This window comes from Chiroxiphia lanceolata, chromosome 6, assembly GCF_009829145.1.
Source record: "Chiroxiphia lanceolata isolate bChiLan1 chromosome 6, bChiLan1.pri, whole genome shotgun sequence".
Lineage (NCBI taxonomy): Eukaryota > Metazoa > Chordata > Aves > Passeriformes > Pipridae > Chiroxiphia > Chiroxiphia lanceolata.
In genome coordinates, this window is record NC_045642.1 from 56,658,875 (window position 1) to 56,773,182 (window position 114,308).

Sequence of the window (114,308 nt, forward strand, 5' to 3'; positions counted from 1 at the left end):
GGCTTTAAAACAAAAACCAAACAACAAAACCAAACCCAACTACCCCTCACAACCCCCTGTTAATATTCTTGGGCCTTTGTACATCAGCCTCATATGTGCCCTACCCTACCTAGAGGAGTTTGGTACAGATGGGGATGAAGGCTGGTGCTACCACCAGCCAAAGCAGCCTGGGCCAGGCAGTGCTGCCAGTGTTTTCCAGTGGCAGAGAGTGGGCTCTGGTGTCCCAAGGGGTTTTGAAGGCTTTTCCCAAGGGGTCTTTAAGCAATATATATTGTAGATGTCAGGATAGAATTGCTAGGAAAGGGATGGTATCCGTCTTAATAACATAGGAATTTGAGAAAACAAAGTTCAAATGACGACCTTATCCACAGGTTACTTATCCCTAGGGATAACTCAGCCCACACACTAGGTACTCTCTGTTCCCCAACCTTCTTTCTCTCTCTCTCTTTTCTGTGCTATCCAGGTGGTGTTACGAACCATCTGCTGCAGTGATTCAGCAGAATCCATTTAGCGCTTTCCCAGAGAGGCCAGCATCTGCCAGGCAAGGGGGAGGCCGTGGGGAAGCCCGGCACATCTGCCACCGTGTCTGCCAGCAAGGTCTGGGGTCAGCCCCCAACCTCCTCCGGGCCGCCCCGCGGGGCACAGGTTGTGTGGGGGAGCACAGCGATCTTCACCCTCATCCTCGTGGCTTGTCTGGCTCGATCCGGGTGGTTAATTATCAAATGGCTGATTTGGCTTTGGAAGGGAAGAACTTCCTTCGCACTTTGTGGTGTTCTGCGGTGTCTGGCCAGTGTTTGGCAGGCGCTGGGCTTCCTGGCTGGCACAAGATGGGAAAAACACGGTGCCATCTTCGTTCCCAAGGTCGTGCTGAGAACAATTGGACTCAAAAGCACCTGTGTATAAATACATGATCTCCAAGGTGGGGGTAATAAGGGGCTGGATTCCCCTGTGGGGCAATAAGGCAGCTCCAATCCAGCAGGATTTTGCAGAAGAAATGCTGTTTGGGGGCAGAAAGGGTGAAGCCAGTTCTGCCTTGGGTATCTCGAATTCCTTGGGGTAGGAATTTGCCTTGGGGCAGTTCTTCGAGTGTGAGAATTGCTTGAATATTGTTCTGGGATGGGGGGAAGATGATCTTTCAGATAACATGGAGAATTTTGTTAGCAGTGCTGACTTCCCAACCTATTGGTAAGAGTCAAGCTAGTGCTTGGCAGCAACTGCCAGCAAATACTGAGTCGGTATAAAGAGTAACTACCTGGCAGTGTTTTCAATGCCTGTACATATCTGAGCCTCTGGCAGGAAACAATAGATTTTGTGTTCAAAAATCCATCGCATCTGTGCAATCAGTAATGGCAATGAACACAGAAAGAGGACCAGGAACATCACATTTCTCATGTACTGGAAGATATCTTTATTTCATAGAGGACCACTGACGTTTGGAGGAGCAGAAGCTGCTCTCTCCCTCATTTTGTAAATTAGATAAAAATATCTTAGTTTTGTTGTACTAGGAGTAGTCACAGTGACTGGGGTTTCAACCCTTCTGATGTCTAATCAGCTGTCAGAAGAAGCTGTTTTCCTTGTAATCATTTCCTCAGAGACACTTTTACACATCTAACAATTTTGTTTCTGAAAATATTTTGTAAGCAAACCCTTTCACCATGTTGCTGTCAGAGGATATACACTAAATCCTTGGAAGAGGAGGGAAAGAGACCTTGTCTGGGCATCTGGTCTGCCCTGCTCCGGGGCAGTTTTACCTGACAAATATGTGTCTAACCTGCTTGTGGGAACCTCATCGGGCAGTCTCTTGGTGTCCACTTCTCCCTTAGCCTAGAAAACCCTTTTTTTTTCCCCCTAATATCTAGCCCAGGTCTTATGCTCTGATGTTTTACCTTTTCAGGTGGATAAGGATAAGGAGGGAGGCTCTACTGGCGCTGTGATGACTGAGATGCAAAATGGGCTTATGTGGGGGACCGACCCAATTTATAAACTAGACCTGGATGCAGTCTTGGGCAAAGCAGCAGCAGAGCTTATTCTGAAGCCCCCTGGATGTTTTATTTCACAGCCAGTAAGATAGAGGAAGGTCCAGGGCGTAAGCTGCTGTCTCTAGGTGGGCAGCATGAGAAATGGTCTGTTGTGTCAGTGCCTGCACAAGAGCCTTCTGTAAAATACACAAGGTTAAGGCTGTTTGTTCTTCAGGACACTCTTAGGGACTGACCTCTGCTTGGCCAGCAGTAGGCTGTGTTCTTCTGGGGCTTCTCTTAGGCTTTTGCTTAAGGTAGAATTTTGATCTCTTTTTAATGAACACAATTTAATTTTTTTTTTTGGGGGGGGGGAAACCCTGGGTGTGATTGCCTTCCCTTTTTTTGTAGCCTTCAAACTGAACCTCTGGTTCTGACTTCAGAAATGACCTCATTAGCCTCTTATTAATGAAAGTAATTTCTCTTGCATTAATTTGAAAGTAGGGTGTTCAGATAGACTGTGCTTGGAAAAGGGGGGCAGGGGCCAGGCTACACTGGGGTTATTAACCGTGTGAGTCTCATTAGACTGGAGCTGGACTGGGGGGACAGTGTAGCCTGTGGTGGTGTTGGTAAGTGAACGAGGTAGCGAACGTGAGGGTCCTTCCTGCCTTCAGCCTGGTAAGGTCTGAGCGCCTCAGCTGACAGGGGTATGGTGGACAAACTCACTGCTGGAGGGTAAGGGGTCCAGGGCTGCTGGGGGAATGCCGAGAAACACCTGGGCTGTGAGACCTGGTGCTGCAGGTGCCTGTATCTCTGCTCTGCTTCAGGCTGATGGAAGGGTGAAGCAGGATTAATGCCTTCTCACTGTCTTTCCCTGGTCTGGGCAGCACTTTGTCTCTTGCTTCTCCTACACCTGGCAGACAAACTTTCAGCTCCATGCTTCTCAAGGAGTGTGGCAAGTTTGCTTAAGCTCAAGTTTACCCAGGAGGCTGAGTTTTGCTTTAGGTGTGGAGCAGGTCTGAGGGAGCTCTGCAGAGCTGCAATCCAGTCTTAGTTTCAGTGCCATGAAAGTGGAGCACTGGATTCCACTCAGCTCCATGTATCCGGAGGTGTTAGAATCTCAAGCACTCAGTATGGTCTTGTCTGGACCTTCTTGAAGCTGGGGAAGGAAAGGAGCTGGAGTCAATGATGCCATTCAGTGCAATAAGCCTGGGATAGCAGCACTTGCCTGGGAGGGATGCAGACAGAGCTTCAGCCTTTCACAGTGTTTTGGAACTTGAATGTGCTGTTTTCAACCTCACTGAGTGTCCCACTGCCTGGGGTGCAGCCAGCAGTGTCTGGAGGTTCTTCATCCCCTGCTGCAAGGGCAAGACTTACCCAAAGAGACAGTGAAGGAGAGAGCCAGGCTTTGCACCCAATGGATGAGGACAATTTTGGGGAGGTCAGAATGTGTGTTGCAGACTCAAACAGAGAAGGTATGCTCAGTTTTTGAGGCAAAGCACAGGGCTTTGGGCCATGGTCTCACCCTAAAATGGTGGTGGTAGTGCTTCTGCTTCTTGTTGCTGGTGTAACGGGGCTGAGATGCTCTGGCTCGTGGTGGGGCAGATGAGCTGCAATACTTCTGAGTGCTGCATTTAACTCCTCACCATCAGCAGAATCAGGAAGTCCTGTTACCTCTGAAATTAGGCTAAAAAGTCACCCAAGACTTTCAACAACGAAAGCCACCTGCTTTACTGGGCTCAGGTTTTTTAAGCCTTGCTGCTTGTAGAACTAGAATTTAAAAGATCAGACAACACTTTGTTCTACAGTATTTGCAAACATCAAAAGATGCCAAAACTTACTGAGCACTGCTCTGAAGTATGGTGTGAGCCCAATGACTTCCTCGCAGTGTTCACATTGCCTCCAGTAGCATACTGGCAAGTTCTTGCAATGCTTTATATTCACCTTCAAATAAGAAGTTCTGGCGTTTTGTTTCATTTATTTCAAACCCAACAAAAAAATGTCAACCGCTTTTGGAATATGGAAACTTAGGGAGATTTATCTTGGAAATGATTTTTCAAAACATGCCTTTTTGTGTGTGTTTTTCTCTGTTCACTGGGTCTTCAGGGTGTGCGATGCGGCTGCGCGCAGTTGATGGAGCACAGGGGAGTGCAGGGAGGTATCAGGAATGTAACTACAAAAGCTGAATTTGTCCCCCAGGATGATCTCATGCGCAGTCATGATATCTGGATCTCTCAATTCTCCTCTCAAGCTGACATACCTAAAAGCCTTGCTGCTAAAATGTCAGTGCTGGGAGTTTCCCTGGGAGAGCCTGTCTCCACATCATGACCTGGCACAAACTCCCTTAGCTTTTACAACTGTGTGGTGTTAAAGGGTTCTGTGGAAGGAAAATAGATGTAGTGAGAGCTCTTACTGCATTGCTGGCTTCTGGCACTGCAGCCAAAGCTGGCTGATTCAGTGGGTTTTAAAAAATGAGTTGAAGTCTGATTTTTTTTTTTTTTTTAAGAGTTGTGTTTTTTTTAACTCTGCTAAGGAAAGTATTAGATTGGCAGCCTTTCAGGTAAAAGTCTTCAGGTTTGCCACCCCTGCAGATTTTCACATGTGGAGGTACCAAATCGGAGAAAATATAACACACTTTCTATAGAATTGGAAATTCTATAGAAATTGGAATTTCTATGGAATTGGATAGCTGGCTGTGTCCTGGGAAGCTCAGCCCCAGGGGGGGCAAACTCCAGCACAGCAGGGCAGAATTTTGCCCACGAAAGGCTGTAGAGCGGGCTCTGATGTTGCACAACAGTGTCGGCTCTACCTGCGAGCCTCTCCCTCTTCCTTGTGTACTTTGAAACCCCCAGGGAGGGAGAGCGGGGAATGAGTAAGTCACTGGGAACAGATGTTGCACAGTAGCAGCGAAACAAATATTTTGTGTTTATGCTACTTCCGTTCAAGGGTAATGTTGACACCGATGCGTCTGTGTTAACTTGCCCTTTTCTCAGCAGAATCCTGCTGCAGACCCACTGGAGATGGTTACCCATAAAAGTCTACTTGGAGCGGGGTGAGCGCTGGGCTCCTGCATGTGTGTGTTTGGTTCCTAATTCTGCAAAGCCTGCTCGTTATTCCCTTGCTATGTGTCATTTCTTCCCCTGCCTGACCTGTTTGCTCTCCCCCTGCTGCCAGTGGCACTTTGCTTTGCGTAAGGAGCAAAGGCACTATGCAGAAGGACTCCAATTTTTATTTTTTTTTCAGCTTTTATTTATTTTTTTCCCCAAGGGGGTTTCTGAGTAAGAAGCAGATACCCTGGTGGGTTTCATTTTTCTTCTTTTTTTTTTCTGAAGAGACCTGACTGTTCCTCTCTCAGGGCTTTTTCATGTAGATATGATGGGCTTGGGGTGCACAGCTGCCCCTCCATCCCCTTGTTCTCAGCTTGGTAGGCTGGGAAGTGCCTGGTTCCCCAGCCCTGGAGGATATTATCCCTGTGGCAGCATCTGGCTCTTGGCAGGCTCTGTGGGCAGCCGCGCTGGCAGGGTTTGGAGTTCCCTTTTAGCTTTGTCGTGTGGTAATCTGTCAGTTGGCTCTTTGGGCTCCCTTGTTCTCCTGTGTGCCTTTTCTTCTTGACAAACCTCTGAATTCAGAGTTGGTCAAGGACAGTTTTGAGAATGCTCCTTGGAATTGCACAAGGCATTTCTTTTACTTTGTTCCAAAGAGGTTCTTTTGGCAAATCTTAATTTTATTATGGCAGTAGCAAGAGGGGAAAAGAAGCTGGTCAAGTTCCTAGTAGCTTGGTGGAATCTGTTAGTGTCAGTGGACAGAATAATTCGCTCAGCTGATTGCTCTGGTTCTGATTATTTACAGTAACCCTAAAAGCATTGCCTCCCTCCCCAGGAAGGAAGCACTGGTGACTTTAAACAGCAAGAAAAGACTTTAAACAAACCAATAGTAAAAGATAAAATGTCAGCTTTGCTACTCCTCTTGAAAACAAGTGTTTGGGGACAGATCCTCAGCTGAAGTAAATCCCGCCTGTCCCTTGGATTGTGTCACCATGCACCATTTCAAAACCGTCCCCCAAGGATATTACTATTCTTTTCTCCATGTATGAATAAGCCACTTACAGTGCATAGCTGCTATATTACAATTTCCTAAGAGGTGCTGGCATCTGGAGAGATTACATTCCACTGGCCCCTGGGATGGAAAGAATGAGTTCAAGAACAAAGAATGAAATCCTCACTTCTGCACTCAGAAATCCAATATTCACCAAAGGGTAGGGGCGAGCCGGTAACCAGACAGCGACATCGCCGGGGCTCGGTGCAACCTTCCCCTTTTCTGCCAAAAAATCGGGCTGGGCTGAACCATCCATAAACTTAAGCTTAATACCACTCAGGCTGAACTCGGTGGGTGGGGGGGGGGGGAAAAAATAAAAAAAAAAAAAAATCATCTCAGTGTTGAACTTTGCGACACCGAAATGTGTAGGATTAACAGCTCTGCGATCCGGTGTCTATTTGCAGGACTGGCACGGTTCACACCGCGGTCTTGGCAGCCGCCGCGCAGCCCCGGCACCTTGCTCTGCAGAGACACCTTTCTGGGTGGGAGGAGGGTGCTGAGCGCCTGGCTGCCCGCCAGCCCGCGTTGAACCGCCACGCAAATTGCAGTGTAGCTGCAAAAAAAATTGAGATCGCCCACTCCGAGCAGTCTGTGCCATCGGCTGTCTGGCAGGATTGATGGTTGTCACTACCGAACGCTGCTGAGCTGGAGCCAAAATCAAATGAGTGGATGTCCTCGTGAGCCTGCTTTGGGGAGGGGGGGGGGAGAAAGCAACTTAAGCTAAGAACTTCTTTTCACTTTAGAATCTGAGCTAAAGAGGCTTGTTCCACTTTATAATTGCTTAGCTGAGGAGAAGGGCTGGGAAACATTCCTGCTGCATGCATGAAGGCCACGGGTTTTCAGTTATCTTTCCTTGGTACTGATTTGGAGTGGAGGAGACTCTGGCAGGAAGGAGGGAGCATCTTATCTCATGTTAGACTTCCATAGGACACACAGGAATGTTTAACCATGGCCACCCCTGATCTTGACAGCTGTGGTGTAATGCTGGCTGTGGCAACAGGGGCTGGCCTAACGTCCTTTAATGGTTTTCCCTCTTCCCACATGGACAACAAGCCCTGGGCATGCTCCCAGTGGCTGATGCATGATGATAGTGAAGCAATTGGTTATAACCTCCTTGGTCAATCATAGAACAATTGTGTTGGAAGGTACCTTTAAAGGTCATTCAGTCCAACCCTCCAGCAATGAGCAGAGACATCTTCATAGAATCACAGAATGGTTTGGGTTGGAAGGGACCTTAAAGATTGTCTGGTTCCCACCCCCCTGCCACAGGCAGGGACACCTTCCACTAGACCAGGTTGCTCAAAGCCCCATCCAACCTGGCCTTGAACACTTCCAGGGATGGGGCAGCCACAGCTTCTCCAGGCAACCTATGCCAGTGCCTCACCACTCTCGCAGTAAGGAATTTCTTCCTAATATCTAAACTGAAACTGCCCTCTTTTGGTTTAAAACCACCCTTCCTGTTTTTTCTATCGCTATGTGCCCTTGTACCTATCTTCAACTAGGTCAGGTTGCTCGGAGCCCCATCCAAACTGACCTTCAATGTTTCCAGGACAAAAAGAGGGGACTTGGCCTCCTAAATCTGAGTGAGAGGTGTAACCAAAGGAATTTTACAAAATGCCAGTAGAAATTTAGTGTTAGAATCTGGTTTGGCTGTAACAGCTGAACTGGAGCTACACCAGCAAAGCAGAGAGGAGGCCCTGCCCCCTAGCATGGTGTCCACTCACCTTTCAGTGTCCAAATTGTTTACAAAATAGATGAGAAATATTTGGACCGACACATCCTGAAAGACAACAACAACTTGGAGAATGGTCTACATTAATCTCCACTCCTTCACTTCTTGAGAGAGGGACAAAAGGAAGGAAAGCAAGCCAGAAAGGAAGGAGACGTGCTTCCTTTTCTCTTCTGTGTTGAAAAATAAAAAAAGCTTATTCTGTCTGCATCCTCTTACCTTCCCTCATGTCCTTAATGTGGTAAGACACAGAAAATGAGAAGTGTTTTCCTTGACCATGTGTGTCAAGTCCCGCTCTCAGGATAGGAGTGCTGTGGTGCTGCTGCTCCCTGGGCTGGGAAGCGCTGGGTCTGGTCCTGCCTCTCCCATTATTCCTGCTGGTACTGGTAATTTATTTTTTGTGAGCAGATCTGAACTATCCAAACTAAATCCATATGCCCTGCTAGAGAAAAATGGCGCAACATATTCTTGAGTTATGTCAACAGATGCGATGCCGAAGGCATCTTGAGCTGAGGAAAAGCCTCCTGCCTGGTGATGTGCCTTCTCCAGGATGTGTCCTTATGTTTTCGTCTGGTGTGACTTGAGGGAACTGATTCTGGCAGTGAGGTACTGCTGTGGGGACATCCTTGTGCCTGCAGTGGGGAGCAGTGAGGGGACCGGGCATGCTTCGTTCTGTGGCATTAGCAGCACCTATGTTGCTCATTCCTAGAGGGGTCCCAAATTGTAGAGCTGAAGTGCGTGGTAAATACTGGCTTGGCACACAGCAAGGCTGTAGCTATGCACGCTGTAGAAATTCATGTGTTTGTGAACTCCGAGCACCAGCTGAGTAGTCCTGCCTGGTACAAAATGAGCAGAGAAATCAGACAGAAGGACATAGTGGCAGCAGCAAGGGAGGGAGCATGTCCCATGCCCTGCAGCCCAGCACTTCGTTGGGGTCGTATTTTCCAAGAGACAAATCCCTCCCTGCTGCCCCAGGCAGGGAGGTGAAGCTCTCCTTTTCCATGGAGTGTCTTCCCCTCTTGGCCAGAAAAAGTCCACTCTTCAGATGGGCTATAAATATTTATAGGAGGAAGCATAAGAGCCTTTCCATGCCAGGCCAGCACTACTGTGACTTACAAACCTAAATGACGTAACTTGAGTTCTCGGTTTGGAGGGTACCCAAACAGTGTGTTGGAAATAAATGCTTCCTACCTCCCTGAGCAGGTGCTTCCTTTCTCTGTTGGCTTCAGGAAAGATGCTCACCCCATATTGACTCCTTCCTGGCTGTGGTCCCAAGTTCAGCCTGGCTTTGCAACCCCATGGACACCTTCAGCCTGAGGGATCCTTCCATTGCTTCTCTGCTTTAGAGAGAACCATGTCTGAGTGTTGTGCCCATCCCTGGGCAGGAACACGGAGGATTAACTGGCCACTTGTTTGTGTCAAAAATGATACTTGGTCTGGTTCCTTCTCCCTCCCTTTTCTCTGTTAGTCCGACAGTATCTTTATATTAAGCGGCGCAAGAGAAGAATAAAGATTTAAGCTCATTTAACCTTGAACATAGCCATTAGTTAAGCAATTAAAATTAAAGGGTGAGTTAATGGGCAGTGTCAAACATTCGGAGAAACATCTGTTGTAATAGAAGTCTGCCTTTTAGCTGATGAATAATTGATCCAGTGTTTGTCAGCACCTAAGCCCAGCCGAGGCGGCAGCACTGGCACTGCTGGAGCATCTCCAGTGCCCCCTCCCCAGCTGCAGGCTCTGGGAGAACAGGAGGACCCAGCCACCACCGCTTGAAGGTACATTAGGGAAACCACCTGCATTGCACTCCCTCGGCTGACGTTGTCCCTGTTGGGACTTTTGCTTTCCTGGGATCAGCTGTGTTATTTCAGGTCCAGAGGAATCGATGGTCTATTTTTAAGCCTTTATTAATGCATGTGTGGTTGGATGTGGTGTCTGAACACCCATAGCCAGGGATGTAGATGTATCAAACCACTTTGAATTGTATCACTGAGTTAAATTAACTTGCTTATTGGCAAGCAGCAGATGTGAGAGAATCCCTTCACTAGTGCACTGAGGGCAGCACGGTAAATAGTGGCCAGAGTTTGAGGGGCAAATAGCAGGAAGTGTTTGTCTCTTGGCTGTGGTAGGGCCAGTATTGCTGGAGTCACTTCTGCAGTACAGCCATCTCCCACAGAAATCCCCCTCTCTCTAGAATGGCAAACAGCCAAAGATATTTGGGTGAAATCTTGGGTTCTGTGAAATGAAGAACTCTGCTGTTCCCAGCAGCAGGATGCCCTGGGTGCCTGGCCCTGCACACCCACATGGGAAGTACTTCTCAGCCAAACTGGGCTTCCCAATTCCTCCCCCCAGCCTGAACAGGGTGGGGTGATGGAGCAGGGTCTAGTCCCCGAGCTGAGCTCCTCCATGTACCCTGTGTCTGGGACTGAGGGAAGTGCCAGAGCAACCCAGAAACCAAATCGAGGACATGAAACATTTGTCGCGTGGGATGTGGGAGAGGAAACCTGGGTCACAGAGGATTCTTGATGTGCTGTTTTTCATATTACCTCTCAATCCCTTTAAAAGAATCAAACTGAGCCTGTTGTGCCATTTCCCACCATTTTTGTGGATGCAAAACTGTGCAACAAACTGAGCTAAACCAAAGCCACTGTCTCACTCCAATAGAGAAGGGACAGCAGATTGTCAGCAAGCCAGGTGAGCCCCTTCACCCCCATATGAGGGTGCGATGGGCACAGGCCCCTTTATGTAAGGCAGTTGGGAAAAAGCAGTGGGAAGGCAACAGAAAAAGCAGAAGGAAATAAATCTGAAGGTATCTCAGAGATTAATGTTATCAGAATGTGGGTTCTCCCCCAGCCTCAGGATGAATCAGGCTGAGTTTTTACCCTTTCAGGTACAAAACAATAATATCCATTTGGCTATTTGTTAGAGAGAAACACAGTAAAATCACCTCTACCCTCCTAAAGAAACCAGAGGTGTTAATATTTGGATTTCATATATTTGTCTTTTTTTACCCCTCAAAATCATCTGTACAACTTGAATTTATTCAACAGTTCGGGATTTGTTTTAAAATCGTTTTAATCGGTACGTGCATCATAAGCATAAAGAAAGGGAAATAAACTGGGATGGGAAAATTATCTGTGTGTCTTCTGCTGGTTTTAACTGACAACAAGCAGAACCTGTAGCTCAGTTTCTTCCCTCATCTCCCCCTCTGCATGTAGAGGCTGCCTTAGCATCTGCCTGCACTTTTGCTGCTGCTTCCACTTCTTTCTCTGCTTCTTTAGACTAGAGCAGCTCTTTCTCAATTTTATATTGAGATTTATATTTCAATATAAAATTGTCCCTGGTTTATCATCAAGTGTTTGATACCTTTCTCCAATTTTGCCTTGCATCAACTCATTGATATTGCCTTTAATGACATGTGAATGCAAACAGACCTTGCTCTGACGCCTGCGTACAGCAGGCAACAGATTTGGCTGTTCTGGAGCTCTTTGAGACGAGTCGTGTTTAAGCAAAATTTTATCTGCTGAAGTTATGAACGTGCATAACCCATCCGACTGTGTGTGGGATGTGCACAGAAAAGATGCTCGTGTTGAACTTACTGTGGAAGCTGTTTTAAAGCTAAGACAACTGTGAGGAGGAACGAAGCAGAGATTTTTTTTTTAATCCTAGATAAATTTTGTTTGAGGAAACGAGACCAGTTATTAAGGAGATTGTGTTTGAAACTGTAATTCAGCCATTTTCAAACATGAATTGTAAAAAAACCCCTCAGGAACAAAAAAAAAATCTCAGAACTCTGACTTTTGGAATTCACTTATTTCTATGTTTGGATATACTGTAGAGCCAAATGTGTATTTTTTACTTTTCCCCAAAAATGCATATCCATAGCTCTGCCTCAAGCACAACTTTCACATTGTCCCCATGGTGATACAAGTGACACCATTTCCACTATAATAACCTGGTTATATTTTCTTGGCCACAAACCTACAAAAATCATAATTGCACTTTCTTTCACCCAAATATTTTGAATAAGGGATCTGTGAAGAAACCTCTGCTAAGTATTTTAGCTGAAGTTCATGTTTATTGACTTAAATGGATGCAGAATTGTGCCTTGGGAAGGCTGCTGCCATTCAGATAACTTCCCCAAACATCACTTTTTCATGTGTAGTAGCCAGATATTTTCTGAGCTGACCTCTTCCCAGCCTACAGATAATAAAAGGGGACTTATCCCAGAGCTTTCTTGCTTCTGATGAGCATTTGACCCCCACATGCCACATCTTCTCAGGGACAGTTTATCTGAGGATGCAGGTTATAGGAACAGCTGTTTTTGAAAACTGGAGTTATGCATGTGAATATGGGATAGCTGGGAGCTGTCAAGTAATCTGCTGTAAGCTTACCCTGTACATTGTTACAGCAAAGGATTTGGGTGGTAATGCCTAATTTTTAATTGCATTTTCATTGGGATTATCAGCGGGTTATGTCATCCCTGTTGGTAGTGGCTGGGCTGGGAGGAAGGTACAAGGGCATCCTCTGCTTCGCCTGGTCCAACCAAACCCTGTGTCACTCTCCCGGTGGGGACAAACTCAGTGTCTCTGCCTGAGCTCTGCAGAGCCCAGAGACAAAAGCCCTTGTCCAGAGGCAGGAAACTTTCCAGGAGCCCTGTGGGATGGGCTCTGCTGCTTCCCAATCTGCCTGCTGCCCCTTCTGCCCAACACATGTGGGTCTGTGCCCAGGAGAGGGCTTGGCACAAGCGTGGCCAGAGGCACACAGCTGTCTGCTGCTGGCACACAGCAAAAAGAAGCAGGTGGAGCTGGGAATGATGGCTTTGTTGGCCAGTGTCAGCCATGTGAATGAGCTGGGGAGGCCACACTGGTTTGACTTATTGGCCTATAGGTGAGTTTGACTTTTTTTTTTTAAGTTATTCTGCTTCAAAAATGGGAGCAAAGCTGTGTTTGAAGGCCTGATACAGGGATGCTTGGCATAGGTATTGCTCTCCTGGTTCTTGGAAAGGCTGGACTGGGGAGCATGACCTCTTCCACAGAGCTACTTTTAGGGTTTCTTCAGGAAAAGAGGGGTGTACTCCACCCTGCCCCATCCCTGGAGACCACTTCTGCCATAGACTGAGTGCTGAGCATCTATAAGGAGGTGACAACAGGAAAGAGAGCCTGAGCCTGGACTCCCCTTCTTATGGCATAGCCACATCCAGGACCCTCCACTCCCTGCCTACAGGTTGCTGAGGGCTATGTGGTTTGAAGCTGCCCATTCTGTTGCTGTCCCAGCTTTATTCCCATGAGAGACAGGCTTCCAGCAGTTCAGGCCAGACTGGGCTGGTGGGCTTGAAACAAATTCTGTCCAGAGCTGCTGCTGTTCCCTAGCAAGAGCAAATCAGGGACACTACCAGGTTCTCCCTTTGTCCATTGGTCTGGCTTTTCCTAATATGCTCTCAGAGCCACCAGCCCCTGCGGATGCTTGGGAGGACAAAGTGAAGCTGGGGAGGGAGGAGGAAACCTCTCCACATTGCAAAGACATCCTAGATCACAGAACCACCAAGGCTGGAAAACACCTCCAAGATCACTGAGTCCAGACTTTGACCAAACATCACTATGTCAACCAGACCATGGCACTAAGTGCCAAGTCCAGTCATTTCCTGAACACCTCCAGAGATGGTGACTCCACCACTTCCCTGGGCAGCTCATTCCAATGCTTAACCACCCTTTCAGTGAAAAACTCTTTCCTGATGTCCAACCTGAACCTGCACTGGTTCAGCTTGAGGCCAATTCCTCTTATCCTGTCCTGGGAGACAAGGACGACCATCACCTGGCTACAACCTCCTTTCAGATAGTTGTAGAGAGTGATAAGATCTCCCCTGAGCCTCCTTTTCTCCAGGCTAAACACCCCCAGCTCCCTCAGCTGCTCCTCACATGACTTACTCTCTACGCCCTCAAGATCTCTTCCTAGAGATGCTGCTGAGGCAAGTCAGAATAACTCCTGCTTCGTTTCCAAGTAATAGAGGATTGATTTGGCATTTTCTGCTGAAAAGCTGCTTGCAGTGTTAGCAAGTACCCAGGCAAAACAAAGGAGAAAGGTACAACTTCCCAAGTCTTGGGTGTTCTCCTCCTACCAGCGACTGACAGCTCCACTCTCCATGTCATCTGCAAACGAGCTGAATTCCTCACCATAACAGCAGTTGGAAGAATCTATTTTTCTAGCCTAGAAATAGGGGTTTGGCCTTGGTCTTTTTCGGTAATCTGTTTGGAATTTGGTGGTGGTGGTGATGATCAACAGTTGTTTAAATCCGCTGGCAGCCTGCTGGTCTTCACGCAACAACTCGGTGGTCTTGGGCCCTTTCCAGCTCTGTGCATTAAATATTGCTTTCCCATGATGCAAGGAAAAGGGTGCAGTCGGTGCTAAAAGGCAGAAAATTTAAATCTAATGAAAGCAAATGCTTTTCCACGCAATTAGCCTTTGGGATTTGCTACCACATGGAGCTGCTTAGGCCAAACTTTTCTCACATCTTTGGGGAAAGAAAGGGTATCTGGGGATTTATATGAAAAGCAGATTTTCCAAGGGAAAAGGTTTAAATCTAAATGAGGGATCTGAAGTTCGGAGCAGGAGTTTCAGCTTCAGTCTGAGTGATTAAGATGCTCTCTGGACTGCAGCATGGACCTGCAGTCCCAAGTGAGCATCATGACTAACAGTTGCACTCTTAACCTGTTTTCATAATTGGTTTTCCTACCACCAGTTCACCCAGCAGCATAAACTTCCCCACCAGAGGAGTTTCAGAGTTTAGGTTACCTGATTCCTTGGGGCCATACCAACACTACAGTGGACTGGGCTTAACAATTTTATGTAGGCAGCGAAGGAGTTAGTGGCTTGCCTCATCACTCCAGCTGATGGGTGGCTTCGTGGTGTGGGAGAGGTCAAAATGTACTTTCCCTTCAGACAGGAGGAAAGTACAGGAAGTTTTGTGTATGAAAAAAGCTCTGCTAGATGAACCATCAAGGCTGAAGGCCTTGTTCCTGGGAAAGGTTTCTCCTGGCTGCAGCTTTGCAGGTGCTGGGCCCCTGAAGAGCCACCTGAACTGAAGTTTTAGTATAGTTATGATGGACACAGCATCCTCTAGTCACCTCATGTTGAAATTAATGTGCCCTTTTATGGTAGGTTTTTCTTTCACTTTTGTTTTGAGAATGCTGGGACGATTTAAAAAAAGAAAAAACCAAAAAATTCCCCCCTGGGTTTTCTACCTCCCCCTGAAATTGCAAGCCCTTCATTCAAAATCTGTTTCTATTATTAGTTTGAATCTCACCGGACAGTTTCAATTTGCATCCAGGTGTTTCGTTACACTGGATTTGTTCCCGTGTGCCACAGTGGGTGGCAAAATGAAGCAGTTTGTGGAATAGGGGCATATTTAGAGAAAGTCTGTCAAACCAGCAAAATAAAACCATGGCAGAGCAAGAGACTATTGCCATTACAAACAAGTGTTTGGTGTAAACACAAACCTCTGCAGATGTTCCCTTGTTACCAGTGGGAGGGAAGGTACTGCTGCGTGTCTGGGTTATACAGGTAGATGTAATCTTGGGTCGGTGGGAGCACTTGGGTGCTTAAGTGTGTGCCTAAACTTCCTTCTGGTCTCCATCCTCCAGGCTATTGAGTGAGAGCACCTTGGACCCAGAAATATCCCTCAATACCCCAAGAGCTGACAGGAGGACAGGGGCTCCCATTTGTGCTCGGTGGCCTGAACGCAGAGAGCCCCTGAGGGTGAAATTCAGAATATTCACTGAATCTCAGGAGCTCCTGCCTTTTGGGAGATGAGTGGGAGCTTCTGCACAGTGCTGCAGAGATGCACAACAGCCCCAAATTTCCTCATTTCCTTCCTGGTTGTCTATGATCACAAATACATCACACGAGTATTTAGAAGTGTCCTTTAGCTGGTATTTGCCTCATATTCTCTGTCAAAATCATAGAATCGTAAAATGGTTTGGGTTGGAAGGGACCTTAAAGATCATCCAGTTCTACCACCCCTGCCTTCTGTTAGACCAGGCTGCTCTAAGCCCCATCCAGCCTGGCTTTGAACACTGCCAGGGATGGGGCATCCCCAGCTTCTCTGGGCAACCTGTGCCAGTGCTTCATCACCCTCACAGTGAAGAATTACTTCCTAATATCTGATCTAAACCTTTCAGTCTAAAGGCATTCTGCCTTGTCCTGTCACTACTTGCCCTTGTAAAAAGTCCCTTTCCAACTCCCTTGTAGGCTCCTTTAGGCACTGGAAGGTCTCCCTGGAGCCTTCTCTTATGTCCTACATAATGTATAATGAATAGGTGATTAAAAAAAAAAACCCAAACAAAAAACACCTATAAAAAACTACTGGGCTTATCTAAGTCCCTGCCTGCCTCCATGCAGATTTTAAATGTATACTGAGTGGTAATAGCATTGCAAGAGCAGGGTGAGTAGTTTCTGTCACTACTTTGTCATTTACATTACACTTTTTTTCCTGTGTGAACATTTTCTTCTTATCTTTTCTAAGCCTTGAAACACAGCCTAAGCCTTGGCTAAGCCTTGAAACACTTTCTGAGCCTTGAAACGTCTTGAACCGCTGCAGATTGAGAGCGGAAAGAAGCGGTTTGTCTTTCACTGATGACCCAAGAGCATCCTCTAGTGTGTATGTAAGGTAATACTTACACCTCGCCTTACGAAAAATAGCATTATCAGAGCACAGGAGCGAAGAAACCGGCTCGAAGCTCGTGGTGAAAGGCAGCACAAGGTTCTCGCCAAGGGAGGGAACGCAAACACAGGCAGTAAGAGCTTGCTCCCACTCAAGGCTGGCTTCAGGGGGAGTTAACAGCACCAAAAACCCCACGGGCTGAGCCTTTCTGTCAAGCAATTGGGTACTTCCCATCCACGAATTCTGAGTGAAACTGAGCACCAACCATTTCTTAATGTCAAATGTATTGACGTGGAGAAGTACATCAAAAATGGAAGACTTCCTGCAGACAAATACCCTAAAATGACTTTGAATGCATATTATGCACTTACAGATTACAGTAGAGTCAGTAAGGGCTGTGTGTTGAGTACAAATGTATTTTGCTAAAAAAGGTAAGCGAAACCACCTTTGAGGCTGTGGGGTTTTTTCCCTTTGCTGGGAAAACCTACTTCATATTTTCAGTAACAGTAAGCAATTCTCCTGCACTGAGCAACCAAAATCACATTTTTATTTTCACTGCACTGTGAAACATGGTGAATAATGCAGAGTGCATCTGAAGATTTTAAAACAGTCATTACATGACTATTGTGTGTATTTATGCTATTGTGGTACTATATGACAAAAATCTAGTGCCCTTGTACCTTATTTTTTGTTCCGTAAAATGGGGGGGAAAAAAAGCTAATTTCACTGTCTCAGAAGGAAATAAACCTATTATCCTGAGAGCACAGCTAAAAGACAGTGGGAATCTGTATAATTATTGCAGGTAGGTGGTGACATGGCCAATGACAACATATTACCTTCCAATGTCTGGGCAGGAGAAATGATGCTGTACTTTCCCTTCCTTGACTCACTGCACCTTAGAATCATATATTGGTTTGGGTTAAAAGGGACCTTAAAGACCACCTAGTTCCAACAACCCCTGCCATGGGCAGGGACACTCTGGATCCCTTTCCCCCCGTTGCGTGGGGTGACCCAGTTCTAGTTCCATTTCCATCTGAGGAACCATTCCGACGTCTTGAAGGATGGGGAAAGGGAACTCCAGCATCAGGGGTTTCTTCAGGTCCTGAGCCTGGAGGGGAGAGGTGCCCTCCCCTCCTCCCACCCACGTGGCCCCATGGCAGGCACAGAGACAGCACACCAGGTGTGGAGAGGAGGCAAAAGAGAGTTTATTGTTGGGGGGATTACATTTATAGGCTTAGCAGGATTCACAGAGTAACCAATTACAGGTTGCAGGAAGGGGTTAACAACCAACAGGAAGGGGTTAAAAGGGGCCAATGAGAACACCTCAGGACATCTTCTCAGGACATTCTTGCATGGGATAACACTTGTCGTGGGGGGTGTTGGGAAGAAGAAGGCATGAGTTAGCAAAGAGACTATAAAAAGCCATTTTGAAACATGTTTAAACCACAGTTTTCTCATATACTGCAGATTTCCTGCCACAGGACACTTTCTGCTAGACCAGGTTGCTCCAAGCCCTGTTGAACCTGGCCTTGAACACTTTCAGGGATGGGGCAGCCACAACTTCTCTGGGCAACCTGTTCCAGTGCCTCATTACCCTCACAGAAAGGATTTTCTTTCTAATATCTAATCTAAATCTACCTTCTTTCAGTTTAGAACTGTTACACCTTGTCCTGTCCCTACAATCCCTGATAAAGAGTCCCTCCATATTTTTCCTGTAGTACCCCTTTAAGTACTGGAACCATCCTATTTTCGGGGTGGTTGGTTTTTTTGGTTGCTGCTGTTGTCTGCTAAAAGCCTTCAGTGAAATGCTGCTGAAAACTTCTGCTGAAAGGAAGTGCTCTGATCTGGAGGAGCACAGATATTAGGACAAATAACACACTCCATTTGTGCACAAATTTGAAATGAGAGGAAGGGTGGGGCCACGACAGCCACAGGTGAGATTAATCTCACCTCTGTGGGATGAAAGGCTTTGAAGAAGCTTTGAAGGGATAAATACTCACCCAACATGGAAGGAAATAGAAAATAAGATAACATCCAACAGATCTTACCTGAAGTCCACCATGCCAGCCTAACCTCTTACCTTCCTTTGATAAGAGAACTGATCTTCCAGGTAAGACCTACTGCATCCATACATTACCTGCCTTGTCTCTCAGAGCAGTTGATAAAGTGCCATTTGGGAAACTAGGCATTAAGATGGGAAGTAGTAGAAGTGTTGTGGTGGGGAAAGGAACTGGTCAGAGCAACATGAGTAGCCGGGAAGGCCTTGGAGGAAGCTGCTGGAGTAGTTCCTCAGAAGGAGACTGAGACAGCACTGCCAGTACAGGAGAGATGGTGTGTCTCAGTAGGGCACAGATGGAAAGAGTAGGAGAAGGGGAGGAAATTCAGTTGCTGTGAGCATGAGCTCATGAAGTAACAGCAGAGTTTCTGCCACTGAACAGGTACTCAATACTTGGGAGTGACTGGGAAGAATACCCCAGTGCCTCCACTGAGAGCAGGAGGACTGAGATCCACCACCTGACATGGCCTTGATGGTGCTGTGTTCACTCCCAGGATGTGTTTCCAGCACATAGAATGTGGGATAAAGGCCACAGAACAGAGGTTAGTGAGACTTCATCTGGGATATTCTGCTCAGTCTGGTCCTTTGTTTGAAAGGAAGATGAGTAGGAGGCAATGAGAGAACAGAACTTGAAGGTGGTGTGGCCACTGAAGGGAGCAGTTCTGCCATTGAAGACCTGTCCCAGGATAAAACAGTCTTTTCTTATCATTGCTGTTTGGTTGGTTGGTTTGGTCTTTTGTTTGTTTTTTTCTTCTCTTTATGTATTCAATGTGAATTTTGCACTAGCACAAGCAAGGAGTATCTGGGGTGGGAAGCAGCAGCCCTGGTGAGGAAGAGGAGGAATGATTATTTCCCAGATGGTGTCACAATGCATGGAACATGCTCTTCCACCATCATCTCTCATGCAAAAGATATTGGAGATGGCCAGCTGGGCCCAGTAGAGCAGACTGGAGGTGAAGGGGCCGTGGCCACATCTCTGGCCACACTGCTGCAGTGTGGTGTGGTGAGGTGAACACGTGCTGGGGAGGGTGAAGGATCTGGCTTCTGGTTTATATGCTGGCACCAGGATCAGCAGATCCTGGCACTGGCCTTCCCTTCAGTAGTTTTGTCTGGGAATGAACCAGCTTCTAACTCTTGGAGCAGGTAGATTGTCCTTGTGGGGATGAGTATCGAGTGGAAGAGAAGCCCACAGTAATGTTCAAGGTAGAGAGTGATCTATTTATATGTGAGGTGCTGTGATGTCGTTGCCCAGGGATAACAGAGGACCAGGCACAGCCTGGGAGGTAGCTAAGCTTTATATTACATCTAAGGAAGTCTGTGCTAAAAAAGAGAAAAGGGGAAGGGAAAAGGATGTGAAATTTGAGAGCATTTGTTTTTCAAGGGACAAACATCAAACACTGAGCAGTAAGGAAGTTAAATAAGGTAATTTTGAGTGAGTGCTCTGAAGCAATCATCTGTGTATCCCACAGCAAGTGTGACTGTCAAAGGAGGACTCATTTTAAGGCATTCCTTGCTCCTGTTTCACCTCTGTATCACATCCCAGATGTAATCACTTGGGTGCAGAAGCAATTGACATTTCTGTTTCTTTAACTATACTGGCATCAACATGAGAGACAATTCCTCATCCATCTCCCTCTTTCATGCAGGCACAGTTTTCTGTATAAAAGGGATTGTGACAATTCTTTTATGTGTTTTTGGAAGGGAAGGTGCCAAGACAGGTATAAACCAGCCTTGCACTGCTGGACTGCATTACAACAAATTTATTTAGCTTTCAAAAAAACGAGTTCACGTTCCCAAAGATTCTTTAATTTTGGTGGGTTTTTTTGTTTGTTTGTTTGTTTTTTTTTCAATTATGCACAAACTAGTGTATAGAAATATTTGTATATTTGTATTTAAAGCCAATCATTGTGGTATTCATGTGCTGCCCTATAAGAAATCAGAGTTGAAACAGATGAAGGAATCAGAGTAACAGCAGGAACTTAGAAAGTCCATTATCCATGAGGGAATCTTAAAATCCCTTATTTCATTTAGACACTCTCCAAATAATTTTCCAAATATGAGTATCTCTTGAGGTGATCAAATATATGAAGGAACAAGTTCACAGCCTATTAAAAATCTTGGAAAAGACTGAAACCACGAAACGTTGAGCTCAGCTGACATAATACTTTTCATAGGTAAGGTTGGCACTGCTACTTCTAACTTCCTCTCATAAACCTGTTCTCACTTAGTTATATTTGGTTTAAGTCTTAGTCATTTGGGTTAAACCCCTCTATCCTCTCTTTGCCTCAGGCCCAGAACTGAAGCCAAGGCTCTTTTTTAGTTATTTCTAAGAAAGACTGGAAGGGAAAAGAAATGCTGGCAACCCACTCTCTCCAGAAACTATAACAATGTGCTGTGTTTCAAAAAGAATTGAGATCTGACAGGAGCTTGGTCTTCACATCTGTCTCCCTTCCCCACCTGACACATCTTCCTCACTCAGGCACACCGACATATGACCACATGGAGATGGCCACGTTGCCACTATGCCCCCTCACCTGCCATTTCCCATTGCTCTAGTCTTCAGAGCAGGCTCATTGATCTGAAGGTTTTTTTCCCAACCTAAATGATCCTATGATTACAAAGGGGCAAAGAGCGCCTGGATGAACCCAGAGCATCTGAACATGGCCCAGTCCTTACACTCAGGCTTCCCATCCGTGTGTACTTTTACACCATTTTAAGCCATGGCAAAGCAGGATTTCCAGAAAGCCGTCTTCACTGGCATCAAGGAAATCAAGTAAACTTAATCTAAGGCATGTGCTTGGCATGTCAAATTTTAAAATAAATGCTTCTTGTGATAAAACTATGAGTAACTGAGTAAAGCTGAATCTACTGGGAGGTACTGGGCATATCTTCTAGACAAGGCAGGTGGCTCTGAGGAGAACATGCATAAGAAAATATTGCAGTTGGACTAGATGATCCCTGTAGATCCCTTCCAACTGGAACTATCTTATTCTATTGTAATACCTTAAAGAGAACTTCTGGGCATACACTATAATTTTGAGCTTACTTCTTTTGCTGACTTGTGATTTAATAAGGTTATGAAGCTAAACACAAGGTAAACAGGTTCAAGCAACACAGATCTTGAAAATCAAAATGTTAATATCACCAAGGCCACTCTGGGTTTTGACTGCTCAAGATGCTGAATCACAGGTTGCTGAGTTTTGCTGATGCCCTCCCTTTTCCAGCTGGGGTGGTTCTGTGCATTGGGAATGTAACTGTGTGAATATTTGCACATGGACTTGCAGGGCTGATTACTCACCTCCTGCCCTGCTTTCATCCTGTGTCCTCTGAGTAACCTACTGCAATCCCATCTTGAGAGCACACCGGCAGCATTCAGTTTATACTGGCAGTGGCTTCAGAGGGATGGTATGGACAGTCAAAGCATTGCAACAAACAGATATCATGAATAGACACAGGTGGGGCCAGATGATGTGTCAGTTGGTCAATAGAAAGCCTCTTAATAATACTTGATCTAGACTGTAGAGCTGCTGCAGAGCAGTGGTGAGGGGAAGTGTTGCTGGAATTGTTCATCACCTTATGCAAAATCTCACAACCCCCTGCCTTGTTCCATCATGCCCTGCTAAAAAGAGCAGCAGCTTAACTGCTGATTGGAATGGGTGTTGGATTGGGTGCTGGGGAATGCCATATATTCTTCCACTCTCTGTTTTAACTGGTGATGCCACCTGCAGCACTGACTGCCAGGCTCCTCCCTAGATATGGAGTGCTGTTGCCTCTGGTCCATTCTTGGTATCTCTCTGCCTTCTGTCTTTCTAACCAGGTTTTTACCCATTCACGCAGCCTGTACTATTTGCCCCATGCCTGCTGCAGGAAGGTGGGCTCTGGAGTCACTTCAGTGTTGCTCTTTGCCTCCTTGGTTTCTGTAATTTTTGTGGAAATCTATCTTACCTTCCTTGTCTCCCAAACCCAGCCTTCTACCTATGCCATCTTTCTTCAAGTTCAGAAGCTGCTTTTCTCCAGCAAAGGAGCTAAGATTGATTTATGAAGCCTATGCTTCTGATCAGTGCAGGCTGAACTTCTTTTAAGAACCTTAACCCTAACCCTTCCCTAGAAGGCTTAGCAGTTGCAAGATCCTTTGTATTCACTTCATGGACTTGCTGAGGAAAGCGATTGCTGTGGGAAACCTTCCAGAGCCACATTGCCTTGTGCATGACTCAACTCAGGTGAATCACTAAAGCTCACTGCCAAGAAATCACAGTAATTGCATAGAGGCCTGAAGGAAAACAATGTAAGCTGATCTATAACAGCTTTCAAATGCACTGAGCCCTTCCAATACAGATATCCTAAATCCCCTCTGCCTCCACCAGTATCGGGGAGCCCCCTGTGCCCTTCTAAAGGAAGGCAGACCCCACGTGCCGTAGACCTCTCTGGTGCAATATTATATTGCAAATTATAAAAATGATCAGGAGTTCAAGGAGAGCCTGGGGAGATTCACAAAAGGCTGTTTAGCAGAGGGAAACCACACAGACCTCAGGAAAGCCCTGAGCTGTGAATGGCTGGCCGCTGGGCAATACCCAGGGCAAGGAATTATTTTTGCATTTTTCTCCAGGAATTCACTCTGACTGTGGCCATAGAGGCACTGCTGCCCAGGTGGCCCTTTACTTGATGGTGCATGGCCATTCCCAGGGAAGCCATCACTTCCAAGAGCACAAGCCATCACACAGAGGCTCTGGCTGTGTGTGGCTGCCCTCAGTAGGAGCAGGTCCCTTGGGTATTTGGAGCTTTTGTGGTCTGGACATTCCTGGCTCGTATCAACAGCAAAGCAAAATCTGGTGTACTGCCCAAAATGCAGCTGGCAGTGCTAATTTTAGGTCAAGAGCTTTAAGTTTCTCTTCAAATAGCAAAGGCTGCAGTTTAAACCTTTCCCTGAGCATGGGGCGATGAGTGTCCCTGACAGACAAGGACACAGCATGTAAAAACTTGCCCTGCTGAAGTCATCAGGAGTTTATCCCTTCACTTGAATGAGGGGCTTTTCTGGCCATATCCCACCTTTCAGTTGCAAGGAGTAGAGATGTGGGTCCACACAGCAGTCTGCAGGCAGCAAATCCTCCCGTTGGGAGCCCTGAGTTTATGAATTTTCATGATATCCATTAGTAGTAAGCAGAAGTTGCCTTGAGACAGTTTTTGTTAATTAACATGCACTTTTGTTTCTAACTAGTGAATGAATTTGGTGTTCAAAGTCTTACTCACATGCCCAGGCTTTTGTCTTTTTCTCTTCCAGGTTAATGGCTTTATAATTCTTCATGGATAGTAAAATAATTACCAAAAGGCAAGAGCGGTAATTACGCAGAGCTGAATAAATGCTCATGGTGGGAACCTCTGCTAACGTAAATAGATTTTGAGGGATCTGTTCCTACTAGAGGAGGGTGTCCAAAGCCTTTTCTGCCTTTCTTCCTCCCCAGAAGAGGCATTTGGACCATGAGTCCTCAGGGATGCGAAATCATGCTGTGCAAAGATGTCAGCATCTTCACGTTTACTGCTCAACTTTGTAACTGTATGCTGTCTAGCAAAAGCAGTCAGAGCACAGATGAAGTGCTCAGCTGTGCTAAATACTCCCAACACAACTGCTTTGGTGACTGAAAACCAGAATCTTGAACTCTGAGCCTCTTGCACTCCAGTGGGTCCGTGAAGCTGGACAGTGGCACAAGGGACTGGGAGGTTTCTGGGAGTGATGAGAGGATATGGCCCATCTCCAGCCAGCAGGTGATCTCCTGACCCAAGAGGGTCAGAGGGGTGTCTGGGGGCTCCTCATGGGTACAGAAGTGGAGCAGTTCAGATCGACTTGTTTCTTTGTCCAACCAGCACTTGACCCTTCTGCCACAGCCGGGAAAGAGGCCGCAGGACTGAGCTCCTGTGCCACACCACTCTGGATTTCTTATACCCAGAGGGACCAGCTGCAACCCAGCTATACAATGATATTTTTTCATAGCCAGTAGCAGAGAAGGCAGTGGTACAAAACCAGCTTCAGCTGGCACTCCTGCAAACCATGACATTCTCGTTTTTTTTAACCGGAGTCAGTTTTACGCAAACTGCATAAACCAACCACCTCAGAAGAAGCAGCAGGGTCATGCTGGCTGCAGTATCATGACCTGGTTACACTGTTTCTCACCGAGTTTTTCCTGAAGTCTGTATTTTACTCAGGATTTGCCAGGTTGTCAGTTCTTCATTCACCTACCTGAATGTTATTGTCATAATTCATGAGTATTGTAATCAATAAAGCAGTCTACAAAAGACAACTATCTTATATCTACTTAGTAGCTGTTATCAACCGGGCCATTAATTTAAGGAAAAGAGAAAGCCAAGTTTCTTTCACAAGACTTTTTCCCTGTAAATTGTGTTGACCCCTATTATTTCCACTGACATTATTGCTGACTTCTATACCAGTATTTCATTACTTTGCCCAGAATGGCTAAACTGACTGGCTTAGAATTACTTACATTGCCCTGGTGATTTTTCTAAATGATTTACCCAAAATGCAGCATTCTACCAGTCCTCCAAAACATTTGCAGTCCTCCAAGATTAAGTGGGAGTGGGTCAGAGATCCCTTGAGCCAATTCATTTTGATTGTGAGGATGACAGTTGTCTGGACCTGTTAAGGTAATAATGTTTATCTCTAGTAATGCTGTTTAATAGCCTCCTTGGTTACTAATGGGATGGAAAGTGCATTGTCCTCATGACATTTGTACATGATTCTTCTTGTTTCCAAATTCAGAACAAAAATATTTATTGAACACCTCAGTCCTTTTCACATCATCATCATCAATTTTACCATTTCCACCTCGTGATGGAAGTGTTTTTGAAGTGAGCATCATCTTTAATGTAAACTAGAAACAAATGCCAGCTTATTGCCCTGTTCTCTGTAATGCACTTGTGACCGATTTAGAAACTGATCGTTCAAGACTGCAGCAATATGAAAATCCCACTGAAATCCCAGAGGATCTTCAGGGGTGAACTCAACCTCCCAGATGTTGATAATCGTTGCTACTGGCTGCCAAAATTACTTCAAAAATTAAAATGGGCAATGACTGACACAGCATACGGTCTTACCAATTTTGTTAAAGCTAAAAATGGCTGCAATTCAAGTTTTAAATTGGTCTGAAAGGCAGCACGGCACTTTTCTTAAGCCAATGGCGTTCTTACATTTATTTCCCAACAGCAGGCATCTTTCATATAATGCTTTTAAAAGCTGGTTTCTGTGCACCATCCTCTCTAAGAGCTTCTGATGTAAAAAATTAACCAGCTGTAGCTCAGAGACGGAAGAAAATGGCTTAACTCTGATAGCACAGCACAGAAATGGCAGAGCTACAAAAGTGCACCGTCAGAACTGCCCGATGGCCAATGACATCATCGCTGCCACTGCTGACATCTACAGTCTGTGACCCAACCTGTGACTAGGGCTGTGAAGGCACTGACACCCCTTCATGGGGGTTATGTTACATCAGGTAGATTTGTCTTCTCCTGGGCACTCCTGGGCTCAAGATTTGTGCTGCTGTGAGTGCTCCCCAGCCCCACCAGCACAAAATCTCTCCTCTTATTCACTGTGTGTGGGGCTCTGTGGGCACTACAAATGATACAATCACTCCTGTCCTCCAATTCCATCCCCCTTTTCTATAAGAAAATATAGATTGTTTCAAAGGACAGCTATGTAGGGGGTTGGGTTGGGGTATTTTGGGGGGATTTTTTTGTTTGCATGGTTGGTTGGTTTGGAGAGATTTTTTTTTTGCTTTAAAGCAGGAAATGCCATCTCTTTGAAAGCTGTTGTGCCCATTTCTGTTTGCAAAGGCAGATCTGTAGGGCAAGGAAGCCTAAACCATACCTCTACGTGATTTTTTTACCCTGGAGGGTGTAACAAAGAAACCTGGCAAATCATTGGCCAATGCTCCAGGCAGAGTTCAAAATGCTTTCAAGTATTAACTGGAAGTTTCAAAAATCCTTTTGTGCCACCAGTATTGCTTATGTTGTGCCATTGTATTGCTTATTTTCCTCCCATCAAATACGTGCAAAAAACATTTGCATGGAGTTTGCTGAGCTCACTGGGAAAGAGCACAGCGAGCTCTCCACAGAGAGAGGTTAACCTCAGTTCCTCTCCTTGTCCAGACGTGTCCCAAGCAATCAGCTTCTGGCTGAACAACAGCTCATAGGACCAGTCGAACTACACACTGGAGAATTTCCTATTAATCTTCTCCTTGTGCTCAGAGGATGACTTGTTGTGAGTGTGATCCTTTTTCTACTCACCCATTACCAGTCCAACAAATAAAGAAATCATAGACAATGTCATCAGTGTTAACTATATCACCAGCTCTCTCCCCTCCTCACTTTATTGTCTTCATAATTAAATTCCTATAAAGACATTATCTCCAGTTTACCTGAGGTCTTAAAGGGATCTGATTTACAACCTTACCAAGTACACATTAGGTTCTGTTGAATGATATTTGTATTAGACGGGTGCTGAAAAGTCCAATGCATAGTATAAAAACCAGTATTTCATAGAGTCCCTGATTCAAAATGCTTGCAGTATACTTGAGAACCAAAGATGATGGACAAAGCTTAAAGTGGGACAATTCTCATGTCCCACCTGCTGTTGCCGCCTCTCAGTTTTGTACAAGACCTAGGTGTACTGTCCTCAGCCTTCTTCTTGCTCTCCTTGCATTTTCTTTTGCTCTTGTTTTTTCCTGATCATCCAGTCTCAACCACACCACTTGGAGAACCTCTGCATGGCATCTCTCTGTGGCTCCTCTGTTCTCCACTATTTGTTTGAGCTGATGCATATGCAGGACCAGGTACTGCGAAATGTCTCACATAGAGTGAGGAAAATAACCCTCGGGAATGAATGAGAAATTAAGATAAAATACAGTGTTAATGAATGTCTCTGTATTCAAAGTTAATTCATGGTGAGTGGGCGGAAAGCTCTAGGATGTTTCTTCAAGATCCCAGGAGAAGAAATTTGACCTGTAGCAGCCAGTGGCAAAATGGAGCTAGGCATGACTGAGATGGGGATGTGCTGTGGGAAGGCTGCGCCCGCTGATGTGATGCAGAACCTATTCTGCATGTCCCAGGACAGAAAAGGATGGCTAAAATCCCTTAGTGAGATTTAGCAGTATAATCCATTCTCATCCCTAAGTACTCAGCTGTTGGGCAGGTGTGACCAGCACTGACTGGTAATCAGTCCCTGTTTTTTGCTTAGAGACACTGCTTGCTGGTGTTATCTACCTCCTTTTCTCTCTGGAACCAGTGCCATGGAGGAGCATGAGTCTTTAAAAACAGAAGAAACCTGTACTGCCCCAGGGAAAAGAGAGGCATCAGTCAAAGCTGATGTCTGGACCCTCCTCTGAGAGCTTCTGTGCCCTCTGATATTAGATCTGGCCAATGAGCTACAACATGGCCCTTCTGCCTGCAGTGGCCTGATGCAATCAGTTCAGAGTTGTTTCAGCTTTTCCTGCAGAAAATGCAGTTCAACCCCAAGCACTGAAGGTGATAATTAACAAAGGCAGTTGGATGGTACTGTTATCTCCCAGCAGGCATCCATCCTGAAGGTGTAAATATTGAAAGGGCCCAAAACTTTATTCATCTCAAAAAAATTGTGCAAGACAGTGAAACTTAGTAAAGGTGAGAGGCATTCTGAGTCTCTTCTGGAAAATTTAAACAAAGCCTGTGTGTGTAGGAAGTGTACAGTTGCTTCATACTTGGCAGATAACCAAGACTGTGGTACATCCGTTTTTAATTCAGATGTCACTTAGCCTTCCTAAATCAACTATCTCACCCACCCACAACTCATTTTTGGGGATTAATTTCACTAGCATGGAAATACCCTGGAACTTGATTCTTGCCAGGAGTGTTGCAATGATACCATGATCTGTGCCCAGCTTACCTGAGAACTTCTTTCAGACACGATCACTCTGTTTCCCTGAAATGGATGGAGCTTCTACTTAGAAAACTCTAGTGGTGAGAATGACAGCCCTGAGCATGTATGTGCAGTCAGCAAACATGCACATTTTGCAGGGTTTTAAGAAGATTTAATGCATGTGGAACACATGGGAGTTCATGCACCTGCTGACTAAAGAAGATTACTCTAAAGTATACTGAAGCCTTTAAGAGTCAGCATGTAATGACACCACTACTACCTCTTGAAAATACCGCTCTGCTGGTCTCCTGCTTGTGGCTTTTATTCTCCTATGGTGCTGCTAATCCAACTGTTTTCCCCAAAGAAATAAATATTACTCTGATGAGTCCTCATAAAATGCCTGGCAAGCGTATAAATCAACAACTTTTGGCTTGTATGCTATAAATTACTCAGGCTGCCCCTACAGTTGACCCCAGCGAAGCAGGCTGGCTCCTCCTGACAACGCTGACCTTTCATCCATATTCATAACATTCTTCCACCAGTCTCAGCTGAAGAAAGAGCATTACTGAAGTTCAACACAGTGGAGTATGGTTTTAACTTCACATGGCAGAAAATATGTGAATCTCCAAGTGATGCAATAAATTATTCCCTGCAGGGCAGCAAATTATGAACCTTCTCTTCCCGTAAGGCCTCTGCTGCTACATTGGATATTATTGTAGACATATTCTGCAATTGAAAGGGAAGTATATATATATATATTTACATGTACCTATTAAATATTTCATCAAAGCTTTTCATCTTGCAGGCAAAAATGATAATGCAAGAAACTAAGATAGTTTCAAGCAGAACTGACATTTTCATTAAACCAGAGTGGTATGATCTAGTGTCAGTCAGCAGAGCAAACACTTGTCTACAGAGTAAAGATTGCTCTAGAGATGCAACGGTACTGTAACCTAAAATCCCCTTCTTTATTTGCCTTCTTTATAAGGCCAGCAAAAAAAGTTTATCAGTCTTGGATTTCCAGTAAAATGCATGAATTTCACCAAAACATACAGGAATGGATTCTCTTCCACAAGTTCTCATTCACCCCTTGCTGAGTCCCTAAGTCTTGTCTTAATAAGTCTCTTAGGCAAGGAGCAACTTTATGCAGTTCATAAATGAGTGAGATCCTGTTGAATGACAACCTTGGTTTTCTTTAGTGTAAACCAACGTTTACTTTTGAACTAGGATTTTATCTTCTTCATGAATATCAATTAAATGGCCCAGGGAACTAAATACTAAGAGGATTTTCCTAGAAATGCACAAAATTGATCCAATGGGAGAAGTTCTATAAGGCATCTTCTGACTAAGCAGACCCTTGGAATAGGGTAACAGGATCACCTGCATGGAATAGACCCTGCAGTGAATGTACTTCCAAAATACATTGGGCTGGGTCTGAAAATGTGCAAGTGCTTGAGCTGAGTACTAGAGGAAAGAAAGGAAAAGAGGTTGTTACTGGAGCAAAACTGCTTAAGGAAATCCTGCATTTCTGGTATACGACCAAGTATTCCTGCCTTAGCATCATAATAACAACCACAGAGGAAGAGGAGAAAGAATTGTTTCATGGTTGAGAGGGTAAAGTACAGCCCTCTGGCCATGTGTGTTGTGTTGGGTTCTCTGGGCCATGTGAAATCATTTTTCTGTTTAAGTAGGCTTGCAACCTGTTCCGTAAGAAATACGCACACACGTGAAAATTAATTGAACGAATAAGAGAGGAAAAAACCCTTGAAATAGAGACAATCTCAAGCTGCCTGTTGTTCCCATTCTCCCACACAGGAGGCCTCAAAACCCTGCTGCTTCTCTTATGAAACCAATCAACTTTCCCCGAGAAGCTATTTCTTTAAATGTGATACTGAAATGGCTCCGACTTGCCATAAGGTGATTCCCATTTAAGATGCCACACCATACAACTATGTATCATCTGACCTAATCTCATCAGACAGCACGACATCATCATTGCCGAGCTTTTACTAATTAAACCCCCCAAAAACGAGATCACTTAAGCGTATGTTTTAATTCTCTCAGCGAAGTTTTATGCCACACAGATCCTAGATGAGACATTTCTGACAATGTTCACACTACACCCGCTCCACTCTTTTATTGCACTGATATTTCTTCCTGCCTCACCCCTTCCAAGTTATGAGGGTCATAAATAAAAAATAGTTGGACAAATTCCTCTCCGTAATAAAAATACAATACTTTTTGCGGGATAGCTGGGGAATAGAAGAGGATACTGGAGAAGGCCATACTGCACATTCTGAAAAGAAGTGTTAATGCATATAGGGTTCTATTTCAGTAAATTCCATAGTAGCAAGATTAAGTTTCATGTTGGTACACAGGACTATGTTGTGGGTAAGAAAAGTACAAGAAAAATTCTCCAGCTGGTATAAAACAAGGATGCCAAACTGAAGCCCTTTTGAGCAATGCTACCACGCTCCAGCTAATGATCTGTCCCTATAACTGGTTAATAAACGGGTTAAAACCAGTAGGATTGTAAAAAGCCATCTTGTAGAACCATCCAAACTGACAGAGGCCCGTCCCAGTCAGACTGCAAACATCTATGCCAGGGAATAACCATGCACATGAATAGTCTTATTGTTTTCCAGTTGACTGGACAGGGTTGGGGCCTGTTCCTGGCTGTACAGGAGACAGGAATGTTGGCAACCAGCACGGCTGAGGTACTGGGCAGAGTGAAAAATTGGTGCTTAGACAGAGAGGAGGGGCAGATTGCTTTTGCTGGTCTGAACTCAGTTCAGCAAGGTTGCTACACCAGGCCGGCTAAAATTAAGATAAATATCCATTTAAAAATAATTTAAAATATTTTTAGTCATTTAAAAATCATCAAACAGCAAGAAACAAACAACCAAAAAAAAAAAAGGGGGGAAAGATTTTCAAAATGGCCCTTTAAGATGCATATTCAGAAGGGGGGTTATTTGCATTTTATGATGATCCAGCTCATGCTGATACCCAGAACCAGTGATGAAAAGCTTTGGTCTCAAGCTCCATAGGAAAGGGCTCAATCCTGCCCTTTCTGTTGGCAGCCAACAGTACCATTAGCTATATGAGGGACACAGGTCCAGACCTGCAGCATGCTCTCGCAAAAGTCCACAGATCTTTCCTGCTCATGTTAAAAACCAAGGCAGAAGTCCTCATCTGAAGTGAGAATGCTGTAGGCACACACCAGGAGCACACACCTCCCTGCAGCAGGGCCCAAAGAACTGGCCTGGGTCCAATTTTGGCTTTTTGGGAATGAAAGTTATCACTGAGGAGCAGAATCCATCTGAGCGAAGAAGTGGTTAAAAAGCCCTGTGTGACCTACTTGTGAACCTCTCCTGGTGCATCTCAAGGTAAGTCAGCAAAGAGAAAATAAAATAATCTTGGGGAACAGTGCCTGACAACTGCTTCCACAGCTCTTTGATGCAAATCAGTCAGGAATTCATGAGCTGCACACGTGCCTGTGAATGTGCACGCAGCTGCACATACTGGATTTCATCCAGCCTGCAACGAGTTAATCAGGCTGAGTTGCCTTAGCAGTCCTGCACACCTTTACTTATAAGCTACCCATCATGTCAATATCTAAGCAATAACCAGAATTATTTCTTTCTCTTGGCTCATGCACAGGGAAAACTGCCCTTCACGGGGGAAGCCACACAGCATATCTGGATCAGGCCATGATCAGTCTGGAACAGAAGCCTACTCTGCAGCAAGATGCAGTTCTCATTTGGGAACTCTGTCAAAAATCTCCTTCACATCAGAGCCTGCCAGAAAGAGCTTGATTTAGTTCAGCTCCTCTGGGGATGGTGGGATCTTTGTTTTGAAGCAGGGATCTAAAATGGTTCTGCTCAAAGTCGTGATAGCTGTGGGTTCAGGGTGTCAGACACAAGGTATTTCAGTAGAGCAGATGACCTGATTCAACAGCTCTGGATACAAATTGCCCTGTGATTTGTTATTCTTCTGCCTGGACATTTTACCTCACCTTCAGTCTCCTTGTTTCCTGGGAATATCAGTGCTTTGGGACAGGGACTGGTCATTACTCTGCATCTGCACAATGTACAGGACAGTGAACCTCCTGCCGTCTGGGTCATGCAGGTTAATACAGCCACTGCATGTCCCTTGTAGTTGAAGGTGACAGTGTTGTAGATGAATGTGAGAGATTTGCATGATAAACACCTTCTGCTCCAAACTTAGCATGAGCTGCATGGTGCTGCTGCTGCACCCGACTTCTTGAGGTCTTTCCCAGGTCCTTCCTCCTCCCAGCAGGAAGAGGTGGTTTTAAGACACTTTTATAGTACTGTATTTTCAAAGACAGTTGTGTGTTCGGTCAGCCTGGGGGTTTGAGCAGCCAGGGGTTGCATTGGCTGCTGAAAGAGCTTGTTCCAATAGGGAAAAAATGTAAAACTCAAAGTACAGCAGTGCAACAGCTTCTCTTCCCCATGGACACTGCTCTCTGCCTGGAATTTAAAGATGACAGTGTAGCACCAGAACACACTGCATGCAGCCCCTCTTTTTGGAGGGGTGTGGGCTGAGGAGAAAGGAGAAGGAAATAGTCCACTTATTAACTTATTTTTCCTTTCATATCACTGGAGTAAAATAAAGAGGCTGTAATGCAGCATTCAGCCAGGCCCAGGGTATTGGCCAAAACTGCATCTTCAATCAGGTCAAAAGACACATGGTGGGAACAGGGACTGTTTTTCTTCTCTATAAACGCTGAAGTACTGACTGACTGCTCAAATAAATACACAGGGATAAATGAATGGTAAAACTGGGCTTAAAGAGCAACTAAAGCAAACACTAACCCTTTTATAGTAACTTATAACAAAGATTTGCCTAGATGGCAGGCTTGTATAAAGAAGTAAATTATCCTACTCCCTTACAGCAGTATAAAGATGCTCTACAGATTGGTTCATAGAAAAGCCTCTCCAGGATGTAGTTCAGAAAGAAGTGAATAATATTTATAAAAAATTAAGCTATAGGTCAGTTAAATCAATAATAAAACATCACTCAATGACAGGATAAGCTGGCAAATACGGTGGAAGTCCATTTTTATTTATAAAGGATTTCTATTATCTCATGGCAGCACTCAATGCAAAAGCCTTCAAAGTGCCCTGGAAGTGGCAGCTGCTCACTCCATCCTCCTGACAGGAGTCCAAGGGACATGGCATGCTGCAAGGGTGTGGTGCTCCACTCCAAGGAGAGACCTAGAGCACTCCAATAAAACACAGATGCTGCAGCCTCAGCCAGCTTCAAAGACTTTGAAGATAATCATACCTTGAAATCACCCTGGGGCAGGACGTATTTGCCAAGGAAGAAGTCAAATGTTGATTAAAGAAGGCAATAATACTATTAATTAAATAATGACAAAGTCCTATTGCTCTTCAGAAAGAAGAGGAAAAGGAGGAAATGCTGTTTTCCTTCCCACCTCACAGTCCTGCTGCAGCTTGTTTTGCCCTCCCTGGCTCCTCAGCCTTGCAGCAAAGCTGAAAACCAGGAGTATGCCCACGGAGTGATGTGGCTGTAGGACTGCCACCAGTGAGTGGTGTGCTGGACCTGAGGTTTCCATGCCATCAGGCTTTAAAGAACACCACTGAAGACACCAAGGGAAGCTCTTGCAGGTGAGGGAAACGATACTCAAACCCAAATGTGCAGTGCACAAATGCAAAGCTGCCTTTCTAGCTGGAATATGAGCCTGGGGAAACATCACTATGAACTTGATGTCTTCCTGAAGTCTTTCCTTAGCAGCCTGTGTCAGCTGGAGCCAGAGTGCCAGTGCAAAGCTGCTGCTGTTTGCAGCTCCACTGACATCTGTGGGACTTGGGGCTCTCTTGAAAAAGCTTTTGTATCAGCATATAGTTGGATCCATTGCCATAATACTCTATGTTCCTCAAAATGGGAAAAAAAGCAGTCATCGCTCCCTGCACTTACTGCTCTTCGGAATTTTCTAGTTACCCACAGCTGAAAAGAACCCGTAAAATGGCACGTCCTTTCACAGCACCCATTTCAGTCTCTCATTCCATGGTCAGATGCTCAAGATTAACTCTGTCCTGCCAACTGCATTTAGGTACTGCCCTGCAAGAGGACACAAGGAGTGTATGTGGAGATGGATGCCAACTCGCTCCCTGGCAGAGAGTGAGAGAGGCTGGTGCTAGGGCTTGCTTGGGTGGGAGAGTAGGCTGTGTTGAGACTTTGGTAGGAGAAAAGGCTGTGTTGGGACTTGGGTTGGAGAAGAGGCTGTGTTGGGGACTTGGGTGGGAGAAGAGGCTGGGTTGGGGCTCACTTGGGTGGGAGAAGAGGCTGGGTTGGGGCTCACTTTGTCGGGAGATGAGGCTGCCATTGGGGCTGGCTCCAGTGGCTAGTGGAGGCAGCATCTCCGGTCCCATGGCATCACGTTTACATGTTAGGCCTTCCCAAGTCAGGGACAGCTGCATTCCAGTCAGTGAGATGTCAGAGGCTCTGCTGGCATTCGCTAAGTCCTTCTGAGAGCCTGAAATGAGGGATGCTGAACCAGGGTACTGCACTGGCACAAGCTGCCCAGAGAAGCTGTGAATGCTCCATCCCTGGAGACGTTTAAGGCCGGGCTGGATGGGTCTTTGAGCAACCTGGTCTAGAGGCTGGCATCCCTGCGGTGGGCTGGAACTAGCTGATCTTCAGGAGCCCCTCCAACCCAAACCATCCCACGGTTCTATAACACCGCACCGATGACACGCGGCCCAGAACCCCCGCGGGCACCTGCCGCTCAGGCGCCCCGGCAGCACCGGCGAGCCCCCAGCGGGTCCGTCCAGGGGTGAAAGCGGCGGTGCCGCGGCCGGGCCCGGCAGGGTTGGAGCCGCCTCCTGACGTCGGGAACCTGCGGCGCGGGGGCGGAGCGGGGCGGGCGCCGGGAGCGGCCCGCGGGGCAGGCACAGCCGGCTGGCGGGGCGCGGCGCCGCTGCCACCGCGCCAGGGCCGCACCAGGTAGGGCGGGCGGCGGGCGGGGGCCGGGGGGCTGCGGGGCCGCCGCACAAAGGGGCTCGGCCGGCGGCTCCCGCCTCCCCCTCCCCCGGGGCGCTTTGTCGGGGGCCGCGGTGCGTCGCGGCCGCTCGCGTGTTGTCGCGACACGGGCGCGGCGACCGGCCCGGGCTCCCGGAGCAGCAGGAGGGAGCGCGGCGGGTGCGGCGTGTCCGGCACCCCCCCACACACCCGGGGAGGTCGCTCGCCCGTCCCCACCTGCGCTGCCCGGCGCCGGGGAGGCGGCGGTGGGGCCGGGAGCGCCGCGCAGCGCGGGGAAAATGGAGATCTCCTTCCCCCGGTGCGCTTAGGAATGCAACTTGGATCCACCGGGAGGTGGGTGAGGGGAGGGCGAGAGCCTGGCGTGTGCCGATGGATCTCCCTCCCTTCAGCCGGGGAGGGCAAAATGGGATGTTGTGGGAGAGGCCGCAGGAACAGGCTGCCCGCAGCCGGGCTGTGGCAGCGACAACAAACAGGTGTGGCAGGGAGAGTGCCCGGGAAGTGCCGCACGCAGGTCGCGGCCGCCGCTCCCCCCCCGGTGTGCGCCGAAACCCCCCGGTGGGAATCGCAGCCTGTGCTTCCAGTCCTGGGGTGGCGGAGCGGTCTGGTGTTTGGACCAGCTCATGCAGCGGGGGAGGAAGGAAGGAAGGAAGGATTTGCGGGCTCCCAACTTACATCAGTGTGGAAGTGGGATGAGCAATAGGGAGGCTGGTCTCCTCCCTCCCAGCACTGGTGTAACCACTCCTGGGAGTGCGCTGTGAAAGGTTAGAGGAGCCAGGTTATGTCACCTCACTGATGTGCTGGTCGAGATTCTTGATGGTGGTGGAAGCTCAGACTGTGGTCCATGCACAGTGGTAGTGATGAGAAAGTGTTCTGGAAGAGAGATCTTTGTTGTTTTTTCTTCCCCCCCACTATATTTCATCATTTCATTGATTGGATTCAGCTGGATGCTTCAGTTTTTTAAACAATTCTTTTTTCAGACTCTTAGTCTTACTTTGCTGTGGGAATATTTCCAGGGCTGCGGATCTGCTACACATGGCACATGGGCAGCAGGTCCTGGGACACACTTCACAGCTTCTTGTTGCCACTAGAAATTTAAGACATGAACACAAAGTGGAAGAGGCAGCACTGGGTCCCATGGCAGAGGGAAATTTGGGCACTGTGGCTATGCACTGGTGCGCTTGCACACTTCATTGATAGCTCACTGTGTGTTGTGTTTTTTTGTGTTTAGGATGTATAAAGGTTAAGTACCAAGCGCCAAAATGAGCGTGACTTCGTGGTTCTTGGTGAGCAGCACTGGCATTCGCCACCGGCTCCCTCGGGAGATGATATTTGTTGGCAGAGATGACTGTGAACTGATGCTCCAGGTAACATGGCTCTTTTTTGTTGTTGTTGTTTCTCCTGAAGAGTCAGTAGATATGAATGTAATGCTGGGGATCTGTAGAGATGTTCCATGCTTTCTTCAAGTGACATCTTTTAAAAGGAACTTCCTTTTTTTAACCTGAGTCTGTGTTTCCCATGAAGACTTCATATGTTTGTGACAGTTCAAGTGGGGTTTCTTTCAAATTGCCATGTCATCAGATGGATAGGATCTGTAGTGGTGGGAGATTAATCAAATAGATTAACTGTCTTGATGCTACTAGAAGCAGTAAACAAAGACATACCATTCTGTCCTGATCTGTGATTATGCTGCTGGGTTTTTTAGCCTTTAATACATGTGCTGTTTACATGTGATTTGAATGCAGGCAGGGTTTTTTGTTTACCTGTTTTTCCCTTTAAGTTTGATTAAATTGTTAGCACTTATATCTCTCACTGAGCTGTTTTTGTCGTGGTAGGAAATACTGATGTTTAGCAGAGAAACTCTAGCTGGTGGGGTGAGTAGCGTTGTGGCCACTTCCCAAAGTAATTGCGTTACTTGGGTAAACTTGCAGCTTCTGTCAGTGCTTTCCATACCAGCATGTATCTCTGCTGGACCTAATCCAGTGTTGTCTGAAGTGTTGACTGTGGTCTGATGTTTGACAGTATCATGTAGTGGATGTCACTTCTAACAAATGGAGCTGGAATCTTGCAAAGAGCTTTTGACGTGAGCAGTTTAGCTCAGGAATTTATAGAAGCTCAGAATTAAATTAGTGCTTTTGCTAGACAAATGCCACAAGTACTTAAATGCACAAAAAATGTTTGGTTGCACCAGCCTGTCCTCCTTTTACCCCTTTACAAAGGTGGCACACGTGTCTGTTGGTCGCAAAATTAGGAAGCTTCCTGCACAGCAAGGTCTCCCTCATAATTTCCACTGCTAACCTGATCACAGATATGTCCTAAATGCTGTGCTGATGATCTACTGAGCAGGCTGTATTTGTTATTACTGCAGGGATTTTGTATCAGGAGGTCTGTTTAGGGAGGTAGAAGTTCTTGTACAAGGTGTACTTGGAAGGCAAGGTGCTGTCTAACTGTAATAAAATGTTAGTGCCCGCAAAAGGAGAGCTTGCAGTGTTTGTACTGCTCTGCTGTCTGGCAGTGAATGGCATGGCAGTGCTGCAGTGGTAGAGTCTGAAGCTCCTGTTCCACAGCAGATCGTTTGTTTGGGTTCTCCCATGAATCAGACTATCTTTTATTTCATGTTTCTACATGTCTGACTGGTGAGGCATGTAAAGGTGAGACATTAAGAATGTCCTGATATTTTCTGTAAGTCTGCATTTGGCTGCTCAGAAACCTGAATGCTGTGTTCTCTCATGACTTGAAGGGAAAAAACACATAGTGGCCTTGGTTTCCAGAAATGGCCTGAGTTTTAGCCTGCCCATCTTAATATCTTTTGAAGGTACTGAGGGTTGTTTTTTTTACTGTCAGATTTCAGTACTCTGACAGTCACGTGTCTCAAGCTGTGCATCCTAAAATACAATTACCCAAATACCAGTTATGCTTAAAATGCATTGCTTGTTTCTCTGGTTGTTTATGGGGTTGACTGGATGTCGTGGATTGTGAGCCGCTCCGGACCAGCCAGAGTATTTCATACTTCTTTGCAAGTCTGAGCTGGCTTGTCAGTGTTGCTCCTGGACTAGCAGCCTTGTGGCACTCAACATTTGCCATGTGCTTTTCTACAAGGTAAATGAATTGAGATTCCTGGAGGAGCCAGCAGTATCCTTAAAACAGTTGTATTTGGGGGCCCGTAGGTGGTGCTGGGTGGTATTAAAAGAAGTTTCCTTTATTTCACCAGAGTGAAGGCTCTGGATTGTCTATAAAAGCCAGCAGTTTGTGTTCACAGTGAGCTACATGTGACCCTTTATAAACTAGTTTACTATCTCCAGTGATAAAGCTTTTTCTAGTATCACATTTAAGGTCTTGTTTTGAACAGCACAGCACAGTCCTTTCCTAGTCATTTGCTTATAAAGATGTTTTCCAGAGCTACCTGGGGCTCCAAATGAGATGACTGTAGTAAGACTCAGTGCAGAACAGAGATTGTGAACAGAGACTTGATATCTGAGCAGATGGAGGATGAGATCTAAAAATAGACTTTTCCCCTACTGTGACTGTCCATGTCACAAAATCGTTGTGCAGACTGGCACAATCATTTGTCTTGGGAGAAGCTTAAGAAGCAGGGCAGTTATCAGAGCAGATGGACATAGCTCTTGTGACAGTTGTTTGCACCTTGTAGTATTTCTGTGGTACTGACCCTGAAACTGTATATTCGCTGCACAGTTATTTTGCATATGTATTTCAAGATACTGGCATTTAATCCTTTAAAGTGCACAGCTGGGCACAGACTGGCAGTGACTGATGACCTGGTTGGTGTTTTTTCATCTCTAAGACTGTTACTGCTTAGTGATTTCACCGTGATATGGTTTGTGGTTCCCTGTTGAGACCATGTGTATAACACGGTGTGCAAACACATGACACAGAGATGATCTTTGTCCTGGAGACCTGCAGTCTTGCCTTTCTCATTTTACTGTTTTAGGAGTGTCTTGTCTTTTGATATTTTCTTGGAACATGTTGTCTCAAGATATTGGATCCCTAAACAGAAAAAAATGATGACTTTGTCACTGAATAATCAAGCTTTAGTTTTGCCTGTTTTACTTATTTCATACAGGTGTTGGATTTACTTTCCGATTTATAAAGAGGTGAAGAAACTCAGAGTCTTTAAGCTTAAAATTAAGTAGGTCTGATAGCAGGGACACATAATCTACCTCGATATCTTCTGTACCTACTAAGAGGATTAGAAATATTTTAAATGTTTTTGCAGCACTCTAAAGCTTCTTGTACAAGTAAATGCTGCGAGATTTACATTGGGTTTGAATGTTAATGCATGGGTGAAAATGCCGTGTAGGGTAGCTTGGCATGCACTGTTGTTACCAAAGCCAAGGGCTCAATTCTGCCCTTTTTCTGGAGAACAGTGCTTGATTTCAGCAGTCTCACTGGTCCCTTCAGGTAACAGTCAACAAACTGCAGGAGTATGGAAATCTGGTCCTCTAACTTGCACTAGTGTGGTTTTTTAATGTGAAGGGTGGTGGTAGTAGGAAGTAATGCTCTGAAAAGGTTTGTTTTTTTTTTTTTTTTTTTTTTTTTTTTTGTAAACCAGAATTAAAAGAGCTTTTGGAGCATCTTGGAGAAAGTAATTCTCCCCTCCCCCCAACATCCTTCTTAGTTGCCATTTTTACCGGCTTTGATCACTTGCTTAATGTGATGGGTGTTTACTCAGGGGACAAACATTCTGCAAACTCAAAATTTTCACTTAACCGTTAAAACATTAAAACATTACCCTCTGCTCCTAAGCAAAACATTTTTTTGCCCTCTTTTTTTTTTCCTAAATGTAAATATTTAGCAGAATGGAAAGCAGGGTCATGATTTCCCTGTTTTTGTTTGAGAGTGGTGTTTACTGGAAAAATTAAGAAAGAAAAATGTTTAACCAATGCTCCCTTGAGCATTTTACTCCCTTTAAAGTGATGGTCTGGGTGTGCAGTTGTCCTACTGTGGATGAGTTTGTACATGAGTGTGAGCAATGGCAGGAGTAGGTGCAGACAGCATGATGTTTTCTGTTTTATGCCTTTGTCCTGTGTGCCTTTTGAGACAGCTTGACATTTCCTATCAGGAGACACTGTTTGCAATTGCTTATAATTCTGCTAAACTTTGTAACTGTTTGGGATGAGAGTTTATTTTCCGGGTGTCTGTTTTAGGCAGTGTGTTCGGGACGTGATTATCTCCTGTCTTTGGTCTTTGTTGTGAGCAGCTCTGAGAAAAATGCTGTTTTCTTCATGTCAATTATTTAAAAGTATATTTAACCTGTTCTTTGAAGTTCTGGCATTATTAAGCTGGGGCACTGAAGCTTTTCAAGAGTAAATGCTTACGTTGGAGGTGGTTGGTTTTCTCCCCCCCCCCCCGCCTCCCCAATCAATAATCTAAATGTGTTTGACCAAGTTCCAAACCTTTGAAGAAAAGCTGGAGTTTGCATGTGGTCAACGGGGCCTTGTTTGATACTACTGTCTTTAGTGATTTCATCTTGGAGTGAGGTTGGCAAAGAGATGGATTGGAGAACTGTTTCAAGTTGGGCAAAGAGGAACTGGGTACAGGGATTCTCAAGGCTGAGGTGTAGATGTAAGAGCATCTGCACTAGATTAGATCAAGATGCATCTAGCCCAGTATCCTGACTCAGACAAGTGGTCAAAGCAGTTGTCGAGGAAAGTGTGAAGACAAGCCAAGAGTGTAATGCTTCCAGAGTGCTTGTTCAACCTCTTGGACTGTGTTTCAGGAAGCCAGAGGCCAGATCTTTACATCTAGTGGTCGGATTCCTATAAAACTTCACCAAGAGATTAAGATTTGGCCAAGTGAGGAAGTACAACAAGGATTCTGTTATTTGTGCAGAGTGAGAGGTGGAACAGCAGGACTTGGAAAAGTGGGCAGAAGGTGTTCAGTGTGGGCCAAGTGGGAATTGCAGGATGTGACTGCCGAGCAGCATCGCCCTTAGGCCTGAGATGGGTCAAGACTTGATATTATTCTAGTGTCAGCAGATATCTATGAAAGCTACTAGCCAAGCATCTGTCACTGGTCCATATGGGACATCACATGCTGCTTATGATATCAATTAGTTCAAGTGGTAGGGGCTTGTGAGCTGAACATACAAGTTCGTTCTTCCGGTGAGTCAGATAAAAGGTAACAATACTGCGTTTTCCTCTTTTTAGCTTGCCTTGTTAAAAAGCTAGGGAATTACAAGCATTCTAGGCAGGAGGAATATTCCTATGGCTGCTAAGTCAAGTGTTTATAACTGCGGAGCAGTTACAACATTACTAATGCGAAGGCTGCCTGTGTAATCCTGCTTCTGCCCCTGTGTACACAGGCATGAAGATGCAATCTGTTATTGTGTCGTTACCGGGCATTTTTTCCCTCAGGATCTGTTCTGTGTTTGGTGTGCAGGGCGCACGGCACGCTCCGCAAATAACACGGTGCGAAGATGAGCCCTGCGCGTGTGTGACATCTGGTCAAATTAGGGTTTTGTTGACCTGATGTATCCTGCCTTCCCTTGTCCGTACTTGATAATACCATGTCTCTCCTGTGTAGTTAAGTGAGTGCGTAAATAAACAAGCGCGAATAGGTGTGGCTTAGTTTGTCTGCAGATTATGCTGGGGAGAGGCAGATGGTGTGAACTTGGTAGATTATCTTTTTCCTGGTATTTCTTAGATGAATTCACCACAGTGCAGATGTTATATCCCTCCATCGCTCACGGGTTTCCTGCATTGGGAGCTCCCAGAAGAGGCCATGGGGAATCTCTGCTGGTTTTTGTATCCCATCCTCCTTCCCCGTGGAAGTGCAGGGCTGAAGAGGGAAACTGTAGTTGGGACAGAGAAATGCCCCACTTGTGCTGTTTTGCTGCATTTATCCAGAGGGTGTAAACAAACACCTAAGTTAGTCTCTGCATGTCGGGAATTGCCAAGAGTAATTTGTTAGGTGTTACAAATGAAGTAGGTGTCTTACAGCCAGAAGGGAATGGATCTAGCCTTGGGAAGGTGCTTCTTTTTGACACGTAGTGTTTCCAGGTGCTGGGGCAGCAGCTGTGGGAGGAAGGATGCATGTCCCGTATTTCCAGGCCTAGAGTTGTTTTTTTGGCTCTTCCTTCTCCCATTGTGTTCTGTTAATGGGAGGATTAGGATGGCTGATGAAGTGTGGGCGTAAGAGGCCAGAGGCATGGCAGGACAGGCAAACCTGGGAGGGGAGTTCATTGCTGGAGGCAGGGTAAGGAGAGAGGTGATGGTGGCGCTGGAGGCAGGTGGTTATTAGGAGTGAGAGGGCTCCACGGGGCTGGCAAGGTACTGGGAGCTGGGCTTGTGTAGGGAGGGTTTGTCCCTCTGTGGAGTGGGCAGAGAAAAAGGGGACCCCTTTCCTGTATGAGATCCCGATCCAGGACTATAAGAAGTCAGGCTTCTGTCCCACCTAAAATGATGCTTTTCCGTGCCTCCTGGGTGGCTGCGTAAAACAAAGGGAAAGCCAGTGTGTCTGTGGGCAGTATGTTCCCTGCCCAGGATCTGACCCTGGATCACTTGAACCAGTGCTTCACTTTGTGAATAGGGGAACCAGCAAGCAAATCCCATTTTACCCCAAAATAAGGGGTTAAGTTTTTACAGGAACCATGCCAGCCTCCAAATCCCTTTGCCAAGCTGTGGGGATTACAGTTTCATTTTCCTGGGGGATTTCTCTCTTTTGTTCAGTGCCTTATTTTTTCATGAATACTCAGGCCCTGGTCCTGCCATCGATCCACAAAGCCCACGATCTTGGCTGCAGCAAAGCTGAAGGCAGGAGCCTCTGCAGCTTGGGAGCTGTAAAGCAAGTCCAGCCCTGGGATGAGGTGGCTACACTTGCTGAAGAGACATTTGTCTGCCTAGGCAGAGTCATTAGAAGCTGTCAGCTCCTGCCTCTGGGAGCGATCAGGCTGCCTCTCTCGGGGGTGGCACATTTGCAACCAGCCTGGGGCAGGACAGAGCATTCAGTGATATTCTGGAAAGGTGCTGAAGCAGCCAATACACACAACGCTGTGAAATGCATCGTGGTGGAAGAGAGACCCATGTGTTCACACCTGTCATTAAATGTTATCCAGCTTTTTACTTTTGAGAAGCAAAATTCACATTTCGGGTCGGAATGCAAGGGATTTTTTTTTTTTTTTTTTAATTTGGCTTTGCCTGTCTCTGTTCTAAAGTGGGACACCAACAGAGGTTTGTATTCCCTTACTGGGACACTTGTGCAGAGCACAGTAGTGGCAGAAATGTAACCTGTTCACTATGGAAAGTATTTGAGCAACTGTTTATTGCATGCTGCCACCAGAACGCTGGAGCTATTTAGTGCCAGACGTGCACAACAGACTGCAGTGAGGAACAGGGAAACTGCTCTCGTTTGTTTATTTTATCTCCAATACCACGGTGCCGCGAGGCACCGGCAGGGCTGAGGTCCAAATCTCAACCCTGAGCAGGAGGCTTTCGCCCATGGTAATTCTCCTGAGAAAAAAGTAGCATCTGTATCTCTGTAGACAGCTGAGCTGCGTCTGCTCCCTGGCCCTGTGGGGAAACGCAGGCTGTCTGGCTGTATCTCTCCTCCTGCCTTCCTAAGCAGGTCTTGTTTCCTTGTGGGCTTTGCTTGGCGTCTCTGCTTGTGCTTTCATCCTCACTGCCCTCTTCTATGTATCAGACCCTTCACCAAAACCGGAAAGCTGTGGGGTGTCTGCAGCGCACGTAGCCAGCGTGATTTGTGCCTCCATGGAGACTCCTGCGCGCTTCTGAAGCTTCTTTTGCTGCTCCCATGCCAAGCAGGGGCTTTTGTTGATTTGATGTGTGCAGTTTTGAGAATCACAAGCGAGCTGCCTGGTTGCATGACTGATTGGAGACTGGTGATCCAAGATGTCGGTACCGGTATGGGACTGGCAGACCCACAGGTGCCATTCCTGTGTATGTTTTGGACTATTTGCTTAATATGATCTTGAGAGAAAGAAGAGCTATAAAGTACCTCTCTCCTCAGTTACATGCTGCATGTGCATTTTGTCTACTAGGTATTTAAAACATGATGCATTGTAGATGGTATGATGGAGAAGCGGCACAACCTTATATTAGGAAGTGATTTGAATGTCTGGAAATGCCAGCCCTGGATGAGCCTAGTGTAGTAACAAATCAGTGTCCAATGTTTTCCCTGCAGAGAAGTGTAAATGTACTTAATCAGAAAAGCACACGTGTTTTCCTGAGAGTTGTTTTCATTTGATAACAGGTCCGGTGTTGGGACATGGTGAGAACCCTGTACTCTTCCTTCATTCCCAGCCTCTCAGAATGTCCCCTTCTTTCTTGCCTGCAGATCACTGCTGTTTAGGAGGACACCTCCCTTGCTTGCCTTCTTTTCCTCTTCTCAATTTCTCCAGCTCTGGTTTTGTGGTTTGGATCCAAGCAAAACCTCAGTGATCCTTGCCCATAGTTCAGGAGTGCTTCTGGCTTCATCACAAGTGCTTTTCTGGTTAAATAGACTAACTGCAAGGATGTACTGTTTCTTTGCTGCTTTTGACATCTGGATATAGGCAATTCAGGGTTTTTCAACACTTTATTGGAAATTCTGTTGTGATTTTTTTTTTTCTTGGACCTCTGTGTCCTCTCCGGACAGATGGATCAGTCTTGCCTTTTGTTGTGGAGGTAGTGGTTGATCATTAAGCAGGTCTCAATATTTGGTGCAAGTGTGCATTTAGGCTAGGGAGTCCTCTTATGTTTGTGACTCAGTCAACTTAATTGCAGTTTTTCAATTTATAGATGCCTAAAATCTTTACAGTGGAGTTGCAGTTCTGCACCCATGGGCAGCTCTATAACATGTTGACTCAGGTTTCCTAAATCACTTTCTGTGATTCAGTGGGTCACATATTAGAAACCACTGGCCTACTAGGCTGAAGTGACTTCTGCAGGACTGTTCTTGGGCTCTCAGTTGTTAGCAGCCTGGACACTGGTTAGTCTCTTCTTGGGAAGTGGGATTGAGGCACTTTGGTCCTCTGTCTGGGAGTAAAGGCACCATCAGCCGCTGGGTTGCTGCTGTCACTGCACACAAGAGCAGTTTATGTTAAATGTGACTGATGTTGAAATAAACCACACCTCAGTTCTCAAGTAAGAGTGACCTTTGGCAAGTCTGCATCAAAATAAATAAGGTGTGAATTTAGTTATTTTAAGTTGAGTTTCCTTGGAGACAGGCCCTTAGGAACTCCTGCTGCCAGTTCCTGTGATGTTTGCTGGTTTAACATAAACAAAACTAAGAAAATCCCTCTCTTCTCCACAGAAGCATGAAATTTCACAGAGGTGCAATCTGGGTAACAGTTCTGTGATCCTGATGTGCTCTTTAAAGAGGTGCTGAGGGGTTGTATGGAGACTGTGGGTCAGATTTTGCATATTGTTTTTACTCCTTTTGCTATGAGCTTTCTTGAACACAGCTGAAACTTCCTTGGAAAACAGGAAGTTTTGGCATAAATTGGTTCCTTTGGTGACCTCTTCCTGCATTTATGTAGGGTAATATCATGTTACTGAGATACATGTCTGCTCCCCTGAGATGACCCTCATCTGATTTGGGACCCCTGAGTGGCTGTAGTCAGCTGTTGTAGAACAAAGCAGACCAAAGGCTGTGCTGACCTACATCAGGGTCAGATGCAGGGCGAACAGAATTTTTGAGAGACAGCTGGTTCCCAGAAATAAACTATTTTTTAGATGACCTGTGGATTCCTTTAAAATCAGATACCAAATGAAATCTACCCCATTTTTTTTTCTGGGTTACCTTTTTGGGGTGGAAGCACTTCTGTACTTGGAGGGGGACTAGAGGGTTTGTTCTGCCTTTAAAGTCTGTTAATCTTTAAATGAGTCTCTATGACGTGCTGTAAAAAGGTAAAGCAAACATTGCTGCACTAGTTAATCAATGTTCCCTCACATCTCATTGGGAACAGTGATGTCCACAATTTCAGGTAGCAGAGGGACCAGGGGTGACCACATCTGTGCAGGCCCTGTGCTCAGTTGTCTCTGAGTCCAGCAGGATGAAGCATAGTACTGAAATGGCCATGGATGAGGGGAAGGGATGGTCTTCCCCCTCTGCTTTGTAGGAGAGCTGTAGTGAGCTCTGAAGGAGCCTCAGCCCAGGTGCAGTACCTACACAGCCAGATTGTTGTGGGGACAGACCCTGGGCTCACATCCCCCCAAAGGGTGGGAGGGACCACGTGGCAGGTCAGGAACAACCCCAGCTTGCGTAGCATGAGCTGCTGTGATACCTGAGGCTGTGACAGGAGACATTCCTGTCCTCCTGCCGTGTGCTGAGGGGCAGGGCCTGGCAGCATCCCTCAACTCTCCTTACCTGGACCATCCTTACCTTACACTGCACACCCTGCCATAGCAACTCAGGCAACTGCAAAATGGACTGAGGGGCTGCATCTCATGTGAGTAGTAATGAGAAACAGCAGCTTCACACTGCAAATGCTTAAACCCTGCCCAGCCTTGAGGTCACAGGTCAGACACCAAGTGTGGGGATGGCATGGGAGCGAGGGATTTGCATGTGCCCCTCCTGGGAGGACATTGCTGTGAGTTGATTCCCATGTTTAGTGCTCAGCAAGGCAGGAAACATAGGTGGGATGTTCCCAACCACCTTGTCTCTGCCTGTCCCACCAGTTCTTATTGGTATCTTTGGGGGGTGATTGATGTCTGAGCAGCACCAGCTGGAGAACAAAGCATGAAGTGCTGCCTTGTAAGTTCAGTAGTGTATGGATAACTGTGTTAGAACAGGAGCTGGAGGCATGGAGTCAAACTGCCCCTCTCCTCACTGCCTCTGCTTGGAGTGTCCTGTCACGAATGGTGTGAGGGACATTGCAAGGTGGAAGGGCAATCTTCTGGCCAGGTACGTGCTTGCTTCATTTTGGTACTTCAGGGTTATTCTGGAGGACACATCTCTTGGGCTGATGTGTGCTCTGCAGGGAAAGGAGGTGCCATTTGTCAGTTGTTGCAGTATTACCAATGTGCTTGACATTGGCAGGGCCAGAAGAAATTCCTGCAAATAGCAGCAGTTTGTCTGAAAAAAGCCTCTGTGTTTTCACCAGGAATGCCCTGAAACAATCTTTGCCTCTACATGCTTGCAAGGAAGCAGATAATGGCCTGCTGAGAGCGGTGCTGTGGAAACCAGCATGTTTATACTTGGGAAAAGGGAAGGATTTTTCACCAAGAACTTGTTTGTTGATGCTCAGGAAGATGAGGATTAGCTGACTTGGGGCCTGGCTTGTCTCCCTGCTCTGGTAGCATGCCCTTCCCTCCTCTGGCCTGGGGTACCAGGGAGGTCTCAGTGCTGGTTGAGCAACTGGCTCCAGTGTCTGGCTGAGGTCAACTGCAGCCAGAATTCAAGTTACAAGAGGCAGTAGGTCTAAATACCGACAGTCTGATGTCTTTATAGCTGTAACACACCGTATTTCAAAATAATTCATAGATCTCGTTCTTACACTTCTTCCTCAGAAGTCTGACACGATTCTTGCTGAGGTGTCATACTCTGTTTTGAAGATAAGGTGCATGTGATACTTGTGCATTGTGGCAAAGCCAGTGGCATCAGGTCACTGTCAAGTTCAGTGTTCTCAAACCTAGCTTAAAATTTGAATTTTCCTAGCATTGCTTTCTTTCTCATTCCAGGTCTACTAACCTCTCTCCAACTTGGAACACATCCTAGAATTTAAATCAACTCCAGGACATAATCCTGGGAACAGTATACATTGTTGGGAATGAGCTTGGTTTGTAATTCAAAAAACGATTTTTTTCTCTTTGGAAAATAGGAAGAAATGATCCCAAATGGGAGCATCCCTAGTGATGAGGCCGCTGGCTTCAGCAGTTGAAAAATGTAGCTCTTCTAGTTTGCACTGGCTGAGATCCTGCCCCCCAGGCTTTCAGTTTGACTGGTTTTGTTCAGTGTGTATTGATAAAATTTATTGAAATTATGGCATAGTCTTAACAGCCTCCAGTGATTTTTTTTTTTTATTTTTCCCCCCCCTCCATGCAAATAGTGTATTGTCTTCAGTGAACTGTTTAAACAACCGTGGAAGCGCTTACTTCTTATCCTTCAATTATCTGCAGTAGTAAATAATATTTAATCCTTCCTGCTTTCCCCCCCTCTCCCCCTACCCTGTATCAAGTTAGTTTAATGTCTAAATGTTGCTTTGATTAACAGTGTCTCTTATGCCTGACCGGTCTCACTCTCACTGTGCTTCCATTGGCAGTCCCGCAGTGTCGATAAGCAGCACGCCGTGATCAACTACGACAAGGAGAAGGATGAGCACTGGGTGAAGGATCTCGGGAGCTTAAATGGCGTAAGTATCAAACCTCCCGGCTGGCAGAGGCAGACTCGGGGTGTGCTGAGTCTGCAAATGCTCCTGTGCTCTCTAAATTCTGCTGTCAGGCCCTTTTGGGTCACTGCAGCTGTTGGCACGAGTTAAGCTAAACATACATAATTATTTGCAAGGCCCGAGATGGAGGTCGTGTGGCATCTCGTCTTGGTGAATATTGTATTTCTTTCTCCCGGTGTCCTTGCAGAATGCTTCAGGGCTCCCCAAATCATAAAGCCCCTTGCAAAAGAGGAGGAAATAAATTCAGTTTCATGTTGGGGATGTTAACTTTAAACTGGTGATGAAGATTTTGGAGCAGCTGTTCAGCATGAGCAGGGTGACCTTCTGGCAAGTCATTTGTCAGTGCATGGAGTGATTTATGGGATGATGAGGCATTTAATTTCTTTGGGGAGAAACTACTTTTTTTCTCTTTTGCCTGTCTTGCGCCTGGTTTGTGTGAAGACCAAGGAATAATGTGAGCCCAGAACAGGGAACTGAACCTGCCTCCATTTTAACCCTTGCTCTGCTCCTGAATCATGCAGTGGTGTTAGGCAGCTCAGTGATGGTTTTGTTTGCCCACCTGAATTCTGTGATACTTAAATACACCATTGCAGTTTAGACTGTCCTAATGTCATAGCATGCCTCTAATTTGGCATCTTCTTCATACCAGTGGAGCTGTTCCTCTGCTGGAGCAGGTCTAAGCTCGATTCACATAATTGTCTTCCCAGTGGGAGTTTTACTGCAGTCATTGTTTTGGACCTAGAAACAGAAGCCCTCCACCATCACAACCACAAAACCACAAGAGGAGCCCAGAAACTTGTACAAAAACAGTGGCAAAAGCAGCCCTCAACTGTTCTGCCTCTTCTGGCATCTGAACGCAGCACGAATGAGTGTTAATCCTTCTCAGCCTAAGAGCTGAAGGCACAGAGCCCTGCTGAAATGGGAATATTTCCAGTAACTGGTCTGGGCTCTAGCTGGGCCCTGGGTTTAAAACCTGTGGTATTTAACTCATGGTGGCAAAATAGCAGCTAAAAATTGTGTTTACAAGAGAGGGAAGACTTGTACCACTAATTCTTTTATATCTTCACATGCTAAAGTATATGAATTTACAACATTTTAATAATAGACTTGTTCTCAGAGGGCGAGAGGAGTAAAAGGAGTTATAGCAGTGTCCGTCTTCTGCAGCTTATCAAACACATTTCTGTTGAAGAAGACTGAAGAAATTCACCTTGCATGAAAGAAATATATGTCCTTATTTGAAAATTGTCATTAAAAACTTATTTTCTCCCCTGAAACTAAAGAAATCACTTTTGAGGACTTTTTTGATTTTAAATCCATTTTCAGAATTTCCTTTTATTTTGTATGAGTTGTCAACAATGCATTATATGGCTTTGCTGGATAATCTGGTTCATATTAATTGTCAAGATGTATTGTTTTTGATATAATGTTCAGGTGATTCTTTAGTTCTCTATTCAGAGCTTTTTGTTTTTGAAGGTAGTGTTTCTATCTGCAGTAAGCATTTTCCTTGAGTTATTTCATCTGAAGTAACCACGGAGAAATAGGTAACTATCAAAATGGGTTTTCTTGCAGACTTTTGGTTTGCAGAAAATTCAGCAAATAATTATTCCTGTTTCAGATGTGATTGTTGTGGGTTTTTTAAATATTAAAACTTACACGTAAATTGGAATTCCGTGCCTTTTAACTAACTACAGTGTTTTTTATTCTGAAATTACAGGCCTGTTTCCCAGCTCTTCTGTAAATTGCCAGGAAGCTGGGGGCTGTTGTCTGCTGAGGTTCTAGTTTCCTGCTCAAGCATTTATTTTTCCTCTGTGGTTAATAATAGGTCTGATCATGCATGTTTGGCTTGGCTGAGGGGAGAAGGCAGAAGGACAGGGGGAGAAGGCAGACTGTGCCTCAGTGATGAAAGCATGTAAATTCATTTTCTAGCATGATTTTGATTCCTCAGACCGTAGCTGCAGTTGTACTGAGGATACAAAGATCCAGCAGCGATCCTGGTCCAAGAGGCTGGGTGAATCCCACCTTGCCAAGTCAGGTGTGTGTCTGGGGCTACCCTGAATCCAACTCAGTGCCTAATCCCCATCAGCACCCTGGAGCTTCTTCAGCTGAGATTCTTATTTATTTGGCCCAGGTTATTACAAAGGTACATGGATTTATTTGTGAAATATGTCCATGACTTCTTGATATGATCCTCCGTTGTTCTGCGAGAATTGCTTCACAGTGGGTCCACTCAGAAAGCAGAGACATCAAAGTTGTTTGTTCACAGCTGTGAAGTACATTTCTTGCACCTTTATAAGGGTGTTGGTTTCTTTAGGCCTCAATTAACTGCCTGGAGCATGGAAAAAAGGAGTGTGTGAATTTTTAGTGCGAGGAGTTTGGTGTCATGGACAATGTGCCCTCAGATATCATGGTGATGGCACTGCAAATTCTTTTCCCCTTCTTCTGTGATAGGCTTTGCTTGTTAAATTATCAGGCCTTGGGGCTGACACCGGTCTTGTTTGACATCCAGTGGAAAGCTGATTCCCAGCTCAGTAATTAAGAGTATGAGTTGCACCGTTTGCTCTTGCTGGTTGTGAAGGGTGTAGGAGAGCCGAGAGCATTTGAAGTTCTTAACTTCAGGCACCTCATTTACGTGTTCAAGTCGGGGACTCAAATTGCATTTGCAGTTGGTGGAAAGGTAAATCTCCCTGGAGGTCCCTTCACAGCACCGTGCTTTGAAGCGTAATTGGGGTGCTCTGACTTGCCCATGGGAGCTACTTGCTGGCATTGGTTTTTCCAGGGAACTTAGCTCCTCACCTGGCTGCCTTTGTGCTAGTGCACCCTGAACGTGTGCAGTGCCATTGGCAGATGGGCATGGGTGCCCTCCAGGAGCCCCATCCCTCTGAGATCCATCACCTTGATACCCTCAGTCAAATCCCGTTCCTGTGCTTCTCTCCTGCAGACGTTCGTCAATGATGTGAGGATTCCTGACCAGAAGTACATCACCCTCAAACTGAACGATGTCATTCGCTTTGGCTATGATATCCTTCCTGTCTGAAGAGGGAGTGGGACTCAAGTCTTTGTCTGGGTTTTGTGCTGTTTACTGTGTGAAGAGTTACCAGGGCTAATCATGACTACTGAATAAGGATGTTTGTTTTGCCTCCTGGAGCCTTTGGATGGATTATAAGCTTGTGTTTCTCCACCGTGAACCTGATGCAGAGCAGATTTGTGGTGCCTGCTGCCTTCATGGGACTTTGAATCAGGCCCTGCACTGTGGAGGTGCCTCTTCAGTCTCCTCCTAGGAAGGGTTGCATTTTTTTCTTTTTGTGTGGCAACTGTAGCTGGTACCAGCGGAGGAAACGTGGTTGATATGTTTTTGTATGAACTAACATCTTCCTTCTTATTTTTCATCCAACTTGCATGGTTTTGTCAGTCATTTCACCCAGATGCTTGCTTTCAGACAATTTTCAGGCCTTCAGCCTTAAACATTTGGCTGTGGGGCTTGTGGTCAGACCCTTGACTCTGTATTGATTAAAGGTTGCCTGTGCAAATTGCTTCTGCCACAAAATGCAAGAGTAAATCTCTCTTTAGCAATAGCAAGTTTCACCTCTATCAAGGGAAACTAGGCTGCAGTTATTGCTTTGTTTACAGAGCCACAAATCCTGCTGTTGTCTGCTAAAACACCTTTGTCTTCATCCCTTTCCTTTTTTATCCTGATGTGACTGTATGACAGGCTATAAGCATAGATGTTGCCTTAGCCTGCAGAGCAACAGTGGTAAATAGAGGCTCCTTTTGCTGCCTTTTCATGTAATCTAATACTTTCTTCACTTTTTTTCAGTTGCTTCTATCTGCCAAACTTTGCCCACTCAAGCTGAATTTAGAAGTAGCAAGTGTCTTCTCCAGGTTTCTTTTTTCTTTTCTGGGGAAATGTCAGTTAAAACAGTCCAGACGTTTCTGAGAATAGAGGCAGAGGCTAAGTTTTACCATTTGTTGGTGGGAAATGTTTGGCTGGAAGACTCTTCTGCATCCTTGACCTCAAGGCCACATTCTTCTGCCTTTTATTGACCCCAGTTTGTGCTTGGCCGTGCTGTAGCCCTTGGAATACTCTTAAGCTTTGCTGGAGCCCGGAGAGCTGAAGCAGTGAGGAGAGACTGAGCCTCACTGAAGCCCATTACAGTCCCATAAGCGACCTCAGTTGTAGTTTTTCTTGACTTTACAAATGTTTTTTTTTTTTATTTAGCTGGTCATTTGTCTTCTGGTCTCTCTATATATGGGGAAACTCACAGAAGACTTGCTGTGAACTGTAGTCCTAGGAAAGCATTAGCCAGTGCCTGGAGTGTGGGTGGGTTTTAATGGCTGCAATACAGGTTTAAACTTTTTATAGAAAGCAATTCTGAGCAGCTGAGTTGAAGTGTTTAATCCTACAGCCCTTACATGGATATTCATGTAAAATGAGTGATTGCACTTATGAATCGTAGAATTTATTGCCCTCAACAGGAAAAATTTAAAGAACGTAGGTTTTAGTAATCTTTCTACTCCAGTGTAGTTGCTATGGCAGTTACAATGTTTTTCTCTCCTTTGCTGCTTTGGAGCCACTGTCTTTAGCATTGCTTCCTGTGCACACTGCAGTCAGCTCAGTGTGGTGTGGATGGCAACATCTCCTGAGGTCTCAAGTCAGCTGTGTTCTATTGCACGAGAGCATTTCTCTTTTCCATTTACAGTTTCACTTGCAGACTGTGCAGAGTTTTCCCTGCTAGGCCAGTATCACTTGGTTTATTTTTAGTCTAACATTTTCCATCCTTCCTTTTTCCTCCCCTTTGATTGGGTTGTCCATGATGACATTCCAGATGCTTACTTTTTTTTTTTTTTTTTTTTTTTTTTACTTTTTTTTTCACTTTTTTTTTTTTCCTCCTAATACAGTGTTGCTGAGGATTATTGCCTGGGCTCAGCCATGTGAATGCCTCCCTTCCTAAGAGGTCACAACAGCCCGTGACCTGATTTACTTTTCATCTAGGAAATTGCAGTGGCTGAAAGCCTTGTCAGGGCAAAAGAGCACCGTTAGTCCCAGGCATCCAGGCAGGGAGCTGAACTCTACTGCTCCCTTATCCAGAGTATGTGAGAGTGGACTGTCTTGGCCAGGATACTGTGAGTAGTCTGCCTGAAGCTGCCAGCCAGGTGGAGAGGAGCAGGGTGTGAGTTGAGTCAGAGCTCTGGTTGCTCCCCTAGGTCCTGCACAGAGTTGTTAGTGCTCCCCCAGGCTTCTCCTGCCCAACTCCCCTTGTCTGCTACCCCTCAGTTGGCACAGGTCTGGCCAGGAAATGTGATTGCACACACTCTTGCAAACCATTCAAGACAAAGACCATGGTGGGATGCAGCCCAGGCAACTTTTAGTACCCTGTGTATTTTAAGATTCTCTGATTTTACTATCCTGTTTTTGTTCTGTGACTAAATGCTACACTTCTCTTTCCGTCCAATTCCTTTGTCATTTCCTTAACGAGTTCTGTACATTCAAACATGTATGTCCTGGAACAAATTCAACACAAAGTCCCAGAAGAGGCATTAAAGGTAAGGGTGGCTGGGTGCAGGTGCATTTTTAAAAACAAATGGTTTAAGTACACTAGTGATGGTCAAGCAGAGGGAAATATTAAAATACTCCTGATGGCAGTGAAATGAGGCTCTCCTTGGGCGGGGCCTTTATAAAACCCTCCTTTGAGGAGAGATACATTTCCCAGTTATCTCAGCTCTGATCTCTGTTAACCTGTGCTAACAGGTAGATAAAGTTACTTCTAATTTTGTGGCTGCCAACAAAATAAAAGGTTTCTTAAAGCTGTAACATATTAAGGAACAGTCAGCACATGAGCTTGTGGGTAAAGCCCAGCAGACCCTGTTCCTTTCCAGAAAAGGAGGAGCGCAGGTGTCTTTTTCTGAGCATGGGGACTTTGACCAGCTCCATCACACTTCTCCAGCAGGCTAAAGTTTGCTTAATTTATTCATGTGTATCATCTCATTTTTGCCTTCAAGCTCCCAGTTTTTACTTACTCAGTAGTCAGTCAGGTGTTTTTTAAACATAGTTCAGTAGCAGGTAAGAAATATTCAAGCATCCTCTTACCTAAGTCAGAAAAGTTAACCCCCTCTGGGCAAGAAAGCTGTCATGTTCAGCTCTGGGACTGGGATATCAGTGCCACACATAGCTCAGTAGCGTCTACTGTCTTCTTAGCCCTGGTTCCATGTTTAGGATTTGGAGAAGGTCATAATATAGCGGCTAGAATTGGGCAGATGATTCACTGAACTTACTCAGGGGTAATCTGGATGAGTACACCCTTTCAGTAATTTACTTGTAATAAATCAACTTCTAAATAGCTCATTTACTATGTTAATATGGAACCTGTTTTAAGGCAGAATTACTTTCCTAGCTGGAGAGAGGGTCTGGAGAAAAATAATTAAAATAGATTCCAATTGCCTTTGCTGAAAAGCTGAGATAATGCAGATGAACGCCCTGAAATAAGTTACAACGTTCCTTTAAGAGCAAAGGGGATTTCAGGATTTGAGGCCTGAATGGAAAATGGCCTGAGTTCTGATTCTTCTCAGTTTATTCTTTAAAGGATTTCCTAATTAGTTGTTTTGCATAGCTAAGTCGCAGTGACCTTCTCGTGGACTAGAATTGCCACTTAATGGCTTCCAAATGGGGTGTTTGAAAGCCTCTTGGCTGGCATTTCTGCTGTTCGGTGGCATCTACTCAGGTGTGCATGATTTTTGTTGCAGAACAGAGCTGCAGTATTTGCCTGTGAGTGATCTGTTGCTTGTGTCTCTGCAGCATGAGAAGTACACCAGCCAGCTCCAGATGAACTACAAAGGCACGGCGATGAAGAGGGCGGAGCAGCCCATGGAGCACGGCGTCTACGCTGAGTCCCCGCAAGCAAAGCTGGAGAAAGGAGAGAGGAAAGCAATTACAGGTACCTGCTCAGGAACCAGTTAATCAAGATTCTGAACAAAGTGCAGCTTGAGCCCTGCGCTGGGTCACGATTCTGACAATGGAGTGTTGTGGGTTGCATCTGAGAGCAGTTCTGGAAGGGTCATCTTTCTAAACCCCTTGATTATTCCACACTCTTGGCTTTTGGAGATTCAGCCTCCAAAAAATATCAGCTGGTGTGATGGCTCATATGTGCCTTGTCGCTGTGGGTGTTCTGGAAAACCTGTGGGCTGAGCAGGTTTGGTAAGTTCTCTGGCACATGTCTGATCTATTTTTAATTTCCTAATCGTGAGCTGGTGTTTGAACAGAGACAGTGACTCAGAGCAGAAAATGTATGGCTGCTGTGGCATGGTGCTGGCAGGCAGGCAGGCAAAGAAGCAACAAACCATTTCTTTCAAAAAGCCCTGATATGGTCTCAAGTGGCTGTACTTCCTAATGTGCCAGTATGTGGGATTGAAACCGACTGCCAAACTGGGAGGTGTTTGCTTCATGTTCACTGTTCCCCAGCTGCAAATTCTGAGAAATTCCTTCTGTTCTCCATTTTGTTACCAACTGCTGCCTTCCTTTAAAGACCCTTTGTCAAACTTACTTCCTCCCCGTTCCCTATCATGATGTGCCAGGACCTCCCCAGCAGTCTTGTCTCCCTCATCTCACCCAACTTCCTACCTCCTGTGTGTACTGCCCTGACAGGTCTCTCCCCAGTTCTGCACAGGTATCAGTTGATGGCCTTCTAGAGCTTGCTGGTGCATGGGAGGAACAAATACGGTTTTAAAGCATATTGGTGACAGATGACTGCCAGTGGTGGTCTGTGGCTCCAGGATGGCAGAGTGATTGGAAAGCTTTTGGGGTAGCAGAGAGACTGCCCACTGAGTCTGTTGGAGGAAGAATGAGGGAGGTGAATGGATGGAAGAGAATGGGCAAGTAGAAGAGTGAGGTGAGCATCTTGGGTGAGGTTACCTAGGGATAGATACAGCAGCTTTCTAGAAAAGTGTACAACTTTGGGCAAATCTGTTAAGACTTCATGGTAACTAATTGGAGTGGGTTAGTTGATGTTAATCTCCCTTGTATTGTCTTTACGAAAACCCCTCTAAGCTGACATACTGTACTGAAGCAGGATAATGTTTCTCCCTGGTCTCCTCGTTTCCTCCAGCTCTGTGTGGAAGCACATGCACCCATGTGCCCAACTCCCATTTTTTGCACCAGAAGACCTTTCTTTGTGTTACTTTAGCTGTGTCTGTGTGTTGTGTGACTGCGTTTGGGACTTTGCCTGACAAGCGTGCAGTTAAAGGGATGAAATTGGTGATGATTAACTGTGACACTGTGGAGGGTGAGAAGAGGTGAACCCCACTGTGGGAAGAGCTCTCCAGCTGCCTTTCAAGGGGCAGGAGGTTCTTGAAAAGCATTGCTCCTGCCTGGTTCCATGAACATTCTCATTTTTATTCTTTCCACCTTCCAAAATAATGCTCTGGTTGGTTTTAACCTACAGAGAGCAAGCAGCTGATATTTGGAGCACCTTCAAAGTCAGGATGTTAGGTGACTCTTCAGCAAGGTGACCCATTTCTCTAGCCTGTGATTTGCAGACCAGCATTATGTTTCTGTCATTCTTAGTGGGCCCAGACTAAGGCAAAAAGGGCTGTGAGTTCTTATTGGGTGCCAGCACTGAAGTGTGTCACGTGCAGTGGGACTGATGGGAAGATCTAAAAAAATCTGTGAACTGCTGCTAACCCCACTGAATGATTGAGGAAATTAGGACTTTTTGTTGGAAGTATTTTGCTGGATTGGACTGAAGCCTGCGTAAGCAAGAGAGGGAGCCTGAGCATTAAAAACAGTCCCTCGCTCTCCAAAAAGCATCTCTGTCACGTGAGCAGAGTGATCAGTGGGTCCCTTTTTCATCTGCGATGTGACTAATTCACCTTGTCTTCAGCTGCACACATGCACGGTTTCTCCTTGGCTGCTCGGAGGAGTGGCAGCAATTTAAAAAGATCAGTGGAAAGAAGAATGTAGTGTTCTTACCAGGAGTGGGCTTGCTCAGTGGCAGCAGAAAGAGGCTTTAGGGAAAGAGCTGCTTTGCTAAGCCTGTAGGTATTTAGGAATTTGCATTGACTAATTAAAGCAAGGTCTGGGGTGACAAAAGCCTTTTGAAGGATTGCTTCCCAGGGCCTGAGTGGAAAAGAGGCGGAGGGAATGCAAGCTTTCAGAGAAGAGGTTTAACAAAACAATGTGAACAATTAGAGCTGCTTAGAAATGGGAGGAGGTGAGAGGTTGAGGATAAAAAAATCCAGGGGAGTGAATGGGAAACAGCCAATTTAGTCTTTATGCTGTTGAGCTTGTAGTTTTTGGGTGTATGTTGCCTGTAAGCAGAAAATCATCGGTCTTTGTGAAATGTTTGAGGCAAGGAGCTTGGCAAATCCTATGGGTTGGATATAGATATGAATATGAGTGTCCACAGTTCAGCTAGTTAACGCTAAAAATAGCCATCAGCTTTCATGTTTAAAGCCTTAAGCAATCAGGAAGCCAGGTAGAGCCTTGAACTGAGCAGATTTCAAGACGGACACAATCCCTATCCCCATCTGTTGCTACCTGAGCTGAGGTACTTGATGAGATAAGCTAGTTTGTGGTCTTCTGTTCTCAACACAGTTAATCCTCGGGTTGATCTTAATTTTTTGCTTTTTTTCAAAGCTCTCACAGGCTGATGGGACTAGGTAATCCTGAACCTGATGACTAACGTCTGAATAACTGCTGCAGGCCTGAGTTTCCAGGGGTGGAGGCTGCTTGCAGTGTCCAGCTGAAATGGGCATCACCAATTGCAGGAGTAGGACTTGAGCTTCTCCTAGGATCTGTGAAATGGGCTTGCTCACCAGGTTAGCATCAGTGTGATCAGGGAGTCCTCTGAACAGAGTGAACGACTTGAAAGTCTTGTTGATGTCCAAGACTGAGGTCAGCAGGCAGCGTGGATGGAGGCAGCAGGAGTTGTGCCTAGTTGTCAAGTGGTTTCCATGGTCTTTGGCTGCTTTCCCCATGAGATCATGGCAATAGCTATTTAGACACACAGCTCTGCCCTAGCCTTTAATTTAGGGGAGTGGTGGTGGTGTATCTGCTTTTTGCCTGAGCCATGGTGCTGGTAACTGCAGTATATTAAAGATTTGACCATGCCACTGATACAAATAAATTTGATTATCAGCCTGATTTGAAAGCACCTGGGATCTGTGTATGTTCACAGCAGGTACAAAAGACTGGGGCTTAGATTAGCCATGCACATGTGAAATAAATACTGCAGCAAAGAATTTTGGTTTCTGGTTATTCTTACTAAGTCTGAATTCTCTATTTCGGAGAGGAATTAAAAAGCAGAGATGTAAGGAATTAATTTTAAAATGTTATAGCTGGATTGTCTTTTTTTTTCCCCAAGGCCTCTGCCATATGAAGCCTTCTCTGCATCTTCTGAAGATGGACGTTATTGTTATTAATAATGAATCAAAAACAGTTTGACTTAAAGCAAGCTGGATTTCTCATGCTTTTGTTATGACTTGGAGTAGACAGCTTCAAAGCCGTGTGTGCTTCTGTAAGCAAAGAAATTTGCTGTTGCTGACTGTCTCTCTCTCCTGATGGTGTGAAGCTTTTCACCTGGGTGAAAGCACAGCCCCTCAGTCCTATCCTCACCACAGGGGACAGACACCTTCAAGGGAAATCAGACCCCTCTGTAATAGGAGCTGGAATGCTTGTCCTGAAAGCTCCTCTGCCCACTCACTGCTGGAAAGCAGCATTAACACAGTCTTTCTCCTTTCCCTTTTGTCACCTGGGCTGTATTTTTGGTCCTGCCCTTGTGTTGTTCTGTGTGATTCACTTTTCCATAAACATGCCTCTTGTACTCAAACATCTCATTTTCTCTTGTTGTGGTGCCTCTCCTTCAGGTGACTGATAGTTTTGTATTAATTTAACAGGCCACTTTTTTTGTCAGACTGTTAAACAAATGGACCTCCCTTGTTCTGTGCTAAAAGAGCCTTAATTTTTTCTTCCAAGTGAGTGCCCTAAAGATGGAAATCCAGGAGCAGAACATGTGTGTGTCAGTGGCCTTCCCTGTATTACACCATGACTGGTAGCTCAGTATTTATCTGGCTGAATGCTTGTGCTGACCTCAATTCAGTTATCTAAAAGGATGGTTTTCGGGCTGTCTGCCTGAATTGATGAGCCAAGAAATATGTCTAAATGAATTGGCACCATCTGGGCAGCCTGGCACGGAGTGGAGAGAGGTGGTAACGAGCTGCCATCAATTGGAGGGAGTCTCATATCATTAAAATGACTGAGCAGTTTGTTTTTATTGGTGCTCCTCGCTTCACCCCAGCAAGGCCCGAGTCCCTCTGCTCTTGCAAGGGCATCCATCTTACACTAAAACACAGCAGACAGGTGGTGGCTTCAGGGTGGTTTGCATGTGTCAGGACACAGGCAGACATGCTGCAGGTCCAGGTTGAGGTTGCTACCCAAAATGCATCCCAGCTGGTGAAGAGCAAAGCCCCCTGGCACAACTGCATGTGTAGCTGCTCCCTGGCCCACTTCTGTCACAGCCATCTGTTTTAGCTGTCTTTCTATCATGCTTCTTTTTTAACCCACTCTCCTTTTTCTACAATATTGTTGTATTAAAGCTGGAGCAGGGGGAGGTGTCAGGTCTGTTGTACTGGCAAATTAAAAGGGACAGAAGCTTCTGACATGAGCAGGGCAGCAAATTCATGTAGCTCTTTGTGCTGGTTTTGGCTGGGGTAGAGTTAATTTTCTTCCCAGTGGCTAGTATGGCTATGTTTTGGATTTGTGCTGAGCACAGGGTTGATAATATAGAGATGTTTTTGTTATTGCTGAGCAGAGCTTACACAGAGCCAAGGCCTTTTCTGCTTTTCGTATGGCCACACTTGCAAGGAATTTGGGGGTGCCTGGGAGCTTGGGAGGAGACACAGCCAGGACAGGTGACCCAAACTGACCAAAGGAATATTTCAGACTATATAACACCATGCTCAGTATATAAAGTGATGGAAATAAGGAGGAGGGTGGGGATATTTGGAGTGACGGTGTTTGTCACTGTTGTGTGTGATAGGGCCCTGCTTTCCTGGAGATGCCTGAACACCTGCCTGCTCATGGGAAGCAGTGAATTAATTCCCTGTTTTGCTTTGCTTGCATGGCTTTTGTTTTCCCTATTATACTGTCTTTATCTCAACCCATGAGTTTTCTACCTTTTACCTTTCCATTTCTCTCCCTGATCCTGCTGGTGGGAGAGTGAGCGAGTAGCTGTGTGGGGCTTGGCTGCTGGCTGGGGTTAAACCACAATACTTTTCATTAGTAGCCAAGAACGACGGTGTCTGTGTCACTTGATAATGTTTTTCAAAATACAAATTAATATGAATGCTCAGTGGAGACATTAATTGCTCTTAAAATATTGAAACTGCCCCCAAATAGCAAGATGCTGACTCCTCGGCTTTCCATCTGTGCTTTTTGCAGCTTTAAAATGAAGTTCCAGTTTATTGTGGAGGCTGGGAGAGGAAAGGAATGAAACTCCACACATGCACAAATGTGCAGCTTTGTCACAGATGCTGTAACAGGCATTTCAGGTGGGGCTACATGAGCTCTGTGTTGTGGGGCAGAAGGAGCCTTCTCCCATGCAGTGAGTGCAGTGGAATGTCTCTCATGTCTCCCACTCTGGTGGATCCAGATCTGTGCACTCTGGCCAACCTGATGCACGCTTTTTATGTGCTGCTTGGCTGCTCAGGGGTTTTGTCTTTGTGCTAGCTTTTGTCAGAGGGAAAGTTCAGGGAATTTCCAAGCACCTATTAGGGCTCAGGGAAATTTGAGACAGCAGAGGAGCTGGGTCGTTATTATTTATAAATACTTTTTTTTTTCCTTTGCAATCCCCAAATTCCCCATCAAGAGAAAATGTCTGACCAAAAGTCTGACTTGCTCCCCTGACTGCCTTTTCCCTGTAGTAGTAAAGCTCCTGGGGGACAAAGGCTCCTGTGTTCAGTACACAGGTGGGACACAGATCTTGCAGCAGTTTCTGGGAAGATGTCTGTGCTGCAGCATGGGTGTGAGCTCTCTTAACACATTTCTGCCCCTTTGGGCACATAATTTTCTTGGAATAGATCATTGGCAACTTCTAGACTAGGATGCCTTTGTGATCCTGTGAGGGGTTGGGATGTGATGAGGCAACTCTTTGCAAGATGCAAGTGGTTACAGCACCCACCCTTGGGGAAGATGCTGCTTGTGCAAGAGTCGAGTGCAGGTGGTCTTTGTTTTTCATGTATAGGGTAGTTGAACCAGTTAGTGTTGAGCCCCACTGATCTTTAGGCATGAATTACCTCAGACATAACTGGCTGTTAGTGAATTTGTGTTAAGGTGGTGTTCTTCTCCTGGCCCAATTTGCCTCTAGGGCATCAACCCTAAGATCTGTATGGCAAGTCAGAGAGTGATAATCCATTGTGTGCCCAAAAGAAGTGCCTGATGTTGGTAGAGCAGATCCTGCGTGGTTGGGGTCGGATGAAGAGAGAGGGTGGTAGGTTTCTGCTGGGCTGTGTGGCGGAAGGTCTCAGTCTAGCAGAAGCCAAACCTTACACCGAAGTGCCTCTGTTCATTGACAGCCTTGTGAATTGTTTTTTTCTTTTTTAACCCCCTTCTCTCATGAGCGGTTTACCCATCCTCAGTTATGAAACATACTGCTTGGCAGTTCCGATTTATCATGGTGAGAAATGCTTCGTCCTTTGAACTTTCAAAGGCTGCCTACATAATAGGAACATGGTTTATCTTCCACAGACTCTAGGCAGAGAGGAGAGTAATACCTTCAGCCTCTTTTGACCCTCAATGTGAAGGGAGGCTGTGTGGTTCATTTCAAAATATGAAGATGGACCTGTGGGCTGCATCTGTAAAGCAAAATTTTTTCCTATGGACTGTCAGTGTATGAGCTTATATATCTCTGGAATGATTCTAGAAAAAAAATATTCTGAAGTAGTGGCCACTGGCTCTGTGTAGCTTTAGAAACAGCAGCATAACATTAGGCTTCTTTTTTTTTTTCTTCGACTTATTTAATTCCCCTTTCTCTCCTGACTTCCCTTATGCTAATGACTGCTTTCTGCCATGTCCCTATTAAAGCAGGGAATGCAAAGTTGCAGGACTGTTTGAGAGCTGCTTTACACAGAGCAGTGTGTGGTTTGAAAACCACAAGCCGAGCAGCAGCTGGCAGTAGAAGCCCGGCTTTGGCTCTGGAGCCAGAGTCAGGGCTAAGACGTGGCTGGTAAAGCCAGTGCTGATGGCTGTTATGGGTAGAGGCAGAAGCAGCTAACAAAGATAGAGCTTAACTTCAGCCCCTGCCCTGTCCTGGTGTTTCTATCACCTCTAGATGAAAGAACAAAAGCTACTTTATTTGCTTCTCTTAAACTATTAAAAAAACGTAATATTAACTATACCACAGGTAAATTGGGGTGTATTCTTCTTACTTGTTGCAACCCAAGGCACTGCCAAAATGCAGTCTTGTTTTGTGGGATACAAAATGAGAAGCAGTGGGTCAACTCCTTTGGGTATCAGTTGCAGGAAAGCCCTGATCTTTCAGTGGGTGCTCACTGAGCAGAGATTATGCAAGCCTGGCTCTTCTAGGGGAAGCCTCTCCAAGAAAAAAAACCTCTGCCCTGCCGTGACTCTGGAATCCACTTGGTTTACTTTAATCTTTAGAGAGCAAGAGTTTACTACTTCTTTATGAACGTGTAAGGAGATGGTTTCACCATTTTTCCTAAATTTGTAATGCTTCAAGAATTTCCCGTTGTGGAATGTGTGTCACTTAGAGTAGGAGTGGTAAATAGTGGAAAAAATCCCTAACTTCGAAACACCCGAGGACATGGTGGGGCAAGAAAGGGCCAAAACTGAAGTCTTCCCAATTAAGATGAGGAGAAAGTCTGGTTTTCACCTAAATTGCTGATGAGATGCAGACAATTTTGTGGTTAGTGTTTTGTAGTCTGTCCTGCCAAAAATCTTACACTTCCTGTGAATAATGAGGCTAGAAAGGGAGAAGAGCCACTATTTGGGAAACATAGCTATGAAAGACAACAAAGGGAGGTGAAGTCACCATCTTGCAGTAGAATGTAAAGAAGAAAAAAGGGCGAAAAAAAAGAGAAAAGCCTGAACATATTATTATATATAATTTGCTGTTGTTAAAACTGCAGTATAACAGGTTCATGGTCTCATCTGGCCCTGCTGTTTTTCCCTTTTTGGCATGTGGTTGACTTCTGTGAACCTGGTAAATTGATATTTTCTGTGTCAAAGTATTTGCTTATTTTCTTCCTAGAAACGAACACTTACCGCACCCCTCTCTATGGGCAGCCCTCCTGGTGGGGGGAAGATGATGCAAATAACAAGGAGGACAGAAGGCAAGAGGAACATTACTCAGGTAATGGAGGCGATGTGGGGTGGCAGAAGATGGGGGACACAAAATTTCTGCACACTTTTAGTGTTTGCCTTGTGAAACCATCCCGTCTCAAGGCTTTAACTACCACTCTTTTTTTTTGTGCTTGTATTTGCACGTTCCTATGTGTAGGTTGCTGCTGCTGAAACTGGAATAAGGGAGAATTAAAATGTTTTCCCTAAAATATTTGAACATTAGAAACAGCAGTTGTGGAATAATTTAGTGTGGATGAGAAAAGCCTTACTAAGCTTTTTTGTGACCTAGTTACTTAGCAGTGCTGCATCTGTTTCTCACCTCATCATACTTGGAGGCCATTTTGTGTTACCACTCCTGTTCTTGTGAATCTGTATGTACGTAAGATGCATCTTTTTAAGCTTGTGCAGTAAACCTGATGTTTCTGTCAAGCATAGTGCTCTACTGCACAATTAAGTGTTATATTTCAGTGCACATACCGTGTATCTATTCTCTAGCAGAGAGGGGTTATGATTAATAGCCCTTCCAAGAGGTTAGAATAAGTGAGTGACCTTCTAGCCAAGAAGTTTGAGTAGTACTGAAAAAATATGGTTTTATCCTTAGTGATGTTAGAGATTCAGGTGTTGATCCAGCAGAATCATACCTGTGATTAGCTTTGCACAATCAGGCTTTTCCTTTGAACTGTGGAAGTTGAATGGGAGTCTGTGTGTATATGTGTGTTTGTGTGTCTGTGTGTGTGCAAGTGAATCCAGCAGAGTGAAATGGGATCTTCCTTCCATATCAGCCCAGGCATACAGAAACCTTAAAATGGTGCCAGTCACATAGGTTCTGTCAAAACATAGAACTCTGTGTGTGTGTGCAAGCTCAGCTCTCTCTTTTGGGAGCAGTGGAAGAAGGAACAAAGTGAATATAACAACTGGTGGTCAAACCACAAAGCACCAATTTCAATGATGAGGCCAGAGTACAGAGCTAACAAATACAGAACTTGTGGTTTTTTCTTTATTCCATTTCAGCTAATGTTTATGAATTTAAGGTTTTATTGCCTGTTTTTTCTCCTTTTGCAGAGAGATCCAAAGAGATAACCCAACATGAAGAGGAACTGAATGGGAATATTTCTACTTACAGAGATGCCCAGGAACAATCTGTGTTTCCCTTCCGAAGAGAGCCGAGTTATTTTGAGATTCCAACTAAAGAATTTCAGCAGCCATCCAAATCCCCAGAAACACAGGTCCATGAGATCCCAACAAAGGATGTTGATACTGTGGTAGCCCCTGTTGTACAGAGTCATGCCTCTTTCACCATTGAGTTTGATGATGGTACCCCGGGTAAAATAAAGATAAAAGACCACGTAACTAAATTTTCGCTCAGACAGAGAAGACCATATAGTAAGGAACCAGCTCACACAGAAGTCATGTCAGCAGAGAGCAAAGTGGCTGACTGGCTTGTCCAGAATGACCCAAGCTTGATGAGACGTCAGTCTGCAGGAGATGATGTTTACAGTACTAAGAGTGACCTGCCAGTTCATGTGAGGACACTTAAAGGTGAGTGAATATCTTGTCATGTGGACATAGCTCTCTGTTGGCCGTGCAAATGCTGCCTAATAAAAGAAGAGAACCCTTCTCCTTTCAAGGAGAACTGGACTTTATTATCTCTGCTCCAAATTTGCAAGATGAAGAGTATTACTTTAATGACTGTTAATGTTTTAAATCTGGCTAGCAAGTTCTTCACCTGGCCCTGAAGTCATGTGTGATGTTGGCCTGAGGACACTCTAATGTCACTGCTCTACATCTATAATGCCAGCTCAGCAGTAACTGGTTGAAAAAAAACTGTTTTGATTTTTAAATGTCTAAAATAATTTCCATGTGATCAGGCAGGCTGATAAACACTGGTATTTCAGTGAATTTTGTTCTCTTGTCTTCTCCTAGCTGATGGAATGACTTTTCTTTGTAGCTGTAGTCCAGAAGAGTCTTAAGTGTGATCATCCTGATGGCTGTAATGACCAGAGCCAGTTGGTTGGATGACAGGAGGTCCTGACAAAGAGAGTATGGATAGAGTTGAGATGTACATGATCCCAAATAAAGGAAATTGTTGTGCTTATAAGAGAAGGTTCCTTCTCTTAAACTTCTCTTAAAGCTTCTCTGTAATTCTTCTCTGTTCAAAAACATCAGATTTTGTGGACCTGTGTCCTGTTAAATGTGTCACTGTGAGGAGTTCTTTGAGGATTTGCAAAGGTCTGAAGTGTAGTTTGGAGCCCAGTTCTTAGTGCAGCTTGTGGGACTCATGATTTTCATGCAAATTTGAATATATTTTATGTGATTTAGGCTTGCTTGGTTGTCTCTCTTGGACTATGCACTGAACAGCTAGCAGGAGACCACAGATTCCCGCATTCTCACTGCTTTGCCTCTGGAAAAGCTGTTATTTTGAATTGCAACTTTAGCTGATGAAGTCATATTGAAGACCTATTTATGCTTAAGGTCCTACTTAAATGAGAGCAATACCTTATTTTCCCTTGAAGGAATATTTGCTTGGGCCTTGTTAGAAAAAAACTACTCGTAATATGAAGAGTTTTACATATTACACCTCCAACTTGCTTTTACGGATACATATTTTTGAAAGGTCTCATATTCAGCCATGGGGTTGGGCATGGCATGGAAATGGAACTGTTTTGTTGCCATTGCTTGTTCCTAGTCCTTCCCAATAAGGGACAGCGTTGAGGTGCCCTGCTTGGTTATTTAGGGTCTTATTTTCAGTCTACTGTGACTTGTATGATAGAAGGGTTTGGGTTGGGGATTTTTTGTTATTGTCATATTGGATTTTGTTGACTGGAGGACATTGTCAGGGATAGAAATATGCATAGAAATGTGTTTCAGTAGTTTTGCTCTTTCCTCTTGGAGAAAACTAGAGAGTTGGGCAGCTGTTGCTTGTCCTAGGGTTTTCCTGAGCGATGCATGGGAACACTAGACTGATGACACTTGGCTCTCTACAGTCCATAAGGCATGGAGAGAAGCTGAGCTAATTTAATGCATAATTTGCATATCAAGAAATCAACCTTTGGACATTTGATTAAAGCATACAGTGTTGGTGGCCTGAGGAGTTTATCCACCTCTGCTTTGGCAGAGGACAGGGTGTAATTTATCTGTGATAGCTGCCTAACATGTTCTGGCAGGGCTAATTTGGAAGATATCTTGGAGGCTACCACCGACTGCGTGCCAGGTTTAAGTCTTCAATATCAGAGGTGCCCAGCATTGGAGCTAATTAGTAACAACTGTTCACTTCCAGGAACAATGTGGTGAATGTAAAGACTGGTATCAAGGCTAGAGAGGTCAGGTCTTTGCAGCTTGAGAGGATGTGCACTGTGTTGTGCTGGGGCATCTGTGTGCGTGGTGGATGTTTTCCTTGTGTCCTCAGCGTTTGGCATTCAGCAGAGTTCTTAGCCAAGACCTTTAATTTAGGAACTTTCCCTTCCAAGGGTGAAGCTTATCAGCCCTCAGGGAACAATGCAAAGTTTGTTGGCTTCCTTCATGAGGGTGTTAGGAGACTCTTCACAGAACTGACTCCTGGGTTGAATGGATCTTACATTAAATTCTAATCTTTCACAGTTAGCTTGATGTAATAAATGGTCTTTACCCATGAGTCTGGAGAACTTGCAAAGTAGGTTTGAGCAGTTTTCCTTTCAAACACATGGTATTTTAGCCAGTATATCTTGCTACATATTACAGTCTAGAGCGCAGAGACCTCTTTCCCCGTTCTCCCGATGACAGGTTCCTGGTCGTTGACTGAATCGTGTTCTGTGCCTTCACACCCGTTTCCTTCTCCAAAAAAAGGTTTGTTTTTTGTTTTACTTTTAATTTTTTGTTTTAATTTTAAGTTTCTGTTTTACTTCAACTTACTTTCTGACAGTCCTGAGCTAAGGTGCTGAGGGTCAGGCAGGCACTGATATGTAGGGGTGGTTGTGAAGATGGTTGTTACTAACATAAGTGAAAATAATTATAAACTTAGTTTAAGCTTAGTAAACTCTTAAGTAATGATTTAACCTCTGCTTGGCTGGTGATAGGATGGTGTAACTCATGGGGGTGTCGTGGTGTGATTCTTAGATCTCCAGGAAAAGTAAAGAATCCTGCAAATTTACTTTTCTGTTACCCTCTGGTTTATTTTCCCCTTGTAGAGGAGGGTAACGTGGGTGCTCAGAGATGTATCTGCTTATAATGCACTGATCTGGTCTTTGATCATGGGGATTTGGTTTCATGGGATACATTCTGAGGGTTTTATTTACTGATCCTGCAGAGAAAACCTAATGAAGTGATCTTAGACTACAGTAATAGGGTGGAACAGCAAAATAATGTCAACATTTTTATTTAAATTGAAAAAAGAAATAAAACATAGGTATCTAAACCAACCAGCATTACAAAATCAGAAACCCATGTGGCTGAAATTACTTCTTGAATTGTTTTTAAATAAATAAATTATAGCCAACAAGCGGTAAAATGTGGGGTCAGGAGAGAGCTGCCTTCTCTTTTATTTCTTCTGTTGGGATGCAATCCCTGTACCACACAGACGTCTTCGGAGTTGTTTAATCCAGTAGGATGCTTTTATTTTAACTGAAATTATAAATTTCAGCTGGGAGGTAATGAGAGGGCCGCAGCAACTGAGAATATGAAAGTCAAATCTGCATGCCTTGTTTCCAGGCAATAGGCACGAGGACGGGACGCAGAGCGACTCCGAAGACCCTGTGGCACCCAAGGCGGAGAAGGAGACACCGGCGGGCAGCGAACGTCCGACAGAGCAAACCCGGCTGCAGCGCCAGATGAGGCGGGATCCCCACGAGATGCTGCACAACAAGCAGGCCTTCGTCATCGAGTTCTTCGAGGACACGCCACGGAAGAAGCGGTCGCAGTCCTTCACGCACAGCGCTCACTCCTCCCAGAGCGACACTGACCCGGGGATGAAGACCAAGGTTGAAAAGCGCAAGAATGCGTTGCCGGCGGAGAAAGTGGGAAATTCAGTGCCGCCATCCCACCTCACAGCCCAGGCGGGCAAACCCAATAGCAACTCCTGTGGGACTCAAAGAACCAGCTCCTTCAAGAGGGAGAAGACTGAGGATCGGATCAACTCTTCGTCGTCCTCTGCTTCCAGAGCATCAGCCAAAACTTATGGGAGCGTTGGGAGAAAGTCTAAAATGGCTCAGGATTTTATGGCTGAGTACTTGCGTGAGACTACTCAGTCTGGGAAGCCAAGTGCTGAGAAACCAGCCCCTCTGCCCATGCCAGTGGCTCCGCGTGTGGTTATATCATCAGAACCAGAGTCTGCCTCTGCCCCGCCTCTGGAGGTGAAGTCTGCCCAGGGCAGGAGGAATGATGAGGAAGACAGTATAAGCGAAACAGGCACATACACCATTGAGACGGAGTCGCAGGATAAAGAGGTGGAGGAAGCACGAAAAATGATAGATCAGGTAAATGCTGCTTTTTTGTGCTTGACCAGTATGCTGAGGGCTGAAGCCTTGGGCTTCCAGGCCTTGTGCTGGGGACCTAAATTAGCTCTTGCCACGAAGGGATGTAATTGGGTGCAGCAGGGGGTTCTGGTTAGAAATGGGTAGAAAATTATCCTGAGTAACCTGTGTTAAGGATAGGCCCCAACAAACTGTGAGGCTGGTCTTTAAAAAAATCCCATCAAAACAACAGAATTACAAACAAATGAAAAAAATCCGCAGAGTAAAAGAAGGCAAGATAAACCCACAGCAAAGAGCTGCCTTTGCTTCCAAAATGGGATTTGGATGCAAAAGTGAAAGAGTGGGCTTGCCATCTGTTTAGAGGAAAGGCAACACCTGAATAAAGATCAGGCTGATCCTGCTGACAGCTTTGGCTGGGAGCAGCTCTGCTCTCTAGGACTGCTCCCAAGCCTCTGCCTTGATGTTGCATCACCTCCTGCCCACTGTTAGGAAGATGGGAGCATCCTGTGGTAGGCCAAAGGAAATGCCAAGGGCTGGTACTCTTCATCCTTCATAAACCTTAGTGATAGGTGTTTCTGTATTTGGCTGTGCCTGGTTAGAAAGGCCGTGCTTGCTGGCAGGGCAAGTGGCAGCTAGATGAGATAGAAAAGGGTGTGATCTAGGGCAGAGGCAATCCTAGATGGATCTATACATGTTTGGATTTTTCAGAGTGAGTGATAGCCTGAAAACAAAACCTCAGAGATGAAGGAGAAGCTTAAAAACAACCCACCCAACTAAGCAACCGCAGGGCAAACCAAAGTTTGGCTGATTTTCAGGTTTAACTTTCATCTGCAGTCTATTATGAAAACAAAACTGGCAAGTTGCTATGAAGATTTAGTGAAGTGTAGTCAGGAGGATGGTGAGGTTTAAAGCAAGCCTTAATTGAACCTGGTTTTAGAGCTTTGTATACAGTGTTTTGTGAGCCTGGATCTAGCTTCCGTCTTTTGTTTATTCCATTTGTTCCTTACATCTTGTTTGAAATGTGATCGGAAGCTCTCAGGGCAGGGTATTTAAAGCCACAGCAAGGTCCTAGTCCTGACATTAGATGACTAATTTTTCTGGTTGAGAAAATGCCACAAAAATACAAATATTTCTGGGGAGTAGTCTTGGCAGCCATGTGATTTGGGCAGGCAGACTGGCCAAATTCTTGTCCTGTGCCACACACTTCTGGTCTGTGCCACAGACTTGGTGCAGTTGATAGCTGCACGTCAGAGTTTCTGTCAGGAAGATGGAAAATATGAGTTCTAGACTTGCTTAGGTTCTGAGGTGCTTTTTATCCCCCCACCATTGCCCACACACTTTTTAACAGAGGTGAGAGTGGAGACCTTTATGGCAGTCTTTGCCCAGCCAAGGCACCCTCCATGGTTGTATCTTCCTCTGAACTTCTTGTAGTCAGGGAAAAGAAACAAGCCCTGCTAAGGCATCGGTCTTGTTCACCCCCTTACGAAGGCCCGCTTATCTCCAAAGGGAATCTATCCAAGTAGCTCAAACACTCACTCATCTCAGAGGATCCTTTCCCAGGTCCTCATGTGGCAGTGCAAGGCTGCTTTGCTCAGCCCACTCGCTGCTACAGTCTATGAAAGACCCTGGGGTTGGAGCTTTCCTATTTTTTTCTTTCTAATTCTCCACAAATGAGCTGGTAAATAGCTTTCCTGACACTTATCCCAAATTTCTCAGGGATGAAAAGGGACTCCTTTTCAGTGAAAGTTGCTACTGTTAAAGGCAATGCACCTAAATAATGAAGGAGAGAGGAAAGGTGGGTGTGAATGGAATTCTATGAATAAGTGTATTTAAAGCTGCTGCTGTGGAGTACAGAAGACAATGATTTACTTGGTTGGTATGGAAGCGTTGACAAGTGGTTTTGGCCCTTTGGGATCATAGTTTGTGTGTGACTAATGCTTCATGGATTTGGATTTTGGGGTAATATTTTTCTGTTTTCTTGGGTTTAATCTTTCCCATGCAAACACCTTTTCAGGTTTTTGGCGTTCTTGAGTCGCCTGAATTTTCCAGAATCTCTTCAGCCTTTAGACCAATAATTAAAGGTGAAAAAGACGACTCCGGTTCTCATCAGCATCTAATCAGTGAAAACGGCACTAGTCAGAAGTCACCCCTGCTCCAGGCATTTTCCTCAAAAGCTGTGAGTGGGTCCCAGGCTGAAGCGCAGGTACGGGCAGTCCAGGTGGATTTGCTGGGATGGTGGAGGTGTAGATGGGTTTTCTTGTCTGGATGTAAATGTGACGTGTAGCTTGATTTCCCATTTTGAGCAAACCGACTGATATGTGTATGAGAGGAGAGGTTTTTGCGGCTAGGATTTTGTTTACAAACCCTCTTTCTGACATTGTCTTCCCCACCTTGTTATAGATGTCTGCAGCATCTCAAGGGAGTCAGAAGTGGGTGTCCAGATGGGCGAGCCTTGCGGACAGTTACGCTGAGCCTGGATCTGCCTCTGGGCAGGGTGATGGAAGTGCAGGTAAGTCTCATTCAGCATCGCTGTTTGAAGAAAGCTGAATCTAGGCCAGGATGATACAAAAGCAGAAATTAAGGGCTTCTGTGCATCTGGCTGTGACTTATTTTTTGTTTTAGGTAGTGTATGTAGTTGGGGATGGGAGGGACAGAGTGAATTGTTCCCAGTGGATTGAAGACAGAAGGAGCCTCTGGTTTGCATTTTGGAGTCATCTAAGAGGTTCTTAAATGTTAGGTTTGACATGACTGAAGGGCACCTGGGAAGGAGAGAGATTGTAAGGGCTTTGGGTGTTAACTAGCCCCAAGTTGTGATTCTTTAGATTGGCTTATGATCCCAGATGAAAACCCTTTGCAGGTTACCTTGGAGTTAGTTGCTGGCTTGTGCTTTTTTTTGGTGTGCTCCTCCTGTGTCTGGCTGTGTTGAAAATTTAGGCTGTTCTGGGATTTGCTGTTGAGTGGCAGCTTTGAAGCACGGAGATCAGCACAGAAAAGTATGTATGAAGGGGAGAAGGGGAGTGGGAGGAGATCAGACTCTCATCATGACTGGGAAGACAGCTAACAGACCCTGTTGGTCTTCTTGGTGTGTGAGGAAAGGAGAAAAACACTTTGTTGGGTTTTGTAAATGTTTTCAACTTTTTTTGTTTAGAAGTACTGTCATTAACCTTCTTGACATCAACACCTATAGATAGATCCAATAAAGATTAGAAGAAACTATTGTTTCAGGGGTCATTGCTACTGTTTTCACACCGTGTGAGAACCTGACTCCTGGAGTCCTTGAAATACTACCATAGCCAAATAACCAGTTATCCTGGTATTTAAAGGTGGTGTCAGATATGGAGTCCTGGCCAGCGGCATGAGAGAAATAGGAATGCTCTTTCTATGGCATGTGTCCTTGCAGATAAGCCTACCCACACTGGGGCAGTGAGCTCTAATTTAGAGCCTCTTAAATGTTACAGGGTCTTTCTCCTGGGAATTTGCTGTGAGGTATGATTGTAGGAGAACTCGTAGTGTGAAAAACACCACCTCTTTAGTCAAATGGGCGATATTGTCTAGAATGGTGCTTAAAACACTGGATCACTGATGTCTGATGGCTTTTCAACTCATTCCTGTGGCCTGATTGATGGTAGATAGGTGCCATCTATGCAGTCAGCCTCTAAAGTATGTGCTTGTACTGAGAGGTGTATTATGGGAGAATGAATCTGAAATCCAAGCTTGAGAGAGGAGTGGTGTTGAGCAGTGTGATTCAGCAAAGGAATTAGGTATATTGTCTGTATTGATAAACCTGAGGGAGCAAGGAGCAACCAGGCCCTGTTGATGTTCATACTACGTAAAAGCTTAGTTCTAAGTGCATCTTGGGACTGCTTTTGTGGACTAATAAGTAAGTACCTAAGTGGCATAGTTGTACAATAGTTGATTGTTGTCCACTTAATCCTCTTCAGAAAGCGGTTTAGCCCCAAAACCAGGGGAACCAGAAAACTCTGTCCCCTCGAGAACAAGGCGCCTTCTTCCCCAACTTCCACCCAGTGATAAATCAGACAGCCCCACGCCCGCGGTCCTGGTTTGCCAGGAGTCCTATTCTGAGGTTACCAAGAGAACCATCGTGAAGGACCACTGCACAGAAGCCTATGGAGATCCCAGCAGTCGCCTGTTCATCCAAGAAGACTTGGATCCGGATAGCCTCAGTGATGCCAGCAGATCTGACGATGGCTTCAGCATGGAAAAAGGCAAGAAATATAAAGAGAACAATAAAATGCCAGAGCAGATGGGGGAAGACAATAGATCAGAGAGCCGGCAGCCAGGAGCCTCACGGATCTCACATGTGAGAGCTGTGAGTGAGCCAGTTTCTACTTCATTCTACATTGGCGATGACAGCAATGATGTGGGAGTTCCCTCCAAGCTCTCTCTGAGCATGTCCCATGCTCAAGCAGACAAAGATGTTAAGGATCAGGAGTTTTCCTTCAAGTGTGCTGGCACACCAGTTGCTGGAAAGCCACCGGTCAAAGATGTTAGTGCTTATATAAATGCGGCTGGAAAAGTTGTTATTTCCCTTCATCAGAGTCTTCCTCAAGATCAAGAAAACATGTCAGGAAAGGAAACAGCATCTTTTGTTAGACAGGAAAGTTTTACCAAAGATAAATCAAGCAGTGGTGTTCCTCAAAATAAACTCCCACATATTTCAAGTCACCCTCTGCTTAAAGATTTAGAGGCTGTTCGGTCAAGTCGTATGGACTTTAGTCAGGAGACTCATCTTCTTCTTAAGGACACTGAAACTGCCTTGGCAGCGTTGGAAGCCAAATTGCTTAGTCAAAGCCAACAGCTGGAGCCCTCGGAAACTGCTGGTCAGCTGGAGGACTCCTTGTCAGGGGACTCAGACGTAGACACTGCCAGCACAGTCAGCTTGGTGAGCGGCAAGAATGTCCCGACGAGTGCCCCAAAACGCAAAGCGGTTGCGAGCTTGCAGAAGGAGAAATCTTCCTCCACACCTTCCATCCAGGACCAGTGCGGGCAGCCCAGCGCTCGGGACAGGCTGACGGAGAAGCGGAAAACTCAAGCACCAGAGGCATCAAGCCGTGCAGAGGCCGCCAAACGCTTCCAGATGAAGCGGAGTGCTGGGACTCGAGGGTCTCTTGACTTCACAGATGATGAGCGAGGTTCGAGCTCACCCTACTTGTCAGTCCCTGACGCGGTCGTGTCTGACCAAGAGCACTCAGTAACCCGGCCGGTTCCCAGAAGGAAACCTTACACTCAGGCCACCAAGGAGGACCAGAGCAAAACGACCTCCAACGTGCAGAAAATCCAGCAGGTTCTCACCCGCTCCAACAGTTTATCCACCCCGCGGCCCACACGGGCTTCCAAGCTACGCCGTGCGCGGCTGGGAGATGCTTCGGACAACGAATGTGTCGATGCTGAGAAGATGGCCTCCAACCCTGACGCTGCCACTCAGGGCCCCAAGCAGCCCACGGAGACAAAGAAGCTCTCCCGGCTGGACATCCTCGCCATGCCAAGGAAACGGGCAGGTTCATTTACAGTGCCCAGTGACTCCGAGACAGCACAGTCGAGGACGGGGTTTTCAGGCCGCAGTGCGGATTCCTATCGGAAAACGGGCGTTTCGGAGGTCAGAGCCGCGGCGAGGAAAACAGCAGCTGCTGCCTCTGCCAAGCAGCCTTTCAGCAGGACCCGTTCAAGCAGTGTCAAGTATTCCTCCTCATCCAGTAAGTGCTCTTGCTTTACGTTTCTCCCATATTCCCCTTTCTGACTTACAGGCTGCACATGGTTGCCAGGGATTGGTATCTCAGTAGTACAGGAGCTGCATTGGTGAGTACAAAAGTCTGCATTAATGAGCAGCATGGATGTTGAGATTTCCTGTGAGTTTGGAGACAGCAGAGCATCTCTCATACCCAGTGAGATGATACTGTGGTGGTGTCTGTGAGAATATTGCAAATAGCTGCTTTTTTTTTCCTCCAGTGACTTTGTTTCTTGAACAACCAGTTGCCATTTGACCATGGCATGTTGGCCATTTTTCTGTTAAACAAATAGAATTTAATGCCTTTCCAGAGCTACAGCTGGAAATTCTGCAAGGAATTCTGTTCTGTTCGTGTTTATCTTCTGAGATTGAAAGTTTGCTTCCAGAGAGCTTATAATCGTGTTGATGACAGATGATGTCCAAGGTGGCAGGTTTGAAGGCATCTGAAACAGGAGAACAAGAAATAAACATCCTTGTATTGTGAAAGCTGTTCCCTTGTTCTTCCTGTAAATGTGAATGTGGGGCTGGACACTGCATGTTGATTGCCCCAAGCAATTCTCACTTCTGTGTATTTTCACTCACTTTTGCCATAGGTAAGGCAGGTGTGCAGTCCTGTTTTCCATGAGGCAGAGGTTTGGGATCTAAATTGCCCTGTAGCTGAGCACTCAACAAACCCTTGCAATATCAACATTTGTCATACTGAAATCAGCCTTTAATTAAGAGGTGGGCCCAATTCAGATGACAACTCCAGAATGATAATTGTTATTGGGAGGTTTATCCTCGACAACTTTGGTCTTAGTTTCAGGTCTGTACCTGTAGTCTTTGACCTGCCATGGATGTAGCAAAGCAGATCTCTTTGCTTAGGTTTTTAGGAATCTGTTTGCTTAGGTTTTTGGCTTAGGTAGCCACAGGGACAAGAAGAACCCCTTTGGCTGGATTTCTGAGTCCTGTTGAGAGAGATGCTATTTTCAGCAGTTCTGTGATTTTGTAAGGGGTCTTGGAGTTCTTGATGTGTCCTTTAATATATTTTCATACAGCTGAAGTAATTATCCTTCTTGCATTATTCATTTTTATTGCATGCTAAAAATGTTATTTGCTGCTTGTTTTGATTGGGATTGTTTTAGTGCATCCAGCTTCCCCTTTAATTTTAATGATTTTTTTCTTACACATTTGTATATGCATGTAAATCAGAATGTGATTAAGCTAAAAGAGTATGTGCAGTCTCTTCTCTTGCCTTTTTTTTTTGAGATGATGCTATTATTAACTTCTTGTTAAACAATAACAAATTTAAAGCAAAATAATGTGGTCAGAGTTTTCCGAACAGGAGGCGGTCTTTGCACTCCCTCTGCCTTTGGACCACAGACTTCAAATCATTCGGAGAAAAATGATAAGTGTTGGCCAGTTCTTTATTCAAATGAATTGGTTTTTGATTTCCAGAGCTCCGTAGCAGCATGCTAACCCCTTTCCTTGCCTGTAGTTGTAGCAGATGATGCTAATCCTTCCACTGAATTAGTTACTCTTAAAATACTAACCTCCTAATTCCTTGATAGGATTGTGGACCTTGTGTAAGCTCTAAATACACACTGGTGTGCTTCATGCTTCATTGTGCTTACTGTCCTGTGATGCATGTTCCTATACTAATGCTGTTGTAGATACAGTAAATCAACACCTAGAACTCCCCTCCTGGAACAAAAGTGAAATGTTGATAAACTGGACTACTCACTGTGCCATCAAGACGTTTTTTAGCATGGTACAACAGCCCTTGAGAGCACTGAGTGTCAAGCCTTGGGGGTAAGGAGGCAGATGTGGCTGATTTATTCCAGGAGTTCTTTGAGTGTTTAGCTAACCACAGTAGTTCCCAACTCTCCCAATTGGGGGAAAGTTAGTCTTGCTAGCGGAGAAACAGCATGAACTGTGTGGCCATGAGACAAGAAATGCCAGTATATTGTTGGGCCACCTGAAGTAACTTTCTGTGAAATGCACAGATAGCATCAGAGTAACCCAAGTTACCAATTCTGAAAGCTAAGGGCCTGTTCCTCTGTGTACACGATTTGTTTACTCAGTGTAATTTAAATGAGACTGAGGGAGCTGATTCTGATTTCCCTTTGCATACAGGGTTGGAAAATCAGTCTCCTCATTTTAAAATTGCTGTTCAGTGACAGGGTGACCTCTTGATTCTAAAACTGTGTTCTAAAAAAAAAAAAATACAACTCTACTAAATTTACTTTTTCCATATATATATATATATATATTAATTCTAAGCCAAAGCATTTTTATAGCTATAGATGAGATAGCCAGTGTCTGGGAATACGTCTTTCACTATACAGCAGTTATCTGTAGTTTATACCTGCGTCTTATATGCCAAATTTGTTGGGTTTGCTTGTATGATCTATGATGCTGGCTTAATTAACTTGCGCTTTTTCAGCGTTACGATAGTCTTGGTAACACAGTGAAGCTTTTAGCTGTTGTAATTTTAAATAAGTCTGCTGGTTCTGTGTTTGGTGGGTCTTCATGCTCCAGGGAAAGACAGCAGGGAATGCAGCAGTATCTGTAGAGAGTGTAGCAAGGCAGCAAACACTGGGAGCCCAGTTTTCAAATAAGGACACCTTGATACTTCCCATACAAGGAGGGACTTGGGTGTCTACAGATCTGCAGAACTGGTTGGGATAAGTGGGCAGCTTCCACTTGGCTCCAGGGGTTGGAGCCAGTCCTGACTGTGTCAACACTCTTGTGGAGTGTCATTAATGGGGAACTGTGAGGCAGGAGGTGAACACGGGGGTGTGGACTCTTGCAAATAACACCAAGCACCATAGTCTACTCTTCACTCAAAAACCCCTCCTTCTGCTTGTACTTGCAGCTAAATGGAAAGGTGTCTTCAGGCTTGAAAATTGGGCTTTCTTTAGACAGGGACTTCTGTGGGACTATGAGGAGTCTGAAATGTGTGCTACTTATACACAGAGCTTCTGTGCATGGAAAGCCAAGTCTGTGGTAATAATTTACTACATTGGAGTCGTTAACACAGTCATTTTGATTTTCCATTGGCATTTCCCCCTCCAAATTTTTATAGTAAATGAGAGCCTTACAGAGGCTCAACTCAGAAATAAGCTCTGAGAATGTGCTGTTTAAACTTAAAATCTGCACAGAAACTCTCCTTTCCTTGTGCTCTTGGGCTAGTTTTGTGTTACCTTTTTGCCCTTTTGTAGTTACTCTTTACTACTGTCCTTGGTCTGAAACCAATTCATTTTTTATAAGCATCAAGGCGGAGACCACAGGGTTCAGATTACACTTCTACTTCGGAGGAGGAATATGGTTCAAATCACAGCTCCCCTAAACACAAACGCTCCCATACTTCAACAGCCACACAAACACCGAGGATACGTGGCTCTGGGCTGGGCAAGCAGAAGCACAACAGCAGAGAAACAGATGATGATGAAGATTTTGATGACCACCCTGACCCCTACAACTTCATGGCACAAACAGCAGAGATAGCTGAAATTGCCAGGTGAGGTGGGGCTTTATGTGTTGACCCATGTGTTGAAAATGGGTTGAGTTTTCTTTGGTGTTCAAAACAAACCCAGGTGTGGAGGTAGAAGGAGAGGCTCTCTCCTGTTTGTGTGCCCCCCCTTTCTCCTTTACATCTGAACATCAATTTGTTCAGACTCAGAAGGTTTCCATAAACCTTTGCAGCCTGGGCTAGGATGTGCTGGTTGTACCTTCTCTCTAGTAAATGCCAAGGTGCAGGGGCATCGTATCTTGGTTTGTTTCTTGATCAAGCTGTGGGAAGTCTGTCAGAAGATCTAACTGTTTATACCTGCTTATCTCTGCTTTCTGCTGGAAGTCACAGTGTGGGTTGGTGTGAACTGTCCTAATTCTCTGCAGAGGAAGTCAAATGGGTTAGCAAAGACTGAATATGTAAACTGTTGTAGCTGCTTTGCCTGAAGCTGGTGAGGGAGCAGTAAGTAATCGCTGCAGGGCAGAAACCTCTTTGCTTAGCACAACTGAATCCAAATCTGTCTAGACCTTGTATATAAATGAGTTGTTGCTTAGCATGATGTCCCTGGATACGGGACTTACTGTGTACTGGTGGTCCGACGGTTGCCTGGAGGACCTCAGCAGTAAAGCAAATAGATTCCTTTTTTTAAACAGTGGCATTTGAGGTTTGACATCTCTAATATGCAACTGTGTTATGCCAGCTTTCCAGAAATACTGGTCTTCCATTGTACTGGCCATACTTGAAATACTTTTGACTGAGGAAGCTGTCTTCTGTCTGCTCTTGGCCAGCATCTCCACATCACCCTCAGCGCTGCCGCACTGACCTCAAAAGGGCTTTTCTTGCCTGAAAATTTCTGTCAAGCTGCTAGAAAGTGTGTCAGCCTTCAAACCAGGCTGCATTACCTGTGCTGCATGAAGTGTGGGTGTGGGAGATGCCGGCTTCCCTCCCACCAGCGTTCCCAGTGCCGGAGAGCTCCGGCTCGCAGCAGCTATAAATAAATGGTTGCGTCAGACTTGTCTGGCGCTGCACGTTGCAGGGCTCGGTCACAGAGTCTGCTTGGTAATTGCAGTTCTGATTTCCCTTGCTGCTCCCGAATTAACTGGGAGGGGTTTGGAGGAGTCAGAGAGAGTTAAAAGGGAAAATGCCACTTGTTTACAGTGAGTGAATCACATAATGGAAGTGTTTGTGACAGGTCTACCCCCACCAGCACAGAGAGGGGGGTACCTTAGGCACGAAGCTCAAACTGGTTTTTATTAGTTCAATTATGTGTTTTCTTTCCAAGGAAATGTTTTGATTAACTGACAGTTTTATCACATTGCTTGTTTTCCTTGTGGGCCCCTTCCAACTCAGAATATTCTGTGATTCTGTGATAAGGGTTTTTTTTTTTTTAATTTAAAGAAGAAAGTGTCTTTCAGATGAAGCTGACTAGCTGCAAGATTATTTTTTCTCTTGAAAGTTTTCCTTTAGAATTACCACAACAGCACTTCTGGTCTGAAGGGTTTTTTTAAAGCTCTGCTATCAACAATCCAGAGACTTAGAAACTGTTTTTAAGATCTAGAGCAGGTAGAGCAAAGTGCTACCATTACTGAGTGTTAATTGGACACCTGTCAAGGGGCTTGAAGTTCCAAGACTTGGTTTCTGAAAACCAGATCCCTCTAATGTATGCTGTGCTTACCCTGGTAATCCCTCAGCTCTTCTGGAGAATGTGGAGGCATATTGTGATTTTCAGTCTATAAACCACAAGGAAGAAGGAAAGCAAATTTGAGCTTTTATTCTTTAAGTAAAAAAAAAAAAGGTTTTTTCCACTGTATGGACTTTTTAATGGAAAAAAAAAAAAAGGAACTCCCAAGAAGAAAAATTAACTGTATTGTATTTAAAAAAAATTTTAAAAAGGAAGAAAAAAGAAGGCAGTAGAGTGGATGGGTGAGGGAGAACAATAACATAAAACTTCTTCATGGATTGTCTCCAATACTTTCTGGTAGGGTATAGTCACTAGAATTTGCTTTGTATCAAATCTTTGAAGCTAGGTTCAGGAGAGGAGCAGATTTATTTTATACACAGACATAGTGTTTCTCAGCACCCTGCCAAGGCACCCCAAAACTCTTTGCTTTCCCTAGCCTCTGCAGAGGTCAGCGTTCCCACAAACCTTTTGTGGCTCCTCTTTTTATATTTTACGAATATGTATCGTGTTGCATCACATGTCCTAATGGTTCTGCTTCACTGCCTGTGCTTTAGGCTCAGCCAGACCTTGGTGAAGGATGTGGCCATCCTGGCTCGAGAGATTCACGATGTTGCTGGAGATGGGGACTCACAGAGCTCATCAGGGACAGGACCAAGCACCTCCCTCAGCTCTGTGCCCAACACTCCTGCTTCCACCATATCAGCAAGAGAAGAGGTAAGATCCCAAATGACAGAAATCTCTTCCTCTGAATTCTAGTAAGTACGTACGTGGGGCATGGTTGTGGTGGGAGACCAGGGCACCATCCCCAGTTGCTGCAGTATTGAAAAACCCTCATCACCCATCCTCCTGAAAAACACCACCAGAAAGACTGACTGCAGCCTGTTTAGGGTGCTCTTTATTTTGTCCTCTGTGCCACAGCCAGCCTTGCAAAGGGTGGGAATCATATTGTTTTCTAAGGCTCTCAAGGCTGTTAGTCAGACTTTGGTCCCTGAAATTTGCATCTGAGGAACAGGATGGAGGGCACGTGTTGTGCTGCTGTGCAGGGAGCCAGAGCCTTCCTCTTTGTTTCAGACAAGGCACTGATCACGTGCTCTGGATGCACTCTCTGTGTCAGCTGTGTGTTTTGTACCTCTGCTGTATCCTCTCTGCCAGAACTGTTGAAATGCTGTGCAGGTGTTGTTCTGATCCCTTCCCTCCATCTGTGTATTGGTGGGTGAGGGCAGGGACTCCACTCTCCAGCCAGGGAGTTGGGCAGGAAGGCAGGCAGGTAGCTTGGGAAGTGCTGTCCACCAGCTCTTCAGTGAAGCTGTGGCTTCCTCCCAAACTGTGTAGCACAGTTTGTCTGCACTGGGCTGGGGAGGAGAGAGGCAATTTCTTCATTTGGTTCACTGGTGCCTCAGCTCAGATTTGGCTGCAAGGTCACCAGGAGTCCAGCTGCTAAAGCAAAATTGCCTTTGCTAGTGTTTAAATCCAGATTCCCTCTTGTCTACCAGCAGTGTGGGCTGAAAAAAGTACACAGCTCTCTGTTGTTCAGATGGCCCTCTATTGTGAGGTCTGCAGACCCCCATCCTAAGCAGGGTTCAAAGCTCAAGAACAAACCTGTTACTCTGCCAAGAGAGTCCTTGGCGTCCCTGTGACCGTGCTGTGATCATCACTGAAGGTGCAAAGCAGACGTTTAAGGAGATACCCAGATCAGGCGAGTGTGGCTGTGGTTGTGCTAAACCAAGGTCAGCTGCAGCCTGCTCAGGGAGGGGTTTTTCCTGGGGCCTTCTGGAGCCACAGTGCACAAATGTTTCGCAATAAGTTCGGGCTCTGAGATAAAAGTGTTATATTGCTTTGTTTCCTTGCAAGTGCCACGCCTGCAAAACTGCCTTTTGTATTATTCTTTTTGAGCAGTAAAGGTGACAAATCTACTGTACTCCTGACTTGCAAATGAAATGTTTTGCTCAGCACCCGCTTGCTTCCAGAAAAGCAGGGAAGGAAAAGTAGTGTACCTACTTTTTTTGCCACTGAAGGGTACCACCATAAGTCAGCTCGGGCACAGGGATATGTCCCCAGCTGCTAGAGGAAGACACCTGCAAAACACAGTGTTTCTGCTTTGTGCAAAATTATGGGCTACAAAGTGCATGGTTGTGATGCTGAATGGCAGAATCACAATACCAGGATTGCTTGGATCTGGGTGAATTGAGGGTTCTTCTGTGGTTTTGCAGCACTGCCGTGTGGGACATGCCAGTCAGTTCCTCACAATAGTGAGGAGAACAGAGGGCTGTGTTGTGCTGTAGGGAATGCTCCCAGCTGTACCCACTGCTAGAGCAGTTTTTGAGATCTCACAGTGATGGAAAGGACAAAGAAGCACTGGTGGGAGCCTTTGAAGACAGATCAGGAGCCACAATCTTTGGTGTCTTCAGGCAGCAGTGGCTAAAAACACCTTAAGGGCTTCTAATGAGACTCACTCCAAATAGGATTGGATTGCACCGTGATTTCAGCAGGACCAGCAGCTGGGAGGCCATTTTAGTTACACCCAAAATGCCCCAGTAAGTTTTGCTGCCTTATGTTAGTGATAGTCAGGAACAGGTTAAATCAGCAGGACTTTGTGCTGGCAATGCTGAGATTTGGAGCTGGATTCCTGAATAGCTTGGGATCCCCTGAGTATTGCAGCTTGGGGGTCATGTTATGAATGGGAGCAATATAAACTGATGTGGGTTTAATAAACAGACTTCTCATCTTTGGAACTAGACCAGAATCAGCAGACCTGCTTCCCACAGTCTAAGTGCTGCTGAATCTGTGCTAAAATGATTATTTTGGCTTAATGCAGGGAAGTTGTTAGGAAATATCTGAGAATCAGTGTGTGTGATAGGAAGCACTGTGAATTTTGTGAGTTTTTATTAAATAGCTTTATATTAAATATTCTAGGAAAGGATGTAGTGATGAGAAATAGCTACTATGGTTATAATAGTAGTGTATTGAAACATCTGATAAAAGGAAGGATGTGAATAAGAAAAGTTTACTGTGTATGACTGTCTCTTATCCTTCTCTGGCTCATGCAGTGTTGTATGCCATTCTGCTAGCTCTTGATTTTCTACTACTAAATATTTATACCTATTCCAATAAAGTGGGGGAAAATGCAGGAAAAATAAGCACTGATATTGGAATCACTTTTGAGTGTTTAATGCTGTATCAGAAGCTTCACTTCAGACCAGTGTGTGTGGCACAGCATTTCTCAGCCTCAAATGAACTGCTTTTTAAATTGCTTTTATTAAGAAGCTTGGTTAAAGATTAAAATCATGAGTGTCCTCTTAAAAGTTAAGGTGGAGCCTTAGATTTAAACTTTATTCTTCATGTTCTGTCTTTTCAGGTCCAGTGTTGGCTTGGATGTTTGCCAGGGAGGTTGTCGGTTTCCCCAGTGCATGTTTGGGGTGTTCTTGTTTGTTTTTGTAGCCTCAGCTGTATAGTTTATAACAACCTAAATTCTTGGCATACAGAGCTGAATACTACTACAAATTAATCAAAAAACCCAAACAACCCCAAGCAGAACAACAAAAAAAAAAGAGTTCAGCAAGGGTGAAACCTTCATGATTCCTGTTTACCAAAGCTATGGGTTGTTTGTGAAGCCTTGGCTTGTGGGTGTGTAGGTTTTACAGGACCCAGCTTTCTGAAGAGCTGAGCCATCAAACTGAAAGCTGAGCTGCTGCAAATGTAGTCAAGTCAGGTCATCCCAAATCACCCACCAATTCTGCATATTTTAGCCCTTTAGTAAAATTCTTTTTGTTGTTTTTCTTTAGAGTTGATAATGATGTAGGAAAAACTAAAGAGCCCAATTATCTTTGTTAAGTTGTTGTTTAACATACTCAGTGTGTGTGTTGGTATGACAAGAGGAAGTGCTTACAGGTGTGACAGAACAGAAAGCATGAGAAGAGACCAGGTCATGTACAAAAATCTCCTGGTGATGGTGAAGCAGGTGCTGTCCTTACCATGTTTTCAGCTTGTTGTGCTGAGAACCCTTCCCTGTAGAAATCTCATTCCCTTCTGACACTGTTTCACTGCTGCAAGCAGCCTAACTTCTTGTTTCTGCTTAGAGAAGATAAGCTTATTAGCTAAACATTTTGGCTGCTGTGCCCCTGCACCATAATATCTCCTACCCTCTGCCTGTGTATAACCCCAGTGCTACTGCGTACAGTGTGGGGAGCCTGGACCTTGGACGGCACATGGTTTCCTCACAAGAGCTGTGTGCTCTGCCAGCCAAAGAGCCTCCTGGGCTGTAAGTTTGGCCCTTTCCCTGTCCTTGGAGGGCTCTGGATTGCACTCAGCACAGTCCATTTTGAAGTAATTGGGGAGCTGCCCAAGACCACCTCTGCAGAACTGGTTGGTGACCCAGGACCTCCTTGGGCTTCCGTGCATGATGGGGGTGGGCACCAAGTCCTGGCCCTCAGGAATGCGCTTTTGGGAATGTCAACCCAAAATAACCCCAAACCACGTGTTCTCTTTGATACTTGCTGTCACAGTCATTCACTAGCATTGACCTCTTTGTTTCTGTTTTAACACAGATTGCTCGTAGATCTTTTCGGCTGGCATATCCATCTCAGGTGCACTTTCCATCCCATTATTTTTGTACCTCTGTCTTGTCACTGTTATTTTCTTCCCCTTGTTTTAGAGTTTTTGTCAGTAAACCAAACTGGAGTAACTGTCTCGTCTTTTCTGTTCTTCCTGTTAATTATGTGCATTATAAGTGGTTCAGTATTGCTTTTTCATCTCTTTCATGTGTTACTAAATGGTTTCTGATTAATTTTAGTGTGTCTTTAATGTTGCATTGAGATATTAAAACACAAGATATGGGAAAACAGGGCCTTTTTGAATATTAGCTAAATTCAAAAAAGATAAAGATGTACTTTTCAAATATGTGCTCAAGACTCAAAATTATAAAGCAGAATAGCCCTGCAGAGTTTTGTGGTATGATTCCAGTGGGTAGACACTTGCAGGATTGGGGTCTAGTAATTTGCTTACGAGCCCATACCTGTCTGAACAAGACTTAAATGACTCAGTGTTCCTCTCGGGCTTGCCTGAAAAATCTGCAATACCTGCAGTGAGTGCCTGTGAGCCTCCTTTCCCTACTAATATTTAATGACTCGTTACTCATTATTTCCAAGTTGGTGCAGCACATTCCAGAAGCAAGTCTGAACTACCAGAAAGTGCCTCCGGGATCAGTGGAACTGAAGGATTTTGACCAAAATATGAACGATAATAGAGAAGAGGATCCCTCAAGAAAAACAAGGACAAGAAACCGTGAGGAGGCAGGCCACCTTTTTCTTTACTTTTTATATGACATTGCTTTAAGCTGCAGTATGTATACTTGTTCTTTCTGCCAAAGGAGGCTACTCAAAATAAACCCCCTCACTGCTCAAGAGCCCTGACTTGTGGGTATAGAAATAATGTTTTAAAAAATAAAAAAAAAGAGGAACAGAATCACCCCTCTTGCCAATACTTACTGGAAGTTTCCTCTCTTGTGTAAAACACCACTAAAACCTGAGGCTTGGTCACTTGTTTGGGAGGAGGCATTCAGTGTCAGAGCCTGCTTAGGCTATTTGACTGCTATTTTAAAGAAAAAACACAAACATCTCAACTTTGAAATCTGCAGCACTGATAGTTTAGTGGTACCTTACTGTTTTGCAACTGGCTGGCATCCTGGTTAGAGCTGCCCATGGAGCAGCAGTGGCAGAATCTGGACCTTAGGAGGGGTTTCTGCAGCTGGGCTGGAGTGCTGTGGCACAGCTGCCAAGCCACTTGTTCTGCACTGCTCCCTCCAAAGTATGCCATTTGATGCAATTCTTCTGGGCTGAGAGTACAGGGTAACCTGGAAATCACTGGGATGATGCTAAAGGATGAGGAAGCCTGGCCTGAACTTGAGGCCGGGGATGGTATTGGGGTGAGGGCTGTAGTGGGGTGAGGATACCAGAGAGAGGAGGAGCAATCTGCTGGTGCAGCACTCAGCTGTCTCTTCTTGCTTTCTGCCTGCCAGCTCTGGTTGGAGGGAAGAGCTGGGGCAGAGGCTTCAGGGAGGCAGTGCAGGCAGGAGGGGAGAGCTGGGCTCCAGCACAGTCACTCCACTGCTCTGGAGGTGGAGGTGACTCAGATGGGCAGATGAAGGCTGACTGTGGACTCAGCCACTAGTGCTGGTCCTGTCCTGTGTCTGACTTGAAGCAGTCCCTCACTCTCCTGTAGAGAGGTGCCAAGGCCGGATAAAAGGTGCAGGTTCAGAGTGCCCCCAGCTGATGTGGGCATTCCTGGCAGAAGGCTGTAGGCTTTGCTGAGCCACAGGACTTGAATATTTGGGGTTTGGTGGGCTTGTTTTTTGTTGTTTTTAGTAAAGCAGAATGTAACATGGTGGGATACCTGGCTGTGAAGGTGGCTTGAACTCATGTAAATCCCATTAGACAGTTTCAGTGAGACTGCTTGTGTGGCTTCTCATGTTATGATTTGGCTTTTGGGTTTGTTTTTTTTTGTTTTGGAGGGGAGGTATCTGTGAGGCTTGGAAAGTCTTAAGTGTTTTTCTTTCACAACTGCTTAAATACTTATGTTACTGCAGACAACTGTCTCTCTGTCTCTAGAAAATAAAGTCTGAACGAGTTAGTATTAACCTTTTTGCCAGTGCTGCAACAAAGCTGCACATCATCATAATCTCCCTTGAACTTGAGGTATCATCCACACAGATGGTGATGCTTCAGTGAAGATAATTTACTATATAAAAAATTCCAGTTTTGTAAAATGCCATTTTGCTAAAAGTTCTCTGCTTTGTCCTCATATTTTAGGTAATCTTCGACAATCTGATGTTGAACCCAGTGTCCCAGTTATCACATACAATACGTGAAAATACAGAAAACCTAGCTGAAAAAATGAAGTAAGTAACTTTTTGTCCCTGGCCTGAAATGCTGACTTGCTGGTGAGTTTGCTGATTTGCTGCTTGTGGAAGATATTGCATTGTTGTCTTGGAAAGTTTTGTTATCAAGATGCAGGGAATCTAGATGTAGGAAACACTCTGTGTGTAGTGGACCAGGGGTAATATGATTATTTGCTATCTCTTTTCCTCACACGTTTGGCCTTTGGAATTGTAATGCTGGATTTGTAATGCCTGTTGATGCCTTAACTTTGAAATGTTACCTGTGCAAAGATGCAGCAGAAAATTGGTGGATTGTTTCCTCTTTCCTTCTCTGTACCAAGGCTCTTGTAAAAACCTGCAGATCACCAAGCTTGTGAAATCTTTTCAAAGTTTGTTGTTGCTTCAGAAGACATCAGTTAGGGAAGGACTTTGGATTGTTCCTAAATCACCTGAAAGGGGCTTTGTCTGGTTGCTAATCCACTAATCTCTTTCGTTGCTGCATCTTGTGATAATTAAGTATTTTAAACAAGGAGCTTTTGGATGGCAATTTTAAGACCCGCTCTACTTTTTATGGTACAGGATTTTGTTTCAAAACTCAGAAAGCACCTGGGAGGAGATGGAGGCCAAAATCAATTCAGAAAATGAAGTGCCAATTCTGAAGACCTCAAACAAGGTAAGACCATTCAAACAAGGGAAATACTAAAGACTTTCGTCCATGAAAGCTTTGTAAGAAACCAAAACATCAATCTCTGGCCCTTCTCAAATCTGTTTCTGAAATTTATGGTTCATTTTCATGTGTTGAACTGCAGAGTTTTGTTCCTGTTTGAAGTGTGACAAAGTGAGTTCCTTCAGCTGTTGTGTTTCACCAAACTCCTTCCCTGTCAGTTTGAGATTCATCTTCAAAGACCCAGTTCCTTAACAAATGCTGAAGCTTAGGGCCATTAGGCCTCATTTAAACATTTACCAAAAGATCACCTACCATGTGGTTGCCACTGCTTCAGACAGGTGTTTCTCTTGAATGTTTGTTTTCTTCACCTGTAACAGTTTGATACTAGGGCAGTAAAAATTCACCTCAGGCTGAATTCACTCAGGTGATTCAGCCTCAGGGTGGTGTTTATGTTCTCAGGACTTTTAATTGTCCTTGATGGAGATTGTCAGTAAGGATTTAAGTACAGTAGTGGACCCAGAAAATATGATTAATGCTAAGCAACATTGTGCAAGACCCGTGTAGCTCAGTGCTACAGCAGCATAAATGTGGCCAAATGCTTTGTCTGATCTAGGAGTTGAATTTACAAATATCTTTGTGTAATATTAAGGAGGAGCCTTTATACAGTTAACCTGGCTAGCATTTCATATCTAAAAACCACTGTGGGTGTGAACTGGGTGGTGTTGTAGCACTTAGTGACATGCTGCAGAGCAGGGTTCCCTGTGCACTGACCAAAAGCATGTCATGTCTGTTAAACAAGCAAGGCTGGGGCTGACTTTGAATCTCCTTAATCAGATAAGGCAGAAGGAGTAAGACTTAGATTCCTTTGTCAGTTGAGTACTTTGTTGCTTAATTTTTCATTCTGATGCTTTTGTTTCTAGGAAATCAGTTCTATCCTGAAGGAGCTCAGGCGAGTTCAAAAACAGCTTGAAGGTTGGTCATCTAAAATGTTCCTTTTGTCTCTAAAATGCCAGTAAAGTTGCACAAAATAAAATAATGTAACCTGATTTTCCATTGAAAGCTGGGAAAGGATGCAGAAGTTTAGTTTGTTAGCACAGTGCTCCCTGATGAGTGCATATGGAAGGAACGGTAGATTTATCTTGTGCTGGCAATTTTTAAGAAAATGGTTGACTTTTGAAATGTGGACCCTGTTGCTGCGGAAGTGCTTTGTTTGTGATAATTAGCATATTCCCAAAGGATAAACTGGGACAGGTCTGTTCTGATGAAATAATGTTTAGCAGCTCTTTAAGCCAATAAGCTGTGCTATACTTTTTGGACTTGAATTTTGCACATATAGCTCTGCAATAGGAAAAGCAAGGCAAGCTCTTGCATCATCTAAAAGCTTAATAAAGACATAAAAACATCCAGGCGTCATTTTAGGCTTCTGCTAAAAGCTTGTCATTTGGCTGCTGTAGTTTGTCTTTACCAATTTAACCAGGAAGTTGAGTGTCCACGTAGCTTGGGAGAGGTTTTGCTTGTTAAAGCTGTTTGGGCCTGAAGGTACTAATGAGGAAAATAACATGATTAAATGAAGAAAAGTACTACCTACATTTCTACTGCCTTCAAAATGAAGGCAGCAACCTTCTGTTTGGAAACTTTGCTGAGTGCTGCTAATATGTCTGTGTATGTCTCTTTCTTTTCTTTTTTTCCCAGTCATAAATGCTATCATTGACCCCACTGGAAACTTGGATATAGTTGCCAGTAACAAAGCATCTTCTGCTGCTAAACAATCTACAGCCACTAAAGTCAGGACTGCTAACAATTCTGGGTCCACACTGGAGACTTTGTCCCCAGCACAGATGAGAAACTACACTCAGAAATCGAACTGTGGGTCTTCTAGCTTGCAAGATTCGAATTTCATTCCAGATGGAGAGAAATACGTGATCTGATACAATATTTTGTATTGCTGTCATATTGTAATCTACTGTTGCATTAGTATCGTGTATGAGTGGTTTGTGGACAGTTTGTGTGGAGCAGTTGTTTAGATTGCTAACACGTTGCACAAAAAAGAAAAATCTATGCTGTGAGGGTGAATGGAAAGTCTGTGTATGCCTTTTAAACAAGACTAGCACTGTGGAGCAGCACATATTCAGCATAGAGGCAAACTGATTTTTACAAAATTACTCACTCTCCAGTGTGCCATAAGAAAACAGGCTTTGCATATTTTCCATTCAGTACTGCCGAGGCTAAAGTGTTCTTGCATTGGCCTGTTTATAATTATTCAGTTGTAATGAGGCGCAATTTTAAAAAGAAAAAAAGACACCTTTTTTGGTACTATATTTGTTTGGGATTTACTTGTTTGAGGTTTGTTTTTTTTTAAGTGTACAAGTGAAGCATTACAACTGTTGGAATCAATGTGCAAATCCAACAGAATGATTGTGCAATAAATATCATGAGTTTCTGAGAGAAACTCCTACTGCAGTTGTGTAAGAATTCCTTTCCAGCAGTCATAAAAAGGCAACCACGCTGAAGTTGTGCATCTTTTTTTTCAGTCCAAAAACCAAAACAAGACAGAATGAACCCTTTGTTTCTCTCTTGGGAAAGGGTAACAGTTAATAATGGTACAACTGTAAAGACGACTAATACAGTTACTATTTTTGATGATATTTCAGACCCAAAGTTTGGGGTAGGTACAAAAAGTTATATTTTACAATTTAGCTTGCCAAATTTTCATGATTTCGGTACAAATGTTGTCTTTAAGCAGCTTGCTTTTTTTTTTTTAATTTAAGTATACAGTTTTTTACACTGAGCTACAAGTACTCTTGGCTGGGCCAAAGATTAAGATGTTTGCAATTAGCTAATTGTGAAGAAAAACAGCTGTTCCAGTGGCTCATGAAATAAACTTAATTGCACAGTTGCTGTGAACTAGTGTGTTCACTTGACAGCAGTGAAAAAATACTGGCTTCAATGTAGCTCCACCTTTATGGCTAGTTCTGTTATGAATTTTTTTTTCAATGCAAAAGTGCTTGCAAAGACCACCATTCTATGGTGTTCTTCAGAAACTATTCAGCAGTGTCAAGCACTTGGTACGTTTGGGATTTTTGTCTGCGTTCAATTTTTGGTCCGTTAAAATCCCAAAAACACTAAGGATTGTGCGCATTTGCACTGAGCAATTTCTTATTTAAAAAAAGTTGGGGTTTGTATTCTGTCTTTGTATTTAACTGCAAAACACTAAGCAATTTTTGTTGCTCTAAGAACAAAAGTTTTGTTTTTGAGGGGATCTCTTCCAGACGTGTTTGCTCCCAGTTTTTTCTGTCTTGTATCGATTCCTTTTTCATTCTTCCAGGTCAATAAACAGTAATCGGGTAAAGAAATTCTTTTGTAGCTGTGGAGGATACATTTACAGGGAAAGGTGAGCAGATGAGTTCCACTTTGCCCTCATACAGTATGTAGTTTAACCAGTGAAAATGGTTTCCCAAGCTTGACTGCGTCTTGTGTGCTGACTTTATATTTTGGGGTGAGTAGTGGATTCCTTAGTTAGCTTCAGTAGTTACCTGAGCTTTTCTGCTGGAATGTTGTAACAGTGGGAACCTGTTAAAATAATTTAAATAAATAGGGATGCTCACGAAGTGTTTAACCTTACTAGTGAAGACCGTGATTGCTTTCCTGGTGCAGCCAGTGGGAGCTTTCCATTGATTTCAGCAGAGAGAGGATTGGTCCCAAAAATGGGAGTATGCCAACAGGCCATTTAGTTTCTTTTTGAGCATGCCAAGATGCTGGCTGGTGAATAATAGGTGCAAATATCCTTCTGAGATCTCCAGTAGGTTATAAGACTCATCTGCTTGTGTGGAAATGCCCTTCCATGAGGAAATCTGCTGGATTTCACGTAGATGAATGCAGAATAGAAAAAGAATTTGCCCTTGATGTTGTTCTGCCTGTAATATACGCACTATCTGAATGTGTTAATTCAGTCGTTTATTCTGATCTGTCTTTTCTTGAAATACCTGACTGTGTCCTTGGTGAATATCATAAGTGGTGGTATCATTCCTGACATATGAGACACAATTTTTCAAGCCCTTCTTAGTTAGGGTTTGAACTGACCAGGTGCTACCCCAACTCACTAGGAGTTGAAGGACCTTCACACATAAGGTGTTGCTGTTAGTTTCAGTTTTGCTGTAGAGACAAGTGAATTACTAAGACCTCTAACATCATTTGTTATTTCCACATCTTCCTGCCTGTGTGCTGGTGGATTCTGTTTCTCTACAACATGCCCTTGATGGGACTTCTGTTTACTTTCACTTGAAAATTGCTTGATTCTTCTTTGATTCATGAACACATCAGGGAGGGATTTTCTTCCTTGGTTGCTCTGTTCTGAACTTGAGAGCAAGCCCACAGACACCTTGCATCAATTAAATCAACCTGCAAAATATGGTACCTCTTCAAGTGAGTAATAAGGATGCAACAGTCAGTGTCTGTTGATAATTTGGAAATGTGTGTGTGAAGGCAGGGAGGATGTACAGCTTGATTTGTTTTATTTGTGACTCAGCCAAACTATAAAATGCTTCTGTGTCCTGACACAGTGTTCATCCTTGGATCTTTGCATTTAAAATGGTTTTGCTAGTCAAGGGTGAAACGCAACATATTTTTTCTTGTATTCACTGCTTCTGAAGTACTCCCATTGCACTTGTCTGCTCCAGATAAGCCAAAGAGCTGTCCACTCCTCTGCTGATTGTTCATTCTTACAAGCAGTACTGTATGCAACCATGGAAACATGCCTGTGTGACTCCAGTGTGAACCTAACTGATATGTAGTGGTGTATCCGGGTGGCCCAGGATCAGTGTACGAGATTCCCGTTGGCTTCCATGAGCTGCGGATGGGCCTTGCATTGAGCTTGGCAGGGGTGACGCTGACCTGTGGGTCACTCTCACACCATATTGCTTTCATGTGTTTTGTGTCTGACTAAAGAAATGTAACGGAGGGTGGGATTTTCAAAGTCTTAGGGAAGCGAGTGCTCGGGTTCTTTCGGGTTTCCGTATGCTTTGGGTGCCTGATGCCCTGAGCACCTTTCAAAATCCCAGCCCTCAGCTCTTCCACTATACTTGAAAACCATGTTCTGAGTTTGATGCTTTCGGATGTAAAATCCTGTTACTCTGTTTCGATGGCGTGAATGTAAATTCCTGCAAGGATGTGTACGAGCTTTGTGAGCGAGGACGTGGCTGTATCTGCAGTGGTGTCGTGGCGTGGTCGTGCTCCAGGAGAAAAGAACGTCTGCATCATCTTTGAGTATTTCAGTAAAGGTACAACTAGTGGAATGTTTACATACAGCCTACTGACGAGAAAGGAGACAGAAAAAAAAACAGATGAAAAAGTGTAAAGTATTTGAGTGCAAGACTCTACTAGTTTTTTCTTGTTTTGCAGATCGCACTAGCTATTTTTGAAGTTGGTAAATGTGTATAACTTTTGCAAAGACCAGACAGAACTACCTGTTCACTTTCAATGTGCCCCGTGCTGAATTGTGCCTATTTCACTCTCTGCTGTTGTTATGCTGCTGATTCTGCTGTTCTCAACTGTTCACTGGATCATTCCATTTGCATGCAACACAAATGCAAGCTGAGCTGTCTGAGAGTAAAGCTGAAACACATTTGTATAACTTGAATCAATTAATGACTTTCTCTTTTCCACACCCTCTTGAAATGCTGTGTATAATTTTGATTTGTTTCTCCTGCCCTGATTTCTTTCTGCTTTTGGTTTGTTTTCTTTTTTTTTTTTTTTTTTTGAATGGTAATTTATTTTTGTTTGGATTATAGGCAGTATCTGTACATTTTGTTTCAAGGTGATATTGTGGATGTCTTTAAAAAAACAAATTGTTATTTTATATAATTTTATCATAAAGTTGCTCTAATAAATCATTCTTTTATCATGTGACAATGATTATGGATTTCGTGTGTTAATTTGGAGGGGATTATGTGTTTGGTGGACTAACTTTTCCAACTGCCTGTTTACACTGGTGTTAAGTGTAGTGCAATGAAAGAATTGTCAGGAACTGAAGACTCACAGTGCAACTGGGTCAGTCCTGGTGACACCCAACATATGGCTGGGGCAGATCCCTCTCCAAAAGAACAGGAGTCCCCTTTCCCCTCTCTGCAGTTACAGGGTTGAAGTCCCTAAGTCCCTGTCACCTGAGGGTGGTACATCTGAGTATGGTATGGTGATACTTGATTCAATTTTTAGTACTGTTTTGTTTCACTGCTGTGATTAACAGTGGTGGTTGAATCCAGCCTGGATATGATCATTCCCCAGGAGGTATATGGTTACAAGAAAACATTATTAGACTTAACTCTTTTTCCTCTCACCTTACATACACACACACAGACACACACACATATATATATATTAGAGTTTATGTGTCTATGAAGTATTTTTTTTTACTTTTCCCTTCATTCTGCCAGTGTCCTCCTTCCCTCCTGCAGTTCTTTCTGAGCTTTGCATCCTTCCTGGCACTTTTGAAATGGCATTAATTCCTCCTTCTCCCCTGCACAGCCTCCAGCCTCCCCCACCCTGCTTGGTGCTGTGTGAGACTCTGCATTAGCACAGCTCCTATAGGAAGCAGCTGATAAAAACATGGCATTCTTTGCCAGCAATAACTAAAATGGAAAGGGGAAGAAAATATTATTAGTCCCTAACTAGAATCAGTGGGAGACTTTCCATCCCCTGGTGACCTTTCCATTAGATACTTGAACATGAGACCTTTTCTATTTAAAAGTTTTAGGGAGGGATTTTGTGTCAAAAAAAAAAAAATCTGCCTTTCTTAAAAAGCTTTCTGAAGCTTAGTTTGCATGTGCTGTGTCTGCAGAAAAGGTTTTCGGTGTTCTCTGGAATACAGGGCTGGGTTACACATGACACTGCCTCTCCACAGGCTCCCCTGGTATCCAGAGCCGTGTTTGAGTCAGGATGCTGTGCAAAGTGCCCTTTTGAAATCAATACTGCACCCACTTCATTAATTTTTAACAGTCTGACTGAATAAACATAAGAGGCACTGGAACTGTGGCCAAAACTATTTGCAACATAATGAAAGCTGCTATCTGGCAGAGTTTAAAAATAAAGGATAGATGGGAAAAGTAATGATCTCCTCTGTGCATCTTCCTGCTGAGCCTTCAGCTGCAAGCCTGCCTGGCTCTCCAGCATCCTCATTTGCTTTGGGAAGTGGAGCCTGTTTTTCCACGTGTGCATAGCAGGGAACACCAGAAAGGCTTTGCCTTGAGCAGGTTTTGCAGGATCCTTCCTTAGAGCAAAACTTTTAAGTCGTCAGAGGGGACAGGTTTTTATTTTTTGATGTTGCATGAAAATCCAGCAGGAGACCCTCGTCTGTTGGGTCCTGCCCATGAGATGGTGGGAGAGGACCATGCTTTTTTTTCAGTAAGGACACCTGTGGACTGTTGAAGAGCAAAGCCTTGCTGGTCTCAGCTTTCTCTGCTAAGGTGGGGCAGCAGCGGGTAGTTTGGCTGGGGGGTGTGTTGTTTTCCTTAACAGGGTAAACCCATTTGGATGCAACCCTGCAAAGACTCGGAGAACCTGTGCATTGGAGCACAACCTATGCAGCTACCAAGAAAAAGTGTGTTAATTTAGTGGAACAGCTGCTTAGGTCTCTGACTGAGAAAAATGAACACAAGAAAATAGTACTCACTAGGACTCTACCCTGATTAAGCCTTTTTTCCTCCTCTGAGCAGAAATTACTGAAAACACTGTACTTGCCAAAGGAGCTGGTGCCAGAAATGGTTTGTTCAACACTGACATTTCTGTCAACATTCAACTCGCAGGAACCATAAGAAGGAAAAAAATGTAATACAAACACACACAAAAAAAATATGCAGCATCCACCTGGCACCTGGGAACACTTCATAGACAAGAAAGGATCCAGAGGCATGGGTGAAATTCAGTTGCAGCAAGAGGACCTGTGGCTTTAGCAAGAGCGGTAACCACAGAGAGCGGGTCACTTTGGGGCATTGTTTCTCCCAGGGAATGGATCTCCCTCCCAGCTGCTGACAGGTGGGCAGGCTCGAAGAGGATGGATTATAACACAGCTCATGACACACCTTCATCTCAGGGAAAGCAACCTCTCTAAGCAAAAAATTACTCTCTGTGTCTAGGAGGACATGAGGAGTGTGACTGCGTCAGGCCCGTGGTGTCCTGGGTTGGAAGGTACTTTGCAAATAAAAGAGAAGGAGTATAATTTTTGTAATACAAAGCCAGATATATTCAAGACAGCACACACTGAAGCTTTTCCTAATACTTGCAGGTCCTCTTTTCTAGGTGTCACTGGAGAGTGAGTGCCACACAAGAGAGTGACAGCACTGATACAGCAGAGGACTCTCTGTAATCCCTTGAGCTACACGAATCACTGCGTTTTTTATTTTTTTTTTCAATTGAAATATTTTTCCAAACAAAACATGTTTCATAAGTATTTAGTATTTAATTTTAGATTTTATAAGATGATTCAAAATAAGCTAAATATTTCAACTTAAATTTTTCAAGTCCATGGTCAGATATTTTAGTGAATTTATTAAATTTTTAAAAAAGTTTAAATTGAGTAAATCTTAAAAAACATTTCTGAACAAATCACAATTTTATTGAAATTTTCTCTAGGCTTGTCAGCTGAATCACTTCCAAATTCTTGACCTGAAATGACTTCTTTTGGGTTCCCCCCCTTCCTCCCCCAGCTCATTTGAGTATACAATCTTCTGGCACAAAGTATAAATAATTTTTCTTTTCAAGTGTAAGGACCCTGGCTGTTCCTGCCTCCCATCCTTCTGTTGGCTGTTGTGTTTGGACCCCAGCCGCCTTCTTCTCGTGCAACAAAAAATGTAGTTTTGTAGTAATCTTTGCAGTGGTAGTGATGTTTTCATCTATAATTAGCTCTCGGAGATGAGAATGTGTTAAACTGGCAGTTTCTTCTTCACAAACCTCCCACACAGGCAGAAAAAGCTCTTTTCGCTTTGTCTTTTAATGCACCCTTCTGACAAACTGGAGTCCAAGCATGCTTTTTTAGAGGGAGTACATTAACCACAGAGTGCAATCCAACCATACAGCCAGAGATGTACATCCTCTGTGAGGGGGGATGGTGGCAAGTCAGCCAGAGCAACTAGAAGGAGCCTTCTCTGAGAGATGAGGAAGAGGCAGAACAAAGGAGATTCCTTCTTTGCCCTGAAACTTGCCTCTCACTTTTTTCCTCCTTTCAGTTGCACGAGTTGGTCAAATAGAATCATATTCTCCCCACATATTCCACACTTAACCTCTCAAAACTACAACGCTGCTAGTAAGATAGAAATGTACAGTTGCTGTTGGGCTGGTATGTGAGATCAGGTGAGCAGAAGGAAAGCAGGATTTTGCAAGCTGGAGAGGACAAGGATGGAATATATCAGTGCTGCAAGTGGTTAGAGAGCTGCCAAGAAGTAGAAATACAGGTCCTTTTTCTGGAAGCTGCTCTTCCCCTGATATAACCCAGCCTCCCCAGTTTGACCTAAACTGATGATATTGGAGCAATAAATGATAAGTCCTGAACTTCATACAAAGTTCACGCTGCTGCCTGTGTGGTACAATCATGAAGTCAGTGGGAGCTTTTGTGATTTATGTTGGCATAGTTCATGCCAGGATTTCAGTCCTGCACACAAGCAGACTCTTAGCTGAAATATTTAATTGGGGTGCTCAGCCTCTGAAATCAGCGGAGGGGCAGGGACACTTCTGGGGGCAATTTGGACTTTAGTGTGCTGGCTCTCTGGAGCTGTCTCTTTTCCTTGGCTGCAGATCCTGCCTCCAGCTTTCTGGTAACCCAAGTCTACAGGGACGGCAGCAGCCTTTGCCTTGTTTTTAAGCTCTTTCAATAGAGATTTGGGATGGCCCTAGTGACAAGTGATCTGTGGATAGCAGTAAATTCAGGAGAGAGCTGGCTGGTCAGACAGGTGTCCTATCTACTCCACCATCTTCTTTCCTCTAATTTTTGCCCTTTTTGGAGTCAGTGCTTGTGTTTTGGTACCAGGGGAAGCAGAGAACTCACAACACCTTCAGCTTCCCAGAGAAAGGCCTCTTTCTGTTGAGCCTATCTGCTGGCTCCTCTTAGCTTTTCTGTCTTCAGCAGCTTAATACAAGGTACGATAAAGCCTCATGTGCCAAGTTGTCTCTCCATTGATTCCTTACTGCATCCTTCCTCTGATACTGAACTAGGGAACTGCATTCTTGGGTTCAGTAGGAATGAGGGGCTGCCTGCAGAATAACACCAGTGTTGCCACAGTGAGTTGTGTCAGCTGAGGTGCAGCCTTTGGATTTTTACAGAAGACATAATTTCTCAGAAGTTGCCCCAAACTCAATGTCAGATGTAAACTTACCCCTCAACAACATCACTGCAAATTCCAAATGCCATGTGTTTAAGACAAAAGCTGTATTATTTCAAAGGAGCTAGTTTGCTTCCTTATATTTGTCCAAGGATGATTGAGCAGGAGAGTGCTTGCAAGAGGAACTGGGCAGAGAGGTGGGTTTGAAGGGTTTGTTTGTTTGTTTAAAATGAAGCTTCTGGTGGGTTAAGAGTGATGCAGTGAGAATATTGCCATGTCCAGGATGCAAACAGCACCAAAGCTGAGCAGCTCTTCCAACCACAACCAGTGTTTTCTCGTGCTGATGTAGACTCTGACTTCACACCACTGAGCAGGAACTTGGCCATCCAACAGAGTTCGAACCAGGCACACTCAGACACTGCAGAAAGTTATGTCAAACAGGTGAAGATCAGGACCTGGCGTCTAAGAACTGGGTCACAACAACTAGATGATAACTTGGGACTCTGTCAGTGCATGTTGTGAAACTCGGTGTTTAAGAGGAAGTGATCTAGAGGAGGAGGGCAAAAAAACAGAAGAGCCCAAACCAAATCTGCTGACAAAAACATGCGCGCTGCCCCTCGTACATGGAGTTGGGAGTAACATCAGAGTGCAGCAGGACATCCACACAGAAGGAGATCTTCCAGGATGGTAAGAACATTTGCCATCATCTTGAGAGAGCTGGGGTTAGACAGGGAGAGATGAACGCACCTTGTTCATCTGGGGAGCTTCAAACAGCTCCTGTGGAGGATTTTGTGTAGTGAAAAAGCGCATCCTTGTGTTTGAAATCCAAAATTTCATACAGTGTGTTACTGGTGGAGAAAAGAAGTATGAAAAGTTATTTTGGGGGAAGGGAGAAAGCAGGCTTAATGTTATAAACAGCAATCTCCTGTGTATACTCAGCAGCCTGGTACTAGCTGGTGTTCCAGCCTGTGAAGCAATGCTAAGTAGCACTTGTATTTATTACTCTTGGATGAACTTCAGTCATTGAAATTGGCAGCTGGTAAAGCCCTGAAAGCTTCAAGGGAGCCATAGTTAATTGCTGACCAGCTACAATATTATTCTTAAGAATTCTGTTTGACTCTCTGATGTTTTCCTTCTTGAAAATCAGACTGCCTATTTTAGTGTAGTTCTCATGACTTCTGTACAGCAGGTGGGACTCTAACTCATCACCAGTCAAAGATAGGGTCAAGAAGGGCTTTGTTTGAACCAAATGATAGATGATTCTATGACAGCACATATAAGATCTGTTCACTTTCATATTTTAAGAAAAATGCTGCTATTTTAAACCATCTTGTAACTGTTGCTGAAAAAGAGAACTGAAACAAGTTTCTGGTAAGCTCTATTCTCCTGTGGCCATCACATGTCTGTAAGTGTGCTGACAGCTGCAGTTCCTTACCAAGACACTGCCTGGGTCACCGAATGTGACTTTGGGGGCCAGAGGGACAAGGTGTCACCTCTCAGCTCTGGTTCTGTGCTGAGAAGCACATGCAGTAGCTGCTTGTTCCTGGCCAGCCCAGCTGACTGGGACAGCTGTGCCAAAGCCACGAGCTGTGGAGTGTGACCTGCAGCCTCGGTGGGCTCTCCTGGTCCAGCCTGAAGGGCAGCTGCTGCTGTTTGTCAGCTGCCTTTCTCCTCCTCCTTTAAAATCCCTTTGCCTCAGTTTCCTACCCAACTCTTTAGTATCTTCTCTCTTGCTCTCTCTTCCCTTTCTTCCCACTAAGTTTTCTGGGTTGGTATGTGACCACTTTCTCTGAGGGTGGGGAATGATATGTGTTGCTGTCACACAGCTCTCTCTGCATGGTGTGCTGTATGCCCCCCAGTCTGCTTGGACTGTCAGCTCTCTGGGGTAAGACATTGGGTCTTCATACTGTGCTTAAAACATCAACTGGGATCTCAGGGGCATGGGGACCTGACAGTAACCAGGGAATGGCCAAGTGTCCTTCACTGCTGACAGCCACCCCATTTCTCTGGGGCTGGGAGAACGGATGTTTACCTCCAGCATTTATAACTATTTCTGGTGTAAAAGCTTGCAGCTGAGCCTGGGGGCAGCAAAAGGAAGTGACAGTGAAAATTGTGAGTAAAATTGCCTAGGAAGGCGAACACTGCTACAGTGATTACAGATGATAGCAACAAACAGACCCTGAAACGGAAACATAGCTTTCCTCTCTGCAGCTCTAGCATGCTTTTAAGCATGGGTGTTTGTACATTTTCTTCTGTCTCCACCTTTCCCATCTTTGTCATTCTTTCTCATCTGCTCTTTTCACATCCCTCTCTGCATTTCCCAAGTTACTGTTTCAGACTCACCTCCCTTCTCTTCCAAGACATCCTCCACCCTTTTGTTTCAGCTTCACCAGTTCTTGTGAGTTGGGTACCACAAGAAGCCTTTGGGGTTGTATCTGTACTGTGTCCAACTCCTGCCTGGTCCATGCAGTCACAGCATCCGTACGGAAAGATGGAGTGGGCGGGAGCTGGATGCAGCATGAATGTGTACAGCCATGCTGCCTTACTGGTGGGGCAGGGCAGACACCATAAATCCATCCAGTTCAGGTGACAATAACTGTGAACATATGGCAAGATGGATGGGACAAGTCTGGCAGGATCCTTCCTACCTAAAGCTTGAGTGTGGCCACCCACAGAGCAACTGCGTATCCGATACCATCCTCCAGGATACAAATGCCCAGTGGCTCAGGGGTTGGAAGTGGTAATTTGGGAACTGGGCAGGTGGTGATATCATCTGGTAGCACTTTCTGAAATCTACCACACCCAGGATGTGCTTCTTGCCTCTGAACACAAAAAATGACAGCTGACTCCTATGGGGTAAATTCACCTCTGCCAATGCAGGGATGATGAGTGACCCACTGGGCACCTGTCAAGTTTTTGAGAAGGCAAAACAGGCAAGTGCCAACTCCCCTTGCCTGACCATCTGCTGTGAATTTTGGCATTTTTTGGTAGTTGCTCTTACAGTTGCCTCTGCTGGTGGTAACACAAGATTGGAGCAATATTGCCTGAGGAGGAAAAGAAGACAACTTATTTTCTAGTCATGGCTGCAACAGGGTAGAGGGGGGATTTTTATTTCAGCCTCATCTCTGTCCTCTTAACAGACTCCCTTCTGGAAGAGACACTGGCATTGAAGGCAACTCACAGGCACAGGAAGAGAGCAGGAGCCTGAGTCAGATGAGGATGACACTGATGCTGTACACTATCACCCACAGCTTCTGCACTTTAATTACTGCTTGTTGGCAAATATGTTCACTTGTAACAGGACAAAAGTGGGTGTTGAAGGATGTCTGGAAGAGGCAGCGATGCATCAATTACTGCAGGGATTTTTGTGTGTAGACAGCACCAGGGGAAAACTGCAGGGACCTGTCTCTCTCTCTCACTTTGGAATCTGTTAATGTCACTCAAGATCCATATAATACAGGAAGGGCGTTGCACAGATCTGTACTTAAATTTCAGGGCACTATATAAAGCAATGGCAGTAACCTGCATTTTTTTGTCTGTGACTGGCTGTACACAAATGTTGTCATAAAGCTTTATTTTTCCCCTTGCATACATTTCTGTTTTTCAGATTGTGAAAAAGGCATTAAAAACATCCCTGAGGTTTAATGAGTCCTCCAACATGAAATTAGGCGTGAACAATCAAAAAGACATCAAAACGGTAATTATGGGGATATACTACATTTGCTTACAAGAGCTGAGATTACATTTCTGAAAAGAAATAACAGATTAAGAAGAATGATTTTATTGCCCATTTTAGAAATCCATGTAGGTTTCAATCCTATTTGTAAACAAGTGAGTGACAAAACCCTCATTGATTTATCTGGTAGACTGATCAAACCTTGCCGAGAGGGAGTAATGTGGAGCTAAATCCTGCAGCTCTGTCTGGCTCAGGAAGTAAACCATGCTCATACAAAGAGCTTCACTTCCACCATTAACACAGCATTTATTAATGTATTCATGTATTCATTTATTCAGCATGCCTGGAGCACCTGGACATCACAGTGCGTAGCGTGGTGACAGCCAGGATGTGACTTCAAAATAGATTTCTTACCTTAGGAATGTCTTCTAAAACCTGGGCAATGTTTAAGTCTTGTCAGCGTGTTCATGGGATGAAATGCAGAACTGTCAAAAATTGGTGGGTTTGGGTTTTTTTGCCCTTGATGAGATGGAGAACAAGATAGAGGGCAAAATTTTAAGTAGATAGTTTTAAAATGTTTTTCTCATTCAAGTCACTACCTGAAATCAATGGCAGCACTGTAGCTTATGAGAAAAGCAGAGAAAATTAAAAGAAGGAAGATTTATCCGCATAGAAATCAAAATAGAAACTTTCAGAGGCGACTGGTTCCTGTGCGGTTTTCCCATGTGCCCTTCTGGGAGCTAAGATTTATGGCTACAGCCTCACAACCACCCCAGACTTGGTTCTCCTGCCTGGAAGTTCAAAAGCTCAGCTCTGAAGTGCACATTGCCTATCACAGGCTGGTGGATGTTCCCAGCTCCCAAGAATTGCCACAGGGAGCCAGACATCATAATTGTTGGGGGGAAATGGATCTGCACTGGTGGTTGTCTTTTCCTCCTCAGTATAGGGCAGCATTTAGAGCCTGGTGCTATACTTTCCAGCAAGTGAGTGGCTGGATTCCAGACCTGGATATACAATGTAGCCAGGGTATTTTTTTTTTAATCTACATTCAGGGAAAAAAACCCTGAAAGTACAGCAAAAGGGAAATGAAGCTAACTCACAACACTAGAACGACAAGGGAATAATGTTAACATGGATAAATGAGATTTCTACAGTTTCACTTAAGTGAGTTTAAGTTAGAAGACAAAAGCAGAACATGTTCAGAAACCACAAAACTTCCCTCTGTTTCTGACCTGATTTTTCTCCCCTGACTTCATGAACTTTCTCTTCATGGTAGTGCTGGGCTTGATCCCACAGGTAATCTTGTGTTAGGGATTTCCTTGTTTTGATTTTGGTAGAAATTTTTTTGCGCATCCATTGGTCCTGTGCTAAAATAAAACTAATCAATGTCAAACTAATCAAAGGTTTGGGAAAAAACCAGGGGCCTGATATGTTGGCACAGAAAAAAATAAATCAAAACTAAGCAACCCTCACCTAGTTTGTGGTCATAGAATCACAGAACAGTTTGAGTTGGAAGGGATGACCTTTTAAAGGTCATCTAGTCCAACCCTCCTCCAATGAGCAGGGACATCAACTAGATCAGGTTGCTCAAAGCCCTATCCAAGCCGACCTTGAACAAGTGGTCCCACTTTCAGTGGTGCATCTAAGAACACTGTCTGGCAGTAGCTGAAAGCAGAACTACTATTCAAAGATTGTGATTTATTCACCTGAACAGGTAGTCATCCATTCACTGGTGTATCAGTGACTTGGTGATCACTTAAATCTCCTCCTGTATGGGTTCTGTTCTAGTTTCAAATCTTAGGGGCAATTTTGATGCTTGGCGTTGTTGTCGCGATGACTGTTTACTTCCTGAGAGTGGACAGCACAATTGATCCTAATGGAGAAGAAACAGTTGTCAGCATTTACAAAGAGCTGGAGGAGGAAGAAGGACTCTACGGAGATCTCCCAAGAACCACAATAACTGAGGAGGACACCATTAGATCCAATGACTCCTGCAGGTGAGTCAGGTTTGATGGCATGTGGACAAGCAGTCACCAGGTGGAGAACTAGTTACAATACTGATAATTTCAGTATGGAATTTGTTCTCTTCCTGTTGTACTATAAGTTGATAAAGTAACATTAATTTGGGAAGAGTGTGGCTGTTGTTCAGGCATTGGGTAATTAGTAGTTGCCTGCTATGAGAAGCAGTAGGAGCAGTATCAGAGCTCCACTCCCAGTCCTGTGCTTGTATGTTCAGCACAGCTGAACAGAGCAACAGCTCTGTTGCTCCTCTGCCACCTCCAGCCACCCTCCCTTTGTGACAATGGTGGGAGGCAGCAAGGAGACCAGCTGGCAAATCAACTTCTGCTGGTCTCACCTTCTCTCAGAGGCTGGAATGGCAGGGGCTGTCTGTCCTGCGAGAGGGTGGAGAGGGTATTGAAGTGACAGACAGCCCCACAAGGTTACTTTTCTCCTCATCTTAAGGATGATAAAATGAAAAGTTTGGAACAGGTACTGAGAAGTCATTTTGCAGCATGTACAGTCTAAGCTGGGCTATAAGAGCTAGGGATAGAGAGTACTCCCAGCTTGTTTATCCAGCTCAGCTTATTTGATTTTGAAGTTGACTTCTGAAATGGCCAATTGTATGGTCTGACAGGTGTCCTGCTTGGGTCACTGTCTCTTGCTTCATAATGTCCAATTGCCATTGCAGCTTTGACCTGGTGGAAAATGTTCCTTATGACTTACCCTTTGAGATAAATAGCACTGCAGCCAAACCCTTGTATCAAGCCTGGATGAGGTTGCTTGATCTAGCCCAGGAAAAAATTCATGTGGCTTCTTACTATTGGTCTCTTACTGGGAAGGACATCAGTGTCAATGACTCATCTTCCAAGCAGGTAAGATAAAATCAAGCACATCTGTGGTTGTATTTCTCATGTACATGTGGCAGATCGGCTGCGTGGTCTGTCTCTCAGGGACATTGCTTGATCTTCCTGCAAACCCAGGAAAGTTTTCCATGCCGGTCTGAAGCAACATTCCAGCCTTCCTTCTCCAGTAAAGTTAGACTCCATCTGGGCTCTGTCCGTGGCTCTGAGTACTTTTATGCTGTATTTTAAGAGCAAGCAGAGATCAGCCTCAAACCCACACTTACTTACCCTGTGGATGGTCTACCTGTGTTAGGGGCTGCCAGTGGCAGAGTTGAGAAGCCTACAGGATCCCATGCACACAAGTGAATGTGCCAGTTCCCACTAGTTAGTTGGAAGGGTCAGGAAGCAAAGTCTGCTGGACTTTTGACTGTTTCAGAGGCTGCTTCTCTCCCAGCACCTGCATCTGCCCATCGTGCAGCTGTCCCTGACTCCTGCCATTGGACAGCAGATAAGGAGGTTCATTCTACTTTGCAGGGCTGTCCTCCTGGGCACCCTGAGTGGCCAGGCTTCCTGTGGGGCCTCTCTGACTCTACCATCAGAAATAAATGACAGAGGCCACGGCCCAGGCTCACCTTGTAACTGTTCATAATGCTTAATTTTCCCTTGGCTCCACTTTGGCCTGTGGCAGCTAGCAACCTCCCAGGCAATCCTGAGCAGGGTCTGGGAGACTGTTCTGAAAACAGAAGGGACAAGGCCACCCTGTTTCAGGCAGGTATGGAGCTTAGCTGTGTTGGGAATCGTGCTGTTTGCTGATGGACCAGCTGCTGGGTTAGTTATTACTTTGGCCTCAGCCTCTGCCTCCCTCCTGGCACACCTTCCTCACTGTCCATATGGACTCTCTGGGACTGCTCTTCTTGTCTTCCTCCCCAGGTGTCTCTGGTGGTATAAAATGAGTCACTTACTCCACATGAGAAGAAGTGAAAGTGACAGACATAAGGCCGAGCCCAGTCTCTGCTCAGGGACAGCTCAGTGTAGGACAGTCTCTGTCAACTTTATCCTCAGGGAGAGATGACCTCAAGCATCTGTTGAGCATCAGGATCTAGTAGTTGATCTGCACTGGGACATTAATCTTTGAAATCTGGGATGTTTGTGGTTATAGTTTTAAACATTATATCTAGTAGCATTAAATGACAGAAACCAAACTTTGATTCATACGTTGGATCAGAATCTTTGTTCCCTTTTTTCTTTACTTGAAACACTCCTGAAATAGGTGAAATTTCTGACCTTCCTTGCCTTGGGGTTCTTCAAAGGAAGTGCCCATCAGTAACACTGTACTTACATATATCTTACTAAATGTTTTATAACAAAATATAAAAAATAACAATGTACTACACAGGGTGAAGATATTCTGAAGAGGTTTGAGAGATTACTCGCAGAGAATGTCTCTGTGTATGTTGCAGCAAGTGTGCCAACTTTGGCTACAAAATCAACAGACCTTGAACTTTTAGAGGAAAAAGGTAATTATTTCCCTTCAGTGACACACTCAGAGCTTCAGCACTGCAAAAAAACATGTGAGGGAAACTGGTCTGCAGGGCCTGTTCCAGCATGTGAACACAGGTTCACAGGATAAGCACTATCTGTTCACTAGTTCATGGTTTCTTTGTATGTTGTCACACCCTTAAGGATTTTTCTGAAAGTTCACGTTTTGCATATTTTTTTCAAATTACTGTGTTCTCAGGAATGAGAACTTGTGAATTTTGGTAGTTATTACTGGCTGCAAGAGTTAGATATGCAGACATGTTCTGGCTGTTGAGGAACCATCTCCATGCTTTATCTAAACTCTTTTTTTCCCCCTCCCAATCTTTCTTCAGGGGCTCATGTGAAAAAGATTGATTTTGGACATTTGACAGGAGGAGTGTTGCATAGCAAATTCTGGATAGTAGACATGAAACACATATATATTGGTAGTGCAAACATGGACTGGAGGTCTTTATCTCAGGTAAGCTCTGCTGCTGCATATTCAAAAATCTTGGGGAAAATTCATGTTCTAGCGCACAACAGAGAAAAATCATAATGATATAAAATACTGACTGAGTGGAAGAAGCAGCAAAGAAACCCCTGGAGATGGCTCCTTCTGGGGCTGTGACATATCTTGCTCTCTTTGCAGGTGAAGGAGTTTGGTGTTGTGATATACAACTGCAGCTGCTTGGCCAAAGACCTCTGGAAAACGTTTAGTACTTACTGGGATCTTGGATATGCTAATGCTACCATCCCATTCCCTTGGCCTCTTAATTATTCTACCCTCATTAACAACCGTCGGCCTCTGGAAGTAGAATTTAATGGAATCTTGACAAAAGCCTATTTTTCTGTAAGTATGTTTGAAAATAAAATAATAGCCTGTAAACTATGTTTAAGGAATGGCCAGAAAAGTTTCTTCAGCAGTCCTCAGTTACTTGTGTTCCAGTTAGATAATAATTTTTTCATCAGGTTTCTCTGGACCTACTCAAAGAATAAGGATTGACTGAGGATCAGCTGTCAGGTACTATGGCAGGAACAGTGTGCAGGTCTCTTTTAATCACTCATTGGCTCAATAAATCAATACATATCTCACCCATCAGGACATGGAAGGCATGAGGAATGGTAGTAGTCCACCTCAAGGGTTTTGTGCTATTTTAATGAAAACTGGACAGATCTGAATATAAATGAATCACAGTCTGACCAAGGGGAAAAAAAAAAACCAACAAAACGAACAAAACCACTTAAATCACTGATCTGTGTGTTTTCTTCTTTACAGGCTTCTCCTCCAGCATTTTGTCCAAAAGGTCGCACCCATGACCTCTATTCTATAATCAGTATTATCAGTCAGGCACAGAAGTTTGTGTACGTTTCTGTTATGGAATATTTCCCCACCAGCCGTTTTGCTCATCCAAGAAGGTACAATTTTAACCTTGAGCAAATAAGTTGACTTGCACTATTTAAGGGAAAAATATATTATTCTCCCCTTTCTGCAATGAAAACATTCAGAGTGGAGAGAACTGAGGCTTTGCTGTGCACTTAAAACTGTCCCGTGGACTGTGCCTTCCAGGTACCAAGGGACAGGATGAGGGGAAACGGCCTCAAGTTGTGCCAGGGGGGTTTTAGACTAGATATGAGGAAAAAAAATTCACAGAAAGGGTTGTCAAGCATTAGACACCCAGGGAAGTGGCGGAGTCACCATCCCTGAAGTGTTCAAAATAGGTATGCATATGGCACTTCAGTACATGCTTTAGTGGTGAACATTGTGGTGCTGCTGGGTTGACAGTTGGACTTGATGATCCCAAAGGTCTTTTCCAACCTTAACGATTCTGGGATTCTATGGTTCTAATACTGATGCTACAGGAAGGATGGTATCCAATAGTGCCCATGTGCTTTGCTAGTGTTTTAAAGCAGCCTCCTGTATTCTTCACACGGCAAGAAAACTGTGAAGTGCCAGACTAGTCAGGTACATCTTCCTTCAAAGTTCAACAGAGCAGCTTTATGAGAGAGTTCAACAGAGCAGAGAGAGGAAAGGGAATATGAGAGATCTATATCTGACATCAGACTTTTCAGAGAAAATATTGCTTTGGTCTCCTTTTCTGCTCCTGTTTTTCTTTTTTTCTGTCCTTTACTTCTGAGGAGTCTTGACTTCTGACTCTGCTGCCCGTTTGATGTATTTGACCCATAGTTTAAAGGATGGTAAATAGCTGTCCTTGCTGACCTCTGCAATGAGAGCTGAAACAGTCTCTAAAAGAAAAGTCGGTGGTGATTTTTTGGGGTGTGTGTGGTTTTTTTTTCTTTCTAATAATTCCATCTAAGGACATCCAAGTTCTGGGTGTGAACAGCAGCATGCTCTCAGAGAGAGGGTGGTAGTGGTGATCTGGAGTAATCATAGAATGGTTTGGGTTAAAGATCATCTAGTTCCTCCCCCCACCCCACCATGGGCAGGGACACCTTCCACTAGATCAGGTTGCTCAAAGCCCCACCTAACCTGGCCTTGAGCGTGCATGTGGTGAACCACTGCCACGGTCCTGGTGGGCTGCCCAAGGTCACAGCAGAATAATACAGACTGTGCACATCAACTCAAATCTGAGTAACAAAAAGTTAGTCAGTCATGGGGCAGCACTAAGACTCCAAATCCTCTTAGATATGCTTGAATTAGGACGTTTACATGCAACCAAGTGCTCTGAATTATCTGCTTATAACATTTCTGAGTTTTCCAAACAGCTAAATAACCTGAGAAAGAAGTTCAAGAGAAATAATTGTGTACAACATGACTTGCAAAGAATAGGGTAAACTCTAGGTTGCCATTAAGCCAGAATGATACCATGCATTATGTCCTGTGTCATGGTGGTGTAAAGCCTCTGTTGTTTGGCTGGGGCATGTGTGTGTTAGCAGAAGAAACAAAATCTCAAGACTAACTTCCACTTGGAGGATATTTTTAATAAATCAAACACCTTAGAGCATTTTCAGTTTCTGTGTCATACAGTTGAGTCTCTGGGCTTCTCACCTCCTGATTTTAGCCAAGAATAGGTTCACAGAAAGTCTCTTTCCCCCCTTACGATTGTGTTAATACTCCCTTTTCTTCATCTGAAGGCTTAATCCACCGTTTTTGACATCTAGGGCTGATCAGATGCAAACAAGAGTTTGAAAGGCCCAGAGAAAGCGGTGCAGGGCCTGGGGCTATCTCCACAGCAACCAGCTGTAGTGCCATGAATTGAGGCTGATTAGTTCAGGTTAGGTTCCTCCAACAGCTGAGACAGAGGAAACAAAGCTGCTGTCTAATGCCTTAGTGTTAATCAACTAGAAACTGATATATTTAAAAAATTAAACTGTTCAAAAATAGCATTTCAAATAGCATGTTTTTCAAAGTTTTTCAGGATCTGTAAGTCAGCCTGAGCCTGAGAGCACACGGCCAGTCCATTGATCGCAATAGGATGATGCACGAGGGAGGATTAGAGAATTCAGGCCTTTGTACATAAGACCAAAAGGATTAAGTTAGGCAAATTAATTCATCATTGCTCATGGGACTGTGAGCCAGTGCCGGTCCTCTCTCTGTATCAGCCCTCCAATCTGTACTAAAGATGCTTGTCTTCCTCCGTGCAGCACTTGTTACGATCTACAGAATGAAAATGCTGCGTGGGTGTTTGGAGTTATGAGCCCTGGGATGTACATTGTCCGGGTCTTAGTGTTGTGTAGCTGAGTGAAGGATGTTAAAAATTTTCCCCTAAACTACTGCCAACACAAGTGTCAGGAAAACGGATTTTCCCGTGTTCAGGAGAGCACAGCTGTGTCTGTTACCTCTGGGGCACACAGCATGCTAAAGAGGGCAAGGAGGGGTGGGGAGGGATGGAGCCTGTCCACGCAGGCTCATGGCACAGGACCCCTGTGGACACTGGAAACAGTCTCCAGGTCTCTGAAAAGGCCATATTTTGCAAAATGGTCCTTAGACTTTCCTCTGGCCTCTGCACTGTCCTTTTTATTCTCTGCTGCATGATCTGGCTTTACATTGGAGTTGCTGTTGTTATTTTTAGTTTCCTAAGGAAATGGGCATGATGGCACCATGCTGTGTATGTACCTGTGTACGTGCACTTTACTAAGCTTTAAACTTTTTGATCAGTTCCAACCTAATTTGGCAGAGTTGGGAGGCCTCAAAACGCCCTGTGAAAAGAATGGACTCGGACTCGGCAAAAGGCCGAAATCCCCTCCAGGGAAGGCACAAGTGCTCCACTTACGAGATATCAGAGATCCCATCTGTGCACGGTGTCACTTATAGTCTCAATTTGTTGTCACAGCTTTCTGCTGAACTGTTTAAAAAGTATCCCTTTTTCCACAAACCTCCTTTTCTGCAGATACTGGCCAACCATTGACAATGCTCTGAGACGTGCAGCTTTCAACCACAGAGTGCAAGTCCGGCTCCTGGTCAGCTGCTGGACATCCTCTGATCCAGCCATGCTCAACTATCTGAGGTCCCTGCGTGCTCTCAACAACCCACATGCCCACATCAGGGTCGACGTGGTATGATAAGAAACCTGATTTAGGAAAGACAGCTTGAGGATATGGTCCCACACTGATTTTTGAGTCTAAGCTGCCGTTTGCATGTGCAAGGATTAGCTTTTAGAGAAGCAGGTTGTCTGTTTTTATAGTGACTGCTTCACATCCTTGTGAAAATAAGGCCCAAGATATAACCTTTGAGGAAGCAGCTATTTCCAAGCCACCAGTGATATTAGGAATGTGCCTGGCTGTGGCACTTGAGACATTATCCAGGCACTTGCTTTTGCTGAGCACCGTGACAGTGACAGTTCATATGATAACTTAGTGCTCCTCTCGGAGACCTAAGCTCCATGCTTCCTGCATGGAGCATTTTAAATTGGTCTAACTGCTATCAGTTTTTTACAATTGAGAGATCTGCTATATCTGTACAAATAGACTTGTTTTTGAACACTAAATATTACGCACAGGCCATAGGCACTAGGCTGGAATGTATCAAGTAGAGTGGGGATGGTGTGGATACTCCCAACATCATGCAGTTACCACAACAGAGAGATGTTACAGAAGAAGGAAAGGATTTTAGTCAAAAAAAAAAAAAAAAAAAAAAAAAAAAAGGGGACAGAAATGCAGATTTTGGTAAGAGTTAACACAAAAAGTTAGGCATTATTGTTTCCTGCAGTACCCCTCGTGTCTGTGATCAGCCCATTTTAGCACAAAATAAGAGCAGCAATCAGTGGTAAATGCAGATCTATTAAACAGCTGTCTAAAACTGCATTTAATTGTCTGCCCTGTAATGATAATAGCTGTGCCACTAATGGAACATTGTGAGGCAAACATTAACTGTATCTGATCGCAATTGCTTATCCAATTTTGTGTATAGTGGAAGTACTATTTGTTAGTTTTCTTGGGTAAGAGTAAAATTTCTTTTATCGTGTATTTAATAATAGAGTGTGGAATGTTCTTTTCTCCCCATATTATTCTATTCTTTGAAACTATAGAAAGCATGCACTGTCCAATCATGAAGTCTGTTCCTCACTAGTATTTCTGTTTATATTTTTAATTTCTCTCCCTCCAGAAACTCTTCATTGTTCCAGTTCTGAATCACACAAACATTCCTTATGGGAGAGTGAATCACAACAAATACATGGTCACTGATAAAGTAGCCTACATTGGTATGTATTCCAGTCTTTCAAATACTTACAGTGTCTCCAGATCTATTGGACTGAGACTGAGACAGGATGGGCTGCAATATCAGAAAATATCTCATTTTGCCATATAAAGCAGTCTGTCCTGGGTAAAGAAGTACAGATGTGAAGGGGAGATGATAATGTAGGTCAAGTTCAGTAAGAGATTATTTCATATGATTGTGAACCATTAGGAACAGAGCATGACAAGGCTGAGTGCACAGCCTGTGACAAGCACAGTGGGAGTTTCACAGCCTGTGTGCTCAGAATGACGCAGTGATAGCTGGTGCTCTAGAGTATAACATTATTGTGCTTTAATAACAAGAAATTGCTGGGAGGAATTAATTCCACGCACTGTTTGTTGAACAGAACTCTAGGAAAGGAAATGAGAAAACAGTAATGTCAATTGCTGCTCAGTTCCTGAAAGTCGGGATGGTGTTTACGTTTCACTCTTTTATTAGGAACCCTCAAAAAAGGGGATGTGAGAGGGCTCTGTCATTTCAGTCAGCTCATCCTCCAAGCAGTGCACACCAGCAAATAGCCCATCTTTCCAACTGGCTGAGGGTTTGCAGCTCCATTTGCCTTTAATACTTTAATAACTTGTTTCATACTGAGTTGTCTTTTGAAGGCAGATATGCAGATAATTTGTTTTCATGCCTAAGCACCTTCTGGAATTGACAGTAGGTTTTTCTGACTCAGGCAATCACGAGGGGAACTGCTAAGTGACAAAACATTTGTTTTTTTCACAGTGTTTGATTTTCTGAATTGAGGTAGCTTTGGGGAGAGACCAGACAATGCCTGCAGCTGGATTCCCAGCTTTGCCTGGTTTAGAAGCAGGCGTTGCATGCTGAGCTCAGAACAGCTCCTGAGGGTTTATTGATCAAGGGTCTAGTTTCTCCTCTTGTTTTCTTTCAACAAGTAAAGAGAATTAAGTCCATTAAGGACTCTTTTCTTTAAACAGAGAAACCCATGTCAAACACTGGCTTTTACCCCTCTTAATAATCAAGTGTTGCACTCTATTCCCATATTTATAATTAGTAGATTTGTGCATTCTGTCACTGGCTCTAAGGAACCAGAAGGTTATGAACTTTTAGGGTTGCAGTTAATACCTACCTTCCGAAACCTGAGGTCTGGCATAAGAAGGAGGTGACCTGATTTTTGCTGCCTCATTGGTCCTTATGAGATTTGCAGTCATACAGCAAATCAACAAAGCCCGGAGACCCAACAGAACACCGGGAAATGAATGTTTTCTGATCAGCTACTTTTCCATTGCATAGGGACTTCCAATTGGTCAGAAGATTACTTCACTAATACAGCTGGCGTGGGACTAATTATCAAACAGAATTGGACCAATCTGCAAAGAAGGCAACTGCCTGTCCAGGAACAGGTAAAAAACCTTTTTGAGCGAGACTGGAATTCCAAATATGCAGTGAATCTGGAAGATGTGCAGGGACAGAAAGACTGTAACTGGCAAGGCCGACTCTGAAGTCAATTGAAATGTGCACTTAAAATAAAAACAAAAAAATACATTTGAACCTTGTTCCCGTGCAAATCAGGGAATGTTCTTCTTTTTGTCTTTGTCAGAGAAATCGCTTCCTCATGGTGTCCACATTGATAATACGAGAATTTCTGATAGCTGACTATACCTGTAAAACCATTAGTCAGTGTGTGATGTTTAATTTTTTGTGTGATTACCTTATCCCAGAGCTAATAAAATGCATACAGTGTTGTATTACAAGCTGTCTGATATTAATGTAGATGCGGAAGACCTTAATATATCAGAGACCACTATTGCTGTGCTATTTTATCTTAGGAGATTATATATTTCAACCTAAATGCTCCATTAACGGTGTTTACTTATATGTGTTTAAGCATATTTTTAATAAACTCCTGGCCACTTTAAGATTTGAGCCATGTATATGGTCACCTACAATAGCGAGGGCAGATTTTTAAAAACATTTAGGAATTAGGGAAATACCTATTTTTAAGTGTTCAGGCTACTTGCTGGAGATAAATGCCTAGGATTTAAACCTTGGGGCAGCTTCCAGCTTCCAGCTCAGTTGCCCTGGAGCCCTGAGTGTCTGGGAATTTTTTTGTCTGTGTGTTGGTCTTGTGCACCAAACAGGATCGGGGAGCAGGGCAAAGTTGCTGCATGGGTGCTGTTGTGGCAAAGGCATCCCACCTGCACTGGAGGCAGTGCTTAGAGAGCCTCTTTGCTCTTTTTGGGCTGCCCAGGTGCTGACCCTGACCAGTGTTGTGTCTCTTGGCTGCCTTTTCTTCAGCAGTCACA

The 114,308-nt window shown here is 44.6% G+C and overlaps 2 protein-coding genes across 6 annotated transcripts; both read left to right on the plus strand.

Annotated features, from left to right (window-relative positions):
- Positions 1–35,315: 35,315 nt before the first annotated feature.
- Positions 35,316–93,915, plus strand: CEP170B (centrosomal protein 170B). 5 transcript variants are annotated; one of them, XM_032690558.1, is made up of 21 exons: positions 35,316–35,379; positions 36,644–36,779; positions 48,632–48,721; positions 51,696–51,774; positions 54,240–54,298; positions 55,548–55,686; positions 64,012–64,113; positions 65,166–65,642; positions 67,863–67,925; positions 68,787–69,550; positions 71,562–71,750; positions 71,948–72,056; positions 73,489–75,261; positions 78,546–78,795; positions 81,022–81,181; positions 85,012–85,050; positions 85,612–85,755; positions 87,271–87,359; positions 87,918–88,011; positions 88,926–88,977; positions 89,698–93,915. In XM_032690558.1, the coding sequence occupies exons 2-21, from the start codon at positions 36,675–36,677 to the stop codon at positions 89,931–89,933; spliced, it is 5,013 nt and encodes a 1,670-aa protein (XP_032546449.1). In that variant the 5' UTR covers positions 35,316–35,379; positions 36,644–36,674; the 3' UTR covers positions 89,934–93,915. The 5 variants fall into 5 exon arrangements, with proteins under 5 accessions (XP_032546449.1, XP_032546450.1, XP_032546452.1 ...); XM_032690559.1 differs by lacking the exon at positions 85,012–85,050; XM_032690561.1 differs by lacking the exon at positions 67,863–67,925.
- A 4,970-nt stretch (positions 93,916–98,885) lies between these two features.
- On the plus strand, positions 98,886–113,921 carry PLD4 (phospholipase D family member 4). The gene is made up of 11 exons (XM_032692212.1): positions 98,886–98,996; positions 101,917–102,006; positions 103,774–103,982; positions 104,675–104,858; positions 106,225–106,345; positions 106,700–106,827; positions 106,996–107,196; positions 107,623–107,762; positions 110,696–110,861; positions 111,910–112,006; positions 113,296–113,921. Exons 1-11 carry the CDS (start codon positions 98,994–98,996, stop codon positions 113,502–113,504), a joined length of 1,548 nt encoding a protein of 515 aa, XP_032548103.1. The 5' UTR covers positions 98,886–98,993; the 3' UTR covers positions 113,505–113,921.
- Positions 113,922–114,308: the final 387 nt, after the last annotated feature.

Bases quoted from the DNA above. Each gene is read 5' to 3' on its own strand.
- CEP170B (XM_032690558.1), top strand. From the start codon at position 36,675: ATGAGCGTGACTTCGTGGTTCTTGGTGAGCAGCACTGGCATTCGCCAC. The intron at 36,780-48,631 runs GTAACATGGCTC...TTCCATTGGCAG, and splicing joins ACTGTGAACTGATGCTCCAG to TCCCGCAGTGTCGATAAGCA. The intron at 69,551-71,561 runs GTAAATGCTGCT...ACACCTTTTCAG, and splicing joins CACGAAAAATGATAGATCAG to GTTTTTGGCGTTCTTGAGTC.
- PLD4 (XM_032692212.1), top strand. The intron at 102,007-103,773 runs GTAATTATGGGG...GTTCTGTTCTAG, and splicing joins ATCAAAAAGACATCAAAACG to TTTCAAATCTTAGGGGCAAT. The intron at 103,983-104,674 runs GTGAGTCAGGTT...TTGCCATTGCAG, and splicing joins AGATCCAATGACTCCTGCAG to CTTTGACCTGGTGGAAAATG.